The sequence below is a fragment of the Cherax quadricarinatus genome, unplaced genomic scaffold (assembly GCF_038502225.1).
Source record: "Cherax quadricarinatus isolate ZL_2023a unplaced genomic scaffold, ASM3850222v1 Contig857, whole genome shotgun sequence".
Classification (NCBI taxonomy): Eukaryota; Metazoa; Arthropoda; class Malacostraca; order Decapoda; family Parastacidae; genus Cherax; species Cherax quadricarinatus.
In genome coordinates this window covers 1-125,931 of record NW_027195883.1, presented here as the reverse complement: position 1 = coordinate 125,931, position 125,931 = coordinate 1, and the positions used below count along the sequence as shown (strand labels likewise).

Genomic DNA, 125,931 nt, shown 5'->3' with positions numbered 1-125,931 from the left:
CCTGGGTTATCAGAGTCAAGCCTGGGTTATCAGAGTCAGGCCTGTGTTATCGGAGCCAAGCCTGGGTTATCAGAGTAAAGCCTGGGTTATCAGAGTGAAGCCTGGGTTATCAGAGCCAAGTCTTGGTTATGAGAGTCAAGCCTTGGTTATCAGAGTCAAGCCTGGTATATCACAGTCAAACCTGGGTTATCAAAGTCAAGCCTAGGTTATCAGAGTCAAGCAAGAGATATCAGAGTCAAGACTGGGTTATAAAGGTCAAGCCTGGTTTATCTCAGTCAAGCCTTGGTTATCAGAGTCAAGCCTGGATTATCACCGTCATGACTGACTTATCAGAGTCAAGCGTGGGTTATCAGAGCGAAGCCTTGGTTATCCCAGTCAAGCCAGGATTATCAGAGTCAAGCCTGGGTTATCCAAGTCAAGCCTGGGTTATCAGAGTCAATCCTGGGTTATCCCAGTCAAGCCTGGGTTATCAGTCTAGCCTGGGTTATCCCAGTCAAGCCTGGGTTATCAGAGTCAATCGTGGGTTATCCAAGTCAAGCGAAGGTTATCAGAGTCAAGCCTGGTTTATCCCAGTCAATCCTGAGTTACCAAAGTCAAGCCTGGGTATTCCCAGTCAAACCTGGGTTATCAGAGTCAAGCCTGGGCTATCAGAGTCAAGCCTGGATTATCAGAGCCAAGCCTGGGTTATCCTAGTCAAGCCTGGGTTATCAGAGTCAAGCCAGGGTTATCAAAGTCAAGCCTGGGTTATAGGAGTCAAGTCAGGGTTATCAAAGTCAAGCCTGGGTTATCAAAGTCAAGCCTGGGTTGTAAGAGTCAAACCTGGGTTATCACAGTCAAGCCTGGGTTATCATAGTGAAACCTGGGTTATCACAGTCAAACCTTGGTTATCTCAGTCAAGCCTGGGTTATGAGAGTCAAGCCTGGATTATCAGAGTCAAACCTGGGTTATGAGAGTCAAGCCTGGATTATCAGAGTCAAACCTGGGTTATCAGAGTCACGCCTGGGTTAACAGAGTCAAGCATGGGTTTCCAGAGTCAAGCGTGGGTTATCAGAGTGAAGCCTGGGTTATCAGAGTCAAGATATGGTTATCAGAGTCAAGCCTGGGTTATCAGAGTCAAGCCTGGGTTACCAGAGTCAACCCTTGGTTATCAGAGTCAAGCCAGGGTTATCCCAGTCAAGCCTGGGTTATCAGAGTCAAGCCTGGGTTATCAGAGTCAAGCCTGGGTTATCAGAGTCATACCTGGGTTATCAGAGTCAAGCTTGGGTTATCCCAGTAAAGCCTGGGTTATCAGGGTCTAGCCTGGGTTATCCCATTCAATCCTGTTTTATCATAGTCAAACCTGCAATATCCAAGTCAAGCCTGGGTTATCTCAGTCAAGCCTGGGTTATCAGAGTCAAGCCTGGGTTATCAGAGTCAAGCCTTTCTTATCAAAGTCTAGCCTGGTTTTTCCAGTCAAGCCTGGGTTATCAGAATCAGGCATGGGTTACCAGAGTCAAGCCTGTGTTATCCCAGTCAAGACTGGGTTATCAGAGTCAAGCGTGGAATATCCCAGTCAAGCCTTGGTTATCCCAGTCAAGCCTGGGTTATCAGAATCAGGCATGGGTTATCAGAGCCAAGCCTCGGTTATCCCAGTCCAGCCTGGGTTATCAGAGTCAAGCGTGGAATATCCCAGTCAAGCCTTGGTTATCCCAGTCAAGCCTGGGTTATCAGAATCAAGCCTGGGATATCAGAATCAAACCTGGGTTATCACAGTCAAGCCTGGGTTATTAGAGTCAAACCTGGGTTATCAGAGTCAAGCCTGGGTTATCAGAGTCAAGCCTTGATTATCAGAGTCAAGTATGGGTTATCATAGTCAAGCCTGGGTTTTCCGAGTCATGCATGGGTTATCAAAGTCAAAGATGGGTTTTCAGAGTCAAGCCTGGGTTATCACAGTCAAGCCTGCGTTATAACAGTCAAGCCTGGGTTATCACACTCAAGCCTGGGTTATCAGAGTCAAGCATGGGTTATCACAATCAAGACTGGGTCATCAGAGTCAAGCCTGGGTTATCAGAGGCAAGCCTGGGTTCCCACCGTCAAGCCTGGCTTGTCAGAGTTAAGCCTGGGTTGTCAGAGTCAAGCCTGGGATATCAGAGTCAAGCCTGGGTTATCAGAGTCAAGCGTGGGTTATCAGAGTTAAGCCTGGGTTATCAGAGTCAAGCCTGGGTTAACAGACTCAAGCCTGGGTTAAAGTCAAGCCTTGGTTATCAGAGCCAAGCCTGGGTTATCAGAGTCAAGCCTGGGTTATCAGAGTCAAGCCTGGGTTATCAGATTCATGCCTGGGTTATCAGAGTCAAGCCTGGGTTATCAGAGTCAAACCTGGGTTATCAGAGTCAAGCCTGGGATATCAGAGTCAAGCCTGGGTTATCAGAGTCAAGCCTGGATTATCAGAGTCAAACCTGGGTTATCAGAGTCAAGCCTGGATTGTCAGAGTCAAACCAGGGTTATCAGAGTCAAGCCTGGGTTATCAGAGTCAAGCCATGGTTATCAGAGTCAAGCCTGGGCTATCAGAGTCAAGCCTGGGTTATCAGAGTGAAGCCTGGGTTACCAGAGTCAACGCTTGGTTATCAGAGTCAAGCCCGGGCTATCAAAGTAAAGCCTGGTTTATCAGAGTCAATCCTGGGTTATCCCAGTCAAGCCTGGGTTATCAGAGTCAAGCCTGGGTTATCAGAGTCAAGCCTGGGTTATCAGAGTCAAACTTAGGTTATCAGAGTCAAGCTTGGGTTATCCCAGTAAAGCCTGGGTTATCAAGGTCTAGCCTGGGTTATCCCATTCAATCCTGGGTTATCAGAGTCAAACCTGCATTATCCAAGTGAAGCTTGGGTTATCTCAGTCAAGCCTGGGTTATCAGAGCCAAGCCTGGGTTATCAGTCAAGCCTTTGTTATCAAAGTCTAGCCTGTGTTATCCCAGTCAAGACTGGGTTATCAGAGCCAAGCCTCAGTTATCCCAGTCCAGCCTGGGTTATCAGAGTAAAGCGTGGAATATCCCAGTCAAGCCTGAGTTATCCCAGTCAAGCATGGGTGATCAGAGTCAAGCCTGGGTTTTCAGAATCAAACCTGGGTTATCACAGTCAAGCCTGGGTTATCAGAGTCAATTTTGGGTTATCCCAGTGAAGCCTGGGTTATCAGAGTCTAGCCTGGGTTATCCCAGTCAAGCCTGTGTTATCAGAGTCAATCCTGGGTTATCAGAATCAAACCTGGGTTATCACAATCAAGCCTGGGTTATCACAGTCAAGCTTGGGTTATCCCAGTTAAGCCTGTGTTATCAGAGTCAAGCCTTGGTTATCAGAGTCAAGCGTGGGTTATCAGAGTGAAGCCTGGGTTATCAGAGTCAAGATATGGTTATCAGAGTCAAGCCTGGGTTATCAGAGTCAAGCCTGGGTTACCAGAGTCAACCCTTGGTTATCAGAGTCAAGCCAGGGTTATCCCAGTCAAGCCTGGGTTATCAGAGTCAAGCCTGGGTTATCAGAGTCAAGCCTGGGATATCAGAATCAAACCTGGGTTATCACAGTCAAGCCTGGGTTATCAGAGTCAAGCCTGGGTTATCAGAGTCAAGCCTGGGTTATCAGATTCATGCCTGGGTTATCAGAGTCAAGCCTGGGTTATCAGAGTCAAACCTGGGTTATCAGAGTCAAGCCTGGGATATCAGAGTCAAGCCTGGGCTATCAGAGTCAAGCCTGGGTTATCAGAGTCAAACCTGGATTATTAGAGTCAAGCCTGGGTTATCAGAGTCAAGCCTGGATTATCAGAGTCAAACCTGGGTTATCAGGGTCAAGCCTGGATTGTCAGAGTCAAACCAGGGTTATCAGAGTCAAGCCTGGGTTATCAGAGTCAAGCCTGGGTTATCAGAGTCAAGCCATGGTTATCAGAGTCAAGCCTGGGCTATCAGAGTCAAGCCTGGGTTATCAGAGTGAAGCCTGGGTTACAAGAGTCAACGCTTGGTTATCAGAGTCAAGCCCGGGCTATCAAAGTAAAGCCTGGTTTATCAGAGTCAATCCTGGGTTATCCCAGTCAAGCCTGGGTTATCAGAGTCAAGCCTGGGTTATCAGAGTCAAGCCTGGGTTATCAGAGTCAAACTTAGGTTATCAGAGTCAAGCTTGGGTTATCCCAGTAAAGCCTGGGTTATCAAGGTCTAGCCTGGGTTATCCCATTCAATCCTGGGTTATCAGAGTCAAACCTGCATTATCCAAGTGAAGCTTGGGTTATCTCAGTCAAGCCTGGGTTATCAGAGCCAAGCCTGGGTTATCAGAGTCAAGCCTTTGTTATCATAGTCTAGCCTGTGTTATCCCAGTCAAGACTGGGTTATCAGAGCCAAGCCTCAGTTATCCCAGTCCAGCCTGGGTTATCAGAGTAAAGCGTGGAATATCCCAGTCAAGCCTGAGTTATCCCAGTCAAGCATGGGTGATCAGAGTCAAGCCTGGGTTTTCAGAATCAAACCTGGGTTATCACAGTCAAGCCTGGGTTATCAGAGTCAATTTTGGGTTATCCCAGTGAAGCCTGGGTTATCAGAGTCTAGCCTGGGTTATCCCAGTCAAGCCTGTGTTATCAGAGTCAATCCTGGGTTATCAGAATCAAACCTGGGTTATCACAATCAAGCCTGGGTTATCACAGTCAAGCTTGGGTTATCCCAGTTAAGCCTGTGTTATCAGAGTCAAGCCTTGGTTATCAGAGTTGGGCCTGGGTAATCAGAGTTGGGCCTGGGTTATCAGAGTCAAGCCTGGGTTATCACTGTCAAGCCTGGGTTATCAGAGTCAAGTCTTGGTTATGAGAGTCAAGCCTTGGTTATCAGAGTCAAGCCTGGTATATCACAGTCAAACCTGGGTTATCAAAGTCAAGCCTAGGTTATCAGAGTCAAGCAAGAGATATCAGAGTCAAGACTGGGTTATAAAGGTCAAGCCTGGTTTATCTCAGTCAAGCCTTGGTTATCAGAGTCAAGCCTGGATTATCACCGTCATGACTGACTTATCAGAGTCAAGCGTGGGTTATCCAAGTCAAGCCTGGGTTATCAGAGTCAATCCTGGGTTATCCCAGTCAAGCCTGGGTTATCAGAGTCTAGCCTGGGTTATCCCAGTCAAGCCTGGGTTATCAGAGTCAATCGTGGGTTATCCAAGTCAAGCGAAGGTTATCAGAGTCAAGCCTGGTTTATCCCAGTCAATCCTGAGTTACCAAAGTCAAGCCTGGGTATTCCCAGTCAAACCTGGGCTATCAGAGTCAAGCCTGGATTATCAGAGCCAAGCCTGGGTTATCCTAGTCAAGCCTGGGTTATCAGAGTCAAGCCAGGGTTATCAAAGTCAAGCCTGGGTTATGAGAGTCAAGCCTGGGTTATCACAGACAAGCCTGGGTTATCAGAGTCAAGCCTGGGTTATCAGAGTCAAGCCTGGGTTATCAGAGTCAAGCCTGGGTTATCAGACTCAAACCTGGGTTATCAGAGTCAAGCCTGGGTTATCAAAGTCAAGCCTGGGTTATCAGAGTCAAGCCAGGGTTATCAGAGTGAAGCTTGGGTTATCAGAGTCAAGCCTTGCTTATCAGAGTCAAGCCTGGGTTATCAGAGTCAACCCTGGGTTATCAGAGTGAAGCCTGGGTTACCAGAGTCAACCCTTGGTTATCAAAGTCAAGCCTGGGTTATCAGAGTCAAACCTGGATTATCCCAGTCAAGCCTGGGTTATCAGAGTCAAGCCTTGGTTATCAGAGACAAGCCTGGGTTATCAGAGTCAAACCTGGGTTATCCCAGTCAAGCCTGGGTTATCAGAATCAAGACTGGGTTATCCAATTCAATACTGGGTTATCAGAGTCAAACCTACGTTATCCAAGTCAAGGCTGGGTTATCCCAGTCAAACCTGGGTTATCAGAGTCAAGACCGGGTTATCCCATTCAATCCTGGGTTATCAGACTCAAACCTGCGTTATCCAAGTCAAGCCTGGGTTATCCCAGTCAAGCCTGGGTTACCAGAGTCAAGCCTGGGTTATCAGAGTCAAGCCTGGGTTATCAAAGCCTAGCCTGGGTTATTCCAGTCAAGCCTGGGTTATCAGAATCAAGCCTGGGTTACCGGAGTAAAACCTGGGTTATCCCAGTCAAGCCTGGGTTATCAGAGTCAAGTCTGGGTTATCCCATTCAAGCCTGGGTTATCAGAGTCAAGCCTGGGATATCCCAGTCAAGCATGGGTTATCCCAGTCAAGGCTGGATCATCAGAGTCAAGCCTGGCTTATCAGAGTCAAGCCTTGGTTATCCTAGTCAAACCTGGGCTATCATAGCCAAGCCTGGGTTATCAGCTTCAAGGCTGGGTTATCCAAGTCAAGTCCGGGTTATCGGAGTCAAACCTGGGTTGTGCCAGTCATGCCTGGGTTATCCCAGTCAAGCCTGGGTTATCAGAGTCAAGGTTGGCTTATCAGAGTCAAGCCCGGGTTATCAGAATCAAGCCTGGGTTATCAGAGTAAAGCCTGGGTTATCCCAGTCAAGCCTGGGTTATCAGAGTCAAGTGTGGGTTATCGCAGTCAACCCTGAGTTATCAGAGTCAAGCCTTGGTCAACCCAGTCAAGCCTGGGACATCAGCGTCAAGCCTCGGTTATCAGAGACAAGCCTGGGTTATCAGAGTCAAGCCAGGGTTATCAGATTCAAACCTGGGTTATCAGAGTCAAGCCTGGTTTATAATAGCCAAGCCTGGGTTATCCTACTAAACGCTGGGTTATCAGAGTCAAGGCTGGGTTATCCCAGTCAAGCATGGGTTATCCCAGTCATGCCTGGGTTATCAGAGTCAAGCCTGGGTTATCAGACTCAAGCCTGGGTTATCAGAGTCAATCTCTGGTTATCAGAGTCTAGCCTGGGTTATCAGAGTCAAGCCTGGGTTTTCAGAGTCAAGCTCTGGTTGTCAGAGTCAAGCCTGGGTTATCAGAGTCAAGCCTGGGTTATCAGAGTAAATCCTGGGTTATCAGAGCCAAGCCTGTATTATCCTAGTCAAGCCTGGGTTACCAGTCAAGCCTGGGTTATCAAAGTGAAGTCTGGGTTATGAGAGTAAAGCCTGGGTTATCAGAGTCAAGCCTGGGTTATCAGAGTCAAACCTGCATTATCCAAATCAAGCCTGGGTTATACCAGTCAAGCCTGGGTTATTAGAGTCAAGCCTGGGTTATCAGAGTCAAGCCTGGGTTATCAAAATTTAGCCTGCGTTATTCCATTCAATCCTGGGCTATCAGAACCATGCCTGGGTTATCAGAGTCAAGCCTGGGTTATCCTTGTCAAGATTGGGTTATCAGAGTCAAGCCAGGGTTTTCTCTGTCAAACCTGGGTGATCAGAGTCAAGCCTGGGTTATCCTAGTCAAGCCTTGGTTATCGGAGTCAAGCCTGGGTTATCAGAGTCAAGACTGGGTTATCAGAATCAAACTTGCGTTATCAGAGTCAAGCCTGGGTTATCAGAGTCACGCCTGGGTTATCAGAGTCAAGCCTGGGTTATCAGTGTCATGTCCGGGTTATCATTGTCAAGCCTTGGTTATCAGAGTCAACCCTGGGTTATCAGAGTCAAGCCTGGGTTATCAGAATCAAGCCTGGGTTATCAGAGTCAAGCCAGGGTTCTCAGACTCACGCCTGTGTTATCATATTCAAGCCTCGGTTATCAGAGTCAAGCCTGGGTTATCAGAGTCAAGCCTGGGTCATCAAAGTCAAGCCTGGGTTTTAAAAGTCAAGCCTGGGTTATCATAGTCAAACCTGGGTTATCCCAGAAAATCCTGAGGTATCCCAGTCAATCCTGGGTTATCAGAGTCAAGCCTGGGTTATCGGAGCCAAGCCTGGGTTATCAGAGTCAAGATAGGGTTATCCAAGTCAAGCCTGGGTTATCAGAATCAAGCCTGGGTTTTCCAAGTCAAGCCTGGGATATCAGAGTCAAGCATGGGTTTTCCTTGTCAAGCCTGGGTTATCCCAGTCACGCCTGGGTTATCAGAGTCAAGCCTGGGTTATCAGAGACAAACCTGGGTTATCAGAGTCAAGCCTGGGTTATCAGACTCAAGCCTGGGTTATCAGAGTCAAGCCTTGGTTATCAGAGTCAAGCCTGGGTTATCAGAGTCAAGCCTGGGTTATCAGAGTCAAGCCTGGGTTGCCATAGTCAAGCCTGGGTTATCAGAGTCAAGCGTGGGTTATCACAGCCAAGCCTGGGATATCACACTCAAGCCTGGATTTTAAGAGTCAAGCCTCGGTTATCAGAGTCAAGCCTGGGTTATCTCAGTCAAGCCTTGGTTATCAGTCAAGTCTTGGTTATCAGAGTCAAGCCCGGGTTGTCATAGTCAAGCCTGGGTTATCAGAGTCATGCCTGGGTAATCCAAGTCAAGCCTGGGTTATCAGAGACAAGCCTGGGTTATCTCAGTCAAGCCTGGGTTATCAGAGTCAAGCCTGGGTTATCAGAGTCAAGCCTGGGTTATCCCAGTCAAGCCTGGGTTATCAGAGTCAAACCTGGGTTGTCAGAGTCAAACCTGGGTTATCAGATTCAAACCTGGGTTATCAGAGTCAAGCCTGGGTTATCAGATTCAAACCTGGGTTATCATAGTCAAGCCTGCGTTATCGGAGTGAAGCCTGGGTTATCAGAGTGAAGCCTGGGTTATCAGAATCAAGCCTGGGTTATCCCAGTCAAGCCTGGGTTATCAGAGTCAAACCTGGGTTGTCAGAGTCAAACCTGGGTTATCAGATTCAAGCCTGGGTTATCAGAGTCAAGCCTGGGTTATGAGAATCAAGCCTGGGTTATGAGAATAAAGCGTGGGTTTCCAGCGTCAAGCGTGGGTTATCGGAGTGAAGCATGGGTTATCAGAATCAAGCCTGGGTTATCGAAGTCAAGCCTGGGATATCAGAGTCAAGCATGGGTTTTCCTAGTCAAGCCTGGGTTATCCCAGTCACGCCTGGGTTATCAGAGTCAAGCCTGGGTTATCAGAGACAAACCTGGGTTATCAGATTCAAGCCTGGGTTATCAGACTCAAGCCTGGGTTATCAGAGTCAAGCTCTGGTTATCAGAGTCAAACCCGGGTTATCAGAGTCAAGCCTGGGTTATCAGAGACAAACCTGGGTTATCAGACTCAAGCCTGGGTTATCAGACTCAAGCCTGGGTTATCAGACTCAAGCCTGGGTTGTCAGAGTCAAGCCTGGGTTATCAGAGTCAAGCGTGGGTTATCACAGCCAAGCCTGGGATATCACACTCAAGCCTGGGTTTTAAGAGTCAAGCCTGGGTTATCAGAGTCAAGCCTGGGTTATCTCAGTCAAGCCTAGGTTATCAGTCAAGTCTTGGTTATCAGAGTCAAGCCTGGGTTGTCATAGTCAAGCCTGGGTTATCAGAGTCAATCGTGGGTTGTCAGAGTCAAACCTGGGTTATCAGATTCAAGCCTGGGTTATCAGAGTCAAGCCTGGGTTATGAGAATCAAGCCTGGGTTTCCAGAGTGAAGCCTGGGTTATGAGAATGAAGCCTGGGTTATCGAAGTCAAGCCTGGGTTATGAGAATAAAGCCTGGGTTTCCAGAGTCAAGCCTTGGTTATGAGAATGAAGCCTGGGTAATCAGAGTAAAGCCTGGGTTATCAGAGTGAAGCCTGGGTTACCAGAATCCAGCCTGGGTTATCAGAGTCACGCCTGGGTTATCAGAGTCAAGCCTGGGTTATCAGAGTCAAGCCTAGGTTATCAGAGTCAAGCCTGGGTTATCAGAGTCAAGACTGGGTTATCAGAGTGAAACTTTGGTTACCAGAATCAAGCCTGGGTTATCAGAGTCAAGCCTGGGTTATCAGTGTCACGCCTGGGTTATCAGAGTCAAGCCTGGGTTATCAAAGTCAAGCCTGGGTTATCAGAGTCAAGCCTGGGTTATCAGAGTCAAGACTGAGTTATCAGAGTCAAGTCTGGGTTATCAGAGTCAAGCCTGGGTTATCAGAGTCAAGCCTGGGTTATCAAAGTCAAGCCTGGGTTATCAGAGTCAAGCCTGGGTTATCAGAGTCAAGACTGAGTTATCAGAGTCAAGTCTGGGTTATCAGAGTCAAGACTGAGTTATCAGAGTCAAGTCTGGGTTATCAGAGTCAAGCCTGGGTTATCAGAGTCAAGCCTGGGTTATCAGAGTCAAGTCTGAGTTATCAGAGTCAAGCCTGGGTTATCAGAGTCAAGCCTGGGTTATCAGAGTCAAGCCTGGGTTTTCATAGTCAAGCCTGGGTTATCATAGTCAAGCCTGGGTTATCATAGTCAAGCCTGGGTTATCATAGTCAAGCCTGGGTTATCATAGTCAAGCCTGGGTTATCAGAGTCAAGCCTGGGTTATCAGAGTCAAGCCTGGGTTATCATAGTCAAGCCTGGGTTATCATAGTCAAGCCTGGGTTATCATAGTCAAGCCTGGGTTATCATAGTCAAGCCTGGGTTATCAGAGTCAAGCCTGGGTTATCAGAGTCAAGCCTCGGCTATCATAGTCAAGCCTGGGTTATCATAGTCAATCCTGGGTTATCATAGTTAAGCCTGGGTTATCATTGTCAAGCCTGGGTTATCAGAGTCAAACCGGGGTTATCATGGTCAAGCCTGGGTTATCATGGTCAAGCCTGGGTTATCATGGTCAAGCCTGGGTTATCATGGTCAAGCCTGGGTTATCATGGTCAAGCCTGGGTTATCATAGTCAAACCTGGGTTATCATGGTCAAGCCTGGGTTATCATAGTCAAACCTGGGTTATCATAGTCAAACCTGGGTTATCATGATCAAGCCTGGGTTATCATAGTCAAACCTGGGTTATCATGGTCAAGCCTGGGTTATCATAGTCAAACCTGGGTTATCATAGTCAAACCTGGGTTATCATGGTCAAGCCTGGGTTATCATAGTCAAATCTGGGTTATCATAGTCAAACCTGGGTTATCATGGTCAAGCCTTGGTTATCATAGTCAAGCCTGGGTTATCATAGTCAAACCTGGGTTATCATGGTCAAGCCTGGGTTATCATAGTCAAACCTGGGTTATCATGGTCAAGCCTGGGTTATCATAGTCAAACCTGGGTTACCATGGTCAGGCCTGGGTTATCATAGTCAAACCTGGGTTATCATGGTCAAGCCTGGGTTATCATAGTCAAACCTGGGTTATCATAGTCAAACCTGGGTTATCATGGTCAAGCCTGGGTTATCATAGTCAAACCTGGGTTATCATAGTCAAACCTGGGTTATCATGGTCAAGCCTGGGTTATCATAGTCAAACCTGGGTTATCATGGTCAAGCCTGGGTTATCATAGTCAAACCTGGGTTATCATAGTCAAACCTGGGTTATCATAGTCAAACCTGGGTTATCATGGTCAAGCCTGGGTTATCATAGTCAAACCTGGGTTATCATAGTCAAACCTGGGTTATCATGGTCAAGCCTGGGTTATCATAGTCAAACCTTGATTATCATTGTCAAACCTGGGTTATCATGGTCAAGCCTGGGTTATCATAGTCAAACCTGGGTTATCATAGTCAAACCTGGGTTATCATGGTCAAGCCTGGGTTATCATAGTCAAACCTGGGTTACCATGGTCAGGCCTGGGTTATCATAGTCAAACCTGGGTTATCATGGTCAAGCCTGGGTTATCATAGTCAAACCTGGGTTATCATGGTCAAGCCTGGGTTATCAGAGTCAAACCTGGGTTATCATGGTCAAGCCTGGGTTATCATGGTCAAGCCTGGGTTATCATGGTCAAGCCTGGGTTATCAGAGTCAAACCTGGGTTATCATGGTCAAGCCTGGGTTATCATGGTCAAGCCTGGGTTATCATGGTCAAGCCTGGGTTATCATGGTCAAGCCTGGGTTATCATGGTCAAGCCTGGGTTATCATGGTCAAGCCTGGGTTATCAGAGTCAATCCTGGGTTATCATGGTCAAGCCTGGGTTATCATAGTCAAACCTGGGTTATCATGGTCAAGCCTGGGTTATCATTTTCAAACCTGGGTTATCATGGTCAAGCCTGGGTTATCAGAGTCAATCCTGGGTTATCATGGTCAAGCCTGGGTTATCATAGTCAAACCTGGGTTATCATGGTCAAGCCTGGGTTATCATTTTCAAACCTGGGTTATCATGGTCAAGCCTGGGTTATCATTTTCAAACCTGGGTTATCATGGTCAAGCCTGGGTTATCAGAGTCAATCCTGGGTATCCTGGGTAAGTCACACGAAAGAGAAATTGGTCGGAGATAGTTACTGCTGTTACAAATGCTGTCACTGCTGTTACACCAGCTGTAACACCAGCTGTTATTGCTGTTACAGCAGCTGTTACTGCTGTTTAGCACCAACTGTAATCAACAGTTACAACAGTTATTTGCAGCAACAGCAAAACAGTACCAGGTAATGGGGTATCTCTCACCTTTAAAGAGAAAGAAAGAATGAGAGAGAGAGAGAGAGAGAACAAGTGTGTGTACTCCCCTAATTGTGGTTGCAGGTGTCGAGACTCAGCTCCTGGCCCCGCCTCTTCACTGGTGGCTACTAGGTCCACTCTCTCCCTGCTCCATTAGCTTTATCATACCTCGTCTTAAAGCTATGTATGGTTCCTGCCTCCACAACATCACTCTCCAGATTGTTCCACTTCCTGACAACTCTGTGGCTGAAGAAATATTTCCTAACATCCCTGTGACTCATCTGTCTTCAACTTCCAGTTGTGTCACCTTGTTGTTGTGTCCCCTTGTTGTTGTGTCCCCTTGTTGTTGTGTCCCCTTGTTGTTGTGTCCCCTTGTTGTTGTGTCACCTTGTTGCTGTGTCCCCTTGTTGTTGTGTCCCCTTGTTGTTGTGTCCCCTTGTTGTTGTGTCCCCTTGTTGCTGTGTCCCCTTGTTGTTGTGTCCCCTTGTTGTTGTGTCCCCTTGTTGTTGTGTCCCCTTGTTGTTGTGTCACCTTGTTGTTGTGTCACCTTGTTGTTGTGTCCCCTTGTTGTTGTGTCCCCTTGTTGTTGTGTCACCTTGTTGTTGTGTCCCCTTGTTGTTGTGTCCCCTTGTTGTTGTGTCCCCTTGTTGCTGTGTCACCTTGTTGTTGTGTCCCCTTGTTGTTGTGTCCCCTTGTTGTTGTGTCCCCTTGTTGTTGTGTCCCCTTGTTGCTGTGTCCCCTTGTTGTTGTGTCCCCTTGTTGTTGTGTCCCCTTGTTGCTGTGTCCCCTTGTTGTTGTGTCCCCTTGTTGTTGTGTCCCCTTGTTGCTGTGTCCCCTTGTTGTTGTGTCCCCTTGTTGTTGTGTCCCCTTGTTGTTGTGTCCCCTTGTTGTTGTGTCCCCTTGTTGCTGTGTCCCCTTGTTGCTGTGTCCCCTTGTTGTTGTGTCCCCTTGTTGTTGTGTGTTGTTGTGTCCCCTTGTTGTGTGTGTTGTTGTGTCCCCTGGTTGCTGTGTCCCCTTGTTGTTGTGTCCCCTTGTTGTTGTGTCCCCTTGTTGTTGTGTCACCTTGTTGTTGTGTCTTGTTGTTGTGTCACCCCCTTGTTGTTGTGTCCCCTTGTTGCTTGTGTCCCCTTGTTGCCCCTTGTTGTTGTGTCCCCTTGTTGCTGTGTCCCCTTGTTGTTGTGTCCCCTTGTTGTTGTGTCCCCTTGTTGTTGTGTCACCTTGTTGCTGTGTCCCCTTGTTGTTGTGTCCCCTTGTTGTTGTGTCCCCTTGTTGTTGTGTCACCTTGTTGTTGTGTCCCCTTGTTGTTGTGTCCCCTTGTTGTTGTGTCCCCTTGTTGTTGTGTCCCCTTGTTGTTGTGTCCCCTTGTTGCTGTGTCACCCTTGTTGTTGTGTCCCCTTGTTGTTGTGTCCCCTTGTTGTTGTGTCCCCTTGTTGTTGTGTCCCCTTGTTGTTGTGTCCCCTTGTTGTTGTGTCACCTTGTTGCTGTGTCCCCTTGTTGCTGTGTCCCCTTGTTGTTGTGTCCCCTTGTTGCTGTGTCCCCTTGTTGTTGTGTCCCCTTGTTGTTGTGTCCCCTTGTTGTTGTGTCCCCTTGTTGTTGTGTCCCCTTGTTGTTGTGTCTCCTTGTTGCTGTGTCCCCTTGTTGTTGTGTCCCCTTGTTGTTGTGTCCCCTTGTTGTTGTGTCCCCTTGTTGTTGTGTCCCCTTGTTGTTGTGTCCCCTTGTTGTTGTGTCCCCTTGTTGTTGTGTCCCCTTGTTGTTGTGTCCCCTTGTTGTTGTGTCCCCTTGTTGTTGTGTCCCCTTGTTGCTGTGTCCCCTTGTTGTTGTGTCCCCTTGTTGTTGTGTCCCCTTGTTGCTGTGTCCCCTTGTTGCTGTGTCCCCTTGTTGTTGTGTTCCCTTGTTGTTGTGTCCCCTTGTTGTTGTGTTCCCTTGTTGTTGTGTCCCCTTGTTGTTGTGTCCCCTTGTTGCTGTGTCCCCTTGTTGTTGTGTCCCTTGTTGCTGTGTCCCCTTGTTGTTGTGTCCCCTTGTTGCTGTGTCCCCTTGTTGCTGTGTCCCCTTGTTGTTGTGTCCCCTTGTTGTTGTGTCCCCTTGTTGCTGTGTCCCTTGTTGCTGTGTCCCCTTGTTGTTGTGTCCCCTTGTTGCTGTGTCCCCTTGTTGTTGTGTCCCCTTGTTGTTGTGTCCCCTTGTTGCTGTGTCCCCTTGTTGTTGTGTCCCCTTGTTGCTGTGTCCCCTTGTTGCTGTGTCCCCTTGTTGTTGTGTCCCCTTGTTGCTGTGTCCCCTTGTTGTTGTGTCCCCTTGTTGCTGTGTCCCCTTGTTGCTGTGTCCCCTTGTTGTTGTGTCCCCTTGTTGTTGTGTCCCCTTGTTGCTGTGTCCCTTTGTTGCTGTGTCCCCTTGTTGCTGTGTCCCCTTGTTGTTGTGTCCCCTTGTTGTTGTGTCCCCTTGTTGTTGTGTCCCCTTGTTGTTGTGTCCCCTTGTTGTTGTGTCCCCTTGTTGTTGTGTCCCCTTGTTGTTGTGTCCCCTTGTTGTTGTGTCCCCTTGTTGTTGTGTCCCCTTGTTGCTGTGTAACCTTGTTGCTGTGTCCCCTTGTTGCTGTGTCCCCTTGTTGCTGTGTCCCCTTGTTGTTGTGTCCCCTTGTTGTTGTGTCCCCTTGTTGCTGTGTCCCCTTGTTGCTGTGTCCCCTTGTTGTTGTGTCCCCTTGTTGTTGTGTCCCCTTGTTGCTGTGTCCTCTTGTTGTTGTGTCCCCTTGTTGCTGTGTCCCCTTGTTGCTGTGTCCCCTTGTTGTTGTGTCCCCTTGTTGCTGTGTCCCCTTGTTGTTGTGTCCCCTTGTTGCTGTGTCCCCTTGTTGCTGTGTCCCCTTGTTGCTGTGTCCCCTTGTTGCTGTGTCCCCTTGTTGTTGTGTCCCCTTGTTGCTGTGTCCCCTTGTTGCTGTGTCCCCTTGTTGTTGTGTCCCCTTGTTGTTGTGTGCCCTTGTTGCTGTGTCCCCTTGTTGTTGTGTCCCCTTGTTGTTGTGTCCCCTTGTTGTTGTGTCCCCTTGTTGTTGTGTCCCCTTGTTGTTGTGTCCCCTTGTTGCTGTGTCCCCTTGTTGTTGTGTCCCCTTGTTGTTGTGTCCCCTTGTTGTTGTGTCCCCTGGTAGCTGTGTAACCTTTTTGCTGTGTCCCCTTGTTGCTGTGTCCCCTTGTTGCTGTGTCCCCTTGTTGTTGTGTCCCCTTGTTGTTGTGTCCCCTTGTTGCTGTGTCCCCTTGTTGCTGTGTCCCCTTGTTGTTGTGTCCCCTTGTTGTTGTGTCCCCTTGTTGCTGTGTCCCCTTGTTGTTGTGTCCCCTTGTTGCTGTGTCCCCTTGTTGCTGTGTCCCCTTGTTGTTGTGTCCCCTTGTTGCTGTGTCCCCTTGTTGTTGTGTCCCCTTGTTGCTGTGTCCCCTTGTTGCTGTGTCCCCTTGTTGCTGTGTCCACTTGTTGCTGTGTCCCCTAATTGTTGTGTCCCCTTGTTGTTGTCTCCCCTTGTTGCTGCGTAACCTTGTTTCTGTGTCCCCTTGTTGTTGTGTCCCGTTGTTGCTGTGTCCCCTTGTTGTTGTGTCCCCTTGTCGTTGTGTCCCCTTGTTGTTGTGCCACCTTGTTGTTGTGTCCCCTTGTTGTTGTGTCCCCTTGTTGTTGTGTCCCCTTGTTGTTGTGTCCCCTTGTAGCTGTGTAACCTTGTTGCTGTATCCCCTTGTTGCTGTGTCCCCTTGTTGTTGTGTTCCCTTTTTGTTGTGTCCCCTTGTTGCTGTGTCCCCTTGTTGCTGTGCCCCCTTGTTGTTGTGTGTCCCCTTGTTGCTGTGTCCCCTTGTTGTTGTGTCCCCTTGTTGCTGTGTCCCCTTGTTGTTGTGTCTCCTTGTTGTTGTGTCCCCTTGTTGCTGTGTCCCCTTGTTGTTGTGTACCCTTGTTGCTGTGTCCCCTTGTTGCTGTGTCCCCTAGTTGCTGTGTCCCCTTGTTGTTGTGCCCCATTGTTTCTGTGTCCCCTTGTTGTTGTGTTCCCTTGTTGCTCTGTCCCCTTGTTGTTGTGTCCCCTAGTTGTTGTGTCCCCTTGTTGTTGTGTCCCCTTGTTGTTGTGTCCCCTTGTTGTTGTGTCCCCTTGTTGTTGTGTCCCCTTGTTGTTGTGTCCCCTTGTTGTTGTGTCCCCTTGTTGTTGTGTCCCCTTGTAGCTGTGTAACCTTGTTGCTGTGTCCCCTTGTTGCTGTGTCCCCTTGTTGCTGTGTCCCCTTGTTGTTGTGTCCCCTTGTTGTTGTGTCCCCTTGTTGCTGTGTCCCCTTGTTGTTGTGTCCCCTTGTTGCTGTGTCCTCTTGTTGTTGTGTCCCCTTGTTGTTGTGTCCCCTTGTTGCTGTGTCCCCTTGTTGTTGTGTCCCCTTGTTGCTGTGTCCTCTTGTTGTTGTGTCCCCTTGTTGCTGTGCCCCCTTGTTGCTGTGTCCCCTTGTTGTTGTGTCCCCTTGTTGCTGTGTCCCCTTGTTGTTGTGTCCCCTTGTTGCTGTGTCCCCTTGTTGCTGTGTCCCCTTGTTGCTGTGTCCACTTGTTGCTGTGTCCCCTAGTTGTTGTGTCCCCTTGTTTTTGTGTCCCCTTGTTGCTGTGTCCCCTTGTTGTTTTGTCCCCTTGTTGTTGTGTCCCCTTGTTGCTGTGTCCCCTTGTTGCTGTGTCCCCTTGTTGTTGTGTCCCCTTGTTGCTGTGTAACCTTGTTGCTGTGTCCCCTTGTTGTTGTGTCCCCTTGTTGCTGTGTCCCTTGTTGCTGTGTCCCCTCGTTGTTGTGTCCCCTTGTTGCTGTGTCCCCTTGTTGTTGTGTCCCCTTGTTGTTGTGTCCCCTTGTTGCTGTGTCCCCTTGTTGCTGTGTCCCCTTGTTGTTGTGTCCCCTTGTTGTTGTGTCCCCTTGTTGCTGTGTCCCCTTGTTGTTGTGTCCCCTTGTTGCTGTGTCCCCTTGTTGCTGTGTCCCCTTGTTGTTGTGTCCCCTTGTTGCTCTGTCCCCTTGTTGTTGTGTCCCCTTGTTGCTGTGTCCCCTTGTTGCTGTGTCCCCTTGTTGCTGTGTCCACTTGTTGCTGTGTCCCCTAATTGTTGTGTCCCCTTGTTGTTGTCTCCCCTTGTTGCTGCATAACCTTGTTTCTGTGTCCCCTTGTTGTTGTGTCCCGTTGTTGCTGTGTCCCCTTGTTGTTGTGTCCCCTTGTCGTTGTGTCCCCTTGTTGTTGTGTCCCCTTGTTGTTGTGTCCCCTTGTTGTTGTGTCCCCTTGTTGTTGTGTCCCCTTGTTGTTGTGTCACCTTGTAGCTGTGTCCCCTTGTTGCTGTGTCCCCTTGTTGTTGTGTTCCCTTTTTGTTGTGTCCCCTTGTTGCTGTGTCCCCTTGTTGCTGTGCCCCTTGTTGTTGTGTGTCCCCTTGTTGCTGTGTCCCCTTTTTGTTGTGTCCCCTTGTTGCTGTGTCCCCTTGTTTTTGTGTCCCCTTGTTGTTGTGTCCCCTTGTTGTTGTGTCCCCTTGTTGCTGTGTCCCCTTGTTGTTGTGTCCCCTTGTTGCTGTGTCCCCTTGTTGCTGTGTCCCTTTGTTGCTGTGTCCCCTTGTTGCTGTGTCCCCTTGTTGCTGTGTCCCCTTTTTGTTGTGTCCCCTTGTTGCTGTGTCCCCTTGTTGCTGTGTCCCCTTGTTGCTGTGTCCCCTTTTTGTTGTGTCCCCTTGTTGCTGTGTCCCCTTGTTGTTGTGTCCCCTTTTTGTTGTGTCCCCTTGTTGTTGTGTCCCCTTGTTGTTGTGTCCCCTTGTTATTGTGTCCCCTTGTTGTTATGTCCCTTTGTTGCTGTGTCCCCTTGTTGTTGTGTCCCCTTGTTGCTGTGTCCCCTTGTTGCTGTGTCCCCTTGTTGTTGTGTCCCCTTGTTGCTGTGTCCCCTTGTTGTTGTGTCCCCTTGTTGTTGTGTCCCCTTGTTGCTGTGTCCCCTTGTTGTTGTGTCCCCTTGTTGCTGTGTCCTCTTGTTGCTGTGTCCCCTTGTTGCTGTGTCCCCTTGTTGCTGTGTCCCCTTGTTGTTGTGTCCCCTTGTTGCTGTGTCCCCTTGTTGTTGTGTCCCCTTGTTGCTGTGTCCCCTTGTTGCTGTGTCCCCTTGTTGCTGTGTCCCCTTGTTGCTGTGTCCCCTTGTTGTTGTGTCCCCTTGTTTTTGTGTCCCCTTGTTGCTGTGTCCCCTTGTTGTTGTGTCCCCTTGTTGTTGTGTCCCCTTGTTGCTGTGTCCCCTTGTTGCTGTGTCCCCTTGTTGTTGTGTCCCCTTGTTGCTGTGTAACCTTGTTGCTGTGTCCCCTTGTTGTTGTGTCCCCTTGTTGCTGTCCTCCCTTGTTGCTGTGTCCCCTTGTTGCTGTGTCCCCTTGTTGTTGTGTCCCCTTGTTGTTGTGTCCCCTTGTTGTTGTGTCCCCTTGTTGCTGTGTCCCCTTGTTGCTGTGTCCCCTTGTTGTTGTGTCCCCTTGTTGTTGTGTCCCCTTGTTGCTGTGTCCCCTTGTTGTTGTGTCCCCTTGTTGCTGTGTCCCCTTGTTGCTGTGTCCCCTTGTTGTTGTGTCCCCTTGTTGCTGTGTCCCCTTGTTGTTGTGTCCCCTTGTTGCTGTGTCCCCTTGTTGCTGTGTCCCCTTGTTGCTGTGTCCCCTTGTTGCTGTGTCCCCTAGTTGTTGTGTCCCCTTGTTGTTGTGTCCCCTTGTTGCTGTGTAACCTTGTTTCTGTGTCCCCTTGTTGCTGTGTCCCCTTGTTGTTGTGTCCCCTTGTTGTTGTGTCCCCTTGTTGTTGTGTCCCCTTGTTGTTGTGTCCCCTTGTTGTTGTGTCCCCTTGTTGTTGTGTCCCCTTGTTGTTGTGTCTCCTTGTTGTTGTGTCACCTTGTAGCTGTGTCTCCTTGTTGCTGTGTCCCCTTGTTGTTGTGTTCCCTTTTTGTTGTGTCCCCTTGTTGCTGTGTCCCCTTGTTGCTGTGCCCCTTGTTGTTGTGTGTCCCTTTGTTGCTGTGTCCCCTTTTTGTTGTGTCCCCTTGTTGCTGTGTCCCCTTGTTGTTGTGTCCCCTTGTTGTTGTGTCCCCTTGTTGTTGTGTCCCCTTGTTGCTGTGTCCCCTTGTTGTTGTGTCCCCTTGTTGCTGTGTCCCCTTGTTGCTGTGTCCCCTTGTTGCTGTGTCCCCTTGTTGCTGTGTCCCCTTGTTGCTGTGTCCCCTTTTTGTTGTGTCCCCTTGTTGCTGTGTCCCCTTGTTGCTGTGTCCCCTTGTTCCTGTGTCCCCTTTTTGTTGTGTCCCCTTGTTGCTGTGTCCCCTTGTTGTTGTGTCCCCTTGTTGTTGTGTCCCCTTGTTGTTGTGTCCCCTTGTTGTTGTGTCCCCTTGTTGCTGTGTCCCCTTGTTGTTATGTCCCCTTGTTGCTGTGTCCCCTTGTTGTTGTGTCCCCTTGTTGCTGTGTCCCCTTGTTGCTGTGTCCCCTTGTTGTTGTGTCCCCTTGTTTTTGTGTGCCCTTGTTGCTGTGTCCCCTTGTTGTTGTGTCCCCTTGTTGTTGTGTCCCCTTGTTGTTGTGTCCCCTTGTTGTTGTGTCCCCTTGTTGCTGTGTCCCCTTGTTGTTGTGTCCCCTTGTTGTTGTGTCCCCTTGTTGTTGTGTCCCCTTGTTGCTGTGTCCCCTTGTTGCTGTGTCCCCTTGTTGTTGTGTCCCCTTGTTGCTGTGTCCCCTTGTTGTTGTGTCCCCTTGTTGTTGTGTCCCCTTGTTGTTGTGTCCCCTTGTTGTTGTGTCCCCTTGTTGTTGTGTCCCCTTGTTGTTGTGTCCCCTTGTTGTTGTGTCCCCTTGTTGTTGTGTCCCCTTGTTGTTGTGTCCCCTTGTTGTTGTGTCCCCTTGTTGTTGTGTCCCCTTGTTGTTGTGTCCCCTTGTTGTTGTGTCCCCTTGTTGTTGTGTCCCCTTGTTGTTGTGTCCCCTTGTTGTTGTGTCCCCTTGTTGTTGTGTCCCCTTGTTGTTGTGTCCCCTTGTTGTTGTGTCCCCTTGTTGTTGTGTCCCCTTGTTGTTGTGTCCCCTTGTTGCTGTGTCCCCTTGTTGTTGTGTCCCCTTGTTGTTGTGTCCCCTTGTTGTTGTGTCCCCTTGTTGTTGTGTCCCCTTGTTGTTGTGTCCCCTTGTTGTTGTGTCCCCTTGTTGCTGTGTCCCCTTGTTGTTGTGTCCCCTTGTTGCTGTGTCCCCTTGTTGCTGTGTCCCCTTGTTGCTGTGTCCACTTGTTGCTGTGTCCCCTAATTGTTGTGTCCCCTTGTTGTTGTCTCCCCTTGTTGCTGCATAACCTTGTTTCTGTGTCCCCTTGTTGTTGTGTCCCGTTGTTGCTGTGTCCCCTTGTTGTTGTGTCCCCTTGTCGTTGTGTCCCCTTGTTGTTGTGTCCCCTTGTTGTTGTGTCCCCTTGTTGTTGTGTCCCGTTGTTGTTGTGTCCCCTTGTTGTTGTGTCACCTTGTAGCTGTGTCTCCTTGTTGCTGTGTCCCCTTGTTGTTGTGTTCCCTTTTTGTTGTGTCCCCTTGTTGCTGTGTCCCCTTGTTGCTGTGCCCCTTGTTGTTGTGTGTCCCTTTGTTGCTGTGTCCCCTTTTTGTTGTGTCCCCTTGTTGCTGTGTCCCCTTGTTTTTGTGTCCCCTTGTTGTTGTGTCCCCTTGTTGTTGTGTCCCCTTGTTGCTGTGTCCCCTTGTTGTTGTGTCCCCTTGTTGCTGTGTCCCCTTGTTGCTGTGTCCCTTTGTTGCTGTGTCCCCTTATTGCTGTGTCCCCTTGTTGCTGTGTCCCCTTTTTGTTGTGTCCCCTTGTTGCTGTGTCCCCTTGTTGCTGTGTCCCCTTGTTCCTGTGTCCCCTTTTTGTTGTGTCCCCTTGTTGTTGTGTCCCCTTGTTGTTGTGTCCCCTTGTTGTTGTGTCCCCTTGTTGTTGTGTCCCCTTGTTGTTGTGTCCCCTTGTTGCTGTGTCCCCTTGTTGTTGTGTCCCCTTGTTGCTGTGTCCCCTTGTTGTTGTGTCCCCTTGTTGCTGTGTCCCCTTGTTGTTGTGTCCCCTTGTTGTTGTGTCCCCTTGTTGTTGTGTCCCCTTGTTGTTGTGTCCCCTTGTTGTTGTGTCCCCTTGTTGTTGTGTCCCCTTGTTGTTGTGTCCCCTTGTTGTTGTGTCCCCTTGTTGTTGTGTCCCCTTGTTGTTTTGTCCCCTTGTTGTTGTGTCCCCTTGTTGTTGTGTCCCCTTGTTGTTGTGTCCCCTTGTTGCTGTGTCCCCTTGTTGTTGTGTCCCCTTGTTGTTGTGTCCTCTTGTTGTTGTGTCCCCTTGTTGTTGTGTCCCCTTGTTGTTGTGTCCCCTTGTTGTTGTGTCCCCTTGTTGTTGTGTCCCCTTGTTGCTGTGTCCCCTTGTTGTTGGGTCCCCTTGTTGTTGTGTCCCCTTGTTGTTGTGTCCCCTTGTTGTTGTGTCCCCTTGTTGTTGTGTCCCCTTGTTGTTGTGTCCCCTTGTTGTTGTGTCCCCTTGTTGTTGTGTCCCCTTGTTGTTGTGTCCCATCTCTGGACCATGTGTGTGTTATGTGTACTCACCTAGTTGAGGTTGCGGGGGTCGAGTCCGAGCTCCTGGCCCCGTGTGTACAGTAGTACGTGTGTAAGTGCTTGTTACTGTGTACAAGGAACTAAGGACCACTTAATATATAGTGGAAGTCGCCTTAGAGGACCATCTCAAATCTGTTATTATCTGCCTGTGGAAGAACGTCTGTAAACACCATATATACCAGACCACATTCCTGTCACCTAGCATTAAGTAGGTACTTGGGTGTTAGTCACCTTACACCTGTTGTCACTGTTCACCTAGCAGTAAGTAGGTACCTGGGTATTACTCACCTTACACGTGCTGTCAGCGTTCACCTAGCAGTAAGTAGGTACCTGGATGTTAGTCACCTTACACCTGCTGTCACTGTTCACCTAGCATTAAGTAGGTACCTGGGTGTTAGTCACCTTACACCTGCTGTCACTGTTCACTTAGCAGTAAGTAGGTACCTGGGTGTTACTCACCTTACACGTGCTGTCAGCGTTCACCTAGCAGTAAGTAGGTACCTGGGTGTTACTCACCTTACACCTGTTGTCAGCGTTCACCTAGCAGCAAGCAGGTACCTGGGTGTTAGTCACCTTACACCTGCTGTCACTGTTCACCTAGCAGCAAGCAGATACCTTGGTGTTAGTCACCTTACACCTGCTGTCACTGTTCACCTAGCAGCAAGCAGGTACCTGGGTGTTAGTCACCTTACACCTGCTGTCACTGTTCACCTAGCAGCAAGCAGATACCTTGGTGTTAGTCACCTTGCACGTGCTGTCAGCGTTCACCTAGCAGTAAGTAGGTACCTGGGCTTTAGTTACCTTACACCTGCTGTCACTGTTCACCTGGTACTGAGCCTTGTGGGACCCCGCTCGTCACAGGCGCCCACTGTGATACCTCATCCCGTACCATGACTCGTTGTTGCCTCCCTGTCAGGTATTCTCTGATCCATTGCAGTGCCTTTCCTATTATTCCTGCCTTTTCCTCTAGCTCTTGGACCAGTCTCTTGTGTGGTACAGTGTTATACACCATCTTACAGTCCAAGAAGATGCAGTCTACCCATCACTCTCTAGTCTTACTGCTGTCACCTTGTCATAGAACTCCAGTAGGTTTGTGACACAGGATTTACCTTCCTTGAAACCGTGCTGGTTGTCGTGTATAAGCTTATTCCTTTCTAGGTGCTCTACCCATCTTCTAGGTGCTCCACCAGTCTTCTAGGTGCTCCACCAGTCTTCTAGGTGCTCCACCAGTCTTCTAGGTGCTCCACTAGTCTTCTAGGTGCTCCCCCAGTCTTCTAGGTGCTCCACCAGTTTTCTAGGTGCTCTACCAGTCTTCTAGGTGCTCCACCAGTCTTTTAAGTGCTCCACCAGTCTTCTAGGTGCTCCACCAGTCTTCTAGGTGCTCCACCACTCTTCTAGGTGCTCCACCAGTCTTCTAGGTGCTCCACCACTCTTTTAGGTGCTCCACTAGTCTTCTAGGTGCTCCACCAGTCTTCTAAGTGCTCCACCAGTCTTCTAGGTGCTCCACCAGTCTTCTAGATGCTCCACTAGTCTTCTAGGTGCTCCACCAGTCTTCAAGATGCTCCACCAGCCTTCTAGGTGCTCCACCAGTCTTCTAGGTGCTCCACTAGTCTTCTAGATGCTCCACCAGTCATCTGGGTGCTCCACCAGTCTTCTAGGTGCTCCACCAGTCTTCTAGATGCTCCACCAGTCTTCTAGGCGCTCCACCAGTCTTCTAGATGCTCCACCAGTCTTCTAGGTGCCCCACTAGTCTTCTGGGTGATCCACCAGTCTTCTAGATGCTCCACCAGTCTTCTAGGTGCTCCACCAGTCTTCTAGGTGCTCCACCAGTCTTCTAGGTGCTCCACCAGTCTTCTAGGTGCTCCACCAGTCTTCTAGGTGCTCCGCCAGTCTTCTAGGTGCTCCACCAGTCTTCTAGGTGCTCCACCAGTCTTCTAGGTGCTCCACCAGTCTTCTAGGTGCTCCACCAGTCTTCTAGGTGCTCCACCAGTCTTCTAGGTGCTCCACCAGTCTTCTAGGTGCTCCACCAGTCTTCTCCTGATAATCTTCTCCATCACTTTACATACTATACATGTCAGTGACACTGGTCTGTAGTTTAATGTTGTCTGTCTGTCTCCTTTCTTAAAGATTGGGACAACATTTGCTGTCTTCCACACCTCAGGTAGTCGCCCTGTTATGACAGATGTGTTGAAGATTGTTGTTAGTGGTACACACAGTTCCTCTGCTCCCTCTCTCAGGACCCACAGAGAGATGTTGTCCAGTCCCACCACTTAGCAGCCTCTTCACCTCGTCTCTGGTTGTATGTAGTGTGTCCAGCACTAGCTGGTGCACCATACGTGTGTGTACTCACCTATTCGCGGTTGCAAGGGTCGATTCACAGCTCCTGGCCCTGCCTCTTCACTGGTGGCTACTAGGTCCACTCTCTCCCTGCTCCATGAGGTTTATCATACCTCTTCTTAAAACTATGTATGGATCCTGCCTGTGTGTGTGTGTATGTGTACTCACCTAATTGGGGTTACAGGAGTCGATTCACAGCTCCTGGCCCCCCCACTTCACTGGTGGCTATTAGGGCCGCTCTCATCCAGCGCCCTGAGCTTTATCATACCTCTTCTTAAAGCTATTTATGGATCTTGTGTGTACTCACCTAATTGTGGTTGCAGGGGTCGATTCATAGCTCCTGGCCCCGAGTGTGTGTGTGTTTTACGAGTGTACAAAACACCATTACAGTTAAAGACTCGATCCTCCTTGTAGTAATATCACTCTTACACAGTCACTAACCTGTACTAAACTGAGTACCAGTGTAAGTTAGAGTACTCAGAGTGAGAGTACACACAACCGCCTTCCACCAGTGCCATACACACACTGCCTGGCACTGCCTCTCTCTCTCTCTCTCTCTCTCTCTCTCTCTCTCTCTCACTCTCTCACACACACACACCAACAGTCTCACATTTTTCCTATTTCTGCACCCCATTTTTTTTGGGGGGGGAGGGGTGAATGGGGGAATGGGTGGGGTGGGTTGGTGGGCCAGGAGGTTGTGTGGGTGAGTGATGGGGAAGTGGGTGCCCCATGGGTCGAGTAATGGGTTAAAATGAGGTGGATGTTGTACGTGGTGGAAAGATGGCGGTCCAGGTGGTGCTAGTCAGCTGGCTAGTGTCAGGACCACCTGTGGAGCCCACCTGTGTGGGGGTGGGTTGGGGTGGGATGGGTGTGGGGAGGTGGGTTTTTAATGGGGGGATGTCAGAGGTAGGGGTGTAGACTCTCTCTTTTTTTTCTCTCTCTCTCTCTCTCGAGGTTAAAGATCGATCATACTCTCGGTCCACAATGGGAAGGACATGGGTTCGATTCCCCGGTCGGGGTCTTGAAGACAGGTAGGGGTCTTGAAGACAACCAGGGGTCTTGAAGACAACCAGGGGTCTTGAAGACAACCAGGGATCTTGAAGACAACCAGGGGTCTTGAAGACAACCAGGGGTCTTGAAGACAACCAGGGGTCTTGAAGACAACCAGGGATCTTGAAGACAACCAGGGGCCTTGAAGACAACCAGGGGTCTTGAAGACAGGTAGGGGTCTTGAAGATAACCAGGGGTCTTGAAGACAACCAGGGGTTTTGAAGACAACCAGGGGTCTTGAAGACAACCAGGGGTCTTGAAGACAACCAGGGGTTTTGAAGACAACCAGGGGTCTTGAAGACAACCAGGGGTCTTGAAGACAACCAGGGGTTTTGAAGACAACCAGGGGTCTTGAAGACAACCAGGGGTCTTGAAGACAACCAGGGATCTTGAAGACAACCAGGGGTCTTGAAGACAACCAGGGGTCTTGAAGACAACCAGGGGTTTTGAAGACAACCAGGGGTCTTGAAGACAACCAGGGATCTTGAAGACAACCAGGGGCCTTGAAGACAACCAGGGGTCTTGAAGACAACCAGGGGTCTTGAAGACAACCAGGGGGTCTTGAAGACAACCAGGGGTTTTGAAGACAACCAGGGGTCTTGAAGACAACCAGGGGTCTTGAAGACAACCAGGGATCTTGAAGACAGGTAGGGGTCTTGAAGACAACCAGGGGTCTTGAAGACAACCAGGGGTTTTGAAGACAACCAGGGGTCTTGAAGACAACCAGGGATCTTGAAGACAACCAGGGGTCTTGAAGACAACCAGGGGTCTGAAAGACAGTCAGGGGTCTGTTAGTAGCAGTTGAACAGTCTTGGTCCCCTGACACTTATTGTGTTGTCTCAGTGTACTGGTGTCACCGTTGTTGTTCATTGTGGGAATGTTACATCTCCTGCCGAGTCTTTTGCTGTCATAGACAGTGATTTTCGTGTGCAAGTTTGGTACTAATTCCTCTAGGATTTACCAAGTTGCTTTTTACCTAACAAATTTACTTAACTGACGCAGCGGAACTGTTTTTTCAGTAATTCTCGAAAACACAAACCACATTATTTTCAAAAAGATGCGCTAAACCTACAACGCCATACAGCGGAAATGCGAATCAAAAACTGCTGATATACAGGGCATTTCAAAACGATGGATCAGATTTGAAGTCGCTCCTGCCTTGAAATTGGGTTTTTCTTTTTGAAAAACCCTGTATTATTACAAAGTGAAGAGCTAGACCCATAAGAGTCATACAGCTCCTGACTATATAATCGTCCCTAAAAGCTGAAGTGGTTTTTCAGGACCTTAATTATTATAATCATGTTATCATGGGAAGCAATAATTATTATAATCATGGGGGAGCACTAAACCCATAGGATCATACAGCGCATGTGGGGGAGGGATAGAAGGTATTCAGGCTTAATTCGGAGAACTGGAGCACAGATCTAATTCCCTAGATCACGAGCCCTTCACCAGTATCAAGGAACCTCCATTGAGGGGTGAGGAGCACTAAACCCATATGGAATATACAGTGCCTGTATTATAATTAAGTAAAGGAACACAAGTGTAACTAATGTGACATTTTGTTGTTGCAACGTTTCACTCTCCAGGAGTTTTGTCAAGCCATAATCATAGGTGCTTAATGCAGAAGGGTCATACAGCACTGACTATGGCCCCAAAACAGTGCGTTTCCAGCTTCTTGTTGCTTCTGGTACAAAAGTACCAGAAGAAGGGTTCTAAACAGTGTCCCGTGTCCTGGTTGGTAAAGCTCCTGGCTTCACATGGTGAGGATCCAGGTTCGTTTCCCAGCAAGGGTGGAAACATCAGACGTGTTTCCTTACACAGGTTGTCTATGTTCACCCATCAATATAAAATGGGTACCTGGGTGTTAGTGGACTGGTGTAGGTCGCATCCTGGGATAAAACTGACCTAATTTGCAGGAAATGCTCAGCATAACAAGTGGCTTTCTATATAGTAGTATGTCACTGATGTCATTTGTACATGTACTGGTGGTAGTAATAAAATATATATTTATTATATTATAAACAGGAGCGAAAACCCACCAAAGGATCCCAATGGAAATAAGCCACTTTGATTTTTCTGGGTTATCCTGAAGATTCTCTACACATATACTGTTATGTATGATAATCTATGTAATTATGTACATGTATACCTGTACCCGAATATACTTACTGACCCGACATTTGGATAAAACCCCAATACAAGGGAATGGGTGTGTGTATCGACTGTGTACAGTATATAAGAAAATCCTGCCCCCGTGTGGTTCATGGGGGGAAAATAAGTTTTGATTTTGCGTTTGGTTTAAAATAGCGACTCCGGATGTTTTCTACTGTGATTTTTACTTTTATTGGCTGTTCCTTGATATCACTTGATTTACAGCCTCTTCTCACTTAATGACGGAGTTCTGTTCCTGAGACCTCGTCAGTAAACAAATTCGTGGCTAAGTGAGGATCACACTATAATGGTAGTGGGTTTGTGTCAACCATCTTTGATACTGTTTTAATGTCACATTTGCACCATTTATAACATTTCTGGTATATTTTTAAATGTTTACACAGTAGTGTACTGTATATTGTAATAAACAGAATATAGAAAATTGACTCTAATATACATTATTAAGGTATGTATACCTACCATCTGACTTACAACCTGCTCGACTTACGACCGTGTTTTTTATGCCAAATTTCTGGGAAATAAACAACTATTTGTGTTGTACACAGTGTTTATCCTAAACCTTACAGTATAAAATACAGTACTAACAACATAAAAAGTAAAGTAAAACATGAAATACCAAAATAAAACAATAAAATAGTCATTACAAAAATGTTTTGTTGATATTCAGTAGTAAAGTTCGACTTACAACCATTTCGACTTACGACCGGTTTCTCGGAACCGAACTCGGTCGTAAGTCAGATGGTAGGTGTATACTGGTCAGAGAGCCAGTCGCATGTCCAAGCCGTCGATAAACGAGTACATCGCTATGTGAGGAGATGGTGCATCTTATGTATTTTTTTTTTTCTTTTTTTCAACAAGTCGGCCGTCTCCCACCGAGGCAGGGTGACCCACCGAGGCAGGGTGACCCACCGAGGCAGGGTGACCCACCGAGGCAGGGTGACCCACCGAGGCAGGGTGACCCACCGAGGCAGGGTGACCCACCGAGGCAGGGTGACCCACCTAGGCAGGGTGACCCACCGAGGCAGGGTGACCCACCGAGGCAGGGTGACCCACCGAGGCAGGGTGACCCACCGAGGCAGGGTGACCCACCGAGGCAGGGTGACCCACCGAGGCAGGGTGACCCACCGAGGCAGGGTGACCCACCGAGGCAGGGTGACCCACCGAGGCAGGGTGACCCACCGAGGCAGGGTGACCCACCGAGGCAGGGTGACCCACCGAGGCAGGGTGACCCACCGAGGCAGGGTGACCCACCGAGGCAGGGTGACCCACCTAGGCAGGGTGACCCAAAAAAGAAAGAAAATCCCCAAAAAGAAAATACTTTCATCATCATTCAACACTTTCACCACACTCACACATTATCACTGTTTTTGCAGAGGTGCTCAGAATACAACAGTTTAGAAGCATACACATATAAAGATACACAACATATCCCTCCAAACTGCCAATATTATTATATTATTATTGTATATTATTATAATCAAAAAGAAGCACTAAGTCAAAAGGGCTATACAGCGTATTTTTGTATAAAAAATACAACATCTTGATTATTAATACAAGACTTATTGCAATTTTTTGTAAGGAACTATATTAACCAAGATTTGTACATTTTTTTTATTAAAATATAATGGAAAGGATAATCTGAAAGACGCTTAGCATATACAATATTTTTTTATTATATAACAAAAACGCAGTACAGTTTAAAAAATGGAAAGATACGACACTACTGACATTCAAAATCCTATCAACCTTTTTTTTTACTGTGCAAAAATAATATTTCAATCTATTTCTAAACCCTTAAATGCAGACAACCTCAGTCTACGTATGAAGCAGTATATACTGCCGTATGAAGCAGTATATACTGCCGTATGAAGTATATACTGCCGTATGAAGCAGTATATACTGCCGTATGAAGCAGTATATACTGCCGTATGCTTGCAGTATATACTGTTGTATGCTTGCAATATATACTGCCATATACAGCAGTATATAAACTGGTGTATACTTACGGCTGATCATACACAGAGCAGTTTGCACTGTGTATTACCAACACTTACCTTTGGTCAGGTCACAACATAACATACGAGTGGTAATGAAGTGGAACGAGTCGAGTAACAACTCAGTGGATTTCATAGGCGGGTTCTGTATGACCCTGGTGGGTTTAGCGCATAGTTCTGACTGTAACAATAATATATGTGGGCTCAAAAAGGCTATGACAGGTCTCGTGTCAATAGGTTGAAATTTGAGAGGGACCTGGAGCTGTCTTCTGTGTATAGTTCTGCAAGGCTAAATGACTTATTTATACGACCCTTGCGAGTTTAGCGCTTATTTCTTCATGTAATATTAAGGGATTGATTCCCTCATCTTCTACCGTCCTCTGTACATCATCTCTCTAGTGAAATGAAGAAACCATTAATTGGTAAAACATCTTCCAAATACAGTGGACCCCCGGTTAACGAACTTTTTTCATTCCAGTAGTATGTTCAGGTGCCAGTACTGACCGAATTTTTTCCCATAAGGAATATTGTGAAGTAGATTAGTCCATTTCAGACCCCCAAACATACATGTACAAACGCACTTACATAAATACACTTACATAATTGGTCGCATTTGGAGGTGATTGTTAAGCGGGGGTCCACTGTACACACGTGAGGAACACCTAGGTGTCTAAGTCCTCAGGTGCCCCTGCAAACTCGGATAGTTCACTACTGTGCTAGCCACATAAAACTATCACTCAGCGGTACTTTATAACACCACAACCCGTGGCAGTTACCTACAATAGCTAAGACTATTAAAGTCACTCCACTTTCAACTAATTACTATGAATTTGCAGAGAAGAGAGGAGGGTGTTAAGCTACAGCTCTATGTCACAGTCCTCTACTTGTCAACTAGCATTGTGATCCAGCCATCGTATCTTGTTACTGATGGTATAGAATACCAACAAGATGATAATTAAGATGTGTACAACACTTGGGTATATACATGTGGTTATTGACTTGCAGTGGTTCAACTTATTGACTTGCAGTGGTTCAACTTAAGATATTTCAACTTTACGATGGTGAGGCAGCAATTTGGAGATGAAACTAAAGATAATTACCCAACATGAAGGTGACAAGTCCCTAACTTGTATGCATTTATTTTTCAATATTGGTATTTAGTTACTGAATAATAAACCAATAATTACTGAAACAGTTATTTAATTTTTTCAACCAACCAGCCATATCCCACCAAGGAAGGGTGACCTGAAAAGAAAAATGAATGTATTTCCTTTTAAATTTAGTAATTCATACAGGCGGTGTTACTAGCACCTCGCTGCCAGTATTTCAGTCACCTCTTATGACACGCATGACTTATGGAGGAAGAATTTTATTCCACTCACCCACGGAGACTTATCATATACAGTGGACCCCCGGTTTACGATATTATTTCATTCCAGAAGTATGTTCTGGTGCCAGTACTGACCGAATTTGTTCCCATAAGGAATATTGTGAAGTAGATTAGTCCATTTCAGACCCCCAAACATACACGTACAAACACACTTACATAAATACACTTACATAATTGGTCGCATTTGGAGGTGATCGTTAAGCGGGGGTCCACTGTATAAGATAAATAAATAACTGTCAGTGGTTGAGTAAATAAACAAGTAATTAGTGTAAAGTAAATAAATAACTACAATCAATAGTCATCAATGTCAGATGACTACTGACTGTGCATCACTATCACACCATCGTAAAGTTGGAATATCTGAAGTCAAACCATTGTAAAGTCAGAAGTACATACCACCGTAAACAGTATTGTGTTTGCCTGTATTCAACTGAAGTCAGTTGTGGAGCAGAAATATAGATACCCAAGTGGACACAATAAGAAAACACGACATCAACATCTGTGGCTTCAGATTATTCAACATCTTAGCAGAAGATATCAGAAACACTGCTGGAACAAGTGTAGAAGCCTTCAAGATATCAGAAACACTGCTGGAACAAGTGTAGAAGCCTTCAAGATATCAGAAACACTGCTGGAACAAGTGTAGAAGCCTTCAAGATATCAGAAACACTGCTGGAACAAGCGTAGAAGCCTTCAAGATATCAGAAACACTGCTGGAACAAGTGTAGAAGTCTTCAAGATATCAGAAACACTGCTGGAACAAGTGTAGAAGTCTTCAAGATATCAGAAACACTGCTGGAACAAGTGTAGAAGCCTTCAAGATATCAGAAACACTGCTGGAACAAGTGTAGAAGTCTTCAAGATATCAGAAACACTGCTGGAACAAGTGTAGAAGTCTTCAAGATATCAGAAACACTGCTGGAACAAGTGTAGAAGCCTTCAAGATATCAGAAACACTGCTGGAACAAGTGTAGAAGTCTTCAAGATATCAGAAACACTGCTGGAACAAGTGTAGAAGTCTTCAAGATATCAGAAACACTGCTGGAACAAGTGTAGAAGTCTTCAAGAGGAAGCTGGACAAGTATCTTCACCAGGACCCAGATCAACCAGGCTGTGATGGATATGTGGGGCAGTGGCCCTCCAGCAGCAACAGCCTGGTTGGCCAGGCAAGACCAGACCAGCCTGGTTCATAGCAACCAGCAACAACAGCCTGGTTAATCAGACAGTACCAGACCAGCCTGGTCCATGGCCGGGCTCCAGGAGTAGGAAAAACTCTCAACTCATCAAAGGTAAGTGCTAAGTGCTACACATAAACCAGAGAACGGACGTGATTCGAACCCATGGCCAACGAGTCGTAAAACTCCAGGTCAGTACATAAGTCACTCGGCCAGCTGGCCAAGTAGCTTACGCAAGTGTTGCACATACCGTATCCATTATATCCATCTTGCATTGCGTTGCTACTCAACCGGTTCCACTTCTCTGCCACTCTGAGGATAAAGAAAAGCACCGTGCCATCCTCACGGAGCTACAATTTGATCAGCTCACCATAGGCCTACACTCTGGCTAGGCCTACACTCCAGCTACAACATATTTAACACAAACGGCTGTGTTTCATTTTCTTTCACAAATGCCCAGGATAATTTATAAATGCCCCATTAAAAGTTTCGTCACTTAAACATCCGAGCCTAAAATCTTTGAAACTCGTGTAAAATGTTTAAAATTATGACCATTAAGACGTGTCTAATGTATCACTGACAACCAACAGCCTATTTCACTTTAATATCTAATTATTCCTCTTGGGAAAAAAAGAATTTATATTGTACAAACAAGTTTTTCACAATTAAAAAAAAAAAATTGTTACACAATATTAGAGTATTGTCCGTAAAATGATTTTATTCATGGTTTTTACGTGAAAACAAACGTGGGTATTTTTTGCATGTTCTGAATTATCTCAATTTGTATTTGTCAAATGAAATGCTGTATTAGAGGACAGTTTAAGAGGCACCTGAGTTCCTGTCTCCTAATATCATGTTTATTTTTTCCCTACAATCCCCTCAAGGAAGGTTCCTTGATGCTGGTGAGGGGCTCTTGATCTAGGGAACTGGATCTGTGCTCCAGTTCCCTGAGTTAAACCTGAATACCTTCCATCCCTCCCCCAAGCACTGTATAATCCTATGGGTTTAGTGCTTCCCCCTTGATTATAATAATAATAATAATTTTCCCTACAATCTACCCTGTCCATAATTACTATCGCATCTGCTTTGTCCGCTTCATAAAATGAAGTCCAGGATCTTTCCTTAACCCTTAAATGGTCCAAATAGATCGATGTTCAAATCTGTAGAGATCCAAAAGTAGATCTATGTTTTTTTTTACATACGTGGACCCTCAAATTTAGTCGTGCCTTTTCTGCATGCAAAACTATTTTTATTATCTATAAAATGTATGTTTTGTTAATATTTCCCAGAGGAAATAATGTAAATCCATTTAAACCATTCCAGACACCCAAAAATATTAACAAACAATACATTTTATAGATAATAAAAATAGTTTTGCATACAGAAACGGCACGACTAAATTCGAGGGTCCACTGTATTTTCAAATATAACAAAAAAAAAAAATTTAAATAAAAGTTTTTTTTACACATTTTCTAATGTAAAAAAAAAGCTGTACATTTTTTACGTACTTTCAAATGTTGAAAAAACGTATATATACGTTTGGACCGTTTAAGGGTTAATTTATGGTATAACTTAGCAAATCTCTGAGGACAGTTATGTTGCAGAGGTGTGAGCAAAGCTCAAATATTTATTAAGTTATACCATGAATCAAGGAAGGATCCTCGACTTCGCCTTACGAAAACAGACGAAGCAAATGCGATAGTACGTAATTATAGACAAGGTAGATCATAGGGGAAAATAACATTATTAGAAGATGGGAACTGGTGTGCCCCTTAAGAGAGTGAGAGGATGTGAACCAGAGGTCTGGAAGTTGTGTGATGCTGACCGAACGTTCAGTCACTTTTATCACTCTGTTCAACTGTTATATTACAAATTTACAGTACTTAACAGAGAACTTGGTTTTCTAATGGACATTACTTCCATGTGCGTGTGTGCATGTCAGTGTGTGTGTGTGTGTGTGTGTGTGTGTGTGTGTGTGTGTGTGTGTGTGTGTGTGTGCGTGCGTGTCAGTGTGCGCGTGTCAGTGTGTGCGTGTCAGTGTGTGCGTGTCAGTGTGTGCGTGTCAGTGTGTGCGTGTCAGTGTGTGCGTGTCAGTGTGTGCGTGTCAGTGTGTGCGTGTCAGTGTGTGCGTGTGTCAGTGTGTTTGTTTTAAAACACAAATCTATATAAAAAAATTCCACTCATTGTAGCACCAATATAATGATTCTGCTCACCTTATTCTTCACAAAAAAAAAAAAAAAAAAAAAAAAACACTAACCAACATACCTGTAAATACAAAAGAGACTAGAAGTATATGGAGCCTCTCAATTTCCCAGAGACAAATCCATTTCATCTTTGAAGAAAAAGTCACCATATCATAGCTGGAACAATTCACAACTAACCCACAAATTGGAAGCAAAACTAGACACCATTCTGGACTATCCTTGACCACTCAGGAGAGGGATGGTAGAAATACAGACAGGATGGATAATGATACAATGCAGTAAAGTAAGTCCTACACTTACACATACGTTGAGAATCTTCTGTATTGAGTATATCGTCATTATATCATTATTATACAGTAGGTACCAATGTGTTTGTAAGTTGGAGACATACTGTATTATATTATACATAATTCAGGAGGTCCCCAATGTTGTTAGGTAAGACACATATGCGACAGTTAGGTATCTTTATTTTGAAACGTTTCGCCTACACAGTAGGCTTCTTCAGTCGAGTACAGAAAAGTTGATAGAAGCAGAAGATACTTGAAGACGATGTAATCAGTCCATCACCCTTAAAGTTTTGAGGTGGTCAGTCCCTCAGTCTGGAGAAGAGCATTGTTCCGTTGTCTGAAACAATATTGTTTCAGACAACGGAACAATGCTCTTCTCCAGACTGAGGGACTGACCACCTCAAAACTTTAAGGGTGATGGACTGATTACATCGTCTTCAAGTATCTTCTGCTTCTATCAACTTTTCTGTACTCGACTGAAGAAGCCTACTGTGTAGGCGAAACGTTTCAAAATAAAGATACCTAACTGTCGCATATGTGTCTTACCTAACAATCTGTCGGTATTTTATACCATTTTAATGTTCAGGTCCCCAATGTGTTTGTAATTCAATAACTTATTGTATTTTGCAGTTGTGTATGACCCTGGTGGGCTTAGTGCTTAGTTACAATTGTAATAATGATAATGACGTTGGATTTTCAAGTTGCTGATTTTGCAAAACTCACAACGTGGGCAAATTATTATTATAATCATAACTTATCTCCATGGGTAAGTGGAACAGAATTCTTCCTCCGTAAGTCGTGTGTGTCATAAGAGGTGACTAAAATGCTGGCAGCAAGGTGCTAGTAACCCGTGTATAAATTACTAAATCTTTTTGGGTCACTTTGCCTTAGTGGGATATGGCCGTTTGTGTGTTGAAAAGAATCACAACTAAATGCTAAACCCATAAGGGTACTATGTAGGAAAAAACTCTGATAAAAGATTGTGTTATACTGCATTTGTATCTTTATCAAACTGGACCAGTGATGGTCCATAATGGACTGGACCATCTACTTCCACTTCCAATCTGTGGGACAGTTGTGAATCAGACTATCCTTCACTGCTATACAAATGTGAACATTAATGCTCTCAAGACTGCATCAGCAAGGGAGTATATTTACACATGCATAACCTGCTACTGTTATGATGATCATTTGGTGTGACTTACAAGATACAATCTGCTTAGACATCATATTTGATACATTTCTGTTTAGACAAACAGGGAGCGCCAAGCGCATATAGTGCTTCTTTATGGTGTTACACGTTTTTGTTAGCTTTCAATCCAGCCACTGTTCATGTTCGGAGCTTTCACCACCGAGCTGCTGTTTTTGCCATTTTTTGTACAATTGCACAAAGGAAGGATGACTGGCACCACATTTAGAAGTGTACAAACGGGACCCTTGAAGGCCTCGTTTATACACCTCTAAATGCGGCGCCAGTTGTCCTTCCCTTACGCAACTATTGTATGAAAATGGTGATAACAGCGGCTCAGCGGTAAAAGCACTGAACGTGAAGAACAATGGAACAATTAAAAGCCAACAAAAACATAGAACAAAAATAGATAGTGTATGCACTGGGTTCTCCTGTATTACATCTGATATATATTTCTGTTTACACACACATTACATTAGATATTTAAGCTGCATGATGCTACTAGTGTGGAGAAGGAGTGAATTTGACAGTAGGAGTTACGACACTTGAGCTAGTGGTTTTGAGGATAGGCAGGACTGTATCTACTGGTGCTGTAACATGGGTAGTTTCCCATGGAGGTCGTGGTTGTTGGTGCTGCCCAGGGAGGAGTGGAGACATTATGGGTATGACAATATCATCCATGTTGGGTAATACAAATACCTTTTCAAATATGACTCTCAGCTGTTTCTGAATGAACTCGACTAAAAATGGTAGGTTGAGAATGCGATCTCCGAGCCTAGGCCGAGCCACCATGACCAGTTCAGGGACCCCACGAAACCCATACCACAGTCGATCTGCAGGAGGTGGAGGGACATTAAGTGCCAAGGTTCCCGCAAGTCGCCGCACCTCAACGCTGAGCTCTATCCGTGTGTTGCTCACACCCTGAAGGGCTCTTTGTAGCAACCTCCACTCAGCAGCCTGCTGGAAGTAGCGAGATCCTGCCACTGTGTTGACCAGCCTTAACAAGCGTCGGGAAGTTGGCCCGCTGCCTCCTACAGGTAGGCCAGCCTCTGCTGCTAGCCCCTCCTCCTCCCCTTCCTCCTCGCTTGAAGATTCAACACTATCGTCTGTATCAGTATCAAAGTGGAGATTACGGAGGAGGCGGTCGGAGGACGGTGATCGCGTGTACACCCGTGGTCCAGCATGTGGCACAGGTTCTGCTGGACTGGGAGGACATGATGTATTTGGAGTGTGTCCCTCCAAGCCAGTCGTTCGCTTAAGCTTCATAAGGTCCAACTTAGTTTCTAAACTCATTGTAAAATTACCAGAGTATTCAACATTGAGGTCGACCCACAGACCCCTAGAGTCCAGTTGTGGACTACCAACAGCACACAATTGAGGTGTTGCTGACCCCATGTTCACTCCACACACAACCACATCTCCCACAAAGTAAGGAACATGAAGCTTGCTCAATTTCCGTTGAACACGCTCTTGTACCTGCAAAATAAATTTAAGAACATTAATAAACATATTACTATTCACAAACATTATCTCTCAGTCCACAGGAATCAAACCTGCAAACTCAGTATCAGAGTATAAAGTACTGTGTACTCTGATGCCGAGTGTGCAGGTTCGAATCCTGCTGTGGAAAAGAGATAATGTTTGTAAAAATCTGCAAACTGTTAAGAATGTTACTATCCATGCACTGTATAACCCTTGTGGGTATAGCGCTTACTTTTTATAATAATTATTATTCACAAATATTCTTTAATATAAGCCATTTTCTCACCCCATGTGTAATTTTTTCAATATACTGGTTGTCTCCCACTGAGGCAGTGTGACCCAAAAAAAAAAGCGCTTTCACCATCATTCACACCATCACTGTCTTGCCAGAGGTGCACAGATACATAAACATGGGAGATTTTTCCAAGATCATGAGGGTAAAAGGACAAATCTGGATTTAACAGACTAAATCTGCTTAATCCAAACTCGTTGGACAGCAACAATAATGGACATTTTAGATTTAACAAATTTTGTCCATTTAATCTAGAATTCGATAATTCGGATCCCTCAAACTGTGGTTTTTCTGTACAAATACAAAACAATTTAAAAGCTGGAGTTATTATACAGTGCAAATATAATATCGTCACAAGACACAGTACACACTTGCCTTATTGGCCCAATATGGGTTACGTAAAAAATCGTAAAAGATCCGGCCGGCCAGAGCATTGACCCAGGCTACGTTTGCTGGTCCAGGCGTACCATCTGACGACATGCCGCCTGGCTGGTACAGCAGCCGGGCCATGTACCGCTCGAAGCTCATTTCTGGAGGAGTTGATGCTGCTCCATCCTATGAAATATAAAATATTAGTTTAATAAACTTTCTGTTGGAGTGTAAGGGAGGTAATTTTTATACGACAGACTCCACACATCCTCAGATTCAGTTTCCGAGGCCATGGTTTACCTTGGCCAGAAAATAACTCTTAATTTTGCTTAATACTGACCCCAAAAGTACAAAAGTGATGGTGACAGTTGTTCAAAGTCTAAGAGAAGCCTTGAAGCGCTTCTCATCAGTGAAAAAGTGATAATTCTCCACGTATTGTGCATAATTTATCAATTAATCTTTATCATAGGTATGTATGTAAAAAAAAAAACGACTTATATATAGAGTTCGTTACTATCCATGGTTTTGGGTATCCATGGTAGGCCCTGGAACGTACATCCACAGATATTGGGGGGACTACTGTATAAGGTTGCCAGTATATAAAGTCAACCTTCCTAGCAGTGCTTCAGTCATCAAGACTACAATGCTCTTCACCAACTACAAGACTGAGGGGCTGATTACCTCAGCTTTTGTATATACAGTGGACCCCCACCTTATGAACGCATCGCATTACGTTGAATCTGCCATATGAAGCATTTGAACGCAAAAATTTTGCCTCGTCTCACGATAAAAAACTCGCCTTACGCGATTCGTTCGGGAAGCGTCCCACGTGTGGCCTCAGCGCCAGTGTTTACAAGCCAGCCAGTGTGGTCGCATCTACGCATATATTCGGTACATTTCACATTATCCCAGTGTTTTTAGTGCTTGTAACTACAAAATAAGTCACCATGGACCCCAAGAAAGCTTCTAGTGTCATCCCTGTGGTAAAAAGGGCGAGAATTAGTATGGAATTGAAAAAAGAGATTAAGGAAATGTGTGCAAAGTGGGTTGAACTGCAAACCTTTACGGATGAAAATCACCCTGACACAGCTACTGCAAGCCGTGTTGGCAACCTGTACAATGACAATGTTATGGCCCATTTTAGGAAAGTCTTAAAGGAACGGGAGGTACAGAGCTCTATGGACAGATCTGTTGTGCGACAGAGGTCCAGTGACTCTCAAGCTGGTCCTAGTGGCATTAAAGAAGAAGGGAAGTAACCCCGGAAAAGGACTTGACACCTCAAGTCCTAATGGAAGGGGATTCCCCTTCTAAACACTAACACCATCCACACTCTCCCCTCCTCCCATCTCATCAATCATCACCAGATCTTCAATAAAAGTAAGTGTCATGTATTCTATTCTTAGTAGAGTAGTAATTGTGTATGTCTTCTTCAGTTTGTGTGTATTAAAATTAATATTTCATGTGGCAAAAAAATTTTTTTTTTCATACTTTGGGGTGTCAGGAATTGATTAATTTGATTTCCATTATTTCTTACGGGGAAAATTAATTCGACTTACGATAATTTTGGCTTACGATGAGCCCTCAGGAACGGATTAATATCGTAAGGCGGGGGTCCACTGTGCTTCTACAGTCTTCCCATTATGTCCTTGTATTGTATTGATAAGGTCACTGGGTGTTGCACATGTCTAATACTCATATAAGGACTTAGAGAAAAATGACTAGCTGGATGTTACAGTTCTGGAGGTGGGAAGTACAGTGGCTGTACTCTGAAGGATGAGTGAGGATGTTGCAGTCAGAGGGTAAACTGACTAATGTCAGTACATTCTGGAAAGAAGGCAATTGAATGAATATTGGAGAATGCATTTTCTTCTAAGGTTCACCCTGCCTCAGTGGGAGGCAACCACTGAGTTTGAAAACTTTCAAGGATTTCCAAAGCCTTTAAAAAGACACTAGTCATCTCCACCGAGACTGAACCCCCCCCTCATTCCAAAATAAAAAGGTAATACATTCATCATCATTCATTTAATTACTGTCTTGCCAGAAATATTCTAACATCACAGTTTGGATGATCCTCCAAAGTGCAACATCCAAATACCACCTTCAGAGTGCAGGCACTGTACTTCCCACCCTCAGAGTGCAGGCACTGTACTTCCCACCTTCAGAGTGCAGGCACTGTACTTCCCACCTTCAGAGTGCAGGCACTGTACTTCCCACCTTCAGAGTGCAGGCACTGTACTTCCCACCTTCAGAGTGCAGGCACTGTACTTCCCACCTCCAGGACTTAAGCCCAGCTAACATTTATATCATTTCATCACACAACTCACAAATAATAACACAATTGCAAACAACCACGGAACAAACAAGAACTGAGCCCACAGCAAGCGAGTCCCGCAGCTTCAGAACTCACTCTCCGTGAGTTCAATCCCCTGACCGTTCCGTGGGCTGTTCCATCACTCACTTTGCACTTACCTGATGCTGCTGCTCTCTGCCCTGACTGAGAGGATCTTCTGGAATACCTTCGAGGAGAATAACATCCTCTATATCTTTACTGGCAGGTTTGTGGCTGGGTGAAGAGTGTGGCTTTACGCCCACTTCTGATGCTGCTACCAACCTCCTGTACCTGAGATACACAACATTGCTTTAAAAACATCAAGAAAACTGGTCTAACCAAAACACTGTCATTAAAAGACCATGTTTTGGGTGGGATACAACTGATGCATTGAAAAAAAAATTAACTAAATAAATAACTAGCATCACTTAATAAATAAACAAATAATTACTGTCAATACCAGTATTGAAACGTAAATAAATACATATAATAAGTGCACAATTAAACACATATTGTTCAAGATAATAATAAACTGAGCCCCCCCAGTAACTCGTTTATAATACCAGTCGTCCTTCTCTCTGTCAGAACGAGCGAAGAGATAGAGAGACTTCTCCTGGCACATGTCCTGTGTCACCTCTTCAAACGAAGCCATATCTAGTGATGAGGTCATCAGGTCATCTTCCGACGACCTGTTGTTGTCCAGACTCCAGTTGCCTTCGCCGCTCTCAGAACTACCTTGCCGCCCAAGATCTGTTCAACGTTAATAATACTGTAACGGGATATAGTTAGGCTGCATTAGATCAACTGAATAAACCAGGGAACAGGTAGGTTTTGAACCCATGGTGAGTGAGTCCTACAAGTCCAGGCCAGTGTGTTAACAACTGGGCCAGTGTGCTAACAAATGGGCCAGTGTGCTAACAACTGGGCCAGTGTGCTAACAACTGGGCCAGTGTGCTAACAACTGGGCCAGTGTGCTAACAACTGGGCCAGTGTGCTAACAACTGGGCCAGTGTGCTAACAACTGGGCCAGTGTGCTAACAACTGAGCCAGTGTGTTAACAACTGGGACTGTGTTCTAACAACTGGGCGAGTGTGTTAACAACTAACCCAGTGTGTTAACTGGGCCAGCTGGCAACAATAAAATATACATACAACTAGGTATATTTCTATATACTATAGGAAGGTTAGGATGGGCCACCACTGTGACCACAAGTGCAAGTTTTTACAGACGAATCTTAACGTCATGAATTGAATCCCAATCTGTTCTGTTTGTTTACAATTGTGTTATTAATATTTCGTGGGTCAAATGAATAAGACATCCTGATATCATCATATTACTGGTAAACAGCACCAATAAGCTGATGAATCAGACATGTGCATAACTGGTTGTCTTCAAGATTCCTGGTTGTCTTCATGAATCCTGATTGTCTTCAAGACCCCTGGTTGTCTTCAAGACCCCTGGTTGTCTTCAAGACCCCTGGTGGTCTTCAAGACCCCTGGTTGTCTTCAAGACCCCTGGTTGTCTTCAAGACCCCTGGTTGTCTTCAAGACCCCTGGTTGTCTTCAAGACCCCTGGTTGTCTTCAAGACCCCTGGTTGTCTTCAAGACCCCTGGTTGTCTTCAAGACCCCTGGTTGTCTTCAAGACCCCTGATTGTCTTCAAGACCCCTGGTTGTCTTCAAGACCCCTGGTTGTCTTCATGACCCCTGGTTGTCTTCAAGACCCCTGATTGTCAAGACCCCTGGTTGTCTTCAAGATCCCTGATTGTCTTCAAGACCCCTGGTTGTCTTCAAGACCCCTGATTATCTTCAAGACCCCTGGTTGTCTTCATGACCCCTGGTTGTCTTCAAGACCCCTGATTGTCAAGACCCCTGGTTGTCTTCAAGACCCCTGGTTGTCTTCAAGACCCCTGATTGTCTTCAAGACCCATGGTTGTCTTCATGACCCCTGATTGTCTTCAAGACCCCTGGTTGTCTTCATGACCCCTGGTTGTCTTCAAGACCCCTGGTTGTCTTCAAGACCCCTGGTTGTCTTCATGACCCCTGGTTGTCTTCATGACCCCTGGTTGTCTTCATGACCCCTGGTTGTCTTCAAGACCCCTGGTTGTCTTCAAGACCCCTGGTTGTCTACAAGACCCCTGGTTGTCTTCATGACCCCTGGTTGTCAAGACCCCTGGTTGCCTTCAAGACCCCTGGTTGTTGTAAAGACCCCTGGTTGCCTTCAAGACCCCTGGTTGTCTTCATGACCCCTGGTTGTCTTCATGACCCCTGGTTGTCTTCAAGATCCGTGGTTGTCTTCATGACCCCTGGTTGTCTTCAAGACCCCTGGTTGTCTTCATGACCCATGGTTGTCTTCAAGACCCCTGGTTGTCAAGACCCATGGTTGTCTTCAAGACCCCTGGTTGTCTTCAAGACCCCTGGTTGCCTTCATGACCCATGGTTGTCTTCATGACCCATGGTTGTCTTCAAGACCCCTGGTTGTCTTCAAGACCCCTGGTTGTCTTCAAGACCCCTGGTTGTCTTCAAGACCCCTGGTTGTCTTCAAGACCCCTGGTTGTCTTCAAGACCCCTGGTTGTCTTCAAGACCCCTGGTTGTCTTCAAGACCCCTGGTTGTCTTCACGACCCCTGGTTGTCTTCAAGACCCCTGGTTGTCTTCACGACCCCTGGTTGTCTTCACGACCCCTGGTTGTCTTCAAGACCCCTGGCTGTCAAGACCCCTGGTTGTCTTCAAGACCCCTGGTTGTTTTCACGACCCCTGGTTGTCTTCACGACCCCTGGTTGTTGTAAAGACCCCTGGTTGTTGTAAAGACTCCTGGTTGCCTTCAAGAGGGAGCTGACCAGCCAGGCTGTGGTATCTACATTGATTTACATGCAGCCAGCAGTAACAACCTGGTTGATCAGGTCCTAATCCACCACCAGGCCTAGTCATGGACCATCCCGCAGGGGCCTTGACCCCCGAAACCCCCTCAAGGTATACCCCAGGCATAATCCGGGCACACACTGGGTATCAGCCACTGGCTGGCAAAGCATCAAAATACACCCAGAAGATACCAATATATCTAATTCATCAACACATCCTCAATAACCAATGAATGCAAAGATTGTATAAAGAAAAAATACACTATAATGTATATAATAAAACTGGAATAAATTAGAAATAAAAAAATACAGCAATAAAACTTAATATTTTCCTCAAAGGTTGTGCTACCAAGAGAAGAAAGAACGTTTATCATCATTCACTCAATAGCTGATTTGCCAAAAGTGAAGAGAATAACAATTCAGATGAGCTAGAATCGCATCGCTCTTATCGGTTCTGTGTGTTCATTATAACTAAAATGCTACTCTTGATTTTGAAATATATTCCCTGGTATCCCCAAGGAATATATTCCAAGGCCTACCATAGATGCCCAAAACCATGGATAGTAGCAACCCTTATACAGTGGACCCCGGTTTACGATATTATTTCATTCCAGAAGTATGTTCAGGTGCCAGTACTGACCGAATTTGTTCCCATAAGGAATATTGTGAAGTAGATTAGTCCATTTCAGACCCCCAAACATACACATACAAACGCACTTACATAAATACACTTACATAACTGGTCGTATTGGGAGCTGATCGTAAACCGGGGGTCCACTGTATATAAGTCATTTTTCATTTACGTATACACCTATGATAAGAGTTTAATTGATAAATTATGCGCAGTAAGTTGAGAATTATCAGTTTCACTGATGGGAAGCACTTCAAGACTTCTCTTAGACTTCAACAACTGCCATCATCACTAATTTTGTGGTCTGGGGTTATTATTAATCAAAATTGAGGGTTATTTTCGAGCCGCGATAAACTGAGGTTTAGTTATAGGTAATACATATTTTAAGAAAAAGAGGATAAATAAGTATACAAGATATGATGTAGGGCAAAATGACAGTAGTTTGTTGGATTATGTATTGGTAGATAAAAGACTGTTGAGTAGACTTCAGGATGTACATGTTTATAGAGGGGCCACAGATATATCAGATCACTTTCTAGTTGTAGCTACACTGAGAGTAAAAGGTAGATGGGATATAAGGAGAATAGAAGCATCAGGGAAGAGAGAGGTGAAGGTTTATAAACTAAAAGAGGAGGCATTTAGGGTAAGATATAAACAGCTATTGGAGGATAGATGGGCTAATGAGAGCATAGGCAATGGGGTCGAAGAGGTATGAGGTAGGTTTAAAAATGTAGTGTTAGAGTGTTCAGCAGAAGTTTGTGGTTACAGGAAAGTGGGTGCGGGAGGGAAGAGGAGTGACTGGTGGAATGATGATGATGTAAAGAGAGTAGTAAGGGAGAAAAAGTTAGCATATGAGAAGTTTTTACAAAGTAGAAGTGATGCAAGGAGGGAAGAGTATATGGAGAAAAAGGGAGAGGTTAAGAGAGTGGTGAAGCAATGTAAAAAGAGAGCAAATGAGAGAGTGGGTGAGATGTTATCAACAAATTTTGTTGAAAATAAGAAAAAGTTTTGGAGTGAGATTAACAAGTTAAGGAAGCCTAGAGAACAAATGGATTTGTCAGTTAAAAATAGGAGAGGAGAGTTATTAAATGGAGAGTTAGAGGTATTGGGAAGATTGATGGAATATTTTGAGGAACTGTTAAATGTTGATGAAGATAGGGAAGCTGTGATTTCGTGTATAGGACAAGGAGGAATAACATCTTGTAGGAGTGAGGAAGAGCCAGTTTTGAGTGTGGGGGAAGTTCGTGAGGCAGTAGGTAAAATGAAAGGGAGTAAGGCAGCCGGGATTGATGGGATAAAGATAGAAATGTTAAAAGCAGGTGGGGATATAGTTTTGGAGTGGTTGGTGAAATTATTTAATAAATGTATGGAAGAGGGTAAGGTACCTAGGAATTGGCAGAGAGCATGCATAGTTCCTTTGTATAAAGGCAAAGGGGACAAAAGAGAGTGCAAAAATTATAGGGGGATAAGTCTGTTGAGTATACCTGGTAAAGTGTATGGTAGAGTTATTATTGAAAGAATTAAGAGTAAGACGGAGAATAGGATAACAGATGAACAAGGAGGCTTTAGGAAAGGTAGGGGTGTGTGGACCAGGTGTTTACAGTGAAACATATAAGTGAACAGTATTTGGATAAGGCTAAAGAGGTCTTTGTGGCATTTATGGATTTGGAAAAGGCATATGACAGGGTGGATAGGGGGGCAATGTGGCAGATGTTGCAGGTGTATGGTGTAGGAGGTAGGCTACTGAAAGCAGTGAAAAGTTTTTAGGAGGATAGTGAGGCTCAAGTTAGAGTATGTAGGAAAGAGGGAAATTATTTCCCAGTAAAAGTAGGCCTTAGACAAGGATGTGTGATGTCACCGTGGTTGTTTAATATATTTATAGATGGGGTTGTAAGAGAAGTAAATGCGAGGGTCTTGGCAAGAGGCGTGGAGTTAAAAGATAAAGAATCACACAAAGTGGGAGTTGTCACAGTTGCTCTTTGCTGATGACACTGTGCTCTTGGGAGATTCTGAAGAGAAGTTGCAGAGATTGGTGGATGAATTTGGTAGGGTGTGCAAAAGAAGAAAATTAAAAGTGAATACAGGAAAGAGTAAGGTTATGAGGATAACAAAAAGATTAGGTGATGAAAGATTGGATATTAGATTGGAGGGAGAGAGTATGGAGGAGGTGAATGTATTCAGATATTTGGGAGTGGACGTGTCAGTGGATGGGTCTATGAAAGATGAGGTGAATCATAGAATTGATGAGGGGAAAAGGGTGAGTGGTACACTTAGGAGTCTGTGGACACAAAGAACTTTGTCCTTGGAGGCAAAGAGAGGAATGTATGAGAGTATAGTTTTACCAACGCTCTTATATGGGTGTGAAGCATGGGTGATGAATGTTGCAGCGAGGAGAAGGCTGGAGGCAGTGGAGATGTCATGTCTGAGGGCAATGTGTGGTGTGAATATAATGCAGAGAATTCGTAGTTTGGAAGTTAGGAGGAGGTGCGAGATTACCAAAAATGTTGTCCAGAGGGCTGAGGAAGGGTTGTTGAGGTGGTTCGGACATGTAGAGAGAATGGAGCGAAACAGAGTGACTTCAAGAGTGTATCAGTCTGTAGTGGAAGGAAGGCGGGGTAGGGGTAAGGCCTAGGAAAGGTTGGAGGGAGGGGGTAAAGGAGGTTTTGTGTGCGAGGGGCTTGGACTTCCAGCAGGCATGCGTGAGCATGTTTGATAGGAGTGAATGGAGACAAATGGTTTTTAATACTTGACGTGCTGTTGGAGTGTGAGCAAAGTAACATTTATGAAGGGATTCAGGGAAACCGGCAGGCCAGACTTGAGTCCTGGAGATGGGAAGTACAGTGCCTGCACTCTGAAGGACGGGTGTTAATGTTGCAGTTTAAAAACTGTAGTGTAAAGCACCCTTCTGGCAAGACAGTGATGGAGTGAATGATGGTGAAAGTTTTTCTTTTTTGGGCCACCCTGCCTTGGTGGCCACCCTGCCTTGGTGGACCACCCTGCCTTGGTGGTCACCCTGCCTCGGTGTCCACGCTGCCTTGGTGGGCCACCCTGCCTTGGTGGCCACCCTGCCTTGGTGGGCCACCCTGCCTTGGTGGGCCACCCTGCCTTGGTGGCCACCCTGCCTTGGTGGGCCACCCTGCCTTGGTAGCCACCCTGCCTTGGTGGCCACCCTGCCTTGGTGGGCCACCCTGCCTTGGTGGCCACCCTGCCTTGGTGGCCACCCTGCCTTGGTGGGCCACCCTGCCTTGGTGGCCACCCTGCCTTGGTGGGAATCGGCCAGTGTGATAATAATAAAAAAAAAAAAAAACTGAATCCATGGAAACTTGGGTTCTACTATATATGTGACTACAGAAAATTAAAATATGAAACGCCTCAAAAACTAATTGAAAACTACCGAAAACTGATAAAGAAAATAATTTAGAATTTCATAAAAAATTATAATTGCATAAGGTCACATTGCAAACACTAATTGAAAACTACAGGTAGATACAAAAGTCAGGAATGCACAAATGTTGCAAGGGCCGGTCCTACTGCAGTAAATCAATACACTAGTGGAAGGCAAGATAGATAGATGTAAAGGAGGTTTTGTGTACGAGGGGCTTGGACACCCAACAGGCGTGCTAGTGTCTTAAGAGTGGAGGCAAAGTGGTTTTTATGACTTGATGTGCTGTTGGAGTGTGAGCAAGGTAACATTTATGAAGGGATTCAGGGAAACTGGTTAGTTAGATTACAGTTCTGGAGGTGGGAAGTGCAGTGCCTGTACTCTAAAGGATGAGTGAGCATGTTACAGTTCTGGAGGTGGGAAGTACCTCTACTCTGAAGGATGAGTGAGGATGTTACAGTTCTGGAGGTGGGAAGTACCTCTACTCTGAAGGATGAGTGAGGATGTTACAGTTCTGGAGGTGGGAAGTACAGTACCTGTACTCTGAAGGATGAGTGAGGATGTTACAGTTCTGGAGGTGGGAAGTACAGTGCCTGTACTCTGAAGGATGAGTGAGGATGTTACAGTTCTGGAGGTGGGAAGTACAGTGCCTGTACTCTGAAGTATGAGTGAGGATGTTACAGGCTGAAGGGTCATCTGAACTGTAATATCATCATGCCTCTGGTAAGACAGCAACAGACTGAATTACAGCAAGTATTTCTCCTTTTTAAGATCACCCAACCTTGGTGGAAGACGAATGGTGTTTTAAGAAAAACTACATACTTGGAGCGCCTGAAAAACGTGTTGGGCTACCATGGGCAGACCCTGTGGGTGTTGATGCTATTGACATGGGTGACGGTGAACTTTCCTTGGACCCACTCTGAAGACGGATGCAAATAGGGTATTTGCGACTCCACAACCTGCAAACACACAAATACTCTTTGAAGTTTTAAAATAATAATAACAATAATAATAATAATAATAATAAACACGCTAGATAACAGGGATATCTTGCTACTCCTACTTACACTTTGGTCACACTTCACAGACACGCACATGCATATATATATACATACATCTAGGTTTTTTCTCCTTTTTCTAAATAGCTCTTGTTCTTCTTTGTTTCTTCTATTGTCCATGGGGAAGTGGAAAAGAATCTTTCCTCCGTAAGCCATGCGTGTCGTATGAGGCGACTAAAATGCCGGGAGCAATGGGCTAGTAACCCCTTCTCCTGTAGACATTTACTAAAAAAGAGAAGAAGAAAAACTTTATAAAACTGGGATGCTTGAATGTGCGTGGATGTAGTGCGGATGACAAGAAACAGATGATTGCTGATGTTATGAATGAAAAGAAGTTGGATGTCCTGGCCCTAAGCGAAACAAAGCTGAAGGGGGTAGGGGAGTTTCGGTGGGGGGAAATATATAAAATAAATAAAATAAAATAATAATAATAATAATAATAATAATAATAATAATAATAATAATAATAATAATAATAATAATAGAAGTGGTTTATAAAACACCTCTGGGAAGACAGTGATAGTGTGAGTGATGATCAAAGTGTTTCTTCTGTATGAAGTTACCCTACCTCAGTGGGAAATGGTTGATGAATAAATAAAAAAAAATAAAAAATATATAATAAATCATTTTTTATTTCCACAAAGTACATAGAAGTTGCTAAGGTTGGTGGATGAATTTGGGAGTGTATGTAACAGATGGAAATTAAAAGTGAACATTGGAAAGAGGATAAACGATTTAGGTAATGAAAGATCGGACATCAGATTGGAGGGAGAGAGTATGGTGGAGGTGAATGTGTTCAGATATTCAGGAGTGAATATGGCAGCAGATGTGTCTATGAAAGATGAGGTGAATCATAGAATTGATGAGGGGGACAAAAGTGAGTGGTGCTCTGAGGAGTCTGGAGACACACAACATTATCCATGGAAGCAAAGAGGGGAATGTTTGAGTGTATGGTTATACCAACACTCTTATACGAGTGTGAAGCATAGGTGGTGAATGTTGTAACAAGGAGAAGGCTGGAGGCAATGGTGGAGGCTGGAGGCATTGGAGGAGGCTGCAAGCATTGGAGGAGGAGGCTGGAGGCAGTGGAGGAGGCTGGAGGCATTGGAGGAGGAGGCTGGAGGCATTGGAGGAGGAGGCTGGAGGCATTGGAGGAGGAGGCTGGAGGCAGTGGAGGAGGAGGCTGGAGGCAGTGGAGGAGGCTGGAGGCAGAGGAGGAGGCTAGAGGCAGTGGAGGAGGCTGGAGGCAGTGGAGGAGGCTGGAGGCAGTGGAGGAGGCTGGAGGCAGTGGAGGAGGAGGCTGGAGGCATTGGAGGAGAAGGATGGAGGCATTGGAGGAGGAGGATGGAGGCATTGGAGGAGGAGGCTGGAGGCAGTGGAGGAGGCTGGAGGCAGTGGAGAAGGCTGAAGGCAGTGGAGGAGGCTGAAGGCAGTGGAGGAGGCTGGAGGCAGTGGAGAAGGCTGGAGGCAGTGGAGGAGGCTGAAGGCAGTGGAGGAGGCTGAAGGCAGTGGAGATGTTGTGTCTGAGGGCAATGTGTAGTGTGAATATTATGCAGAGAATCCGTAGTTTGGAAATTAGGAGAAGGTGCGGGGTTACTAAAAGTATTATCCAGAGGGCTGAGGAGGGGTTGTTGGGGTGGTGCTGAGAGGAGTTGTTGAGGTGGTGCTGAGGAGGGGTTGTTGAGGTAGTGCTGAGGAGGGGTTGAGGTGGTTCAGACATTTCGAGAAGCTGGAGCAAAATTCAAGACACCATCATTCAGAGAAGGGTGCTTTACTACAGGAACATTAACACCCCTCCTTCAGAGTGCAGGCAAATAGGATGTCCGGCCTGCCGGTTTCCCTGAATCCCTTCGTTAACACTCCAACAGCACGTCAAGTATTAAAAACTTCGAAGGTGTATAAATCTATAGTGGAAGGAAGGGGGGGGGGGTCCTGGGAAAGGTTGGAAGGAGGGGGTAAGAGAGATTTTGTGGGCAAAGGACTTGGACATCCAGCACGTATGTGTGAGCATGTTAGATTTACTGCCTGATCTACCATGTTATTGCTCCCAACATTTAGCATGTACTTTTAGGAAACAATGGGCTAGTTTCCTCTGACATCATTTCTCATGTGATGTAAATGGTTTAAAAAAACAGACAAGTGGAAGAATGAGAAATTGATGGACTAATGACATCATTTCCAGGCTGAGGGATTGATTACCTCAAACTCCCTCCTCATCTTCCACCGTTCTTCTCTAAAATACGTACTGTAATGAATACGAAAATTGAAAAAATTTCAAAAAATTATTAAAAAAATTAATAACTTAGTGTATTGTGTCTTATATTATTTTCAGAGACCTGCAAGTTGGCAGCTCCATAAAGCTTAATGTGGAAAAATGTGTATAACAACAGGACCCAGGAGCTAGAAAACAGACTCAACCACCCCAAGAGAAAGGGATATACATTCCAGGAGTCAGGGATATACACCCCAAGAGACAGGGATATACACCCCAAGAGACAGGGATATACACCCCAAGAGACAGGGATATACACCCCAAGAGACAGGGATATACACCCCAAGAGACAGGGATATACACCCCAAGAGACAGGGATATACACCCCAAGAGACAGGGATATACACCCCAAGAGACAGGGATATACACCCCAAGAGACAGGGATATACACCCCAAGAGAAAGGGATATACACCCCAGGATACAGGGATATACACCCCAGGATACAGGGATATACACCCCAGGATACAGGGATATACACCCCCAGGAGACAGGATTGAAGGCATCTACTCACCATCTGCGTGGCAGGTTACGAGGAAACAGCATAACCGGGCAGCCAGACAGATCATACTCTCGGTGATGGGTGAAGACAGTGTTGCGGATCTCCTCTTTCTGTCTGGCGTGTTTGGGAACCTTTCCTGAAAAATGTTTCTACTTACGTCCATTCAAGGATCAATAAAAGTTACAATACTATGACTGGAACAATTAATAATAATAATAATAATAATAACAGTAGTAATAATAATATGCTGAATGAGGGAGCTGCATAAGAATATAACCAAGCTGAAAAAAATTCCTATTGCAGCACAGTAAATCCTCAACTTACAAACACGTTGAAGACCTCCTGAACTGTGTATAACGTTCATAATACAGGAAGTCTTCAAGTTCTGAACACATTTGGTACCTTCTGTATTGTGTATAATAATGATATACACAAAAATATAATAATGACATTATACTAAATACAGAAGAGGAAATGCCATACTAACCTCTAGGGTGATCAATCTGAAGTTTGGAGCCCTGAAGTCTTACAAACACAGAGTGAGTGAGGGTTACATGGTAAGTATCTGGGCTGTAGTCTCCCTCTAACTCGTTCATCCAGCCCTATAATGGATAAAAAATCGTTGATTTGGAAAAATATTATTATTATTTATTAACACACTGGCCGATTCCCACCAAGGCAGGGTGGCCCGAAAAAAAAAAACTTTCACCATCATTCACTCCATCACTGTCTTGCCAGAAGGGTGCTTTACACTACAGTTTTTAAACTGCAACATTAACACCCCTCCTTCAGAGTGCAGGCACTGTACTTCCCATCTCCAGGACTCAAGTCCGGCCTGCCGGTTTCCCTGAACCCCTTCATAAATGTTACTTTGCTCACACTCCAACAGCACGTCAAGTATTAAAAACCATTTGTCTCTATTCGCTCCTATCAAACACGCTCACGCATGCCCGCTGGAAGTCCAAGCCCCTCGCACACAAAACCTCCTTTACCCCCTCCCTCCAACCTTTCCTAGGCCGACCCCTACCCCGCCTTCCTTCCACTACAGACTGATACACTCTTGAAGTCATTCTGTTTCACTCCATTCTATCTACATGTCCAAACCATCTCAACAACCCTACCTCAGCCCTCTGGACAACAGTTTTGGTAATCCCGCACCTCCTCCTAACTTCCAAACTACGAATTCTCTGCATTATATTCACACCACACATTGCCCTCAGACATGACATCTCCACTGCCTCCAGCCTTCTCCTCGCTGCAACATTCATCACCCATGCTTCACACCCATATAAGAGCGTTGGTAAAACTATACTCTCATACATTCCCCTCTTTGCCTCCAAGGACAAAGTTCTTTGTCTCCACAGACTCCTAAGTGCACCGCTCACCCTTTTCCCCTCATCAATTCTATGATTCACCTCATCTTTCATAGACCCATCCACTGATGGGTCTATGATGGTGGAAAAACACATGAGCAAATACCAGAACATATTTATTTGCAAACGTTTGGGTCCTGGGAGCAGAACCCAAATGTTATCTAATATGTCACAGTGTTTGTGTGTTTTTCTGAGCCAACTTGTTAGTATCTATACCAAGCTTTATACCACAAAAAATTGTAAATATGAAATTTAATTTTTATCTCTGAGGAAACTTGTCAATACAAATTATTAACTTGAAATAAGATAAAAAGATGAATTAGAGAGTGAACAAACATTCAGTCAACACACACGAATTTTTATACATATGACAACTGTAATTATATTGCAGTTTTTCAACTGCAGTATCGGCACACATCAGGCAAAGCAGTGATGGAGTGATGATGAAAGTGTTTCTTCTATCCTGGGTCACCCCACCTCAGTGGGAAAGGCTGATGTGTTAAATAACTTGCTAAACTTCTGAAAGGTTTATTACAATAAACAAGCTGGCCCCACTTATACAGCAGGTTAGGTTCTGGGTTACTGCTGTACAAGCTGGCCCCACTTATACAGCAGGTTAGGTTCTGGGTTACTGCTGTACAAGCTGGCCCCACTTATACAGCAGGTTAGGTTCTGGGTTACTGCTGTACAAGCTGGCCCCACTTACACAGCAGGTTAGGTTCTGGGTTACTGCTGTACAAGCTGGCCCCACTTACACAGCAGGTTAGGTTCTGGGTTACTGCTGTACAAGCTGGCCCCACTTATACAGCAGGTTAGGTTCTGGGTTACTGCTGTACAAGCTGGCCCCACTTACACAGCAGGTTAGGTTCTGGGTTACTGCTGTACAAGCTGGCCCCACTTATACAGCAGGTTAGGTTCTGGGTTACTGCTGTACAAGCTGGCCCCACTTATACAGCAGGTTAGGTTCTGGGTTACTGCTGTACAAGCTGGCCCCACTTACACAGCAGGTTAGGTTCTGGGTTACTGCTGTACAAGCTGGCCCCACTTATACAGCAGGTTAGGTTCTGGGTTACTGCTGTACAAGCTGACCCCACTTATACAGCACGTTAGGTTCTGGGCTACTGCTGTACAAGCTGACCCCACTTATACAGCACGTTAGGTTCTGGGTTACTGCTGTACAAGCTGGCCCCACTTACACAGCAGGTTAGGTTCTGGGTTACTGCTGTACAAGCTGGCCCCACTTATACAGCAGGTTAGGTTCTGGGCTACTGCTGTAAGATCAGTAAAAATTAGCAGACCAACCTTGTACAATTGTTGATCTTCATAGGAGGGAAGTGATAAGAGAATTGGACCACTATCAACTGGAGGTAGTTCAAGTGTGGAGGGCAGCAGCAGGTGGAGGAGGCAGTAGAATACCAGCCCTGATACCAGCATACCCACCAAAAAACCAGCCAGGAATCTTGGTATGGGTAGTACAAAGCATAAGCAAAATACTCCTATGAATACTTTGGACAAAAAGGTTACGGAGACTGGTAACATGTTCACTATGTCTAGAAATTGTTCCCTGAAGGTCACGACCTTGACCCCTTCTGCCATTAATGAAGACTCTCTCTTCTGGGGTGGTAACTTTGGTGCTGGGGATGAGTTTTGTTCAATGTTTTTTTCCACAGGGGTCACCTCGCAGTCCATGACGGCAAGGTCTTCGTCAAATATGCTGGGATCTTCATGCGCTTCCACTGCTCTATCAACCTCCGCTTCATCACACTCTATCAGCATCTCCTCTCCCAGACCCTCATCTCGACCAAGAAGAGAGGTGAATGGGAAGGGTTTGTTCCTACTGTCTTTGTTGTTTTTGAAATTGTCTTTGCTACTCTTAGCATTTTCTTTGCTGCTTCGCCGATTACGCAGCTCCGAAAGCTTTGGTCTGATGCTGCTGAACTCGGACTTTATTTTACTAGTATGTTCGGTAATGTCCTGCACGATGCTGGTCTTGGACCTTGGAGGAGATCCAGTCACTTCCGTTTTTAAAGTTTTATCCTCGTCGAGATTTTTTTGTACAATATCAAGAGGCTTCTTATCCTTAGACGTGGGAGATTTATCCCCACTTACTGACCCACCTTCACTCTCCGTGGAACCCTCGCCACTTATTCCTAAACGATCTTTTTCTTTTTCCTTTTCGACCTTGCCATCCTTTTCCTTCCGAATTTCATTGATCTTTTCCTCGAATGTTTTGGTGAGTCTCGACAGGAGTCCGCCGCTCTCGGAGGTTTTAGGTGGTGTAGAATCAACTAAAGGTGCGCTGTTGCTATCCAAACTAGAGGAGCGCTTGCCGAAGGAGCGACCAAGGTACTCTCTCACTGGCGACGACTCTCGTAACGACTCTGCACGAACTACACCGGCGGAACTTGCTTCTAGTGATGATCCAACAGACACTTCGCTTGATAATTCTTCTTCGTCTGCAATAAAACACAAAAATAAATTTATTCACTAAATTACAAAAACTGAATTATGTAGCTACAGTAGACCATTATAAACTGTGTAGCTACAGTAGACCATTATAAACTGTGTAGCTACAGTAGACCATTATTAACTGTGTAGCTACAGTAGACCATTATAAACTGTGTAGCTACAGTAGACCATTATAAACTGTGTAGCTACAGTAGACCATTATAAACTGTGTAGCTACAGTAGACCATTATAAACTGTGTAGCTACAGTAGACCATTATAAACTGTGTAGCTACAGTAGACCATTATAAACTGTGTGGCTACAGTAGACCATTATAAACTGTGTGGCTACAGTAGACCATTATAAACTGTGTAGCTACAGTAGACCATTATAAACTGTGTAGCTACAGTAGACCATTATAAACTGTGTAGCTACAGTAGACCATTATAAACTGTGTAGCTACAGTAGACCATTATAAACTATGTAGCTACAGTAGACCATTATAAACTGTGTGGCTACAGTAGACCATTATAAACTGTGTAGCTACAGTAGACCATTATAAACTGTGTAGCTACAGTAGACCATTATAAACTGTGTAGCTACAGTAGACCATTATAAACTGTGTGGCTACAGTAGACCATTATAAACTGTGTAGCTACAGTAGACCATTATAAACTGTGTAGCTACAGTAGACCATTATAAACTGTGTAGCTACAGTAGACCATTATAAACCATGTAGCTACAGTAGACCATTATAAACTATGTAGCTACAGTAGACCATTATAAACTGTGTAGCTACAGTAGACCATTATAAACTGTGTAGCTACAGTAGACCATTATAAACTGTGTAGCTACAGTAGACCATTATAAACTGTGTGGCTACAGTAGACCATTATAAACTGTGTAGCTACAGTAGACCATTATAAACTGTGTAGCTACAGTAGACCATTATAAACTATGTAGCTACAGTAGACCATTATAAACTGTGTAGCTACAGTAGACCATTATAAACTGTGTAGCTACAGTAGACCATTATAAATTCAAGTTGAAATATTTATTTATAGAAAATAACCTTTAAATAAATTATGAGGAAATAATTAGTTTTAATTAGGGTTATGATAAAATAATTACTTTTAACAGTAGCTGGAAAAAAATTGTGTTAATACAGCGGCCAAACTCTAAATGCAGCATTTGTATGTAGTGACCAGTTCTCGGTGTATAATTTATTATACAATATTTTTAATAATTTTGTCTCTAGTTTGATGGTGATAAAGAATTTATGTACTTCTGGCTAGACAGTGATAGTGTGAATGATGGTGAAAGTGTTTCTTTTTCGGTCACCTCGCCTCGGTGGGAGATGGACAGTGTTAAAAAAATAAAGACAGTGATAGTGTGAATGATGGTGAAAGTGTTTCTTCTTTTTGGAGACACCCTGCCTCAGTGGGAGACTGCCAGAGTTAAAATAAAACCGAAAAAAATGGTGATAATATCCACTCTTTATAGGAGTGGACCGATAAGCCAGCGCAAGGCCTCGGTCAGATGACCAAAAGCTCCAATGGCAGGTCATCATCTAAGACACATGTCAAGAAACATTTGTCCTGTGTCCTGACAAACCTTACCTAACCTAACTGCTGGACTAACCTTCTTCTGGTTCAGACACCTGTGTGATATTCTCTGCGGTAGTATTAAACCTGAAGCTGATACTCGGCACACTCTGGTTGGAAGCACGGCCCTTCAGTAGTGCCAGAGAAATTTTGGGGCTGCCGTCACGCCCACTCATGGTTGCAGCCTGGAAAAATAAAGTTTCGACTTAGGAACAAAATGACCAATACAAAATAATGAATGATGGTTATTATTATAATCAAAACTAAGCACTAAACCCACTAGGGTCATATAGTACTGCAAATGATAACTGAGAAATTTGTGTGACATCTGGCTGTCTTTACAGGTGGTCCTTGACTTACGATGGTTCGACTTTACAACAGTGCAGCAGCAATTACTTTGGAGATAAAGCTTAAGATAATTACCCAACAATACAGTAATTATTCAGTGACAATAGTAATTTATTTATTTAGTTAGTATATCATATACATCAGGAACAAGGGTCTAGTAACCCCTTCTCCTGTATATATTACTAAATTTAAAAGTAGAAGCTTTTGTTTTTCCTTTTGGGCCACCCTGTCTCGGTGGGATACGGCCGGTGTGTTGAAAGAAAGAAAAGATCATATACATATCTGGTTTATGATATTTTAAACTTAATATGGGTTCATTGGAATGTAACTATCATAACCTGCTGTATAAGTGGGGTCCCTCTCTGGAGGGTCCTGCTTATACAGCAGGTTAGGTTCCAGGCTACTGCTGTACAGGAGGGCCCCAGTTACACAGCAAGTTAGGTTCTGGGCTACTGCTGTACAGGAGGGCCCCCAGTTATACAGCAAGTTAGGTTCTGGGCTACTGCTGTACAGGAGGGCCCCCAGTTATACAGCAAGTTAGGTTCTGGGCTACTGCTGTACAGGAGGGCCCCCAGTTATACAACAAGTTAGGTTCTGGGCTACTGCTGTACAGGAGGGCCCCAGTTATACAACAAGTTAGGTTCTGGGCTACTGCTGCACAGGAGGGCCCCAGTTATACAGCAAGTTAGGTTCCGGGCTACTGCTACACATGTATTAATACCTGGAACTAATTCAGTCATCTTCAGTCAAGTTATATTTCAGCTAAAAGTCTTACCTTAATTTCTTGCCACAAATTCTGAGCCATAGTGATACAATTCCCAACAATTACAGAATATACAATCACATTTTAAACACTCAGAAGTATCACAATTATACTAAATATTTATATCAGCAATCCATTGTTCAGGAGATACCACTTATCAAGGGTCTTATCAGTGACGTAACAATGACCGACATCTATTTTAAATAGACCACAATGGAAATAAGTGACTTTTTTGGGGGGTTATCCAGTGTATCAACACGTATACTGCTATATATTAAAAGTTATGTAACTACCTGCATAAGCTTGCTTACATGGCAGCATCACTTATACCTAAAATACACGGCATCTTCGTGGCTTTATTTCTCCTTAACAATATTTTATTAAATATAAACTACACTCTGAATACTGCAGAAAAGAAATTAAGTTATACTCTATTGTATTATTAAGAATACATTATAATAATAATAAGGTATACAGACCATAGTTGACATCAATGACATACTACTATATAGACAGTCACTTGTTATGTTGTGTATTTCCTGCAAATTAGGTCAGTTTTGTCCCAGGATGTGACCCACACCAGTCCACTAACACCCAGGATGTGACCCACACCAGTCCACTAACACCCAGGATGTGACCCACACCAGTCCACTAACACCCAGGATGTGACCCACACCAGTCCACTAACACCCAGGATGTGACCCACACCAGTCCACTAACACCCAGGATGTGACCCACACCAGTCCACTAACACCCAGGATGTGACCCACACCAGTCCACTAACACCCAGGATGTGACCCACACCAGTCCACTAACACCCAGGATGTGACCCACATCAGTCCACTAACACCCAGGATGTGACCCACACCAGTCCACTAACACCCAGGATGTGACCCACACCAGTTCACTAACACCCAGGATGTGACCCACATCAGTCCACTAACACCCAGGATGTGACCCACACCAGTCCACTAACACCCAGGATGTGATCCACATCAGTCCACTAACACCCAGGATGTGACAAACATCAGTCCACTAACACCCAGGATGTGACCCACATCAGTCCACTAACACCCAGGATGTGACCCACATCAGTCCACTAACACCCAGGATGTGATCCACATCAGTCCACTAACACCCAGGATGTGACCCACACCAGTTCACTAACACCCAGGATGTGATCTACACCAGTTCACTAATACCCAGGATGTGACCCACACCAGTTCACTAACACCCAGGATGTGACCCACACCAGTCCACTAACACCCAGGATGTGATCCACATCAGTCCACTAACACCCAGGATGTGACCCACACCAGTTCACTAACACCCAGGATGTGATCTACACCAGTTCACTAACACCCAGGATGTGACCCACACCAGTTCACTAACACCCAGGATGTGACCCACACCAGTTCACTAACACCCAGGATGTGACCCACACCAGTTCACTAACACCCAGGATGTGACCCACACCAGTCCACTAACACCCAGGATGTGACCCACACCAGTCCACTAACACCCAGGATGTGACCCACACCAGTTCACTAACACCCAGGATGTGACCCACACCAGTTCACTAACACCCAGGATGTGACCCACACCAGTTCACTAACACCCAGGTACTCATTTTACTGGTGGGTGAACAAAGACAACCGGTATCAGGAAACACGCCCAATAATTCTACCCTCGCTGGGAATCGAACCCAGACCCTCGCTGTGTGAAGCCAGAGCTTTCGCCACCAGGCCACGGGGTCCTAAGGCCTATTATTTCTTTGGGGGGGGAGGGTAGAAAAAGTAGGTAGTGTAGATATTCATGGATAATATTTGTATTAATACTAAAAGAATACTCAAGAATACTAAGCCCTATTTTTTAAATGGGGGGGGGGGGGAAATAGTAGTAAATTGACTTAATTGAGGGTAATATTACTGAATGGTTGAAATTTATAAACCGTAATATATTTTTACCACACAGGGCGACCCAAAAAAGAAGACACACTTTAATCATCATTCACTCCATCACTGTCTTGTCAGAGGTACGCTGATATTACAGTAGCACTGTGCTAGGCCTACTGTCCATGCTAGAGAGGTAGTCTACACTCCCAGAACCCATTACCCAGGGTTATACAACACCTGGGTAATGAGTGGCAGTTATACAACACCTGGGTAATGAGTGGTAGTTATACAACACCTGGGTAATGAGTGGCAGTTATACAACACCTGAGTAATGGGTGGCAGTGTTATACAGCACCTGAGTAATGAGTGGCAGTGTTATACAACACCTGGGTAATGGGTGGCAGTGTTATACAGCACCTGAGTAATGGGTGGCAGTGTTATACAGCACCTGAGTAATGGGTGGCAGTGTTATACAACACCTGGGTAATGAGTGGCAGTTATACAACACCTGAGTAATGGGTGGCAGTTATACAACACCTGAGTAATGGGTGGCAGTTATACAACACCTGAGTAATGGGTGGCAGTTATACAACACCTGAGTAATGGGTGGCAGTGTTATACAACACCTGGGTAATGAGTGGCAGTTATACAACACCTGAGTAATGGGTGGCAGTGTTATACAACACCTGGGTAATGAGTGGCAGTTATACAACACCTGAGTAATGGGTGGCAGTGTTATACAACACCTGAGTAATGGGTGGCAGTTATACAACACCTGAGTAATGGATGGCAGTGTTATACAACACCTGGGTAATGGGTGGCAGTGTTATACAACACCTGTGTAATGGGTGGCAGTGTTATACAACACCTGTGTAATGGGTGGCAGACACCTGGGTAATGGGTAGCAGACACCTGGGTAATGGGTAGCAGACACCTGGGTAATGGATAGCAGACACCTGGGTAATGGGTGGCAGACACCTGAGTAATGGGTAGCAGACACCTGGGTAATGGATAGCAGACACCTGAGTAATGGGTAGCAGACACCTGAGTAATGGGTAGCAGACACCTGGGTAATGGATAGCAGACACCTGGGTAATGGATAGCAGACACCTGAGTAATGGGTAGCAGACACCTGGGTAATGGGTAGCAAACACCTGGGTAATGGGTAGCAGACACCTGGGTAATGGGTAGCAGACACCTGGGTAATGGGTAGCAGACACCTGGGTAATGGGTAGCAGACACCTGAGTAATGGGTAGCAGACACCTGGGTAATGGGTAGCAGACACCTGGGTAATGAGTAGCAGACACCTGAGTAATGGGTAGCAAACACCTGGGTAATGGGTAGCAGACACCTGGGTAATGGGTAGCAAACACCTGGGTAATGGGTAGCAGACACCTGGGTAATGGATAGCAGACACCTGGGTAATGGGTAGCAGACACCTGGGTAATGGATAGCAGACACCTGGGTAATGGGTAGCAAACACCTGGGTAATGGGTAGCAGACACCTGGGTAATGGATAGCAGACACCTGGGTAATGGATAGCAGACACCTGGGTAATGGGTAGCAGACACCTGGGTAATGGGTAGCAGACACCTGGGTAATGGGTAGCAGACACCTGAGTAATGGGTAGCAGACACCTGGGTAATGGGTAGCAGACACCTGAGTAATGGGTAGCAGACACCTGGGTAATGGATAGCAGACACCTGGGTAATGGATAGCAGACACCTGGGTAATGGGTAGCAGACACCTGGGTAATGGGTAGCAGACACCTGGGTAATGGGTAGCAGACACCTGAGTAATGGATAGCAGACACCTGGGTAATGGATAGCAGACACCTGGGTAATGGATAGCAGACACCTGGGTAATGGGTAGCAGACACCTGGGTAATGGGTAGCAGACACCTGGGTAATGGGTAGCAGACACCTGAGTAATGGGTAGCAGACACCTGGGTAATGGATAGCAGACACCTGGGTAATGGGTAGCAGACACCTGGGTAATGGGTAGCAGACACCTGGGTAATGGGTAGCAGACACCTGGGTAATGGGTAGCAGACACCTGGGTAATGGGTAGCAGACACCTGGGTAATGGATAGCAGACACCTGGGTAATGGGTAGCAGACACCTGGGTAATGGGTAGCAGACACCTGGGTAATGGGTAGCAGACACCTGAGTAATGGGTAGCAGACACCTGGGTAATGGATAGCAGACACCTGGGTAATGGGTAGCAGACACCTGGGTAATGGGTAGCAGACACCTGGGTAATGGGTAGCAGACACCTGGGTAATGGGTAGCAGACACCTGGGTAATGGGTAGCAGACACCTGAGTAATAGGTAGCAGTCAGGTTTGATCTCAGGAAAAGAAGGATAGATCCAATTCCCAGGATCTAGAGCCCCTTCCCAGCATCAAGGAACCCTTCCCTAAGGGGGAGCCACGACCCCTAAAAAAACCCCTAAGGGACTTTTCTGATAATAAGGGTCGTTCAGAACATCAAAATTATACCATTTATCTCACTCTCAGTCGTATAACTCATCCTCACTCACGATCCTTGGATCAAAAACCCCTTAAGGGGGAGCCACATCCCTTAAGGGGTCATAAAGGGACCCCCCTAAGGGACACTTTGGTGTTATGAGGTCGTTTGAAATGTCGCAATTATACCACTGAGTTATATAACTCATCTTCCCTCACGTCCCTTGGATCAAAACCCCCTTAAGGGTAAGCACGTCCCTTAAGGGGTCATAAAGGGGACCCCTTAAGGGACTTATCGGTGGTAAGGGGTCGTTCGAAACAGAATTATACCACTATAAGTCATATAACTCATCTTCCCTCACGTCCCTTGGATCAAAACCCCCCTTAAGGGTAAGCACGTCCCTTAAGGGGTCATAAAGGGGACCCCTTAAGGGACTTATCGGTGGTAAGGGGTCGTTCGAAACAGAATTATACCACTATAAGTCATATAACTCATCTTCCCTCACGTCCCTTGGATCAAAACCCCCCCTTAAGGGTAAGCACGTCCCTTAAGGGGCATAAAGGGCCCCTTTAAGGGACTTAAATAACTGTCATTGACGCCACAATTGCACCATCACAAACCCCCCCACTAAACCCCCTTATATCTCATCTCCCCCGGGGTTAGTCCCACCACTCACACTCCTGGGATCAAGAGCGAGGTGCTGCCCATCAGATCACTCACTCAGGACGGTCAATCAGGCTGCAGAAACATTGTAAATCAGGAAAATAATGTTATCAGGGTGACACCAGACAACACCTATGACGTCATCAACAACAAAAATTTGGCGAATTTTTTCGGCAATTTTTTTTTATTAATTGGCTAAAATAGAGATAATTGTGTTAATTTTTTATGTAATTGTGTGGCTAAAATAGATTTTAATTAATAGATGATGCTTAGGCAGGTTAAATTATAGTGGGAAGGAGAATTTCAGGGGTAATATTGTACAATGTTTTTCGTTTTATTGTGTTATTTTAAGTTTAATTATACGTAATTGACTCTATAGAACCATTATACAATTTTTTATTATTTATAAAACCTAAATATATACCAACTTTTGATGTCTTTACCATGAACTTCTTAATATAATATTTATGTGTCATTAGAGTACTTTTTTATGTATATATTACATCTATGTGGTTATAATACCATTGCAAAAAATATATTAAATACATATAACGCCTAATTCAAAGTTACCACTATTTTTGGGAGGCCTAAATCGTCCCCAAATATCTTAAAATAAATCAATTATAGGCCATAAATAGATTTATATATATTTTTTCTATCAATATCTACTATCCACCAATGCACAAAAATGGCCAGAGAAAAAAATATATAGTAAAAATCTGCCAATAAAGATAAATAATTAATGGAGGTTTGTTTACCTGTGTCAGCGGCGGCGGCTGCCAAGGATTTTCAATTTTATTTTTTTTTTCCTGTTAGTAGAGCGAATTTCGACTTTGTGTGCATCAGAGCTTTCTAGTGAGTGGCCATAGATTCTCCAGAAGTGGTTAGTTGGGTAGTTAGGGGGTTAATTAGGGGGGAAAATGGGTGTTACATGTCAGCTGATTCGTCCTGAATCGCCCGTAACTCCAGTTATGAAATTTGGCGCGAAATTTTACCCACATGTTTTTTGGCCATTAATTTTTTTTCCCGCGTCTTTAAAAAATTGTTTCCTTTTTGGGGCCCTAAATGCCGGGGATTGTGTCGGGGGGGGGAGGGGGGCGAGTTATCCCTAAGGGTCATTATCGCTGGTCGAGGTTAGGAGACCACACCCTTAAAGACACCCTCGTCTTTGAGGGTGTAGCCCTTACGGGTTTAGAGCTTTAAGGGCGTAGCGCTTTACGGGTGTGGCACTTGCTGGTTTATAGCTTTAAGGGTGTAGCACTTACGGGTTTAGAGCTTTAAGGGTGTGGCCCTTACGGGTTTAAAGCTTAAGGGTGTGTCCCTTACGGGTTTAGCGCTTTAAGGGTGTGGCCCTTATGGGTTTAGAGTTTTAATGGGGGTACCCTTATGGGTTTAGCGCTTTAATTGCGTGACCCTTATGGGTAGTGCTTTAAGGGGGTGACCCTTATGGGTTTAGCACTTGGTTTTGGTTATAATAGTAATTAGGGTGGTGGCAGTCAGGGGCTCTTGATCCAAGGGATGGGAAGTATTGGTTCCCCCTCCCCTTCATACCAACCCCATAAGACATTATACCCCATCATACCAACCCCATAAGACATTATACCCCATCATACCAACCCCATAAGACATTATACCCCATCATACCAACCCCATAAGACATTATACTCCATCATACCAACCCCATAAGACATTATACCCCATCATACCAACCCCATAAGACATTATACTCCATCATACCAACCGCATAAGACAGTATACCCCATCATACCAACCCCATAAGACATTATACTCCATCATACCAACCCCATAAGACATTATACTCCATCATACCAAACCCATAAGACATTATACTCCATCATACCAACCCCATAAGACAGTATACACCTTCATACCAACCCCATAAGACATTATACTCCATCATACCAACCCCATAAGACATTATACCCCATCATACCAACCCCATAAGACATTATACTCCATACCAACCCCATAAGACATTATACTCCATCATACCAACCCCATAAGACAGTATACCCCATCATACCAACCCCATAAGACATTATACTCCATACCAACCCCATAAGACATTATACTCCATTATACTAACCCCATAAAACATTATACTCCATCATACCAACTGCATAAGGCATTATACTCCATCATACCAACCCCATCAGACATTATACTCCATCATACCAACCCCATAAAACATTATACCCCATCATACCAACTCCATAAGACACTATACTCCATTATACCAACCCCATAAGACATCATACTCCATACCAACCCCATAAGACATTATACTCCATCATACCAACCCCATAAGGCATTATATTTCATACCAACCCCATAAGACATTATACTCCATACCAACCCCATAAGACATTATACCCCATCATACCAACCCCATAAGGCATTATACTTCATCATACCAACCTCATAAGACATTATATTCCATCATACCAACCCCATTAGACATTATACTTCATCATACCAACCCCATAAGACATTATACTTCATCATACCAACCCCATAAGACATTATACTCCATCATACCAACCCCATAAGACATTATACCCCATCATACCAACCCCATAAGACATTATACTCCATTATACCAACCCCATAAGACATTATACCCCATCATACCAACCCCATTAGACATTATACTTCATCATACCAACCCCATAAGATATACTCCATTATACCAACCCCATAAGACATTATACTCCATCATACCAACCCCATAAGACATTATACTTCATCATACCAACCCCATAAGACATTATACTTCATCATACCAACCCCATAAGACATTATACCCCATCATACCAACCCCATTAGACATTATACTTCATACCAACCCCATAAGACATTATACTCCATTATACCAACCCCATAAGACATTATACTCCATCATACCAACCCCATAAGACATTATACTTCATCATACCAACCCCATAAGACATTATACTTCATCATACCAACCCCATAAGACATTATACTCCATTATACCAACCCCATAAGACATTATACTTCATCATACCAACCCCATGAGACATAACCCATCATACCAACCCCATAAGACATTATACTTCATCATACCAACCCCATAAGACATTATACTTCATCATACCAACCCCATAAGACATTATACCCCATTATACCAACCCCATAAGACATACTTCATCATACCAACCCTATAAGACATTATACTTCATCATACCAACCCCATAAGACATTATACTTCATCATACCAACCCCATAAGACATTATACTTCATACCAACCCCATAAGACATTATACTTCATCATACCAACCCCATAAGACATTATACCCCATTATACCAACCCCATAAGACATTATACTTCATCATACCAACCCCATAAGACATTATACTCCATTATACCAACCCCATAAGACATTATACCCCATCATACCAACCCCATAAGACATTACACTTCATCATACCAACCCCATAAGACATTATACTTCATCATACCAACCCCATAAGACATTATACTTCATCATACCAACCCCATAAGACATTATACTTCATCATACCAACCCCATAAGACATTATACTTCATCATACCAACCCCATAAGACATTATACTTCATCATACCAACCTTGCTAGTCTTAAGTTTGCCTGAAGTGTGATAATTTATTACGTATTATGATTTATTATCATTTATTACTATTATTATTTCTATTGTTATTACTGTTATTTTATTTCTAATTATTTATTACTAATTATTATTGATTAATTATTATTACTAATTATTCTTAGTACTAAATATTCGATTCCTGCCGAGTGGAAACATTTCAACGTGTTTCCTTAAACCTGTTGTCCTGTTCACCTAGCAGCAAATTGGTAGCTGGGTGTTAGTCGACTGGTGTGGGTGGCATCCTGGGTGTTAGTTGACTGGTGTGGGTGGCATCCTGGGTGTTAGTCAACTGGTGTGGGTGGCATCCTGGGTGTTAGTCAACTGGTGTGGGTGGCATCCTAGGTGTTAGTCAACTGGTGTGGGTCACATGCTGGGTGTTAGTCAACTAGTGTGGGTGGCATCCTGGGTGTTAGTCAACTGGTGTGGGTGGCATCCTGGGTGTTAGTCAACTAGTGTGGGTGGCATCCTGGGTGTTAGTCAACTGGTGTGGGTGGCATCCTGGGTGCTAGTCAACTAGTGTGGGTGGCATCCTGGGTGTTAGTCAACTGGTGTGGGTGGCATCCTGGGTGTTAGTCAACTGGTGTGGGTGGCATCCTGGGTGTTAGTCAACTAGTGTGGGTGGCATCCTGGGTGTTAGTCAACTGGTGTGGGTGGCATCCTGGGTGCTAGTCAACTAGTGTGGGTGGCATCCTGGGTGTTAGTCAACTAGTGTGGGTGGCATCCTGGGTGTTAGTCAACTGGTGTGGGTGGCATCCTGGGTGCTAGTCAACTAGTGTGGGTGGCATCCTGGGTGTTAGTCAACTAGTGTGGGTGGCATCTTGGGTGTTAGTCAACTGGTGTGGGTGGCATCCTGGGTGCTAGTCAACTAGTGTGGGTGGCATCCTGGGTGTTAGTCAACTAGTGTGGGTGGCATCCTGGGTGTTAGTCAACTGGTGTGGGTGGCATCCTGGGTGCTAGTCAACTAGTGTGGGTGGCATCCTGGGTGTTAGTCAACTAGTGTGGGTGGCATCTTGGGTGTTAGTCAACTAGTGTGGGTGGCATCTTGGGTGTTAGTCAACTAGTGTGGGTGGCATCCTGGGTGTTAGTCAACTAGTGTGGGTGGCATCTTGGGTGTTAGTCAACTGGTGTGGGTGGCATCCTGGGTGCTAGTCAACTAGTGTGGGTGGCATCCTGGGTGTTAGTCAACTAGTGTGGGTGGCATCTTGGGTGTTAGTCAACTGGTGTGGGTGGCATCCTGGGTGCTAGTCAACTAGTGTGGGTGGCATCCTGGGTGTTAGTCAACTAGTGTGGGTGGCATCTTGGGTGCTAGTCAACTGGTGTGGGTGTCATACTGGGTGTTAGTCAACTAGTGTGGGTGGCATCTTGGGTGCTAGTCAACTGGTGTGGGTGGCATCCTGAGTGTTAGTCAGCTGGTGTGGGTAACCAGTGTAGGTCATAAGAACATAAGAAAGGAGGAACACTGCAGGAGGCCTGTTGGCCCATACTAGGCAGGTCCTTTACAATTCATCCCTCTAACAAAACATTTGCCCAACCCAATTTTCAATGCCACCCAAGAAATAAGCTCTGATGTGAAAGTCACACTCAAATCGAACCCCTCCCACTCATGTACTTATCCAACTTAAATTTGAAACTACCCAAAGTCCTAGCCTCAATAACCCAACTAGGTAGACTGTTCCACTCATCAACTACCCTATTTACAAACCAATACTTTCCTATGGCCTTTCTAAATCTAAACTTATCTAATTTAAATCCATTACTGCGGGTTCTCTCTTGGAGAGACATCCTCAAGACCTTATTAATATCCCCTTTATTAATACCTATCTTCCACTTATACACTTCGATCAGGTCTCCCCTCATTCTTCGTCTAACAAGTGAATGTAACTTAAGATTCTTCAATCTTTCTGCATAAGGAAGATTTCTAATGCTATGTATTAATTTAGTCATCCTACGCTGAATGTTTTCTAACGAATTTATGTCCATTCTGTAATATGGAGACCAGAACTGAGCTGCATAATCTAGGTGAGGCCTTACTAATGATGTATAAAGCTGCAGTATGACCTCTGGACTTCTGTTGCTTACACTTCTTGATATAAATCCCAGTAATCTATTTGCCTTATTACGTACGCTTAGGCATTGCTGTCTTGGTTTAAGGTTGCTGCTCACCATAACCCCCAAGTCCTTTTTGCAATCTGTATGGCTAAGTTCTACATCATTTAACTTATAAGTGCTAGAGTTATGGGCACTCCCAAGCTTCAGAACCTTGCATTTATCTACATTGAACTGCATCTGCCACTTTTCTGACCAAGAATAGAGTTTGTTTAAATCCTCCTGAAGTTCCATAACATCTACGTTTGAATCAATTATCCTACCTATCTTTGTGTCATCAGCGAATTTGCTCATATCACTAGTAATTCCCTCATCAAGATCATTGATATATATTATAAACAACAACGGGCCCAAGACTGATCCCTGTGGAACGCCACTTGTTACAGATCCCCACTCGGATTTAACCCCATTTATGGACACTCTCTGCTTCCTGTCAGTGAGCCATGACTCGATCCACGAGACCACTCTTCCCCCAATGCCATGAGCTGCCACTTTCTTTAACAGTCTATGGTGCGGAACTCTATCAAAAGCCTTACTAAAATCTAAGTAAATAATATCAAATTCTTTATCGTGATCAACAGCCTCAAAAGCTTTACTGAAGAAAGTTAATAAATTAGTTAGACAAGACTGGCCTCTTGTGAATCCATGCTGAGTATCATTAATCAAGCTATGCTTATCGAGATGGCTTCTTATAATCTCAGCTGTAATTGACTCTAGTAATTTGCCTACAATTGAGGTCAGGCTTATTGGGCGGTAATTTGACGGTAACGACTTGTCCCCTGTTTTAAAAATAGGAATTACATTAGCCATCTTCCACATATCAGACACTACACCTGTTTGAAGAGATAAATTAAAAATATTAGTTAATGGTTCACAGAGTTCCATTTTGCATTCCTTAAGAACCCTTGAAAAAACCTCATCAGGACCCGGCGACTTATTTTGCTTCAGTCTGTCTATCTGCTTCACAACCATCTCACTAGTGACTGTGATGTTACATAATTTATCTTCTTCTAGCCCACTATAAAAATTAATTACTAGAATATTGTTAGTGTCTTCCTGTGTAAAAACTGAGAGAAAATAATTATTAAAAATCGAGCACATTTGATTCTCTTTGTCAGTAAGGTGCCCATAGTTATTTTTAAGGGGACCTATCTTATCTCTAACTTTTGTTCTATAGACCTGGAAAAAACTTTTTGGGTTAGTTTTAGAATCCCTAGCAACTTTAATTTCATAGTCCCTTTTAGCTTTTCTTATCCCCTTTTTAATGTCCCTCTTATTGTCAATATACTGATTCATAAGATGACCCTCACCTCTTTTGATACGCCTATAAATTCCTTTCTTATGCCCTAGTAGATATTTGAGCCTATTATTCATCCATTTTGGGTCATTTCTATTTGATCTAATTTCTTTATATGGGATATACGTTTTTTGAGCAGCATGTATAGTGTTCAGAAAACTGTCATATTGATAGCTCACTTCGTTACCCCAGTCAACAGATGATAAGTGTTCTCTAAGCCCATCGTAATCTGCTAAGCGAAAATCTGGGACTGTTACTGAGTTATCGCTACTATCGTACTTCCATTCAATGCTAAATGTAATTGATTTGTGGTCGCTAGCACCCAGTTCCTCTTAAATTTCTAAATTATTAACAAGGGATTCATTGTTTGCCATAACTAAGTCAAGCAGGTTATTTCCCCTTGTAGGTTCTGTCACAAACTGCTTCAAAAAACAATCCTGAACTACTTCTAAGAAGTCGTATGATTCTAAATTCCCAGTCAAGAAATTCCAATCAATATGACTAAAGTTAAAGTCTCCTAGAATTACTACATTATCGTGCCTTGTGGCCTTAACAATTTCCTCCCATAGTAGTCTCCCCTGGTCCCTATCTAAGTTTGGGGGATGGTATATCACTCCTAAAATCAGTTTTTCATGCCCCTCTGAAAATTCTATCCAAACAGACTCTGTATGTGTTACTTCAGACTTAATACCCGTTTTTATGCAACAGTTCAAGCGATCTCGGACATACAATGCCACCCCACCCCTCTTCCCGATGCTTCTATCTACTTGGAACAGTTTAAAACCCTGAATATGACATTCCGCAGGCATGTCCCGACGTTTTGAATTAAACCACGTCTCAGTTAAGGCAAATACATCAATGTTACCTGCACCAGCAACTAATCTCAACTCGTCCATCTTATTCCTAGTGCTTCGGCATTAGCATAATAAACATTGAAAGACTCTCCTTTCTCTTTACCCTTCCCAGGATGTGGGTCACATCCTGGGTGTTAGTCAACTGGTGTGGGTGGCATCCTGGGTGTTAGTCAACTGGTGTGGGTGGCATCCTGGGTGTTAGTCAACTGGTGTGGGTGGCATCCTGGGTGTTAGTCAACTAGTGTGGGTGGCATCCTGGGTGTTAGTCAACTGGTGTGGGTGGCATCCTGGGTGTTAGTCAACTGGTGTGGGTGGCATCCTGGGTGTTAGTCAACTAGTGTGGGTAGCATCCTGGGTGTTAGTCAACTAGTGTGGGTGGCATCTTGGGTGCTAGTCAACTGGTGTGGGTGGCATCCTGAGTGTTAGTCAGCTGGTGTGGGTGGCATCCTGGGTGTTAGTCAGCTGGTGTGGGTCACATCCTGGGTGTTAGTCAACTAGTGTGGGTGGCATCCTGGGTGTTAGTCAACCAGTGTGGGTCACATCCTGGGTGTTAGTCAACTGGTGTGGGTGGCATCCTGGGTGTTAGTCAACTGGTGTGGGTGGCATCCTGGGTGTTAGTCAACTGGCGTGGGTGGCATCCTGGGTGTTAGTCAACTAATGTGGGTGGCATCCTGGGTGTTAGTCAACTGGTGTGGGTGGCATCCTGGGTATTAGTCAACTGGTGTGGGTGGCATCCTGAGTGTTAGTCAACTGGTTTGGGTGGCATCCTGGGTGTTAGTCAACTAGTGTGGGTGGCATCCTGGGTGTTAGTCAACTGGTGTGGGTGGCATCCTGGGTATTAGTCAACTGGTGTGGGTGGCATCCTGGGTGTTAGTCAACTAGTGTGGGTGGCATCCTGGGTGTTAGTCAACTGGTGTGGATGGCATCCTGGGTGTTAGTCAACTGGTGTGGATGGCATCCTGGGTATTAGTCAACTGGTGTGGGTGTTAGTCAACTGGTGTGGATGGCATCCTGGGTGTTAGTCAACTGGTGTGGATGGCATCCTGGGTGTTAGTCAACTGGTGTGGATGGCATCCTGGGTATTAGTCAACTGGTGTGGGTGTTAGTCAACTGGTGTGGATGGCATCCTGGGTGTTAGTCAACTGGTGTGGGTGGCATCCTGGGTGTTAGTCAACTGGTGTGGGTGGCATCCTGGGTGTTAGTCAACTGGTGTGGATGGCATCCTGGTCGTTAGTCAACTGGTGTGGGTGGCATCCTGGGGGACAAGATTGAGGACTACAATGGAAATAAGGCAGACAGTCCTCGATGACGCACTGACTTTCTTGGGTTATTCTGTTTGGCTAACCCTCCGGAGTTAAAAATACAAACAGAATCTTATCTTATTATTTTTTTACACATCAATCGTCTCCCATTGGGGTATTGGGGCCCAAAAAAGAAACGCTTTAACCGTCACTTGGTTCGCTGTTTTTTTCCTGGTCCTGTAAGAGAACCTTTGAACCTCCATCCTGTTCATGTAACAGAACCTCAGAACCTCCATCCTGTTCATGTAACAGAACCTCAGAACCTCCATCCTGTTCATGTGACAGAACCTTTGAACCTCCATCCTGTTCATGTGAAAGAACCTCAGAACCTCCATCCTGTTCATGTGACAGAACCTTTGAGCCTCCATCCTGTTCATGTGACAGAACCTTTGAACCTCCATCCTGTTCATGTGACAGAACCTTTGAACCTCCATCCTGTTCATGTGACAGAACCTCAGAACCTCCATCCTGTTCATGTAACAGAACCTCAGAACCTCCATCTTGTTCATGTGACAGAACCTATGGACGTCCATCCTGTTCATGTGAAAGAACCTCAGAACCTCCATCCTGTTCATGTGACAGAATCTCAGAACCTCCATCCTGTTCATGTGAGAGAACCTCAGAACCTCCATCCTGTTCATGTGACAGAACCTTTGAGCCTCCATCCTGTTCATGTGACAGAACCTCAGAACCTCCATCCTGTTCATGTGACAGAACCTCAGAACCTCCATCCTGTTCATGTGAAAGAACCTCAGAACCTCCATCCTGTTCATGTGAAAGAACCTCAGAACCTCCATCCTGTTCATGTAACAGAACCTCAGAACCTCCATCCTGTTCATGTGAAAACCTCTGAACCTCAGAACCTCCATCCTGTTCATGTGAAAGAACAGAACCTCATCCTGATGTGAAAGAACCTCAGAACATCCTGTTCATGTAACAGAACCTCAGAACCTCCATCTGTTCATGTAACAGAACCTCAGAACCTCCATCTGTTCATGTAACAGAACCTCAGAACCTCCATCCTGTTCATGTAACAGAACCTCAGAACCTCCATCTGTTCATGTAACAGAACCTCAGAACCTCCATCTGTTCATGTAACAGAACCTCAGAACCTCCATCCTGTTCATGTAACAGAACCTCAGAACCTCCATCCTGTTCATGTAACAGAACCTCAGAACCTCCATCCTGTTCATGTGACAGAACCTCAGAACCTCCATCTGTTCATGTAACAGAACCTCAGAACCTCCATCCTGTTCATGTGAAAGAACCTCAGAACCTCCATCCTGTTCATGTGACAGAACCTCAGAACCTCCATCCTGTTCATGTGACAGAACCTCAGAACCTCCATCCTGTTCATGTAACAGAACCTCAGAACCTCCATCCTGTTCATGTAACAGAACCTCAGAACCTCCATCTGTTCATGTAACAGAACCTCAGAACCTCCATCTGTTCATGTAACAGAACCTCAGAACCTCCATCTGTTCATGTAACAGAACCTCAGAACCTCCATCCTGTTCATGTGAAAGAACCTTTGAACCTCCATCCTGTTCATGTGAAAGAACCTTTGAACCTCCATCCTGTTCATGTGAAAGAACCTCAGAACCATCCTGTTCATGTGAAAGAACCTCAGAACCTCCATCCTGTTCATGTAACAGAACCTCAGAACCTCCATCTGTTCATGTAACAGAACCTCAGAACCTCCATCCTGTTCATGTAACAGAACCTCAGAACCTCCATCCTGTTCATGTAACAGAACCTCAGAACCTCCATCCTGTTCATGTGAAAGAACCTCAGAACCTCCATCCTGTTCATGCCACAGCTTAAATATTCCCTTGTTTGCCTTAAGGTTGCACCGCGGTGCAGTGTAATGGGGTAAACATGGAGGACCGTCTCAACCAGATGAATGCAGTGCTTCAGGCGATGCAGAAGACTCTGCAGTGCAATATATGGTGAGTATACACCTGGAGTATACCTGAAGTATACCTGTAGTGTGTTTGTATGAATTAAGAAGAGTAGTAATGAAAATGATTTTTTATGAATGTTTTTAAAATTTCTTCAGGTCCCTGCTGAAGTGGATACATTTCTGTACTGAGACACATCTAATGTGTTGGAATGTGTCTTATAGATCAGTTGGACACATTTCAACTGTTTTTCTAGTGAGATGTATTTGATGCCAAGGTTTACCTGGAGAGAGTTTCGGGGGTCAACGTCTCCGCGGCCCGGTCTGTGACCAGGCCTATAATATAATTATTATGACAGTTATTTTACCAAAACTTATGACCCATGTGGGTTTAGCACTTGGCTCTTATTGTAAGAATAACACCGAGCCTTATATAATCTGTTTTCAGCCTGGATTGTTGAATAATTTGTAATTACTATTCCCATACTTATATAATCTCTGTTTTCAGCCTGGATTTGCTCAATAATCCCCTAACCACCAAATGTGGTCACTCGTTCTGTGGTGATTGTATTCAGCAAGTGGTGAAGGGCCCTCGCAACACGGCCCACTGTCCACTCTGCATGGCCAACATCACCCGCCGATCTCTGGGCCACAACAACAAAATAACCAAACTGGTTGTCCACGTGCGAAAGATCATCGACAGTATCAAGAAAGATTGCTGCTTTGAAGGTAGTTTGATGGTGACTTCGATTTTGGCTGCAATGATTTGCCAAAAACCCACACATATTGAAGGGAGGTCAAAATTTAGAATGGATGGGGTTTAAACTCAAGGCAGATGAGTTCTAATTAACAAAAGACACAATACCATGACTGAAAAAATAATGGAAATAAGTCACTTTGACTTTTTTGGGGTAATTAACACGTTTCTCAGCGCTCTTTAGCCCTGGTGGGTTTAACACTTGGTTTTGATTATAATAATAATAAGTACACATGCCTTTGCTTAATTTACAAAGAGGCAAAATTATTTACAAACATTACCACCCAGTCTGCAGCAGGAATTGAACCTGCACACTCGGCATCAGAGGGTTAGAATCCGGCTATGGACTGAGAGAGAATGTTTGTATATGTTACTATGTTTGATAATTGTACAGTGGACCCCCGCATACCGTACGCATCACATAACGTTCAATCCGCATACCGCTCGCTTTTATCGCAAAAATTTTGCCTCGCATACCGCTCAAAAACCCGCTCACCGCTCTTCGTCCGAGACGCGTCCAATGTGCGCCCTTAGCCAGCCTCACATGTGCCGCCGGTGCCATTGTTTACCAGCCAGCCTCCGCGGTAACATCCAAGCATACAATCGGAACATTTCGTATTATTACAGTGTTTTTGGTGATTTTATCTGCAAAATAAGTGACCATGGGCCCCAAGAAAGCTTCTAGTGCCAACCCTACAGCAATAAGGGTGAGAATTACTATAGAGATGAAAAAAAAGATCATTGATAAGTATGAAAGTGGAGTGCGTGTCTCTGAGCTGGCCAGGTTGTATAATAAACCCCAATCAACCATCGCTACTATTGGTGGTACAGCTGCTGCTGCTGCTGCTGTACCACCGTCAGCTGCTGCTGCTGTTGCACTGTCAGCTGCTGCTGCTGCTGCACTGTCAGCTGCTGCTGCTGCTGTACCACCGTCAGCTGCTGCTGTAGTACCGTCTGCTGCTGCTGTAGCATCGTCTGCTGCTGCTGTACCACTGTCAGCTGCTGCTGTAGTACTGTCTGCTGCTGCTGTAGCATCGTCTGCTGCTGCTGTAGCACTGTCAGCTGCTGCTGCTGCTGTAGCACTGTCAGCTGCTGCTGCTACTGTAGCACTGTCAGCTGCTGCTGCTGGTGTAGCACTATTGTTGGTGTGGCTTATTGAGAATACCAAGAAACAATTAACCCCAGAGGATTTGCCACCCAGGATAACCCAAAAAAGTCAGTGTCATCGAAGACTGTCTAACTTATTTCCATTGGGGTCCTTAATCTTGTCTCCCAGGATGCAACCCACACCAGTCGACTAACACCCAGGTGAACAGGGAAAAAGGCCTGCAACTAGTGCTCATATTGGTGAATTTAAAGCCAGCAAAGGTTGGTTTGAGAGATTTAAGAATCGTAGTGGCATACACAGTGTGATAAGGCCTGTTCTGGAAGAAAATACCAAACAGGACCTACAGTACTCAGGAGGAAAAGGCACTCCCAGGACACAGTGTCTCATCAGTCATTGCTGCATCTTCAATAAAGGTAAGTGTCATTTATTCTTCATTTAGTAGAGTAGTACATGCACAATATATATTGTGCATGTACTACTCTACTATTGTGCATGTATCCTTCTCTTTGTGTGTAGGAAAATGTATATTTCATGTGGTAAAAAAAATTTTTTCATACTTTTGGGCGTCTTGCACGGATTAATTTGATTTCCATGATTTCTTATGGGGAAAATTCATTCGCATACCGATCATTTCGCATAACAATGAGCCCTCTTGCACAGATTAAAGTCGCTATGCGGGGGTTACCTGGTTACCTGGAGGTTATTCCGGGGATCAACGCCCCCGCGGCCCGGTCCATGACCAGGCCTCCTGTATTTACGTGTACCTGTACCTCAATAAGCTTACGTACTTACATGTATTGATAATAATGGCAGACACGTTAAACATGTTTTGCAAATAAAAGCCTTTATTGTGACCATTATTTTCATTGTCGCTTAGGGGTTAACCCGTAAACGGTCCAAACGTGTATATACTTTTTTTCAACATTTGAAAGTATGTAAAAAAAGTAGATCTTCTTTTTGTTTTTCTACATTTGAAAATGTGTAAAAAACTTTGATCTACCTTTTTTTTTTTTGTTATATTTGAAAATGTGTAAAAAACTTAGATCTACTTTTGTAGCTCTACACATGTGAACGTAGATCTGCTGGGACCGTTTACGGGTTAAACTCACAGCACACAAGTCAATACAGTGGACCCCCGCATAACGATTACCTCCGAATGCGACCAATTATGTAAGTGTATTTATGTAAGTGCATTTGTACGTGTATGTTTGGGGGTCTGAAAGGACTAATCTACTTCACAATATTTCTTATGGGAACAAATTCGGTCAGTACTGGCACCTGAACATACTTCTGGAGTGAAAAAATATCGTTAACCGGGGGTCCACTGTATTTCAACTTTACGATGGTGTGGCGACAATTACTTTGGAGATAAAACTTAAGATAATTACCCAACATGAAGGTGGGAAGTCCTTAACTTTAATTCGTTTATTCATTTTTCAGTAACGGTATTTCGTTACACTAATTATTTGTTTATTTACTTATTCAGTGATAGTAGTTATTTACTTATTTATCATATATTCATTCTCGACTTACAGTATTTGCAACTTACAACGGGTTCGTCAGAACTTAACCAACATTGTAAGTCGAGGACCTCCTGTATGTAAATTTGTCATGATATTTGATGTAACATTTATTGTGGCGTATCTTTCAGTTACCCCATCAAAGTACCGGCCAAGACCTCGACCGGTGATCAGCGCCGAGGAGGATGACTCAGAGAACGAGGAGAATGACGAGCCCAGACGAGGCACTCGCAAGAGAGGCATAACAGATCACTATAACCCAGAAGTCTATATACCTAAGCCTAGAGCACGATCAGCCAAGCAGAGAATCTTAACCTCCAACAGTAACCAAGGTAAGTTATGATATAAACCTTGGTAATGGTTTGTTTTTTTATTAACACATCGGCCATTTCCCACCAAGGCAAGGTGACCCAAAAAAGAAGAAACACCTTCATCATTACTCACCCCATCACTGTCTTGCCAGAGGCATGTCTACACTACAGTTCAAAAACTAACATATCTCCACCCCTCCTTCAGAGTGCAGGCACTGTACTTCTCACCTCCAGGACTCAAGTCCAGCTAACCAGTTTCCCTGAATCCTTAAATAATATTCCATTATTGTAAAGTTTTAGGTCTGGATTTCGATGAGTATTTGGATTTTGAAAAGTATTTCAATTTAGCTGTTAATTATTTTGTACTCACAGGGTAGGTATAGGATGCATAATAGAGATATTATATTAACTAAATTAACTAGATTATTTAATATTTTCAGATGTGAGTGTGCACACAGACAAACCCCAGACACAGGAGTCTGTGGCTGGTATCAACGACCCCAAGAAACCTCTCGCTGTGGATGTCATATCCGAAGAACATTCTTACTCATCTCCGAGCAAACAGGAACCCCAAGCAAGGAAGAGCTTGATACCCTCTTTCACTCGTGGGAGGGGCACTCGCAGCTCGGGCAATGGGCAGCTGTTATCTGGCAAGGCTAAACCTACAAGTGGTGCAAGAGGAAATGCTGCTCCACTGTCAAGAAAACTGACTAAAGACAATGGCAAACCAGTCACCACATATGGCAAGAAAGATACAAAAGGAGATGAACTTATATCTGTGAGTCAGCAGATGGAAGATGCGTTGCTACTCCCTGGGGAACTTATTAAAAGCAACGAGCAGTCTACTGATCATCTTAGTGAAAAACTGGGCAGGGAAAAACCGGCGGACAAGGTTGCAAAATGGCTCTGCAACAGCAGAGAAGTCGGCTTCCAGATAGGAGCCTCACATTCAACCGATACCACTTCCACCACCGATTCTGAATCCTCTCGGGTCTTTAACCAGGCTAAAAGTGTTGCTCTCGGTGATCAAAATTCTCAGCAGGCATCAGGGCCAAATAATTCCAGTATTAAAACAGGTATTAAAAGATTAATTTGCTCAAATAAATCTTCTTCCACATTATCCAACAAAAAAAGTGAAGATAGCTTAGTATCCTCTCTCACTGGTTCGAAAAAGTTCTTCAAATCTAAGACCAATACAGAAAATCTCGAACGTGATTCACCGGACTCTCAGGCTGATATAGAAACTCAGATATTTAATCCCAATGATCTTATTACTGGGACTCCTAGTGATCCTTTTAAATTTATTCCTAGTCAGAAGACACCGGAAAATAGGAAGACTGTAAAAACAGGTCATGGGGTTGGAACAAGAGCTAGAGGGAAGGTGAATGTGAGTCGGGGTCGAGTGAGGGGCCGGGGTAGAGGCAGAGGTATACCGGTCATGCAGGGAAGATTTGCCAAAATAGATGATAGTATTGTTAATTCTGATATGAGTGTTAATTCCACTACCCAGAAGCATAGCACGCCCATTGCCAGAGGTGCTAAACACAACCACAATGTTGATCTCAGTGTTATAAAACCACTCGATACTAGCATAGCTTTGTCTCACACGAAGCAAATCGAATCGGTCATCGTACAAAATCATGACGATGATGATGGCCATTACGACTTACCAGATAGTTGTCCTGTTGTCACCAAGAATGAGTTCGATGTCCTCATTTCGGATGCAAAAGACATTGAACGGTGTGATGATGGTATTCATGCTTCGCAACCCAAAGGAGACGGCTTAGTCAATGACGGTAAAGATGAGAACCTAATCTTCATAACTCCTGCTCAAGGTGGTGAAGATTTACCCAATACTAGCAGCAAAGACCAAGGTAAAAAGGTGGTTAAAAAGAGAACTAATGATGAGAGTGTACACGAGATAGGAGCAAAGAAGAAACCAAAGACAAAGAAACAGCAGACTATCTCGAGTGATGATAGTCTTAATAGTAATAACAGTAAATTAAACACTATTAAGAATCCAAAATCCAAAGCTGAAAAAGCTAAAGAGGAAGTGGAAGCGATTTGCTCTATGTTTGAGGATATTGACAACTACCAATTAAATACCTTGTCAGTGGAAGAGGAAGAGAAGAACAAGAAGAATAAAGAGCAGGAAAAAGAAAGAATAATGAGGCAAAATCTCTCTCTAATGGCTCAAACTCATGAAAATACTCATCTCAACAAGACTATTCCATCTTTGATGCCCAAAAGTGAGAAATTGATGCCACCCCCAAAAGCGCCCACTAGAAACAGAAAAGTACGGTTTAACGCTAATGCTTCTGCTAAACCGAGTGAAGTTCCCAGTTATGAGGAGTCTGTGCCATCAACATCAACTAGGTCATCGGGGAAGACCACCATTGCCGACGCTTGCAAAACCTCCCGCAATGTAAGATATGCTTCAGAAATTAAATCGAAGCTAATGGACACCAGTAAAGTCGTTGCTGTCTCGGTTAATGTGAAATATGCCAAGTCGCCTGGATGGTCGCACGTTGAAGGTGCCCGCAGAGATCTGAAAGTCCGGCAGGCAAGTCTTAACATAACAGGAGGTGAACAACGCAGTATCAATGATTCACGAACTGAGGGAGGAACCAGCAGACACTCCATCACTACCCTGGCTTCTTCAGTAGAGACTAATGTGACTATTGATGAAGAAACTCAAGATTTCGATGTTGAACATCTGTCGTCATCTCAGAGTAAGAGAGATCGAGTCAAGAAGTTGAAGGAGATAGTCTCTCAGTTACAAGAAGATGAGAAAGAACAGAATGAAGACAGTAAGAAATCCAAAGGAGATAATAAAGACAGTAAAAAGCCAGATGCACAGCAGAAGTTACTGCTAAATAGAAATATTAACCTCAGCAGAGAGAATCAGTCAGAGCACACTAAACCCTCACTACCATTATGTGCAGAAACAGAGACATTTTGCATCGATGATGACTTTGACACTGGCAAATCTGATGTTAGCATTCCCTCAAAATCTTCCATGAAATCCTTGTCTCGATCATTGTCAACATTGAGTAGGAAGAGAAGCCCTAAATCTATTCCAGTAGAACACAAGGATCAAACTCCTCAAAAACCTGTCAAAATTAAAAGCAAAATTTCAAATATACCAAAACCAGGAAGGAGAACATTTTCCTTGAAAGCTACCACACAAGACCTTCATGTTTTGCACAGCAATGACCCGATTAATGAAGTTGCAAATGTTGAAGAGTGTGCAGTTGACATGGTTCCTGCAGGAGATAATGTGGAAATGTTAGCACTGCAAGGTAATGCTACAGAGGAACTCAAAGACAAGACAACATTCTTACCATCAAATTCAACAGTTGTGAGCAAGCCATGTGTCCCTCATCACACCATAAGCCCCAGTTCCATACTAGAAGCATCATCCACACCTTTTTTATCCAGACGTGAAGCTATCAAGGATGTTTCCAGTGCGATGTCTCCGATCTCACAGAAATTGTCTTCCAAGATTCCAAACTCTCAGTCTCGCACAGACCGCCACTTACAGTTGGTGCCATTTAAACTAGTGGGTTCACTCTGCTCTAAGAGGTATGTTGAGTAGACAAGTTATTATCAAATCTTAAGCCGCTTTCAAATCTTTCTCTATGTTGATAAAACAAGCTACTTTCAAATCTTTCTATGCATTTTGACTTTTCATGGGGACTGCCTTGCTACTGGTGACAGGCTTTTGATTCCAAGACATAATAGACTGGTTTAATTGTACGTTTAACTGCCTTGATTTTCAATGTTTATTGCAGTTTATCTGCAAACTGTGTGTACACTGCTGTATTAGGTGTACAGTAGAGTAATTCAGTGGTTTTTACTACTTTGTTTTTTTAGATAATCTGGTTTAATGGTCCACTCCTGCAGTCCTCCCTGTTAGTCTGCTGTATGGAAGGTTTACTGTACTCTCTTAAAATCTAGTCTGAATGCCACTTATCACCTTGCTACTGTATATTACTTCTGGCCTTACTGCTTCTAAATAAACATGATAATAATAATAGTAATAATGATAATAACTATCAATAATAATATTAATGCAGTTGAGAATCCTTTATCTGAAATGCCTGAGGCTGTAAGTATTTCAGATTTCAGATATTTTTGTGTTTTCTAATATTTATATATTTGCGAAACCAATCAGAAAATGTCCCTAGGGATCCATGCCCTTTTGTTATTATAATAAAGGACCTGCTGTGGATACTGAAACTGTGGATAGTAGTGAACTCTATAGAGTTCACTACTATCTATAAGTCCTGTACATGCTTATTATAAAGTTTAATTGATAAATTATGCACAATAAATGGAGAATTATAACTTTTTCACTGATGGGAAACACTTCAAGGCTTCTTTAGACTGTAAACAACTTCCACCATAACTTTTTTGCACTTCAAGGCCATTATTGAGAAAAATTAATGGTTATTTTTGTTATTTTCGGGCCATGGTAAACCGCTGATACTGGACCCTCAGATACAGGGGTTCTGTTATTACATATACCTTAAAGCTTCGATTTATAATTTGGTAGGGTGTGCAAAAGAAGAAAATTAAAAGTGAATACAGGAAAGAGTAAGGTTATGAGGATAAAAATATTAGGTGATGAAAGATTGGATATCAGATTGGAGGGAGAGAGTATGGAGGAGGTGAACGTATTCAGATATTTGGGAGTGGACGTGTCAGTGGATGGGTCTATGAAAGATGAGGTGAATCATAGAATTGATGAGGGAAAAAGAGTGAGTGGTGCACTTAGGAGTCTGTGGAGACAAAGAACTTTGTCCTTGGAGGCAAAGAGGGGAATGTATGAGAGTATAGTGTTACCAACGCTCTTATATGGGTGTGAAGCGTGGGTGATGAATGTTGCAGCGAGGAGAAGGCTGGAGGCAGTGGAGATGTCATGTCTGAGGGCAATGTGTGGTGTGAATATAATGCAGAGAATTCGTAGTTTGGAAGTTAGGAGGAGGTGCGGGATTACCAAAACTGTTGTCCAGAGGGCTGAGGAAGGGTTGTTGAGGTGGTTCGGACATGTAGAGAGAATGGAGCGAAACAGAATGACTTCAAGAGTGTATCAGTCTGTAGTGGAAGGAAGGCGGGGTAGGGGTCGGCCTAGGAAAGGTTGGAGGGACGGGGTAAAGGAGGTTTTGTGTGCGAGGGGCTTGGACTTCCAGCAGGCGTGCGTGAGCGTGTTTGATAGGAGTGAATGGAGACGAATGGTTTTTAATACTTGACGTGCTGTTGGAGTGTGAGCAAAGTAACATTTATGAAGGGGTTCAGGGAAACTGGCAGGCCGGACTTGAATCCTGGAGATGGGAAGTACAGTGCCTGCACTCTGAAGGAGGGGTGCTAATGTTGCAGTTTAAAAACTGTAGTGTAAAGCACCCTTTTGGCAAGACAGTGATGGAGTGAATGATGGTGAAAGTTTTTCTTTTTCGGGCCACCCTGCCTTGGTGGGAATCGGCCAGTGTGATAATAAAAATAATAAATAAGTATTTATATTGTTTGTTACTGAGGTGTTTGGGGCTGGTAACCTATTTTCCCCATTAATACCTGTGTTGTGGCTGTAGGTGCTCTCCTGGACTGTAATGTTTTGGATCTAATTTTATTTTTTGATGATAGAGTGGACTGTGTAATTTTAAATGAGCTCTTTCTCTTCTCTTTTGTTTGTCATTGTCTAACTCTCTTATTCTCTCTTGTATTCACTCCCTATTCTCCCATTTGCTTCTGTATTCTCACCCATCATTCAGTATCTGACACATGATATGGGTGACAGAAATAGGACTCCCTCTCCCATCCCTACTCTCCCTCTCTTCTATTTTTTATCTCATTCACTCTTTTTCTCTCCCTCTCTACCATTTCCTTCCCCCATTCTCTCTTATTCTCTCCTTCTCCCATTCTCTCTTATTCTCTCCTTCCCCCATTCTCTCTTATTCTCTCCTTCCCCCATTCTCTCTTATTCTCTCCTTCCCCCATTCTCTCTAATTCTGTCCCTCTCCCATTCCCTTCCTCACGCCCATTTCTTCCCTCCCTCCTGAAGGTTGTTGTGGAACAAACTACAGTGTGGGAAGGAAGTATGGTGTCATTCCACAATTCCTGATCAATCTTAACCACATGAACCATCCTCTTGAGCATGTTCCTCTTCAACAGTTGCAGAACAGTAGTGGACAGTGTCAATCCCGTTGAATCGGCCGGGGGCGTTGGACGTGACTTTTGTCTGCACACAGTCCCTTGTGAAGTATATCAAGTGCTCATGAAATATATGTCGTTTTTACTCTCACAACAGCAACATACGTGAGTATATCAGCGCATATTTATTCTATTTCGGTTCTGTGGATTCAGAAGACATAATCCTAGCAATACAGTGGACCCCCGGTTAACGATATTTTTTCACTCCAGAAGTATGTTCAGGTGCCAGTACTGACCGAATTTGTTCCCATAAGAAATATTGTGAAGTAGATTAGTCCATTTCAGACCACCAAACATACACGTACAAACGCACTTACTTAAATACACTTACATAATTGGTCGCATTCGGAGGTAATCGTTATGCGGGGGTCCACTGTAATTGAGAAAATACAACAAGGTGATGAATACATGAGGGCCCCACTTTACAGCATTTTGCTAATACATCAGTTGACCCTCAAATTTAGTCGTGCCTTTTCTGTATGCATAACTATTTTTATTATCTATAAAATGTATTGTTAATATTTTTGGGTGTCTGGAATGGTTTAATTGGATTTACATTATTTCCTATGGGAAATATTAACAAAACATACATTTTATAGATAAAAATAGTTTTGCATACAGAAAAGGCACGACTAAATTCGAGGGTCCACTGTACATCAGTTTTCATTTCTAGCCATTGTTTATTTATTCAGACTTGATACAATAAATATACAGTGGACCCTCGGCTTACAATATTATTTCATTCCAGAAGTATGTTCAGGTGCCATTACTGAACGAATTTGCTCCCATAAGGAATATTGTGAATTAGATTAGTCCATTTCAGACCACTAAACATACACGCACAAACGCACTATAATAAATACACTTACATAATTGGTCGCATTGGGAGCTGATCGTAAAGCAGGGGTCCACTGTATTTACCACTCATAAGCTAAAGACAAAAATATTTTAAGGTAAGTATTGTGTGTACTGTGTATGCAGTTTTTAGGCCTGGCTCAATTGCTCACTTAATATATGATAGTGTAAACTTGTTATCAGGCTTTTATATCTGTTTGAAAGTGAGAAAAAGCTGTGATTCAATTTACAGCAATTTTTGTTTTACAGCAGTAGCCTTAACCTGCTGTATAAGCAGGGCCCTCCTGTACAGCAGTAGCCTGGAACCTAACCTGCTGTGTAAGCAGGGCCCTCCTGTACAGCAGTAGCCTTAACCTGCTGTATAAGCAGGGCTCTCCTGTACAGCAGTAGCCTGGAACCTAACCTGCTGTGTAAGCAGGGCCCTCCTGTACAGCAGTAGTCCAGAACCTAACCTGCTGTGTAAGCAGGGCCCTCCTGTACAGCAGTAGCCTTAACCTGCTGTATAAGCAGGGCTCTCCTGTACAGCAGTAGCCTGGAACCTAACCTGCTGTGTAAGCAGGGCCCTCCTGTACAGCAGTAGCCTGGAACCTAACCTGCTGTGTAAGCAGGGCCCTCCTGTACAGCAGTAGTCCAGAACCTAACCTGCTGTGTAAGCAGGGCCCTCCTGTACAGCAGTAGTCCAGAACCTAACCTGCTGTATCAGCAGGGCCCTCCTGTACAGTAGTAGTCCAGAACCTAACCTGCTGTATAAGCAGGGCCCTCCTGTACAGCAGTAGTCCAGAACCTAACCTGCTGTATCAGCAGGGCCCTCCTGTACAGCAGTAGTCCAGAACCTAACCTACTGTATCAGTAGGGCCCTCCTGTACAGCAGTAGTCCAGAACCTAACCTGCTGTATAAGCAGGGCCCTCCTGTACAGCAGTAGTCCAGAACCTAACCTACTGTATCAGCAGGGCCCTCCTGTACAGCAGTAGTCCAGAACCTAACCTACTGTATCAGCAGGGCCCTCCTGTACAGCAGTAGCCTGAAACCTAACCTGTTGTGTAAGCAGGGCCCTCCTGTACAGCAGTAGTCCAGAACCTAACCTACTGTATCAGCAGGGCTCTCCTGTACAGCAGTGGCCTGAAACCTAACCTGCTTTGTAAGCAGGTCCCTCCTGTATAGGAGTAGCCTGGAACCTAACCTGCTGTGTAAGCAGGGCCCTCCTGTATAGGAGTAGCCTGAAACCTAACCTGCTGTGTAAGCAGAGCCCTCCTGTACAGCAGTAACCTGGAACCTAACCTGCTGTGTAAGCAGAGCCCTCCTGTACAGCAGTAACCTGGAACCTAACCTGCTGTGTAAGCAGGGCCCTCCTATAGTGTGAATTTTGATTAAGTGTGAAACTAATTAATGCTAGTTTCCCCCCCAAACTCTTCAGATCATTTGCAAAAATTGTATATATTTCAAATAGTATGATTTGAGTAGTGCGGCTGTTTCACAGGATTCATTATTCACTCTAAAAATCGAAGCTGGCTGTAAACACACTTCATGACGAAATACAGTGGACCCCCTGTTTACGATCACCTCCCAATGCGACCAATTATGTAATTGTATTTTTGTAGGTGCGTTTGTACGTGTATGTTTGGGGGTCTGAAATGGGCTAATCTAATTCACAATATTCCTTATGGGAACAAATTCATTCAGTACTGGCACCTGAGCATACTTCTGGAATGAAATAATATCGTAAACCGGGGGTCCACTGTATTATTGGGATTTAATAAAACTCTACATCTGTTTATCACCTAGGTAGAGTGACTTGAAAAAGAGGAAACACTTTCATCATCATTCATTCAATCACTGTCTTGTGAGAAGCATGCTGACATGACAGTTTTAATGACCCACTCAACTGTAACATCCCCATGCATCCTTCAGAGTGCAGGCACTGTACTTCCCACCTCAGTGCCTGCACTCTAGAGGGGTGTGAGGATGTTGCACATCAAAGGGTCATCTGAACTACAGTGTCAAAACACCTCTGACAAGGCAGTGATTGCATGAATGATGGTGAAAGCATTTCTTCTTTTACAGTTCACCGTGCCTCAGTGGGAGACAACCATTGTGTTAAAAAATAAATAAAACCTTGTTCTTCAATGTATATCTTTTGTATTTAAAGTTCTGTATTCCTTGTCTTCTCAAAAGTAAAATTCATATGAATTTACGAACTATGAGCTGTTATTCTGCCTGATATAGCCGAGCCAAATAAATACACCCTTGTATTCGTTTGGTTGATAAATATCACACATGGGTGGCGACGTATACAGGTCCACATCCCTTTATCCAAATCCCTTCGGGCCAGTGTTGTTTAGAATTTTAGAATTTTTCGAAGTTCAGAATGATTCTCAACGCTGTCACGTGGTGGCGTAACCCAGCACTGAGATGACCGATGCTCTGCACTCCACCAAAAACTTTTGGTTTTCGGAACTTTTCCAATTTCAGAATTTTGGATAAAGGGTTATGGACCTGTATTGCAAATACAGGCGCCCCTCTATTTACGATGGGGGCTACATTCTGATGGATTCGACTTACGAACCCATCGTAAGTTGAAAATATCGTAAATCGAATATGAATATGATATTCTAAAAAAACTGAGTACAGAAATGACTGCATCCTCTCCTCACTTAACGTCGGTAAATAAAATCATCACTAAGTGAGGATCACACTATAATGGTAGTGGGTTTGTGTCAACCATCTTTGATAGTGTTTTAATGTCACATTTGCACCATTTATAACATTTCTGGTATATTTTTAAATGTTTATACAGCAGTGTACTGTACATTGTAATAAACAGAATATAGGAAATCAGCTCTAATATACATTATTTGGGTATTCATACTGGTCAGAGAGCCCATCGTAAGTCCAAGTCGTCAGTAAACGAGTATGTTGCTAAGTGAGGAGAGGCTGTACTGTGACTAAAGAAATAAACCAATAATTACTGTAACTAAGTACCAGTATTGAAAGGTAAATAAATGACTACAAGTTAGTGACTTGTCACCTTCATATTGGGTAATTATCTTAAGTTTCACCTCCAAAGTAATTGCTGCCGCACCATCGTAAAGTTGAACCATTGTAAGTCAAGGAGCACCTGTACATGATTATTATCTTCAGGAGCCTACCACAGATGATTAAGTCATGTGTTGTACGTATGTTGAAGCCACAATTCACTTTTTACTTTGCTGATCAACCAGGTTATGACTAAAAAAAATTTACTGCATACTATGTTGTATCATGATTACAAGTCAGATTTATAATCTTGTGGTTTTTATATCTGCAGGGCTTGTACAACTGCAGCCTGTGGTGCCAAGATGCCTCTGGAATCTGCTGAACCTTTGCTGTCTACCAGTAACATTGCTGCTCCAGTTGAACCTAAGAAGCAAGATGTTGGGCCTAGCAATGAAGAACAACAAACTAGCAATCAAGAAGATAGACCTATCAATCAAGAACATAGCACTCAAGAACCTACCAATCAAGAAGAACCTAGCACTCTAGAACCTACCAATCGAGAAGAACCTAGCACTCAAGAACCTACCAATCAAGAAGAACCTAGCACTCTAGAACCTACCAATCGAGAAGAACCTAGCACTCTAGAACCTACCAATCGAGAAGAACCTAGCACTCAAGATTTACTTAGCATTCAAAAAAACGGACTTGACCAATATGTATCTAATAATCAACTGTCGTCAAATAAGCATGAAGCCAGGGCCGAGAAAACAACAGAAAACTCCTTTTCCAACGTGAAATTAATGGGGGATTTTAACCAGCTACCCATGATACCCACAGCTGTCCACTCTAACCAGGGGAATGAGGTGGTACCCAGCAGTTACTCCACTGAGGAAATGGATGTAGCAATCCCGCTACCTACTGATAAAATTGATACCCATGTCAAAACTCTGCAGTCCCCAGATACTGGTGATCAGCAGGAAATGCCAGCCTGTGATGTAGACACAGATGCAAATCGGGAAACGTCTGCTAATAAAACACATGACGAGCATGTTGAGGATTTATGTATTGATTTAGCACCATTGGGATCATGCTCTCAGTCATCAGAGATATTGATTGATAATTATGCACTGATGACTTGCAATAATAGTTCTTCAGCATGTCAGACGCAGAACACAGAGAGCAGCCAACAGTCGGCAAGTCTCCTGGCTGATGTTGCTGACGGCAGGATGACACGAGCCAGGCGTGCTTGTTGCGCAAGCGGAAGTGCAAAGGCAGACGAGAAGCCAGCGGAAAAGACCGAAAGGAGAATACAGGGAAACCAAAAAAATAAAGAAAAATGTGCGATAACAAAAACAATTCTTAGCAATGAGTTGGTGGATGTTGAAAAGGAAAATTTAAAAAAGAATGGCAAAATACACCCGGCCATTAATAGACCACGAAGGAAACCTTTACAGTCAGGGCAGCCAGTGCTGGAAAATATCATGTCCCAAGTCATGAAAGATGGCAAGATACCACCCAATGAGAAGGACGAAGTGACTTTAATACAAAGCAGTTTACCCCAGGAGAGTCAGAAAATTGTATCTTTGTTTCCCACAGACTCTGTGAAAAGTTCAAACAAAGGTCAGAGGAACGAAATGATGGCAGGTAGTCCGGCGAAAGATAAAGATTTGGAAGAGACGGATAATGATAGTCCACTGAGAAGTTCATTCGATATGACTAGACGAAAGTTCAAAAGAATTCGTCGGCCATCAACTTCAGGATCCAGCTGTGAGGACAGTGATTTGGAAGTGATCATTCCTCCAGTAAAACGTAAAGCTAAATCCATTTCCAGCAGCGGCAGCAGTAACCAATCCTCTGCGGTTCAGAAGAAACGGAATATGAAAGTTGAGATTGAGCAAGAGTATCCTGTCGACTCTGAGGAGATGAGAGATCTGGAGAGGCTTGACCAAAATGTCTGGGAATTTTTTGGGCACCCAGATGAAGGTATAAATAAAAAAGAAGTCAACCAAAATTCCCACGTCATCGATGATTTGGACTCCAACCAAACGGACCACGACGAGCTTCCACCGGCAACTCTCTCCATCCCCTCTGATGATGAGGAGATGTCCAGCACAGCTGATGTTATACGCAATGTCAACGCTGACATGTTACTAATTAAACAAATGCGTGAGGAAAAATTGAAGGTTCCTGAAGTGACCACTGACATGTCATCGCAGGAATCTGTAATATCCACCAACACAGTCCTCTCTGTTACCACAAATAAATTGTTTACAAAGGTCGATAAATCCCTTACTAAAGCCGAAGCTCTTCTAGATAGAGACGGTATAATGTTTGAAGATCTGTGCACACCTGTAGAGGCAAAGAACAGCTGTGCACCAGACATGAGCAACAGCATAAAACCCAACACAACACCACCAACAAGCAGTAAAGATAACAGAGGTAAATATGTATGTGGGTTTGGAGTGTGTGAGCAAGGGGTCATTTAACAAGGTACGCAGAGGGGAAGTTGGTTACTAGATTTGAGTCCTGGAGGTGGGAAGTACAGTACCTGTACTCTGAAGGATGAGTGAGGATGTTACTGTTCTGGAAGTAGGAAGTACATTGCCAGTACTCTAAAGAATGAGTGAGGATGTTACAGTTATGGAGGTGGGAAGTACACTAGTACAGTGCCTGTATTCTGTAGGATGAGTGAGGATGTTACACTTCTGGAGTTGGGAAATACAGTGCCTGTACTCTGAAGGATGATTGAGAATGTTATAGTTCAGAGGGCCATCTGAACCATGGTGTCATCACATTCCTGAAAGACAGTCACTGAATGATTGATGGTGAATGTATTTTCCTCTTTATGCCATCCTGACACAGCAAATGAGGCTAAAAAAATTGTCTTGTGCAGAAGATAAAAATCAGTAATAATGGGTATTAATATTTTTTATATTTTCCCTATTTATTGTTGTTTTTCCTGTACAGACGAAGATGTGGATAGTGAAGTGAAGGATGGTGAAGCAGAGGATTGTGCAGCGGAGGATGAGGACGAAGTGGATAATGTTAGCCACAGTAGTGCATACTCTTCCCAGAGTGAAGCAGTCAGTACTCAGAAGCAACAGCAAGTCAAGGTACTACTTCTACATGTACCACTTGACTGGTTAGCCTGAATACTTCCGTCCCCCAGCCACTGTGTCAACCCTACGAGTTTAGCGCTTACCCATGAATATAATGTTACGTTCTGTATTTTCATTTGAATATAGTGACTATGAAGTGGGATTGTATTTGTTGGTATTAGTTCTAACTTGTTGGTATTAGATGTGACCAGAATATTTAACTCTTCTCTCATTTTAATTGGTAATTGTTCACTGTTAACTTCGTATCTCACCTCTTTGTTTTTTAAGCAACGAGGGATCTGGACCTCGCTTTCCTCTCTTCTCTCTCCCCTCTCCTCTCCTCCTCCCTCCCTCTCCCCTCAGTTGAACTTTGCTACCTCCCTCTCCCCTGACGCTGTATAATCCCCTACTTGTTTATAATATGCTCTGTCCTCAACAGGATGAGGTTGAAATGCTGAAGGCCAGGGTCCGAGAGCTGGAGGCAGCAATGGTCAAGAAGAATGCTGCTGAAGCAGGTGAGGTGGATAAATTATCTTATGTTGTATAGATTATATTGTATAGATTGTATTATATAGATTGTATTGTATAGATTATATTGTATAGTTTATATTGTATAGATTATACAATAATGTTGCAGTTTTATAACTGTAGTGTAAGCATGCCTCAGGCAAGACAGTGATGGAGTGAATGATGATGAAAGTTTTTCTTTTTCGGGTCACTCTATTTTGGTGGGAAACTGCCGATGTGTTAATTAAAAAAAAGAATTATATGTATAGATTATATTGTATAGACTTTCTCTTAGCCTGGGATACCAAATTTTCAGTTATATAATTGACTGAATGTTCAGTAGGCACATTTTACATAGTTTTTGGGACTTGATGAGCTGTTGGAGTGCGAGCAGGGTAATATTTTGTGAAGGGATTCAGGGAAACCCGTTAGTCGGACTTGAGTCCTGGAGGTGGGAAGTACAATGCCTGCACTCTGAAGGATGGGTTTGGGATATTTGCTGTTTTCAGAAATATATAAGCTGTTGTATCTACGTGCCTCTGGCAAGGCAGTAGTAGTGTGAATGATGGTGAAAGTGTTTCTTTTTGGGTCACCTTACCTTGGTGAGAGATGACGGGTGTGTTAAAAAATAAACAACAGAGTGTGAAATATCTCAAGAAATTGTAATGGCACAATTGTAAACAGCATGGAGGGTTCAAACCCATGGTAAGCCAGTGCTAAGACTAGCAGGCAAGTGTGCTAACCACTGAACCAAGCTCCAAATTCTCTACATAATTTCACACCATACTTTTCCCTCAGACATAATATCTCCACTGCCTCCTGGGTGTTTGGAACGGATTAATTGGATTTACATTATTTCTTATGGGAAATATTACAACACGCATGGCTTACGGAGGAAGAATTCTGTTCCACTTCCCCATGGAGATAAGAGGAAATAAACAAGAACAGGAACTAGTGAGAAAATAGAAGAAAACCCAGAGAGGTGTGTATATATATGTTTGTACATGTATGTGTAGTGTGACCTAAGTGTAAGTAGAAGTAGCAAGATGTACCTGAAATCTTGCATGTTTATGAGACAGAAAAAAGGACACCAGCAATCCTACCATCATGTAAAACAATTACAGGCTTTCGTTTTACACTCACTTGGCAGGACAGTAGTACCTCCCTGGGCGGTTGTTGTCTACCAACCTACTACCACAGGACAGTAGTACCTCCCTGGGTGGTTGTTGTCTACCAACCTACTACCACAGGATGGTAGTACCTCCCTGGGCGGTTGTTGTGTACCAACCTACTACCACAGGATGGTAGTACCTCCCTGGATGGTTGCTGTCTACCAGCCTACTACCACAGGACGGTAGTACCTCCCTGGGTGGTTGCTGTCTACCAACCTACTACCACAGGACAGTAGTACCTCCCTGGGAGGTTGCTGTCTACCAACCTACTACCACAGGATGGTAGTACCTCCCTGGGTGGTTGCTGTCAACCAACCTACTACCACAGGACGGTAGTATCTCCCTGGGTGGTTGCTATCTACCAACCTACTACCACAGGACAGTAGTACCTCCCTGGGTGGTTGCTGTCTACCAACCTACTACCACAGGATGGTAGTACCTCCCTGGGCGGTTGTTGTCTACCAACCTACTACCACAGGACAGTAGTACCTCCCTGGGAGGTTGCTGTCTACCAACCTACTACCACAGGACGGTAGTACCTCCCTGGGTGGTTGCTGTCTTCCAGCCTACTACCACAGGACAGTAGTACCTCCCTGGGTGGTTGTTGTCTACCAACCTACTACCACAGGATGGTAGTACCTCCCTGGGTGGTTGCTGTCTACCAACCTACTACCACAGGACGGTAGTACCTCCCTGGGTGGTTGCTGTCTACCAACCTACTACCACAGGACGGTAGTACCTCCCTGGGTGGTTGCTGTCTACCAACCTACTACCACAGGACGGTAGTACCTCCCTGAGTGGTTGCTGTCTACCAACCTACTACCACAGGACGGTAGTACCTCCCTGGGTGGTTGCTGTATACCAACCTACTACCACAGGACGGTAGTACCTCTCTGGGTGGTTGCTGTCTACCAACCTACTACCACAGGACAGTAGTACCTCCCTGGGTGGTTGTTGTCTACCAACCTACTACCACAGGATGGTAGTACCTCCCTGGGTGGTTGCTGTCTACCAACCTACTACCACAGGATGGTAGTACCTCCCTGGGAGGTTGCTGTCTACCAACCTACTACCACAGGATGGTAGTACCTCCCTGGGAGGTTGCTGTCTACCAACCTACTACCACAGGACGGTAGTACCTCCCTGGGTAGTTGCTGTCTACCAACCTACTACCACAGGACGGTAGTACCTCCCTGGGTGGTTGCTGTCTACCAACCTACTACCACAGGACAGTAGTACATCCCTGGGTGGTTGTTGTCTATCAACCTACTACCACAGGATGGTAGTACCTCCCTGGGTGGTTGCTGTCTACCAACCGACTACCACAGGACGGTAGTACCTCCCTGGGTGGTTGCTGTCTACCAACCTACTACCACAGGATGGTAGTACGGGAGGTACCAATCTACTACCACAGGACGGTAGTACCTCCCTGGGTGGTTGCTGTCTACCAACCTACTACCACAGGATGGTAGTACCTCCCTGGGAGGTTGCTGTCTACCAATCTACTACCACAGGACGGTAGTACCTCCCTGGGAGGTTGCTGTCTACCAACCTACTACCACAGGATGGTAGTACCTCCCTGGGTGGTTGTTGTCTACCAACCTACTACCACAGGATGGTAGTACCTCCCTGGGTGGTTGCTGTCTACCAACCTACTACCACAGGACGTGTGATGCAGTTCAGATGGGCTTGTGAGGTCTCTAGGGAGACCTAATTATATGGTCACACCTGCCTTAGCAAATGTCGGGTAGTCAAGCCCATGTCTGAGGTCTTTTGTTCTTAACGGTGTCAGACCTCGGCGTCAGGTTGTAACACCTGGTACATACACAATTGGGGAGGGGGTACTTTGACAACGATATAAGCCCAGGGAACAGCGGGGCAAAGAGGTTGTTGGTGACAGGTCTGGGGAGCGAGATCTCTGGACAGCCGCGTGTGTAGTGGACCACGCATTGGGAATCTCGGGTCAGCTGGTCGGTGAATTAAGAGTGAGTACTAGTCCGTGTTACTGATAGCATCTACCCTTCCCCCTGGTAATAAGTCTCATAGGTCAATTGTTATATTGTGTAAATTTCCTTCAGGATATGTTGTATTCTAGCCCTTTTATGTTATTAAGTAAACTATAGCCATAGTTCCCATTTTTATTAGTACCTTCATATGCTATTCCCTATTCTGTTAAGCACTGGGATATACAGGAGACGTGCTCACTCGCTAGGATACCTCAGGTAGAGTGGGTAGAGGTCTCACATGGTGGCAGCGGTTTAGCGTTTATCATTAAACGCGGCTCACGTGCTTTACGACTGGTCGGTTTTTGCTATCAAAACCAAATATTAATTTCTATGTGTCGCCTATCATTTGTTTTACCGTTAACTGTGACCATATAATTAGGTCTCCCTAGAGACCTCACAAGCCCATCTGAACTGCATCACATCCCCCTTTCTCCCCCAATTTAAAATATCTGGGAACTAGGACAATTTGTCCTAAGTTATTAGACTATTTTAATCCTAACCCTTTTATTCTATTACAATACAATAGCAAATAATATGAATTCACACAGATCAGTAGGTTTAATAAATTCTAGCACAAGAAACGAATAACAATGACTCTGGTGCGAAACCTCCTTATCCGTCATGTCTCCTTAAAACTAAATATCAGGCTCCAGTGCCTTCCTGTACTCTACTAGAAATAAACTAGCTCCTGTAGTCACCCTCGCTAATTAACCATTGAGCCGAACCTCGTAAGGTTTTCCTGGCGTAGAAAACAGCTCCAGCGGGTATTACTCCTTCAAGTACTTGCAACTGAACCATTACACGACCACAATGTCGCATTTTCCTTGCACCCTACCGTGACCATTCATGACAAGGCAGGAATTGCAACCAGGACCAATCATTATCCCATTTCTAGGAACTAAAAGAAAACCTCCCATCCCTCACATTCTCAATATTAACATCAACATTTATTGCTGCTACATTCCTACTCAATATGTCTGGTACATGGTGTGAGGCTCCTGGTTTATAAAGAATCTGGTACGAGTGTGCTGACAGTTCGTAACCCCATCTAGACATCCTAGGACAGCGAGTTTTCTTTTTAAATATGTGCACCAATGCCCTGTGATCTGTTATTATTTTAAAATGGCGCTGAAATACATACGGTTCAAAGTATCTCACACTTTCTACCACTGCCAAGGCTTCTTTATCAGTGATGCATACCTGACTTCCGGTCCTTTAATCTTTCTGCTAAAATACGCTACTGGGTGTGGGTTATTTTCCTTGTCTCTTTGCATTAGGCAACCTCCTATTGCAACTGCTGAAGCGTCTGTATGTATCTCAAAGTCTCTGGAAAAATCAAGGACCACTAATACCGGCTCACTTGTAAGCTCAGCCTTTAATTTTTCGTGAGCCAACTCATGTTCTTCTTTCCATACAAACTTAGCTAGTACCTCCCTGGGTGGTTGCTGTCTACCAACCTACTACCACAGGATGGTAGTACCTCCCTGGGTGGTTGCTGTCTACCAACCTACTACCACAGGATGGTAGTACCTCCCTGGGTGGTTGCTGTCTACCAACCTACTACCACAGGATGGTAGTACCTCCCTGGGTGGTTGCTGTCTACCAACCTACTACCACAGGATGGTAGTACCTCCCTGGGTGGTTGTTGTCTACCAACCTACTACCACAGGACGGTAGTACCTCCCTGGGAGGTTGCTGTCTACCAACCTACTACCACAGGATGGTAGTACCTCCCTGGGTGGTTGTTGTCTACCAACCTACTACCACAGGATGGTAGTACCTCCCTGGGAGGTTGCTGTCTACCAACCTACTACCACAGGATGGTAGTACCTCCCTGGGTGGTTGCTGTCTACCAACCTACTACCACAGGATGGTAGTACCTCCCTGGGAGGTTGCTGTCTACCAACCTACTACCTAATTGTAATAATAATTTTTTTTTTTTTTTTTTTTTCAACAAGTCGGTCGTCTCCCACCGAGGCAGGGTGACCCAAAAAAAAAAGAAAGAAAATCCCCAAAAAGAAAATACTTTCATCATCATTCAACACTTTCACCACACTCACACATTATCACTGCTTTTGCAGAGGTGCTCAGAATATAACAGTTTAGAAGCATATACGTATAGAGATACACAACATATCCCTCCAAACTGCCAATATCCCAAACCCCTCCTTTAAAGTGCAGGCATTGTACTTCCCATTTCCAGGACTCAAGTCCTGGAAGTGTAGTAATAAAAATGATAATGTTCCAGTAAGTGGCATGGCTTTTATATTTTCTGTAGGCGAGGCTAGTACCAAAAGCGATGTGGTGCCTCCCCAGAGCCCATCAAGTGACAGCGGCGACGAGTCCGAGGAACTCTTCTCCAGTTTTCCTGACCTCACTGAATCAACGGAACCCAAATTACCGCCGAGTAGCACTTGCACTGTAACGCCGAGGTTAGTGTTGTTTTCCCTGACGATACAGGAAGTCTTCAACTTACAAACACATTGGGGACCTGAATCAGTGTACAATATTCACAATACACAAAATCCTCAACTTAAACACTATAAATCTATAACGTTTCAGGTCTGTGGTGGCCAGAAGAATACACAGTGGTCTTGGTGGTCCACCTCAAGTGGTCTGCACTGGTCTCTCTGGTCTGGAAATGGGTAAAGTGGAGGACCTAGTGAGGAAATTAGGAGCCAGCGGATCATCTGTTAGGAGGTCGTGGGGCCGAGACATCACTCATGTCGTGGTGAAGACTGGGCCGGATCGCTCGGCCCAGCGGACACTGAAGTTCCTGTATGGGGTAGCGGCCGGGTGCTGGGTTATTACTCACCAGTGGGTACTGGACTCACTCTCCACTCACAAACTTCTCCCAGAAGTGAGTATATCATCTCACAGAAGTGAGTATATCATCTCACAGAGGTGAGTATATCATCTCACAGAGATGAGTATATCATCTCACAGAGATGAGCATCATCTCACAGAGATGAGTATATCATCTCACAGAGATGAGCATCATCTCACAGAGATGAGCATCATCTCACAGAGATGAGTATATCATCTCACAGAAGTGAGTATATTGTCTCCCAAAGATGAGTATATCATCTCACAGAGGTGAGTATATCATCTCACAGAGATGAGTATATCATCTCACAGAGATGAGTATATCATCTCACAGAGATGAGTATATCATCTCACAGAGATGAGTATATCATCTCAGAATTACTTTTGATTTACACTCATTTAAAACTACTTAATATCCCATGTCTAGTTGTTAAGTAGTATTTAAGCAATAGTATCTGCATGCCTCTGGTAAGGCAGTGATGGAGTGAGTGATGGTGGAAGTGTTTCTTCTTTCTCTGGTCACCTTTCCATGGTGGGAGATGGCTGATGCATTTAAAAAAATGCAAATTACATTACCTGTAAATTGTAGACAGGAAATACATACGTGTAATACAGAAACTGTATTTCTTTCCTGCATTATACAGGTAATACAGTGGACCCCTGGTTAACGATATTTTTTCACTCCAGAAGTATGTTCAGGTGCCAGTACTGACCGAATTTGTTCCCATAAGGAATATTGTGAAGTACATTAGTCCATTTCAGACCACCAAACATACACGTACAAACGCACTTACATAAATACACTTACATAATTGGTCGCATTCGGAGGTAATCGTTATGCGGGGGTCCACTGTATATCACTAGTATGACTCACAAAATCGTAATGACACGATTGCAAACAAACCATACCACGGGCGGGATTGAACCTAGTTGGACGAATCTTATTGTGGCTAGCTGGTCCAGTGGCTAACACGACGGTCTGGAGTTTTGAGACTCTCTGACCGCGGGTTCAGTCCCGCCCGTGGTATGGTTTATCACTAGTTTTTAACCCTTAAATGGTCCAAACGTATATACAGTGGACCCCCGGTTAACGATATTTTTTCACTCCAGAAGTATGTTCAGGTGCCAGTACTGAACGAATTAGTTCCCATAAGGAATATTGTGAAGTAGATTAGTCCATTTCAGACCCCCAAACATACACATACAAACGCACTTACATAAATACACTTACATAATTGGTCACATTCGGAGGTGATCGTTATGCGGGGGTCCACTGTATACGTTTTTTCAACATTTGAAAGTATGTGAAAAAATGTAGATCTTCTTTCTTGTTTTACATTTAAAATTGTGTGAAAAAAACTTTTATCTAATTTTTTTTTTTTTTTTTTTTTTTTTTTTTTTTTTTTTTTTTTTTTTTTTTTTTTTTTTTTTTTTTTTTTGAAAATATGTAAAAAAACGTAGATCTACTTTTGCAGCAGTACGAATTTGAACGTCGATCTGTTTGGACCATTTAAGGGTTAAATGTACAAAAAGGAGAGTTAGTTAAGTGAACAATAGTACAATTTTAAGTGTATTAATACTGTTGCCCAAAATATTTTGTATAACCAGGGGGACTTTTTATATAGTATGTCATTGGTGTCAGCTATGGTCTGTATAAGTTTTACCGTGTACTTGTAGGTTATTATTGTGATCGTAACTAAGTGCTAAACTCGTAAGAGTCATACAGCACTGCATGTACTTGTAGAAATATTGTACTTCATACTGATTCATTGATGTTCGGTTAAGTGGGATTACTGACCTGTATACATTAAGTGCTCAACTTACAAACACGTTGGGGACCTGAATAATGATATTATACACAATAATGATAACCTACACAATACAGTAAGTCGAGGACTTACCGTATGATATAATGATAACCTACACAATACAGTAAGTCGAGGACTTACCGTATGATATAATGATAACCTACACAATACAGTAAGTCGAGGACTTACCGTACTGCAGAAAAGAAATAATTTTTTATTTATTTACAAAGGTCAGAAGCTTAGCAGTAATTTTAATGTTACTTGCAGGAGGACTATGAAGTACTGGATTGTACCGGGGCTCCTGGACCTCACAGAAGTCGCACTAAACCCCTGCAGCTCTTTAACGATTACGAATTTTACGTCAAGCCTCCGTGTGTTGAGGTGACCCTAGAACAACTGAAGGTACGATACTTACTCCTCTACGAACCTAGCAGTGCTCTTTTGATAAGGCACAATATGTAGTTTGTGGCATTAATCAAGACTACATTTTGTCCGCTGTGGACTTGATCAGTCCAGCAGGGACTGATAGTCCCTGATGGGCAACCAAAATGCTGGCAGCAAGGTGCTAGTAACCCCTTTCCCTGTATAAATTGATAAGTGTAAAAAAAAAAAAAATTGGTCACCCTGCCTCAGTGGGAGACAACCAGTGCATTCAAATAATATATACTATACAGTGGAACCCCAGTATCCATGGACTTGGTTTCTGTTGTTTAACCTGGCTAGGAAATACCCCTTAATTTTGCTTAATAATGGCACCAGAGTGCACAAGTGAAAAAGTGATAATTCTCCAGTTATTGTGTGTAATTTATTAATTAAATTTTATCATAGGTAAGTATATATGTGGCTGTTTGGAGTGACATCTACACGTGTCGTACCTGAGCGCCTCTGCAAAGACAGTCATTATATATGAGTGATGGTGAAAGTGTTAAATGATGATGAAAGTTAGTCATTATGTATGAGTGATGGTGAAAGTGTTGAATGATGATGAAAGTTTTTTCTTTCTTTTTGGGTCACCCTGCCTCGGTGGGAAACGGCTGACGTGTTAAAAAAAAAAATGTACGTAAACGAAAAATGACTTGTGTATAGTGTTCGCTATTATCCACGGTTTCCGGCATCCACGGTAGGTCTTGGAACATATCATCTACAGATATGGGGGAACTTCTCTATATATCTTTTATTAATTCAGAAATTTGGACCTTGACTACATTGCTTATTATTGAATTATTTCTTCACCCATAAGGAACTGATCCAGTTGTGTGGTGCTCAAGTTGTGGAGTCTCCAGTCAAGTTTAGTAAGAATAAGCAGTCAGTGAAGCTTGTTGTGGTCCAGACTGATAGTGATCACAATCCTCAAGGTTAGTAATTACAAAAATATGGTGGAACCTTGGTACTGGAACAGCTCCCTACTCGAACAAAGCTCGGCACTCGACCAGACAAACACAACCTGCCATAACTTAGCTGTAAACTTTTTTGTGTTTCTTCGCATTTTTTGGTGTATATTATTTGTATAACTAAGTAACCGTGGGGCCTACAAAGATTAGTGATAACAGCCAAACAAACAGAAAATTAAACCATACCCCCGGCCGGGATTGAACCCGCAGTCATAGAGTCTCAAAACTCCAGCCCATCGTGTTAGCCACTAGACCAGCTAGCCACAATAAGATTCATCCAACTAGGTATATTTCTACACCATAGGAAAGTTAGCACAGGCACCTCTGTGACCACAAATGCAAGTTTTTACAGACGAATCTCCAGCGGGTTCAATCCCGGCCGGGGGTATGGTTTATTTGCAATCGTGTCATTACGATTTCTTGAGTCAAACAGAAAATTGGTTGGGAAGAATTCATTCAACACTCAAACGGATTGGCACTTGAACAGCCTTCTGGAATGAATAAAGTTCGAGTACCAGGGTTCCACTGTATTTAGTGCTTAATAAAGATTTTTTTCCAATTCAGTTTTTATCTTATTAGTTGCAGAGTGTTGAACTGTTTTCAAATATTTTTGTTCCATTTTGAAGGTTACTAGTTCCAAAAATATTTTAGTTTATACAGTAGGGCCACTGTATCCACAGGTCTGGTTGCCATACAGTAGGGCCACTGTATCCACAGGTCTGGTTGCCATACAGTAGGGCCACTGTATCCACAGGTCTGGTTGCCATACAGTAGGGCCACTGTATCCACAGGTCTGGTTGCCATACAGTAGGGCCACTGTATCCACAGGTCTGGTTGCCATACAGGTGTATCCACAGGTCTGGTTGCCATACAGTAGGGCCACTGTATCCACAGGTCTGGTTGCCATACAGTAGGGCCACTGTATCCCAGGTCTGGTTGCCATACAGTAGGGCCACTGTATCCACAGGTCTGGTTGCCATACAGTAGGGCCACTGTATCCACAGGTCTGGTTGCCATACAGTAGGGCCACTGTATCCACAGGTCTGGTTGCCATACAGTAGGGCCACTGTATCCACAGGTCTGGTTGCCATGGTTTCGGTTAACCAAGGTTTACAGTGACCCCGAAGCACAAAAGTAGTGATGGTGACAGTTGTTCAAAGTCTAAGAGAAGCCTTGAAGTGCTTCCCATCAGTGAATAAAGTCATAATTCTCCAGTTATTGTGTGTAATTTATTAATTAAACTTTATCATAGGCATGTATGTTAACGAAAAACAAGTTATATACAAGGTTCGCTACTGTCCACGGTTTCGGTCATCCACGGTAAGTGTTGGAACGCATCCCCACGGATACGGGGAACTAATGTATGTAGTTTTAGATTCATTATTGTAGCTTACTAGTGTTTTGAAGGTTACTAGTTACAGAATGTAGAGATTGATTTAGATTTGTTGCTGTAGCTTACTAGTCACAGAACGTTTAAAGTATTCTCAAACATGTTCTGTTTAGGTTTCAGTTAAGATATCTTTACATTGAATGTTGAAAGTTAGAAGTCTTTCAATATATATATATATATATATAGGGGTTTGGAATATTGGCAGTTTGGAGGGATATGTTGTGTATCTTTATACGTATATGCTTCTAAACTGTTGTATTCTGAGTACCTCTGCAAAAACAGTGATAATGTGTGAGTGTGGTGAAAGTGTTGAATGATGATGAAAGTATTTTCTTTTTGGGGATTTTCTTTCTTTTTTGGGTCACCCTGCCTCGGTGGATCACCCTGCCTAGGTGGGTCACCCTGCCTCGGTGGGTCACCCTGCCTCGGTGGGTCACCCTGCCTCGGTGGGAGACGGCCGACTTGTTGGGAAAAAAAAAAAAGAAATCTGTCTGTGTAAATCTTTGTCTTTAATAATGTTTATTTATATAGTGTGCATCCGACCCATAAATTGGACATCAATTATAGATGAATCGTTCGTACGTAAATCTTGCATGTTGCAAGAGGTGATCAAGATGCTGGCAATAAGGTGCTAGTAACACCTGTGTAAATTACTAAATGTAAAAAGAAAAGCTTTTGTTATTTTGTTTTACATTTAGTAATGTGAAAAGAAAAACAAAAATATTTTTTTCCAATGAACCGGCTGTATCCCTCGGTGGGATACAGCCGGTTCATTGAAAAAAAAAATCGACTTTCACCTGTACCCTGATTTAATAATAATAATAATAATGTTTCAGAACTGCTGGACAAATACAAGAAAGTGTGCGTGGCTCATGACTGGATCATCGAGTGCATCGGGATGTACGCACACGTGTGCATCGCACCGTACATCATTGGTAGTCCCAGCCAGAGCCACCTTGCTGCCTCTGCTGTGCCACTCTCACTTCTAGAGGAGACCCAAGAGCTGTAGCATCAGTAGAGTGCCTGTAAGTTGTGTGCATAGGCCTGCAAAACACATAGGTTTTTGTATCTATTTTAAGCACTGATCACCCTGCCTCGGTGGGAGACCGCCGACTTGTTAAAAAAAAAATAAGATACCGTAGCACTTTTTTCATTGTTTTATTTTTGATCCAATGGTATTAAATTTTCCAAATGTGAAAACTGCTACAAATCAGTATGGACAAAATTTAGGAATTGTGGAGTAATGAGGAAACTTAATGAAGGATAGATGCATAGAGCAAGTATATATACTGAAACGTAAGTGTTGTTGAAGTGTGAGTAAAGTAACATTTATGAAGGGATTCAGGTTAGCTGAACTTGAATCCTGGAGGTGGGAAGTACAGTGCCTGCACTCTGGAGGTGGGAAGTACAGTGCCTGCACTCTGGTGGTGGGAAGTACAGTGCCTGCACTCTGGTGGTGGGAAGTACAGTGCCTGCACTCTGGTGGTGGGAAGTACAGTGCCTGCACTCTGGTGGTGGGAAGTACAGTGCCTGCACTCTGGTGGTGGGAAGTACAGTGCCTGCACTCTGGTGGTGGGAAGTACAGTGCCTGCACTCTGGTGGTGGGAAGTACAGTGCCTGCACTCTGGTGGTGGGAAGTACAGTGCCTGCACTCTGGTGGTGGGAAGTACAGTGCCTGCACTCTGGAGGTGGGAAGTACAGTGCCTGCACTCTGGTGGTGGGAAGTACAGTGCCTGCACTCTGGTGGTGGGAAGTACAGTGCCTGCACTCTGGTGGTGGGAAGTACAGTGCCTGCACTCTGGTGGTGGGAAGTACAGTGCCTGCACTCTGGTGGTGGGAAGTACAGTGCCTGCACTCTGGAGGTGGGAAGTACAGTGCCTGCACTCTGGTGGTGGGAAGTACAGTACCTGCACTCTGGAGGTGGGAAGTACAGTGCCTGCACTCTGGTGGTGGGAAGTACAGTGCCTGCACTCTGGTGGTGGGAAGTACAGTGCCTGCACTCTGGTGGTGGAAAGTACAGTGCCTGCACTCTGGTGGTGGGAAGTACAGTGCCTGCACTCTGGTGGTGGGAAGTACAGTGCCTGCACTCTGGTGGTGGGAAGTACAGTGCCTGCACTCTGGTGGTGGGAAGTACAGTGCCTGCACTCTGGTGGTGGGAAGTACAGTGCCTGCACTCTGGTGGTGGGAAGTACAGTGCCTGCACTCTGGTGGTGGGAAGTACAGTGCCTGCACTCTGGTGGTGGGAAGTACAGTGCCTGCACTCTGGTGGTGGGAAGTACAGTGCCTGCACTCTGGTGGTGGGAAGTACAGTGCCTGCACTCTGGTGGTGGGAAGTACAGTGCCTGCACTCTGGTGGTGGGAAGTACAGTGCCTGCACTCTGGTGGTGGGAAGTACAGTGCCTGCACTCTGGTGGTGGGAAGTACAGTGCCTGCACTCTGGTGGTGGGAAGTACAGTGCCTGCACTCTGGTGGTGGGAAGTACAGTGCCTGCACTCTGGTGGTGGGAAGTACAGTGCCTGCACTCTGGTGGTGGGAAGTACAGTGCCTGCACTCTGGTGGTGGGAAGTACAGTGCCTGCACTCTGGTGGTGGGAAGTACAGTGCCTGCACTCTGGTGGTGGGAAGTACAGTGCCTGCACTCTGGTGGTGGGAAGTACAGTGCCTGCACTCTGGTGGTGGGAAGTACAGTGCCTGCACTCTGGTGGTGGGAAGTACAGTGCCTGCACTCTGGTGGTGGGAAGTACAGTGCCTGCACTCTGGTGGTGGGAAGTACAGTGCCTGCACTCTGGTGGTGGGAAGTACAGTGCCTGCACTCTGGTGGTGGGAAGTACAGTGCCTGCACTCTGGTGGTGGGAAGTACAGTGCCTGCACTCTGGTGGTGGGAAGTACAGTGCCTGCACTCTGGTGGTGGGAAGTACAGTGCCTGCACTCTGGAGGTGGGAAGTACAGTGCCTGCACTCTGGTGGTGGGAAGTACAGTGCCTGCACTCTGGTGGTGGGAAGTACAGTGCCTGCACTCTGGTGGTGGGAAGTACAGTGCCTGCACTCTGGTGGTGGGAAGTACAGTGCCTGCACTCTGGTGGTGGGAAGTACAGTACCTGCACTCTGGTGGTGGGAAGTACAGTGCCTGCACTCTGGTGGTGGGAAGTACAGTGCCTGCACTCTGGTGGTACAGTGGAAGTACAGTACCTGCACTCTGGTGGTGGGAAGTACAGTGCCTGCACTCTGGTGGTGGGAAGTACAGTGCCTGCACTCTGGTGGTGGGAAGTACAGTGCCTGCACTCTGGTGGTGGGAAGTACAGTGCCTGCACTCTGGTGGTGGGAAGTACAGTGCCTGCACTCTGGTGGTGGGAAGTACAGTGCCTGCACTCTGGTGGTGGGAAGTACAGTGCCTGCACTCTGGTGGTGGGAAGTACAGTGCCTGCACTCTGGTGGTGGGAAGTACAGTGCCTGCACTCTGGTGGTGGGAAGTACAGTGCCTGCACTCTGGTGGTGGGAAGTACAGTGCCTGCACTCTGGTGGTAGGAAGTACAGTGCCTGCACTCTGGTGGTGGGAAGTACAGTGCCTGCACTCTGGTGGTGGGAAGTACAGTGCCTGCACTCTGGTGGTGGGAAGTACAGTGCCTGCACTCTGGTGGTGGGAAGTACAGTGCCTGCACTCTGGTGGTGGGAAGTACAGTGCCTGCACTCTGGTGGTGGGAAGTACAGTGCCTGCACTCTGGTGGTAGGAAGTACAGTGCCTGCACTCTGGTGGTAGGAAGTACAGTGCCTGCACTCTGGTGGTAGGAAGTACAGTGCCTGCACTCTGGTGGTGGGAAGTACAGTGCCTGCACTCTGGTGGTGGGAAGTACAGTGCCTGCACTCTGGTGGTAGGAAGTACAGTGCCTGCACTCTGGTGGTAGGAAGTACAGTGCCTGCACTCTGGTGGTGGGAAGTACAGTACCTGCACTCTGGAGGTGGGAAGTACAGTGCCTGCACTCTGGAGGTAGGAAGTACAGTGCCTGCACTCTGGTGGTAGGAAGTACAGTGCCTGCACTCTGGTGGTGGGAAGTACAGTACCTGCACTCTGGAGGTGGGAAGTACAGTGCCTGCACTCTGGAGGTAGGAAGTACAGTGCCTGCACTCTGGTGGTGGGAAGTACAGTACCTGCACTCTGGAGGTGGGAAGTACAGTGCCTGCACTCTGGTGGTAGGAAGTACAGTGCCTGCACTCTGGAGGTGGGAAGTACAGTGCCTGCACTCTGGTGGTGGGAAGTACAGTGCCTGCACTCTGGAGGTGGGAAGTACAGTGCCTGCACTCTGGAGGTGGGAAGTACAGTGCCTGCACTCTGGAGGTGGGAAGTACAGTGCCTGCACTCTGGTGGTGGGAAGTACAGTGCCTGCACTCTGGTGGTGGGAAGTACAGTGCCTGCACTCTGGTGGTGGGAAGTACAATGCCTGCACTCTGGTGGTGGGAAGTACAGTGCCTGCACTCTGGTGGTGGGAAGTACAGTGCCTGCACTCTGGTGGTGGGAAGTACAGTGCCTGCACTCTGGTGGTGGGAAGTACAGTGCCTGCACTCTGGTGGTAGGAAGTACAGTGCCTGCACTCTGGTGGTGGGAAGTACAGTGCCTGCACTCTGGTGGTGGGAAGTACAGTGCCTGCACTCTGGAGGTGGGAAGTACAATGCCTGCACTCTGGTGGTGGGAAGTACAGTGCCTGCACTCTGGTGGTGGGAAGTACAGTGCCTGCACTCTGGTGGTGGGAAGTACAGTGCCTGCACTCTGGTGGTGGGAAGTACAGTGCCTGCACTCTGGAGGTGGGAAGTACAGTGCCTGCACTCTGGTGGTGGGAAGTACAGTGCCTGCACTCTGGAGGTGGGAAGTACAGTGCCTGCCCTCTGGTGGTGGGAAGTACAGTGCCTGCACTCTGGTGGTGGGAAGTACAGTGCCTGCCCTCTGGTGGTGGGAAGTACAGTGCCTGCACTCTGGAGGTGGGAAGTACAGTGCCTGCACTCTGGTGGTGGGAAGTACAGTGCCTGCACTCTGGTGGTGGGAAGTACAGTGCCTGCACTCTGGAGGTGGGAAGTACAATGCCTGCACTCTGGTGGTGGGAAGTACAGTGCCTGCACTCTGGAGGTGGGAAGTACATACAGTACCTGCACTCTGGAGGTGGGAAGTACATACAGTACCTGCACTCTGGAGATGGGAAGTACAGTGCCTGCACTCTGCAAGATGGCTGGAAATATATTGCAATTCCTTTCTTAATCTAAATTTTTCCAACTAGACCCCCCTTGAGAGTAACATAAAATTTAGGAAGTGACAAGATATCAGATACAATGGAGGAAATGAAGGTGGTGAGATACAGTAAGACCTCGACTTACATGTTGGGGGCCGTCTGTACTGTGTATAATAATATCATGGTTTAGAAAGACACGTAAGAAAACACTATGACATATTTATTAGAAAACGTTTCGGTCCTGGAACCTTGATCAAGGTTCCAGGACCGAAACGTTTTCTAATAAATATGTCAGTGTTTGCTTACGTGTCTTTCGAAACCAACTTGTCGGTATTTATTACCAAGGTTTATACCATAATAATTTTTTTTTTTTTTTTTCAACAAGTCGGTCGTCTCCCACCGAGGCAGGGTGACCCAAAAAAGAAAGAAAATCCCCAAAAAGAAAATACTTTTATCATCATTCACCACACTCGCACATTATCACTGCTTTTGCAGAGGTGCTCAGAATACAACAGTTTAGAAGCATATACGTATAAAGATACACAACATATCCCTCCAAACTGCCAATATCCCAAACCCCTCCTTTAAAGTGCAGGCATTGTACTTCCCATTTCCAGGACTCAAGTCCGACTATATGAAAATAACCGGTTTCCCTGAATCCCTTCACTAAATATTACCCTGCTCACACTCCAACAGATCGTCAGGTCCCAAGTATCATTCGTCTCCATTCACTCCTATCTAACACGCTCATAATAATAATAATAATATACACAATACACAAGATTCTTAACGTGTTTATAAGTCAACGATTTACTGTATTTGGGAGTGGAGTTGTCGGCGGACGGGTCTGTGAAAGACAAAATCAACCATAAAATTGATAAGGGGAAAAGGTGAGCGGAGCGCCGAGTCTGTGCAGACAAAGAGTGTTATCCATGGAGGCAAAATACCAAGAATGCAATTCACTAGTCAATTGCAGACTTTTGCATTTAGACAGTTGCACGAGTGACAACACTAAGTAGTGTTGATAACTGGCTCTGAGAATTGACAAGTTGATGACTTAGATATATTAGATACTTGATATCTTTATTGTGGAAATGTTTTGCCATCCACTGGCTTCTTCAGTCTGATATGGAGAAGAATAGTTGAAGATCAGAAGGAGTTTGAGGTAAACAGTCCCTCATCTTGGCATCAACATGATCAGTCCATCAATCAACACTGATCAATCCCTCAACTCCAGCCTGAGGGATTGATAACCTCAAACTTCTGATCTTCAACTAGTATTGGACTGAAGAAAGCCACTGATTAGCAAAACAGGTCCACTACACAGTGGACTTGTTTTGCTAATCAATAAATTTGCTAATAATAAATTTTTCTCTCTTTTCAGATAGACTGACGTCTACTTTTGTCAAACTTAAATTTATACTAGTGAAAAATAAATGTTTTATTAGCTTTAATCACTTTTTCAATGAATGGAAATACAAAAATAATTCATTTTGTAAATTTTATGAATTATACATCACCTATACTGTATAAATTGTATAAATTTAATGTATTAAAATAGAGTTGATTTTTTTCTATAGTTGTATAATTTTTATAACAAAGGATTTTTAATGTTGCTTCTTGTTTACCTTTAATTTTAATAGGCCTAAAAAAATTTTGATTAAAGTTGTATTCCAATAGGCAGAGGTTCTTGCAGATTATTATAATTGTTATTATTTATGGGGAAACGATAAACGTGTATGGTACGCGTTGTGTCTGGAGAGTGGAAAGTCATCAGGTTTGATCCGGGGAGTGGGAGGGGGTAGATTCAACTCCTTGGATCAAAAACCCTTCAGCTACAAGGTATTACCTATCATCCCCTTGAAAGTTGTGTCGTGCAAATTGATCGTACAGTATTAAGTTGACTCCGAGGGAGCGGAAATTGAAAGGATATAAGTTTTATTTTACGTTCCCCCTGGGTAGATCTATTATAGACTTTCCCCCTGGGTAGATCTATTATAGATGTTCCCCCTGGGTAGATCTATTATAGATGTTCCCCCTGGGTAGATCTATTATAGATGTTCCCCCTGGGTAGATCTATTATAGATGTTCCCCCTGGGTAGATCTATTATAGATGTTCCCCCTGGGTAGATCTATTATAGATGTTCCCCCTGGGTAGATCTATTATAGATGTTCCCCCTGGGTAGATCTATTATAGATGTTCCCCCTGTGTAGATCTATTATAGATGTTCCCCCTGGGTAGATCTATTATAGATGCTCCCCCTGGGTAGATCTATTATAGGCATTCCCCCTGGGTAGATCTATTATAGACATTCCCCCTGGGTAGATCTATTATAGATGTTCCCCCTGGGTAGATCTATTATAGACATTCCCCCTGAGTAATCTATTATAGACGTTCCCCCTGGGTAGATCTATTATAGATGTTCCCCCTGGGTAGATCTATTATAGATGTTCCCCCTGGGTAGATCTATTATAGATGTTCCCCCTGGGTAGATCTATTATAGATGTTCCCCCTGGGTAGATCTATTATAGATGTTCCCCCTGGGTAGATCTATTATAGATGTTCCCCCTGGGTAGATCTATTATAGACATTCCCCCTGGGTAGATCTATTATAGACATTCCCCCTGGGTAGATCTATTATAGACATTCCGCCTGGGTAGATCTATTATAGACATTCCGCCTGGGTAGATCTTTTATAGATGTTTCCCCTGGGTAGATCTATTATAGATGTTTCCCCTGGGTAGATCTATTCTAGAAGTTTCCCCTGGGTAGATCTATTCTAGAAGTTTCCCCTCTGGATAAAGGCTAGAGCGCGCCACATAAACAGTCACTGTCCACATATATCATTAAATGTCGTCCAGTTTAGTAAAAGCTATATACTATATCATGTGGATATAAAGTACAGTAAACTCTCTTATAGAGCTCCGTAAGTGACTGAAAGAGTTCAACAAAAACTGAACAGCATTTTGAGAAGCCGTCACGTATGCGGTATTTGATTTTGAATGCAATTTTTCAAATGCATTTGCACCAAAACTGCAATACTATTATAGAATAACTTTATAAATGAGGCTACAGTATTGTATTTTATTGTATTTTGCTTTGCTCAGAGGGGAGACGGACGTAATAAATTTTTTCTAGAGCGAGTATCTCTCTAGCATATTTGTTGGTAATACCGACCATTCCATATACACGTACAGACGAGTTGTTTGTATATACAGTGGACCCTCGAATTTAGTCCTGCCTTTTCTGTATGCAAAACTATTTTTATTATCTATAAAATGTATTTTTTGTTAATATTTCCCAGAGGAAATAATGTAAATCCATTTAAACCATTCCAGACACCCAAAAATATTAACAAAAAATACATTTTGTAGATAATAAAAATAGTTTTGCATACAGAAAAGGCACGACTAAATTCGAGGGTCAACTATTTATTACAGAGAATGGTTATGTTTCACACATTTGTACTATAGCTCAATAGTTGTACATCTTGGATTGGTTTGTATGTAATGTTTGTAAGTGGAGATGTGTGTAGCGTTTGGTATATGTAAGTTGGTACCCTCTTGTGTTTTAATTTTGTTAGTAAGTTGAGAGAGTTGCAAGGACAGGTGATCCTTGACTTACGATATTTTGACTTTACGATGGTGTAGCAAGAATTCCTTTGGAGATGAAACTTAATTACTCGGCATGAAGGTGACGAGTCCATAACTTGTATTCGTTTATTTACTTTTCATTACCGATATTTAGTTAAAGTAATTATTTGTTTATTTCTTCAGTGATAGTTATTCATTTACCCATTTATCATATCGTATTCGTGTTCTACTTACGATGTTTTTAACTCGTGCTGAGTTCATCGGAATGTAACCCCATTCTAAGTCAAGAAGCACCTGTAGTGAGACCTCGGTTTAGCAAAATACCCAATGACACGAAGTCTATTGTATGGAGGGGTTGTTGGACATGTATATTTCCCCTGACAGACAAAATCTTATACAGTAGACTTGGTCTGTTGTATGGTGAGACTATCAGACATACTACCACTGACAGTCTTGGTACAGGGGACCTAGTCATTTGTATTAAATACTTCTTGGTTAAACATTTCTGCCATATATCCAAAATGCATTACCAAGTTTAAAAAGAAAAAATTTTTGTTTTTCTTTTTGTATCGCCCTTTGTCGGTGGGACACGGCCAGGTCACTGAAGAAGAAAATCCAAAATGTTATATGGGAGCTGCTATATTAAGGTTTTAGCAGAGAGAGAACACATACAGTGGTACCTCGGGATACGAACTTAATTTGTTCCAAAAGGCTGTTTGAGTGCCGATTCCGAACTAATTTGTTCCCATAAGGAATAATGTAAATTAGTTTAATCCGTTTCAGACTCCCAAAAATACACTTACAAAAGCACTTACGTAATTGTTCGAGTTCTGAGCTGTTCGCATCCTGAGGTACCACTGTACTGTGTAATAAATTAACCACAGTGCTTTATAAGATACAAGTGTACCCATTGCAGATTTATTAATACATGTGTATATAATATTCCATTTTCCACTTCCATGGAAAGTGGGTTAGAATCCTTCCCCAGTAAGTCAGATGTGTCATAAGAGGTAACTAAAATACTGGCAGCAAGGTGCTAGTAACACCTTCCCTTGTATAAATTACTAAATTCTGGCAGCAAGGTACTAGTAACACCTTCCCTTGTATAAATTACTAAATTCTGGCAGCAAGGTGCTAGTAACACCTTCCCTTGTATAAATTACTAAATTCTGATAGCAAGGTACTAGTAACACCTTCCCTTGTATAAATTACTAAATTCTGGCAGCAAGGTACTAGTAACACCTTCCCTTGCATAAATTACTAAATTCTGGCAGCAAGGTACTAGTAACACCTTCCCTTGTATAAATTACAGCGTCTCCTCACCTAATGACGGAGTTGCATTCCTGAGACCACATTGGTAAACAAATTCTTCATTAAGAATATAGGAAATTAGCTCTAATATACATTATTTAGGTATGCATACTGGTCAGAGAGCCCGTCATAAGTCCGAGCCGTCGGTAAACGAGTACGTTGCTAAGTGAGGAGACGCTGTACTAACTGCCATGAGCACAGTGCTAGTAACGTGTATTAGCGAAGCGCTGTAAAGCAAAGTGTCGTATTAGCGAGGTAAGTGTGAGAGGACCAAGCCTCTGCAAGAAGTCAGGGACACTTGTATTGAATAAAGGTCCGGTGTGGTGTAAAGGTAGTAGAATAAAGGTCTTGCCTTAGTGACCTTCAAGTGACACTCATCATCTTATGTCATCATTATTAACCTTGAGGGAGATGTTAATGTTTATTTTAACCGTTCTTACATGCTGTGTGTGTGTGTACTCACCTATTTGTGGTTGCAGGGGTCAAGTTATAGCTCCTGGCCCCGCCTCTTCCCTGGTTGCTACTAGGTCCTCTCTCTCCCTGCTCCATGAGCTTTATCATACCTCGTCTTAAAACTATGTATGGTTCCCGCCTCTACTACGTCACTTTCTAGACTATTCCACGGCCTGACTACTCTATGACTGAAGAAATACTTCCCAACATCCTTTTGATTCATCTGAGTCTTCAACTTCCAATTGTGACCTCTTGTTTCTGTGTCACATGTCTGGAACATCCTGTCTCTGTCCACCTTGTCTATTCCGCGCAGTATTTTGTATGTCGTTATCATGTCTCCCCTGACCCTCCTGTCCTCCAGTGTCGTCAGACCGATTTCCCTTATGTGTATGCATGTATGTGTGTGTATGTGTATACATGCCTTACTCCCTTTATTATTTCACCCAGGATAAAACATATGTATGTATATATATGTATAGATTGTGTGTGTGTGTGTGTATATATATAATGTATGAATGTATATATATATATATATATATATATATATATATATATATATATATATATATATATATATATATATATATATATATATATATATATATATATATATATAGTATATTATGTATGTTAGTGTTTGCTCTTAAAGTGCCTCTTCTGAGTGTTTATTAACAGTTATTGGATCGTATTATGAAGCGTTTACTGTATATGTCATGTATTATATAAATATAATATAGTATACTGAAAGGAAGTATTTTGTATTAGTGATCCTGGTTGTGTCAGCATTATCAAGTGTGAAATACACCACTGAAAAAATGTTGTGCAAGAAAAGTATACAATACCAACAAGATAAAAGTTAAGATATGTGCAACATACACAAGTAACCCGCACATAAAAGAGAGAAGCTTACGACGACGTTTCGGTCCGACTTGGACCATTGACAAAGTCACACTGTTATTTATGTGCAACATCTGGGTATCTTTATTATATTAGTTTCGCCATCCAGTGGCTTTATCAATACAAATTCCAGGACATAATTAGGAGACAGTAGAACTATATACAAAAGATGAGGTAATAAGTCCCTCAACCTTGGAGTTAGTGTTGAGAGACTGGCGTTTATAAAGGCGCCTATATAAACGCCAGTCTGCCTTTACTCCAGAATCTCTACCACCACGGTGCTCTTCACACCAACTCCAAGGCTGAGGGACTGATTACTTCGTCCTGTGTACATAGTTCTACTGTCTTCTAATTATGTCCTAGAATTTGTATTGATAAAGCCACTGGATGGCGAAACGTCTATATTAAAGATATCCAGATGTTGCACATAAATAACAGTGTGACTTTGTCAATGGTCCAAGTCGGACCGAAACGTCGTCGTAAGCTTCTCTCTTTTATGTGCGAGTTATTTGTGTATGTTGCACATGTGTCTTAACTTTCACCACTGAAGGAAGCAGGTTTGATCCTTGAAAGGGGAGGGTAGCAGCAGTCCCCTGTATCAAGATCCCCTTGCTAGCATCAAGAGACCTCCTTCATGTCATCTTAAAGAAGGTATCAAGAATATTGAAGGACCTTGATCACAGGGTTATTGATTCTTGGCCCTTGTGGGTTTAGTGCTTAGGTATGATTATAATATTGATCCTCGGATCAAACAGTTACTTTCAGTTTGTCGGACACTACGCAGATCAATCGGGCTGTGATGAATGTGTGGAGCAGCAAGCTACCAGTAGAAACAGCCTGTTTGACCAGGCTAGCACCAGACCAGCCTAGCCCAGGACCACCAGCAGCAACAGCCTGGTTGACTAGACAGCACCAGACCAGCCTGGTCCAGGACCACTAATAGTAACAGCCTAGTTGACCAGACAGCACTGGACTAGCCTGGTCCAGAACTACCAACAGCAACAACCTAGTTGACCAGACAGCACTGGACTAGCCTGATCCAGAACTACCAACAGCAACAACCTAGTTGACCAGGCAGCACCAGACCAGCCTGGTCCAGGACCACCAGCAGCAACAACCTAGTTGACCAGACAGCACCGGGCTCCAGGAGTAAAAAGACTTGACACTCCTCAAAGGTATATTTATTATTATTAATAACTGTAGTTACATTTTTTCTAATGCTTCCAAAATTATTAGTTATGGTGAAAGTATATGCCACCATTTATAATATATAAAATAATATAAGTAGACAATCTTGTATCTTAACTTACCTTGTATCTTAACTTATCTTGTATCTTAACTTATCTTGTATCTTAACTTCTCTTGTATCTTAACTTATTTCTTGGGTAACATTGAAAATTGGGTTGGGCAAATATTTTGTTAGTGGGATGGATTGTGAAAGACCTGCCTAGTATGGGCCAACAGGCCTCCTGCAGTGTTGTTCCTTTCTTATGTTCTTATAAGTCAATAAAATATATATTATAACACTGTGACAGTTGGTAACAGCTGTTAGTGTTAGGTAAGATTTGTCAGGACACAAGACAAGTTTCATGACACGGGTCTTAAGTCATAAAATAACCCACAGGTGGAGCTTTAGGTCATCTGACCGAGGCCTTCCACTGGCTTACCTCTCCACCACTTAAAAAATTATGGATAAAACCAGTATACTTTTTTCTGGTGCCTTAGGGACCACAACAGTCCCATAAGAGAGTCTTCTTGCAAAATTATCCACTAAACCCATCAAGGAAGCCTCCTATAATACAAATAATTTAAAATAAGATACAGTGATACCCTGAGTTTCGTACATATTGTAATTTGTTCCAGAAGGCTGTTAGTGCCGTTACCAAACGAATTTGTTCCCATAAGAAATAATGTAAATTAGGTTAATCCGTTTCAGACCCCAAAAAATACACTTACATAAGCACTTACAATAATATACTTACAATAATACACTTACATAATTGTTCAAGATGGGAGCTGTACAACACTCGGGGTACCATTGTACTTTATTGCACCATGATACAATATACAGAGGTGACTTACATTTATTGCACCATGGTACAATATACAGAGGTGACTTACATTTATTGCACCATGGTACAATATACAGAGGTGACTTACATTTATTGCACCATGGTACAATATACAGAGGTGACTTACATTTATTGCACCATGGTACAATATACAGAGGTGACTTACATTTATTGCACCATGGTACAATATACAGAGGTGACTTACATTTATTGCACCATGGTACAATATACAGAGGTGACTTACATTTATTGCACCATGGTACAATATACAGAGGTGACTTACATTTATTGCACCATGGTACAATATACAGAGGTGACTTACATTTATTGCACCATGATACAATATACAGAGGTGACTTAAATTTGGTACAATATACAGAGGTGACTTATATTTATTGCACCATGATACAATATACAGAGGTGACTTACATTTATTGCACCATGGTACAATATACAGAGGTGACTTACATTTATTGCACCATGGTACAATATACAGAGGTGACTTACATTTATTGCACCATGGTACAATATACAGAGGTGACTTACATTTATTGCACCATGATACAATATACAGAGGTGACTTAAATTTAGGTGTACATGCAGAAAACCCTTAATATTCAGAGCATTTTGGGCAAACTTAAGACTAACTTAAGATTAATAAAGCAGTAATTGAGTGATTTTATGGATATAATCTCTAAGGTGATTGTAAATATAAATTTATATGTTTCTTGCAGTATATAAGTAATGGAGTTTATATATAATAAAGTACAGTGGACCCCCGGTTAACGATATTTTTTCACTCCAGAAGTGTGTTCAGGTGCCAGTACTGACCGAATTTGTTCCCATAAGGAATATTGTGAAGTAGATTAGTCCATTTCAGACCCCCAAACATACATAAATACACTTACATAATTGGTCGCATTCGGAGGTGATCGTTATGCGGGGGTCCACTGTATTAGGCTCAAAATAAAGTCAATACTTTGTAAAGCATTTTAAAGCAATAATGAGACAGAAAAATTAATTTCCGATAAAAGACACAAAAACTGTCCCTCACAGGAAAAAAAGTTGAATAATTTTTAGAGAAATTCTCATATAAATAACAAAAAAGGCACAATACCGTGACTGGAACGATACACAAATAACCCGCACATAAAAGAGAGAAGCTTACGACGACGTTTCGGTCCGACTTGGACCTAATACAAAGTGACTTTGTAAATGGTCCAAGTCGGACCGAAACGTCGCCGTAAGCTTCTCTTTTATGTGCAGGTTATTTGTGTATAATTCTCATAAAAGTTAGGAAAAGTATTTTTATATTTTTTTGTTAAGACTTTGGCTGTTTCCCACCAAGACTGAGTGACCCGAAAAAGAAGAAACACTTTCATCATCACTCACACCATCACTGTCTTGCCGATACTACATTTCAAAAGCTTAAAGAAATTTATAAGTTAGGAAAAGTAATGTGTTTTATTTCAAATAAAGTTTATATTTTTGTTTATAGGTTATCTTGCTAGGTTTACCTGGAGAGAGTTCCGGGGGTCAACGCCCCCGCGGCCCGGTCTGTGACCAGGCCTCCTTAGGTCAGTGTCCCAGGATGCGACCCACACCAGTCGACTAACACCCAGGTACCCATTTTACTGATGGGGAATATAGACAACAGGTGGAAAGAAACACGTCCAATGTTTCTACTCTGGCTGGGAATCGAACCCAGGCCCTCACCGTGTGAAGCCAGAGCGTTAACCACCAGGCCACCAGAGCCACCAGAGGTTAGTTTGGTGCAAAATTTAAAAAAAAAATTGACATGTCAAAAGTTGGTATAATTCAACTTTTTCTTAAGTGAGGGAAAGAAAGTTTGATGCGTCTAGAGTTACTGTATTTTACGGCGTTGAAGATGCTATTTTTTTCCGAAATAGGTCTCGAAAATTTACCCAGTGTCTTGGAGGCATTAATACCATTTATCTATTTTTTTCAAAAGTAAGTCAGTCAGAATTCTGGGTCGTCGTCAACGCCAGAGCATCTTGTTGCCGTAAAATATGGTATATATTAATTTTAATTATTTTTCTTCTTAAAAATGATGCATTAGTTAAAGGCTTTTATTTTTACAGACCGATGCCGTAAAGCAAATCACGGTACGTATTTTCACTTACCAGTGCATATAAAAGCCTAAAGACATTTTTACACTATCATTTATTAAGTGCACAGTAGTGCTAGGCCTAAAAACCATGCAAGAGTAAAAATAATAAATGATCGATGCAGCTCAAAGTACGCATCACTGCCGAAAATATTATGTAATAAATCTACTTGTTTCGGTGATGAATATGGTGAATATATAACTGATAACTTCTCAACAAAAACTTAATTTCCATCACAGTTGGTACAATCTTCAGGATACCACATACAGTAGTCTCCCCAGGCATCCCTGGGGGATACCTTCCAAGACCTGCCGTGGATGCCTGAAACTACGAATAGTAGTGAACCCCCATGTATAAGTTGTTTTTAATTTACATATGATAAAATTTAATTAATAAATTACACACAATAAGTGGAGAATTATCACTTTTTTACGGATGGGAAGCACTTCAAGGCTTCTCTTAGGTTTTGAACAACTGCCAACAGTACTTTGGGGTCATTATTTAGAAAAATTAAGGGTTATTTTCGGGCCACGGTAAACCTCGGAAACCGAATCCACAGATACAGAGGTTCCATTGTACATATAAACTGGTCGCACTTGTTTATACTGGTTGGCCACATTTGATCCGGACTAACTTCATGGTTGCATCAGCATCCCCACGACACTTTATGCCTGGGACCGTCCTGCATCTGTATGGCAGGAAGTCTTCCTTCAGGTACATCAGTGCCCTGCGGAACGGCAGCCCTTTTGGGTGTGGGTGAAGAATTGATGTATCTATGATATTGTCGTGTATAACTTTCAACCTCAGGAGGTCATTCTCCAGTCCATGGCCAACTAGGATGGTGCGGCTTCCCACCAGCTCAAGTAGTTTTTTGTGGACATGTTTTAGTCCGGTATTGACGCCTCTGAAGTCTTGTTCAGTAAGTCCAGAGTGTTCAGTGTTGTAGTCTACAATGGGTGCATCTGGCACCACCAGTGTTTCATAGACCACCTTGCAAGTGGAGTCTACCATGGAGATTGCCGCTACCTCCATACCATTCCTCGTGAAGACCATCTCGCAGTCTAGGGCGTAGATCCCCGGGTCAGAATTCTTGCTCTCCTTCGTGTATATAAAACCGTCTAGTTTGTCAGGCTCTATGTCTTGAGACACATGTTGGGGTGCCGTCTTGCAAGGCCTTGATATGCCTCGTCCAATGCAACACGGAAAATAAGGCTTATAGCCATTGGTTCGCCTTTTCACATGGTAAGAACACTGCGATTTGACAGCCGGATGTCCGTCACTTCTGATACGAAATTTTGACATGCAGCGCTTGCAGGTGCGCTTGTCCGGTGCAGGAGCGACGGTGCAATAGCTCAGATTGCTGAGCAAATTGCACAGTTGAGCTTTGCCCTTTTGAGAGCCTTCTGGACGAGGATAGTTAAGACGCTTTAGATCACTCTCGGACAACTTGTAGCTCTCGGCCCGCTGGTAAAATGCTTCATTTACTGTACTTGGCATTATCTTGCTTGCAGCATCTGCACTTGCCATGTCTATCTTGCTTGCTGCAGCATCTGCACTCACCATGTCTATCTTGCTTGCTGCAGCATCTGCACTCACCATGTCTATCTTGCTTGCTGCAGCATCTGCACTCACCATGTCTATCTTGCTTGCTGCAGCATCTGCACTCACCATGTCTATCTTGCTTGCTGCAGCATCTGCACTCACCATGTCTATCTTGCTTGCTGCAGCATCTGCACTCACCATGTCTATCTTGCTTGCTGCAGCATCTGCACTCACCATGTCTATCTTGCTTGCTGCAGCATCTGCACTCACCATGTCTATCTTGCTTGCTGCAGCATCTGCACTCACCATGTCTATCTTGCTTGCTGCAGCATCTGCACTCACCATGTCTATCTTGCTTGCTGCAGCATCTGCACTCACCATGTCTATCTTGCTTGCTGCAGCATCTGCACTCACCATGTCTATCTTGCTTGCTGCAGCATCTGCACTTGCCATGTCTATCTTGCTTGCTGCAGCATCTGCACTCGCCATGTCTATCTTGCTTGCTGCAGCATCTGCACTCACCATGTCTATCTTGCTTGCTGCAGCATCTGCACTCACCATGTCTATCTTGCTTGCTGCAGCATCTGCACTCGCCATGTCTATCTTGCTTGCTGCAGCATCTGCACTCGCCATGTCTATCTTGCTTGCTGCAGCATCTGCACTCACCATGTCTATCTTATTCACCGACACTACAGCTTCACTGTGGAAAAACATTAAAATAGTTTATAATGTGCTCAAGAACTTTATGAAGCCTTAGGACCTTTATCAAGACTTAATACTACAGATGCTCCTTATTATTTTTTTTTTTTTTATTATCACACTGGCCGATTCCCACCAAGGCAGGGTGGCCACCAAGGCAGGGTGGCCACCAAGGCAGGGTGGCCCACCAAGGCAGGGTGGCCCACCAAGGCAGGGTGGCCACCAAGGCAGGGTGGCCCGAAAAAGAAAAACTTTCACCATCATTCACTCCATCACTGTCTTGCCAGAAGGGTGCTTTACACTACAGTTTTTAAACTGCAACATTAACACCCCTCCTTCAGAGTGCAGGCACTGTACTTCCCACCTCCAGAGTGCAGGCACTGTACTTCCCACCACCAGAGTGCAGGCACTGTACTTCCCACCACCAGAGTGCAGGCACTGTACTTCCCACCACCAGAGTGCAGGCACTGTACTTCCCACCACCAGAGTGCAGGCACTGTACTTCCCACCACCAGAGTGCAGGCACTGTACTTCCCACCTCCAGGATTCAAGTTCAGCTAACCTGAATCCCTTCATAAATGTTACTTTGCTCACACTCCAACAGCACGTCAAGTATTAAAAACCATTCGTCTCCATTCACTCCTATTATTATTACAATAATAATAATAATAGTACATGTACAGTGGAACCTCGTTTTTCGGCCGTAATCTGTTCCAGAAGGTCGGCCTAAATTAGAAGCAATGTTTCCCATAAGAATTAATGTGAATACAATTAATTACTGGCAGTTTGGAGAGATATGTTGAGTGTTTTTATACGTATATACTTCTAAACTGTTGTATTCTTGGCACCTCTGCAAAAACAGTGATAATGTGTGAAGTGTTGAATAATGAAAGTTTTTTCTTTTTGGGGATTTTCTTTCTCTTTGGGTCACCCTGCCTCGGTGGGAGACGGCCGACTTGTTGAAAGAAAAACAAAAAAACAAAAAAAAAAAATCCATTCCAGACACCCAAAAATGTGAACAAAAAATACGTTTTTCAAAGATTAATTATAGTTTTACATACACAAAACAATGAGAACTAAATAAAATAAATAAATGAACATTTAAATCACTATTACATACCTTTATTGAAGACTCTAGTTGGCTTATGGAAAACAGGTTAGGAGAGAGGGAAGACATTATTTTTTGGAAGGGGAATCCCCGTCCATAAAGACTTCAGGTATCAAAGCCCTCTCCGGGGCTTTGGTAAGCCTGTCTTTCATAAGCTTGTATCCTGGCAGTGCCTTTTCCTCCTACGTGATGTAAGTCCTCTTTGGCATTTTTTTTTTCCGAGAAAATTGCGTTTGTTTCAGCGTTTACTGCACTAGTGATCTAATGTAGTTAGCCTCTCAATAACTCTGTTTTCTCTTGTACCTCAGAAGGGGAAGTATGGGAAGCTATGGTCAGAGGGATAATTACTTTACCTCAGGAGTGACAGCGACCGCCTGCCATATAATGACATATTTTATTCATTCTAGAGTATATACCATGTTTCTATGTTGTTTATTATGTCACATTAGATCAATTGTGATAGATAAATAAGCTGTAGAGTTGAGATTAATATTGAATAATATTCTGTCGCTTGAATAATATTGAATGATATTCTGTCGAGATCCACATACAACTGCCTTGCCTTTTCACAAATGATCGTCTCTGAAACACTATCACCTGCTAATTGGTTTTCCCCGATCCACAACAACAGCAAAAATTCCGTCGAAAAATTGGCCTAAATATAAATCAGCTGATAAATGCAGCGGCCGTAAAATAAGGTTCCACTGTACTAAATTCAGCATGATACAGTAAGTCCTCAGCTGATAAATACATCGAGAATTTCCTGTTTTGTTTATAATAATATACACAATAATTATTATTTTTATAATTAAAAAGAAGTGCTAAACCTACCAGGGCAGTACAGCGCTGTAATATATATATACTATCCACAATACAGAAGACTCTCAGCGTGTTTATAAGTTATGCGGGGGTCCACTGTATACTATCCACAATACAGAAGACTCTCAGCGTGTTTATAAGTCAAATTCCCTTCAAGGAAGGTTCCTTGATGTTGGTGAGGGGCTCTTGATTTAGGGAATTGGATCTGTGCTCCAGTTCCCCGAAGTAAGTCTGAATGCCTTCCACATCCCCCCCCCCCCCAGGCGCTGTATAATCCTAAGGGTTTAGCGCTTCCCCCTTGATTATAATAATAATAAGTCAAATTCAAAATGAAATTCAAATTTATTTATTTCTCTGCAAGTAGTACATTAAGATTATATTTACAATAACGGGTTGCAGTACAAAGAGGCACTGTTAGGCCTAGGCATTGTGGGCAGACTTAATTTAATGGTTTACTTGACTCAAGAAATCGTAATGACACGATTGCAAATAAACCATACCCGCGGGTTCAGTCCCGGCCGGGGGTATGGTTTAATGGTTTACTGACCATCTGACACTAAACAAATTGATCATACTTGTACAGTAGTTCTATTAATTATAAATGAATCTAATTTATATAAACCAAAGGATATATTTATATATCCAAAAATATTTTTTGTAAAATATGTTTCAGTAATATTACTGTCAACAATGGACAATATTACTGCCAACAATGGACAATATTACTGCCAACAATGGACAATATTACTGTCAACAATGGACAATATTACTGCCAACAATGGACAATATTACTGCCAACAATGGACAATATTACTGTCAACAATGGACAATATTACTGTCAACAATGGACAATATTACTGTCAACAATGGACAATATTACTGTCAACAATGGACAATATTACTGCCAACAATCAATATTACTGTCAACAATGGACAATATTACTGTCAACAATGGACAATATTACTGTCAACAATGGACAATATTACTGTCAACAATGGACAATATTACTGTCAACAATGGACAATATTACTGTCAACAATGGACAATATTACTGTCAACAATGGACAATATTACTGTCAACAATGGACAATATTACTGTCAACAATGGACAATATTACTGTCAACAATGGACAATATTACTGTCAACAATGGACAATATTACTGTCAACAATGGACAATATTACTGCCAACAATGGACAATATTACTGTCAACAATGGACAATATTACTGTCAACAATGGACAATATTACTGTCAACAATGGACAATATTACTGTCAACAATGGACAATATTACTGTCAACAATGGACAATATTACTGCCAACAATGGACAATATTACTGCCAACAATGGACAATATTACTGTCAACAATGGACAATATTACTGCCAACAATGGACAATATTACTGTCAACAATGGACAATATTACTGCCAACAATGTCAACAATGACAATATTACTGCCAACAATGGACAATATTACTGCCAACAATGGACAATATTACTGCCAACAATGGACAATATTACTGCCAACAATGGACAATATTACTGCCAACAATGGACAATATTACTGTCAACAATGGACAATATTACTGCCAACAATGGACAATATTACTGCCAACAATGGACAATATTACTCCCAACAATGGACAATATTACTGCCAACAATGGACAATATTACTGCCAACAATGGACAATATTACTGCCAACAATGGACAATATTACTGTCAACAATGGACAATATTACTGCCAACAATGGACAATATTACTGCCAACAATGGACAATATTACTGCCAACAATGGACAATATTACTGCCAACAATGGACAATATTACTGCCAACAATGGACAATATTACTGTCAACAATGGACAATATTACTGTCAACAATGGACAATATTACTGCCAACAATGGACAATATTACTGCCAACAATGGACAATATTACTGCCAACAATGGACAATATTACTGTCAACAATGGACAATATTACTGTCAACAATGGACAATATTACTGCCAACAATGGACAATATTACTGCCAACAATGGACAATATTACTGCCAACAATGGACAATATTACTGCCAACAATGGACAATATTACTGCCAACAATGGACAATATTACTGCCAACAATGGACAATATTACTGTCAACAATGGACAATATTACTGCCAACAATGGACAATATTACTGCCAACAATGGACAATATTACTGCCAACAATGGACAATATTACTGCCAACAATGGACAATATTACTGTCAACAATGGACAATATTACTGTCAACAATGGACAATATTACTGTCAACAATGGACAATATTACTGCCAACAATGGACAATATTACTGTCAACAATGGACAATATTACTGCCAACAATGGACAATATTACTGCCAACAATGGACAATATTACTGCCAACAATGGACAATATTACTGCCAACAATGGACAATATTACTGTCAACAGTGGACAATATTACTGCCAACAGTGGACAATATTACTGCCAACAATGGACAATATTACTGCCAACAATGGACAATATTACTGTCAACAATGGACAATATTACTGCCAACAATGGACAATATTACTGCCAACAATGGACAATATTACTGTCAACAATGGACAATGTTCCACAATGGCTGCCAACAATGGACAATATTACTGCCAACAATGGACAATATTACTGCCAACAATGGACAATATTACTGCCAAGAATGGACAATATTACTGCCAAGAATGGACAATATTACTGCCAAGAATGGACAATATTACTGCCAACAATGGACAATATTACTGCCAACAATGGACAATATTACTGCCAACAATGGACAATATTACTGTCAACAATGGACAATATTACTGCCAACAATGGACAATATTACTGCCAACAATGGACAATATTACTGCCAACAATGGACAATATTACTGCCAACAATGGACAATATTACTGCCAACAATGGACAATATTACTGTCAACAATGGACAATATTACTGTCAACAATGGACAATATTACTGCCAACAATGGACAATATTACTGTCAACAATGGACAATATTACTGCCAACAATGGACAATATTACGCCAACAATGGACAATATTACGCCAACAATGGACAATATTACTGTCAACAATGGACAATATTACTGCCAACAATGGACAATATTACTGCCAACAATGGACAATATTACTGCCAACAATGGACAATATTACTGCCAACAATGGACAATATTACTGTCAACAATGGACAATATTACTGCCAACAATGGACAATATTACTGCCAACAATGGACAATATTACTGCCAACAATGGACAATATTACTGTCAACAATGGACAATATTACTGTCAACAATGGACAATATTACTGTCAACAATGGACAATATTACTGCCAACAATGGACAATATTACTGTCAACAATGGACAATATTACTGCCAACAATGGACAATATTACTGTCAACAATGGACAATATTACTGCCAACAATGGACAATATTACTGTCAACAATGGACAATATTACTGTCAACAATGGACAATATTACTGCCAACAATGTTCTATATTACTGCCAACAATGGACAATATTACTGCCAACAATGGACAATATTACTGTCAACAATGGACAATATTACTGCCAACAATGGACAATATTACTGTCAACAATGGACAATATTACTGCCAACAATGGACAATATTACTGCCAACAATGGACAATATTACTGCCAACAATGGACAATATTACTGTCAACAATGGACAATATTACTGCCAACAATGGACAATATTACTGTCAACAATGGACAATTTTACTGTCAACAATGGACAATATTACTGCCAACAATGGACAATTTTACTGTCAACAATGGACAATAGGCTCAGAAGTATGTTAGGCATATAATAGGTTTATCTGAGGCATATAATAGGTTTATCTTAGGCATATAATAGGTTTATCTGAGGCATATAATAGGTTTATCTTAGGCATATAATAGGTTTATCTGAGGCATATAATAGGTTTATCTTAGGCATATAATAGGTTTATCTTAAGATTAATTTTGAACATAGTGTCTTAGGTGAGTGTAAATATATAAATTTAGTTACAGTGAATACCAATGGTCCAGGTTACACTGTTACAATGTTACAATTACTTTATAATGCTACAATTACTTTATAATGTTAAGATAAGATAAGATAAGATTTCGTTCGGATTTTTAACCCCGGAGGGTTAGCCACCCAGGATAACCCAAGAAAGTCAGTGCGTCATCGAGGACTGTCTAACTTATTTCCATTGTGGTCCTTAATCTTGTCCCCCAGGATGCCACCCACACCAGTCCACTAACACCCAGGTACCTATTTGCTGCTAGGTGAACAGCACAACAGGTGTAAGGAAACGTGTCGAATGTTTCCACCCGCCGGGAATCGAACCCGGGCCCTCTGTGTGTGAAGCGGGAACTTCAGCCACCAGACCACCGGGCTAGACGTTGATCCAAGGCAGCCAGCATTGTTAATATCTCTAGTAAGGCTGATGTATGAAGGGGATGAGATGAAAACCTGTAAACCTTCTCCCTGAAAGCTGGCTGCCTTGGATCAAACGTGTAGCGCAAGCTGGGCACCAAGGTATTGTCCAGTGTGGGTAGATTGGTATAGCACTGCGTACCTTGTTCCAAGGTTCGTAGGTT

General features: G+C 43.8%; 3 protein-coding genes across 6 annotated transcripts; 1 reads left to right on the top strand and 2 right to left on the bottom strand.

Annotated features, from left to right (window-relative positions):
* Positions 1 to 35,033: 35,033 nt before the first annotated feature.
* LOC128704744 (testis-expressed protein 2) lies at positions 35,034 to 62,512 on the bottom strand. 3 transcript variants are annotated; one of them, XM_070080729.1, is made up of 10 exons: positions 62,383 to 62,512; positions 56,270 to 56,417; positions 53,484 to 54,637; positions 51,296 to 51,410; positions 50,821 to 50,944; positions 47,801 to 47,937; positions 40,672 to 40,858; positions 40,249 to 40,399; positions 37,786 to 37,965; positions 35,034 to 37,112 (listed from the first exon to the last, which is right to left on the bottom strand). In XM_070080729.1, exons 2-10 carry the CDS (start codon positions 56,406 to 56,408, stop codon positions 36,138 to 36,140), a joined length of 3,162 nt encoding a protein of 1,053 aa, XP_069936830.1. In that variant the 5' UTR covers positions 56,409 to 56,417; positions 62,383 to 62,512; the 3' UTR covers positions 35,034 to 36,137. The 3 variants fall into 3 exon arrangements, with proteins under 3 accessions (XP_069936830.1, XP_069936829.1, XP_069936828.1); XM_070080728.1 differs by having other exon boundaries at positions 62,427 to 62,512; XM_070080727.1 differs by lacking the exon at positions 62,383 to 62,512 and adding an exon at positions 57,356 to 57,508.
* Positions 62,513 to 63,116: 604 nt separating this feature from the next.
* Positions 63,117 to 108,736, top strand: LOC128704796 (uncharacterized). Of its 2 annotated transcripts, none has more exons than XM_070080726.1 (15): positions 63,117 to 63,224; positions 73,446 to 73,548; positions 74,008 to 74,228; positions 77,016 to 77,216; positions 77,636 to 80,780; positions 83,367 to 83,510; positions 87,566 to 89,673; positions 90,202 to 90,347; positions 90,772 to 90,847; positions 96,296 to 96,449; positions 96,580 to 96,877; positions 98,919 to 99,053; positions 99,892 to 100,006; positions 102,269 to 102,457; positions 108,035 to 108,736. In XM_070080726.1, the coding sequence occupies exons 2-14, from the start codon at positions 73,478 to 73,480 to the stop codon at positions 102,439 to 102,441; spliced, it is 6,987 nt and encodes a 2,328-aa protein (XP_069936827.1). In that variant the 5' UTR covers positions 63,117 to 63,224; positions 73,446 to 73,477; the 3' UTR covers positions 102,442 to 102,457; positions 108,035 to 108,736. The 2 variants fall into 2 exon arrangements, with proteins under 2 accessions (XP_069936827.1, XP_053655913.2); XM_053799938.2 differs by having other exon boundaries at positions 108,031 to 108,736.
* A 7,472-nt stretch (positions 108,737 to 116,208) lies between these two features.
* LOC138851524 (exonuclease GOR-like) lies at positions 116,209 to 119,706 on the bottom strand. Its single transcript, XM_070080725.1, has one exon. The coding sequence runs from the start codon at positions 119,356 to 119,358 to the stop codon at positions 117,703 to 117,705; it is 1,656 nt and encodes a 551-aa protein (XP_069936826.1). The 5' UTR covers positions 119,359 to 119,706; the 3' UTR covers positions 116,209 to 117,702.
* Positions 119,707 to 125,931: the final 6,225 nt, after the last annotated feature.

Bases quoted from the DNA above. Each gene is read 5' to 3' on its own strand.
- LOC128704796 (XM_070080726.1), top strand. From the start codon at position 73,478: ATGGAGGACCGTCTCAACCAGATGAATGCAGTGCTTCAGGCGATGCAG. The intron at 80,781-83,366 runs GTATGTTGAGTA...CCTCTTCAACAG, and splicing joins GGTTCACTCTGCTCTAAGAG to TTGCAGAACAGTAGTGGACA. The intron at 99,054-99,891 runs GTACGATACTTA...TTCACCCATAAG, and splicing joins TGACCCTAGAACAACTGAAG to GAACTGATCCAGTTGTGTGG.
- LOC138851524 (XM_070080725.1), bottom strand. From the start codon at position 119,358: ATGTTTTTCCACAGTGAAGCTGTAGTGTCGGTGAATAAGATAGACATG.
- LOC128704744 (XM_070080727.1), bottom strand. From the start codon at position 57,385: ATGGCTCAGAATTTGTGGCAAGAAATTAAG. The intron at 37,966-40,248 runs GTAAGTGCAAAG...TATATTTCATAG, and splicing joins GCAGAGAGCAGCAGCATCAG to GATGGAGCAGCATCAACTCC. The intron at 37,113-37,785 runs GCAAGTGTGTAC...TTTATTTTGCAG, and splicing joins ACCCATATTGGGCCAATAAG to GTACAAGAGCGTGTTCAACG.